This window comes from Vipera berus (assembly GCF_964194415.1).
Source record: "Vipera berus genome assembly, chromosome: 4".
NCBI lineage: Eukaryota > Metazoa > Chordata > Lepidosauria > Squamata > Viperidae > Vipera > Vipera berus.
Genome location: NC_138206.1, coordinates 77189005 through 77333183, shown reverse-complemented (window position 1 = coordinate 77333183; position 144179 = coordinate 77189005).

Sequence of the window (144179 nt, the reverse complement as noted above, 5' to 3'; positions counted from 1 at the left end):
GGGAACATGAATATGTGTTTGTTTTTCGAATTTGAGCTCTATCTGCAATGGGCACTTTTCATGTTATAAGCAGTTTTTCCTAACAAATGCAAGATATAACATGGGCTATCTCTGCAAGGAGACATCAGATCTTCAAAACTCATCGTTTTTTTGTCTTCGGGGAGGCGGGGGAACATGAATATGTGTTTGTTTTTCGAATTTGAGCCCTTTCTGCAATGGGCACTTTTCATGCTATAAGCAGTTTTTCCTAACAAATGCAAGATATAGCATGGGCTATCTCCGCAATGAGACATCAGATCTGCAAAACTCATGGTTTTTTGGTCTTCGGGGAGGCAGGGGAACATGAATATGTGTCTGTTTTTTGAATTTGAGCTCTATCTGCAATGGGCAGTTTTCATGCTATAAGCAGTTTTTCCTAACAAATGCAAGATGTAACATGGGCTATCTCCGCAAGGACACATCAGATCTGCAAAACTCATGGTTTTTTGGTCTTCAGGGAGGCGGGGGAACAGAAATAAGTGTTTCTTTTGCGAATTTGAGCTCTATCTGCAATGGGCACTTTTCATGCTATAAGCAGGTTTTCCTAACAAATGCAAGATATAACATGGGCTATCTCCGCAAGGAGACATCAGATCTGCAAAACTCATGGTTTTTTGGTCTTCGGGGAGGCGGGGGGAACATGAATATGTGTTTCTTTTTCGAATTTGAGCTCTATCTGCAATGGGCACTTTTCATGCTATAAGCAGTTTTTCCAAACAAATGCAAGATATAGCATGGGCTATCTCCGCAAGGAGACATCAGATCTGCAAAACTCATGGTTTTTTGGTCTTCGGGGAGGCGGGGGAACAGGAATATGTGTTTGCTTTTCGAATTTGAGCTCTATCTGCAATGGGCACTTTTCATGCTATAAGCAGTTTTTCCTAACAAATGCAAGATATAGCATGGGCTATCTCCGCAAGGAGACATCAGATCTGCAAAGGTCATGGTTTTTTGGTCTTCGGGGTGGTAGGGGAACATGAATATGTGTTTGTTTTTCGAATTTGAGCTCTATCTGCAATGGGCACTTTTCATGCTATAAGCAGTTTTTCCTAACAAATGCAAGATATAACATAGGCTACCTCCGCGAGGAGACATCAGATCTGTAAAAGTCATGGTTTTTTGGTCTTCGCTGAGCTGGGGGAACATGAATATGTGTTTGTTTTTCAAATTTGAGCTCTTTCTGCAATGGGCATTTTTCATGATATAAGCAGTTTTTCCTAACAAATGCAAGATATAACATGGGCTATCTCTGCAAGGAGACATCAGATCTTCAAAACTCATCGTTTTTTTGTCTTCGGGGAGGCGGGGGAACATGAATATGTGTTTGTTTTTCGAATTTGAGCCCTTTCTGCAATGGGCACTTTTCATGCTATAAGCAGTTTTTCCTAACAAATACAAGATATAACATGGGCTATCTTCGCAAGGAGACATCAGACCTTCAAAACTCATGGTTTTTTGGTCTTCGGGGAGGCGGGGGAACATGAATATGTGTTTGTTTTTCGAATTTGAGCTCTATCTGCAATGGGCACTTTTCATGTTATAAGCAGTTTTTCCTAACAAATGCAAGATATAACATGGGCTATCTCTGCAAGGAGACATCAGATCTTCAAAACTCATCGTTTTTTGTCTTCGGGGAGGCGGGGGAACATGAATATGTGTTTGTTTTTCGAATTTGAGCCCTTTCTGCAATGGGCACTTTTCATGCTATAAGCAGTTTTTCCTAACAAATGCAAGATATAGCATGGGCTATCTCCGCAAGGAGACATCAGATCTGCAAAACTCATGGTTTTTTGGTCTTCGGGGAGGCGGGGGGAACATGAATATGTGTTTCTTTTTCGAATTTGAGCTCTATCTGCAATGGGCACTTTTCATGCTATAAGCAGTTTTTCCTAACAAATGCAAGATATAGCATGGGCTATCTCCGCAAGGAGACATCAGATCTGCAAAACTCATGGTTTTTTGGTCTTCGGGGAGGCGGGGGAACAGGAATATGTGTTTGCTTTTCGAATTTGAGCTCTATCTGCAATGGGCACTTTTCATGCTATAAGCAGTTTTTCCTAACAAATGCAAGATATAGCATGGGCTATCTCCGCAAGGAGACATCAGATCTGCAAAAGTCATGGTTTTTTGGTCTTCGGAGAGGCGGGGGAACAGGAATATGTGTTTGTTTTTCGAATTTGAGCTCTATCTGCAATGGGCACTTTTCATGCTATAAGCAGTTTTTCCTAACAAATGCAAGATATAACATAGGCTATCTCTGCAAGGAGACATCAGATCTGTAAAAGTCATGGTTTTTTGGTCTTCGCTGAGCTGGGGGAACATGAATATGTGTTTGTTTTTCAAATTTGAGCTCTTTCTGCAATGGGCATTTTTCATGCTATAAGCAGTTTTTCCTAACAAATGCAAGATATAACATGGGCTATCTCTGCAAGGAGACATCAGATCTTCAAAACTCATCGTTTTTTTGTCTTCGGGGAGGCGGGGGAACATGAATATGTGTTTGTTTTTCGAATTTGAGCCCTTTCTGCAATGGGCACTTTTCATGCTATAAGCAGTTTTTCCTAACAAATACAAGATATAACATGGGCTATCTTCGCAAGGAGACATCAGACCTTCAAAACTCATTGTTTTTTGGTCTTCGGGGAGGCGGGGGAACATGAATATGTGTTTGTTTTTCGAATTTGAGCTCTATCTGCAATGGGCACTTTTCATGTTATAAGCAGTTTTTCCTAACAAATGCAAGATATAACATGGGCTATCTCTGCAAGGAGACATCAGATCTTCAAAACTCATCGTTTTTTTGTCTTCGGGGAGGCGGGGGAACATGAATATGTGTTTGTTTTTCGAATTTGAGCCCTTTCTGCAATGGGCACTTTTCATGCTATAAGCAGTTTTTCCTAACAAATGCAAGATATAGCATGGGCTATCTCCGCAAGGAGACATCAGATCTGCAAAACTCATGGTTTTTTGGTCTTCGGGGAGGCGGGGGGAACATGAATATGTGTTTCTTTTTCGAATTTGAGCTCTATCTGCAATGGGCACTTTTCATGCTATAAGCAGTTTTTCCTAACAAATGCAAGATATAGCATGGGCTATCTCCGCAAGGAGACATCAGATCTGCAAAACTCATGGTTTTTTGGTCTTCGGGGAGGCGGGGGAACAGGAATATGTGTTTGCTTTTCGAATTTGAGCTCTATCTGCAATGGGCACTTTTCATGCTATAAGCAGTTTTTCCTAACAAATGCAAGATATAGCATGGGCTATCTCCGCAAGGAGACATCAGATCTGCATAACTCATGGTTTTTTGGTCTTCGGTGAGCCGGGGGAACATGAATATGTGTTTGTTTTTCAAATTTGAGCTCTATCTGCAATGGGCACTTTTCATGCTATAAGCTCTATCTGAAATGGGCACTTTTCATGCTATAAGCAGGTTTTCCTAACAAATGCAAGATGTAACATGGGCTACCTCCGCAAGGAGACATCAGATCTGCAAAAGTCATGGTTTTTTGGTCTTCGGGGTGGTAGGGGAACATGAATATGTGTTTGTTTTTCGAATTTGAGCTCTATCTGCAATGGGCACTTTTCATGCTATAAGCAGGTTTTCCTAACAAATGCAAGATGTAACATGGGCTACCTCCGCAAGGAGACATCAGATCTGCAAAAGTCATGGTTTTTTGGTCTTCGGGGTGGTAGGGGAACATGAATATGTGTTTGTTTTTTGAATTTGAGCTCTATCTGCAATGGGCACTTTTCATGCTATAAGCAGTTTTTCCTAACAAATGCAAGATATAGCATGGGCTTTCTCCGCAAGGAGACATCAGATCTGCAAAAGTCATGGTTTTTTGGTCTTCGGGGAGGCGGGGGAACATGAATATGTGTTTGTTTTTCGAATTTGAGCTCTATCTGCAATGGGCACTTTTCATGCTATAAGCAGTTTTTCCTAACAAATGCAAGATATAACATGGGCTATCTCTGCAAGGAGACATCAGATCTGCAAAAGTCATGGTTTTTTGGTCTTCGGGGAGGCGGGGGAACAGGAATAAGTGTTTTTTTGCGAATTTGAGCTCTATCTGCAATGGGCACTTTTCATGCTATAAGCAGTTTTTCCTAACAAATGCAAGATATAACATGGGCTATCTCTGCAAGGAGACATCAGATCTGCAAAAGTCATGGTTTTTTGGTCTTCGGGGAGGCGGGGGAACAGGAATAAGTGTTTTTTTGCGAATTTGAGCTCTATCTGCAATGGGCACTTTTCATGCTATAAGCAGTTTTTCCTAACAAATGCAAGATATAACATGGGCTATCTCTGCAAGGAGACATCAGATCTGCAAAAGTCATGGTTTTTTGGTCTTCGGGGAGGCGGGGGAACAGGAATAAGTGTTTTTTTGCGGAATTTGAGCTCTATCTGCAATGGGCACTTTTCATTATTTAAGCAGTTTTTCCTAACAAATGCAAGATATAGCATGGGCTATCTCCGCAAGGAGACATCAGATCAGCAAAAGTCATGGTTTTTTGGTCTTCGGGGAGGCGGGGGAACATGAATATGTGTCTGTTTTTTGAATTTGAGCTCAATCTGCAATGGGCACTTTTCATGCTATAAGCAGTTTTTCCAAACAAATGCAAGATATAGCATGGGCTATCTCCGCAAGGAGACATCAGATCTGCAAAACTCATGGTTTTTTGGTCTTCGGGGAGGCGGGGGAACAGGAATATGTGTTTGCTTTTCGAATTTGAGCTCTATCTGCAATGGGCACTTTTTATGCTATAAGCAGTTTTTCCTAACAAATACAAGATATAGCATGGGCTATCTCCGCAAGGAGACATCAGATCTGCAAAAGTCATGGTTTTTTGGTCTTCGGGGAGGCGGGGGAACAGGAATATGTGTTTGTTTTTCGAATTTGAGCTCTATCTGCAATGGGCACTTTTCATGCTATAAGCAGTTTTTCCTAACAAATGCAAGATGTAACATGGGCTATCTCCGCAAGGACACATCAGATCTGCAAAACCCATGGTTTTTTGGTCTTCAGGGAGGCGGGGGTACAGGAATAAGTGTTTCTTTTGCGAATTTGAGCTCTATCTGCAATGGGCACTTTTCATGCTATAAGCAGTTTTTCCTAACAAATGCAAGATATAACATGGGCTATCTCCGCAAGGAGACATCAGATCTGCAAAACTCATGGTTTTTTGGTCTTCGGGGAGGCGGGGGGAACATGAATATGTGTTTCTTTTTCGAATTTGAGCTCTATCTGCAATGGGCACTTTTCATGCTATAAGCAGTTTTTCCAAACAAATGCAAGATATAGCATGGGCTATCTCCGCAAGGAGACATCAGATCTGCAAAACTCATGGTTTTTTGGTCTTCGGGGAGGCGGGGGAACAGGAATATGTGTTTGCTTTTCGAATTTGAGCTCTATCTGCAATGGGCACTTTTTATGCTATAAGCAGTTTTTCCTAACAAATGCAAGATATAGCATGGGCTATCTCCGCAAGGAGACATCAGATCTGCAAAAGTCATGGTTTTTTGGTCTTCGGGGAGGCGGGGGAACAGGAATATGTGTTTGTTTTTCGAATTTGAGCTCTATCTGCAATGGGCACTTTTCATGCTATAAGCAGTTTTTCCTAACAAATGCAAGATATAACATAGGCTACCTCCGCGAGGAGACATCAGATCTGTAAAAGTCATGGTTTTTTGGTCTTCGCTGAGCTGGGGGAACATGAATATGTGTTTGTTTTTCAAATTTGAGCTCTATCTGCAATGGGCACTTTTCATGCTATAAGCAGTTTTTCCTAACAAATGCAAGATGTAACATGGGCTATCTCCGCAAGGACACATCAGATCTGCAAAACCCATGGTTTTTTGGTCTTCAGGGAGGCGGGGGTACAGGAATAAGTGTTTCTTTTGCGAATTTGAGCTCTATCGGCAATGGGCACTTTTCATGCTATAAGCAGTTTTTCCTAACAAATGCAAGATATAACATGGGCTATCTCCGCAAGGAGACATCAGATCTGCAAAACTCATGGTTTTTTGGTCTTCGGGGAGGCGGGGGGAACATGAATATGTGTTTCTTTTTCGAATTTGAGCTCTATCTGCAATGGGCACTTTTCATGCTATAAGCAGTTTTTCCAAACAAATGCAAGATATAGCATGGGCTATCTCCGCAAGGAGACATCAGATCTGCAAAACTCATGGTTTTTTGGTCTTCGGGGAGGCGGGGGAACAGGAATATGTGTTTGCTTTTCGAATTTGAGCTCTATCTGCAATGGGCACTTTTTATGCTATAAGCAGTTTTTCCTAACAAATGCAAGATATAGCATGGGCTATCTCCGCAAGGAGACATCAGATCTGCAAAAGTCATGGTTTTTTGGTCTTCGGGGAGGCGGGGGAACAGGAATATGTGTTTGTTTTTCGAATTTGAGCTCTATCTGCAATGGGCACTTTTCATGCTATAAGCAGTTTTTACTAACAAATGCAAGATATAACGTAGGCTACCTCCGCGAGGAGACATCAGATCTGTAAAAGTCATGGTTTTTTGGTCTTTGCTGAGCTGGGGGAACATGAATATGTGTTTGTTTTTCAAATTTGAGCTCTTTCTGCAATGGGCATTTTTCATGCTATAAGCAGTTTTTCCTAACAAATGCAAGATATAACATGGGCTATCTCTGCAAGGAGACATCAGATCTTCAAAACTCATCGTTTTTTTGTCTTCGGGGAGGCGGGGGAACATGAATATGTGTTTGTTTTTCGAATTTGAGCCCTTTCTGCAATGGGCACTTTTCATGCTATAAGCAGTTTTTCCTAACAAATACAAGATATAACATGGGCTATCTTCGCAAGGAGACATCAGACCTTCAAAACTCATGGTTTTTGGTCTTCGGAGAGGCGGGGGAACATGAATATGGGTTTGTTTTTCGAATTTGAGCTCTATCTGAAATGGGCACTTTTCATGCTATAAGCAGTTTTTCCTAACAAATGCAAGATATAACATGGGCTATATCCGCAAGAAGACATCAGATCTGCAAAAGTCATGGTTTTTTGGTCTTCGGGGAGGCGGGGGAACATGAATATGTGTTTGTTTTTCGAATTTGAGCCCTTTCTGCAATGGGCACTTTTCATGCTATAAGCAGTTTTTCCTAACAAATGCAAGATATAGCATGGGCTATCTCCGCAAGGAGACATCAGATCTGCAAAGGTCATGGTTTTTTGGTCTTCGGGGAGGTTGGGGAACATGAATATGTGTTTGTTTTTCGAATTTGAGCTCTTTCTGCAATGGGCATTTTTCATGCTATAAGCAGGTTTTCCTAACAAATGCAAGATATAACATGGGCTATCTCCGCAAGGAGACATCAGATCTGCAAAACTCATGGTTTTTTGGTCTTCGGTGAACCAAGGGAACATGAATATGTGTTTGTTTTTCGAATTTGAGCTCTATCTGCAAAGGGCGCAAAAGTCATGGTTTTTTGGTCTTCGGGGAGGCGGGGGAACAGGAATAAGTGTTTTTTTGCGAATTTGAGCTCTATCTGCAATGGGCACTTTTCATGCAATAAGCAGTTTTTCCTAACAAATGCAAGATATAGCATGGGCTATCTCCGCAAGGAGACATCAGATCTGCAAAAGTCATGGTTTTTTGGTCTTCGGGGAGGCGGGGGAACAGGAATATGTGTTTGTTTTTCGAATTTGAGCTCTATCTGCAATGGGCACTTTTCATGCTATAAGCAGTTTTTCCTAACAAATGCAAGATGTAACATGGGCTATCTCCGCAAGGACACATCAGATCTGCAAAACCCATGGTTTTTTGGTCTTCAGGGAGGCGGGGGTACAGGAATAAGTGTTTCTTTTGCGAATTTGAGCTCTATCTGCAATGGGCACTTTTCATGCTATAAGCAGTTTTTCCTAACAAATGCAAGATATAACATGGGCTATCTCCGCAAGGAGACATCAGATCTGCAAAACTCATGGTTTTTTGGTCTTCGGGGAGGCGGGGGGAACATGAATATGTGTTTCTTTTTCGAATTTGAGCTCTATCTGCAATGGGCACTTTTCATGCTATAAGCAGTTTTTCCAAACAAATGCAAGATATAGCATGGGCTATCTCCGCAAGGAGACATCAGATCTGCAAAACTCATGGTTTTTTGGTCTTCGGGGAGGCGGGGGAACAGGAATATGTGTTTGCTTTTCGAATTTGAGCTCTATCTGCAATGGGCACTTTTTATGCTATAAGCAGTTTTTCCTAACAAATGCAAGATATAGCATGGGCTATCTCCGCAAGGAGACATCAGATCTGCAAAAGTCATGGTTTTTTGGTCTTCGGGGAGGCGGGGGAACAGGAATATGTGTTTGTTTTTCGAATTTGAGCTCTATCTGCAATGGGCACTTTTCATGCTATAAGCAGTTTTTCCTAACAAATGCAAGATATAACATAGGCTACCTCCGCGAGGAGACATCAGATCTGTAAAAGTCATGGTTTTTTGGTCTTCGCTGAGCTGGGGGAACATGAATATGTGTTTGTTTTTCAAATTTGAGCTCTTTCTGCAATGGGCATTTTTCATGCTATAAGCAGTTTTTCCTAACAAATGCAAGATATAACATGGGCTATCTCCGCAAGGAGACATCAGATCTGCAAAACTCATGGTTTTTTGGTCTTCGGGGAGGCGGGGGGAACATGAATATGTGTTTCTTTTTCGAATTTGAGCTCTATCTGCAATGGGCACTTTTCATGCTATAAGCAGTTTTTCCAAACAAATGCAAGATATAGCATGGGCTATCTCCGCAAGGAGACATCAGATCTGCAAAACTCATGGTTTTTTGGTCTTCGGGGAGGCGGGGGAACAGGAATATGTGTTTGCTTTTCGAATTTGAGCTCTATCTGCAATGGGCACTTTTTATGCTATAAGCAGTTTTTCCTAACAAATGCAAGATATAGCATGGGCTATCTCCGCAAGGAGACATCAGATCTGCAAAAGTCATGGTTTTTTGGTCTTCGGGGAGGCGGGGGAACAGGAATATGTGTTTGTTTTTCGAATTTGAGCTCTATCTGCAATGGGCACTTTTCATGCTATAAGCAGTTTTTCCTAACAAATGCAAGATATAACATAGGCTACCTCCGCGAGGAGACATCAGATCTGTAAAAGTCATGGTTTTTTGGTCTTTGCTGAGCTGGGGGAACATGAATATGTGTTTGTTTTTCAAATTTGAGCTCTTTCTGCAATGGGCATTTTTCATGCTATAAGCAGTTTTTCCTAACAAATGCAAGATATAACATGGGCTATCTCTGCAAGGAGACATCAGATCTTCAAAACTCATCGTTTTTTTGTCTTCGGGGAGGCGGGGGAACATGAATATGTGTTTGTTTTTCGAATTTGAGCCCTTTCTGCAATGGGCACTTTTCATGCTATAAGCAGTTTTTCCTAACAAATACAAGATATAACATGGGCTATCTTCGCAAGGAGACATCAGACCTTCAAAACTCATGGTTTTTGGTCTTCGGAGAGGCGGGGGAACATGAATATGTGTTTGTTTTTCGAATTTGAGCTCTATCTGAAATGGGCACTTTTCATGCTATAAGCAGTTTTTCCTAACAAATGCAAGATATAACATGGGCTATATCCGCAAGAAGACATCAGATCTGCAAAAGTCATGGTTTTTTGGTCTTCGGGGAGGCGGGGGAACATGAATATGTGTTTGTTTTTCGAATTTGAGCCCTTTCTGCAATGGGCACTTTTCATGCTATAAGCAGTTTTTCCTAACAAATGCAAGATATAGCATGGGCTATCTCCGCAAGGAGACATCAGATCTGCAAAGGTCATGGTTTTTTGGTCTTCGGGGAGGTTGGGGAACATGAATATGTGTTTGTTTTTCGAATTTGAGCTCTTTCTGCAATGGGCATTTTTCATGCTATAAGCAGGTTTTCCTAACAAATGCAAGATATAACATGGGCTATCTCCGCAAGGAGACATCAGATCTGCAAAACTCATGGTTTTTTGGTCTTCGGTGAACCAAGGGAACATGAATATGTGTTTGTTTTTCGAATTTGAGCTCTATCTGCAAAGGGCGCAAAAGTCATGGTTTTTTGGTCTTCGGGGAGGCGGGGGAACAGGAATAAGTGTTTTTTTGCGAATTTGAGCTCTATCTGCAATGGGCACTTTTCATGCAATAAGCAGTTTTTCCTAACAAATGCAAGATATAGCATGGGCTATCTCCGCAAGGAGACATCAGATCAGCAAAAGTCATGGTTTTTTGGTCTTCGGGGAGGCGGGGGAACATGAATATGTGTCTGTTTTTTGAATTTGAGCTCTATCTGCAATGGGCACTTTTCATACTATAAGCAGTTTTTCCTAACAAATGCAAGATATAACATGGGCTATCTCCGCAAGGACACATCAGATCTGCAAAAGTCATGGTTTTTTGGCCTTCGGGGAGGCGGGGGAACATGAATATGTGTTTCTTTTTCGAATTTGAGCTCTATCTGCAATGGGCACTTTTCATGCTATAAGCAGTTTTTCCAAACAAATGCAAGATGTAACATGGGCTACCTCCGCAAGGAGACATCAGATCTGCAAAAGTCATGGTTTTTTGGTCTTCGGGGTGGTAGGGGAACATGAATATGTGTTTGTTTTTCGAATTTGAGCTCTATCTGCAATGGGCACTTTTCATGCTATAAGCAGGTTTTCCTAACAAATGCAAGATGTAACATGGGCTACCTCCGCAAGGAGACATCAGATCTGCAAAAGTCATGGTTTTTTGGTCTTCGGGGTGGTAGGGGAACATGAATATGTGTTTGTTTTTTGAATTTGAGCTCTATCTGCAATGGGCACTTTTCATGCTATAAGCAGTTTTCCCTAACAAATGCAAGATATAGCATGGGCTATCTCCGCAAGGAGACATCAGATCTGCAAAAGTCATGGTTTTTTGGTCTTCGGGGAGGCGGGGGAACATGAATATGTGTCTGTTTTTTGAATTTGAGCCCTTTCTGCAATGGGCACTTTTCATGCTATAAGCAGTTTTTCCTAACAAATGCAAGATATAGCATGGGCTATCTCCGCAAGGAGACATCAGATCTGCAAAGGTCATGGTTTTTTGGTCTTCGGGGAGGTTGGGGAACATGAATATTTGTTTGTTTTTCGAATTTGAGCTCTTTCTGCAATGGGCATTTTTCATGCTATAAGCAGGTTTTCCTAACAAATGCAAGATATAACATGGGCTATCTCCGCAAGGAGACATCAGATCTGCAAAACTCATGGTTTTTTGGTCTTCGGTGAACCAAGGGAACATGAATATGTGTTTGTTTTTCGAATTTGAGCTCTATCTGCAAAGGGCGCAAAAGTCATGGTTTTTTGGTCTTCGGGGAGGCGGGGGAACAGGAATAAGTGTTTTTTTGCGAATTTGAGCTCTATCTGCAATGGGCACTTTTCATGCAATAAGCAGTTTTTCCTAACAAATGCAAGATATAGCATGGGCTATCTCCGCAAGGAGACATCAGATCAGCAAAAGTCATGGTTTTTTGGTCTTCGGGGAGGCGGGGGAACATGAATATGTGTCTGTTTTTTGAATTTGAGCTCTATCTGCAATGGGCACTTTTCATACTATAAGCAGTTTTTCCTAACAAATGCAAGATATAACATGGGCTATCTCCGCAAGGACACATCAGATCTGCAAAAGTCATGGTTTTTTGGTCTTCGGGGAGGCGGGGGAACAGGAATAAGTGTTTTTGTGCGGAATTTGAGCTCTATCTGCAATGGGCACTTTTCATGCTATAAGCAGTTTTTCCTAACAAATGCAAGATATAGCATGGGCTATCTCCGCAAGGAGACATCAGATCAGCAAAAGTCATGGTTTTTTGGTCTTCGGGGAGGCGGGGGAACATGAATATGTGTCTGTTTTTTGAATTTGAGCTCTATCTGCAATGGGCAGTTTTCATGCTATAAGCAGTTTTTCCTAACAAATGCAAGATGTAACATGGGCTATCTCCGCAAGGACACATCGGATCAGCAAAAGTCATGGTTTTTTGGCCTTCGGGGAGGCAGGGGAACATGAATATGTGTTTCTTTTTCGAATTTGAGCTCTATCTGCAATGGGCACTTTTCATGCTATAAGCAGTTTTTCCTAACAAATGCAAGATATAGCATGGGCTATCTCCGCAAGGAGACATCAGATCTGCAAAACTCATGGTTTTTTGGTCTTCGGTGAACCAAGGGAACATGAATATGTGTTTGTTTTTCGAATTTGAGCTCTATCTGCAAAGGGCGCAAAAGTCATGGTTTTTTGGTCTTCGGGGAGGCGGGGGAACAGGAATAAGTGTTTTTTTGCGAATTTGAGCTCTATCTGCAATGGGCACTTTTCATGCAATAAGCAGTTTTTCCTAACAAATGCAAGATATAGCATGGGCTATCTCCGCAAGGAGACATCAGATCAGCAAAAGTCATGGTTTTTTGGTCTTCGGGGAGGCGGGGGAACATGAATATGTGTCTGTTTTTTGAATTTGAGCTCTATCTGCAATGGGCACTTTTCATACTATAAGCAGTTTTTCCTAACAAATGCAAGATATAACATGGGCTATCTCCGCAAGGACACATCAGATCTGCAAAAGTCATGGTTTTTTGGCCTTCGGGGAGGCGGGGGAACATGAATATGTGTTTCTTTTTCGAATTTGAGCTCTATCTGCAATGGGCACTTTTCATGCTATAAGCAGTTTTTCCAAACAAATGCAAGATGTAGCATGGGCTATCTCCGCAAGGAGACATCATATCTGCATAACTCATGGTTTTTTGGTCTTCGGTGAGCCGGGGGAACATGAATATGTGTTTGTTTTTCAAATTTGAGCTCTATCTGCAATGGGCACTTTTCATGCTATAAGCTCTATCTGAAATGGGCACTTTTCATGCTATAAGCAGGTTTTCCTAACAAATGCAAGATGTAACATGGGCTACCTCCGCAAGGAGACATCAGATCTGCAAAAGTCATGGTTTTTTGGTCTTCGGGGTGGTAGGGGAACATGAATATGTGTTTGTTTTTCGAATTTGAGCTCTATCTGCAATGGGCACTTTTCATGCTATAAGCAGGTTTTCCTAACAAATGCAAGATGTAACATGGGCTACCTACGCAAGGAGACATCAGATCTGCAAAAGTCATGGTTTTTTGGTCTTCGGGGTGGTAGGGGAACATGAATATGTGTTTGTTTTTTGAATTTGAGCTCTATCTGCAATGGGCACTTTTCATGCTATAAGCAGTTTTTCCTAACAAATGCAAGATATAGCATGGGCTATCTCCGCAAGGAGACATCAGATCTGCAAAAGTCATGGTTTTTTTGTCTTCGGGGAGGCGGGGGAACATGAATATGTGTTTGTTTTTCGAATTTGAGCTCTATCTGCAATGGGCACTTTTCATGCTATAAGCAGTTTTTCCTAACAAATGCAAGATATAACATGGGCTATCTCTGCAAAAAGACATCAGATCTGCAAAAGTCATGGTTTTTTGGTCTTCGGGGAGGCGGGGGAACAGGAATAAGTGTTTTTTTTGCGAATTTGAGCTCTATCTGCAATGGGCACTTTTCATGCTATAAGCAGTTTTTCCTAACAAATGCAAGATATAACATGGGCTATCTCTGCAAGGAGACATCAGATCTGCAAAAGTCATGGTTTTTTGGTCTTCGGGGAGGCGGGGGAACAGGAATAAGTGTTTTTTTGCGGAATTTGAGCTCTATCTGCAATGGGCACTTTTCATGCTATAAGCAGTTTTTCCTAACAAATGCAAGATATAGCATGGGCTATCTCCGCAAGGAGACATCAGATCAGCAAAAGTCATGGTTTTTTGGTCTTCGGGGAGGCGGGGGAACATGAATATGTGTCTGTTTTTTGAATTTGAGCTCTATCTGCAATGGGCAGTTTTCATGCTATAAGCAGTTTTTCCTAACAAATGCAAGATGTAACATGGGCTATCTCCGCAAGGACACATCAGATCTGCAAAACTCATGGTTTTTTGGTCTTCAGGGAGGCGGGGGAACAGGAATAAGTGTTTCTTTTGCAAATTTGAGCTCTATCTGCAATGGGCACTTTTCATGCTATAAGCAGGTTTTCCTAACAAATGCAAGATATAACATGAGCTATCTCCGCAAGGAGACATCAGATCTGCAAAACTCATGGTTTTTTGGTCTTCGGGGAGGTGGGGGGAACATGAATATGTGTTTCTTTTTCGAATTTGAGCTCTATCTGCAATGGGCACTTTTCATGCTATAAGCAGTTTTTCCAAACAAATGCAAGATATAGCATGGGCTATCTCCGCAAGGAGACATCAGATCTGCATAACTCATGGTTTTTTGGTCTTCGGTGAGCCGGGGGAACATGAATATGTGTTTGTTTTTCAAATTTGAGCTCTATCTGCAATGGGCACTTTTCATGCTATAAGCTCTATCTGAAATGGGCACTTTTCATGCTATAAGCAGGTTTTCCTAACAAATGCAAGATGTAACATGGGCTACCTCCGCAAGGAGACATCAGATCTGCAAAAGTCATGGTTTTTTGGTCTTCGGGGTGGTAGGGGAACATGAATATGTGTTTGTTTTTCGAATTTGAGCTCTATCTGCAATGGGCACTTTTCATGCTATAAGCAGGTTTTCCTAACAAATGCAAGATGTAACATGGGCTACCTCCGCAAGGAGACATCAGATCTGCAAAAGTCATGGTTTTTTGGTCTTCGGGGTGGTAGGGGAACATGAATATGTGTTTGTTTTTTGAATTTGAGCTCTATCTGCAATGGGCACTTTTCATGCTATAAGCAGTTTTTCCTAACAAATGCAAGATATAGCATGGGCTTTCTCCGCAAGGAGACATCAGATCTGCAAAAGTCATGGTTTTTTGGTCTTCGGGGAGGCGGGGGAACATGAATATTTGTTTGTTTTTCGAATTTGAGCTCTATCTGCAATGGGCACTTTTCATGCTATAAGCAGTTTTTCCTAACAAATGCAAGATATAACATGGGCTATCTCTGCAAGGAGACATCAGATCTGCAAAAGTCATGGTTTTTTGGTCTTCGGGGAGGCGGGGGAACAGGAATAAGTGTTTTTTTGCGAATTTGAGCTCTATCTGCAATGGGCACTTTTCATGCTATAAGCAGTTTTTCCTAACAAATGCAAGATATAACATGGGCTATCTCTGCAAGGAGACATCAGATCTGCAAAAGTCATGGTTTTTTGGTCTTCGGGGAGGCGGGGGAACAGGAATAAGTGTTTTTTTGCGAATTTGAGCTCTATCTGCAATGGGCACTTTTCATGCTATAAGCAGTTTTTCCTAACAAATGCAAGATATAACATGGGCTATCTCTGCAAGGAGACATCAGATCTGCAAAAGTCATGGTTTTTTGGTCTTCGGGGAGGCGGGGGAACAGGAATAAGTGTTTTTTTGCGGAATTTGAGCTCTATCTGCAATGGGCATTTTTCATGCTATAAGCAGTTTTTCCTAACAAATGCAAGATATAGCATGGGCTATCTCCGCAAGGAGACATCAGATCTTCAAAACTCATCGTTTTTTTGTCTTCGGGGAGGCGGGGGAACATGAATATGTGTTTGTTTTTCGAATTTGAGCCCTTTCTGCAATGGGCACTTTTCATGCTATAAGCAGTTTTTCCTAACAAATGCAAGATATAACATGGGCTATCTCCGCAAGGAGACATCAGATCAGCAAAAGTCATGGTTTTTTGGTCTTCGGGGAGGCGGGGGAACATGAATATGTGTCTGTTTTTTGAATTTGAGCTCAATCTGCAATGGGCACTTTTCATGCTATAAGCAGTTTTTCCAAACAAATGCAAGATATAGCATGGGCTATCTCCGCAAGGAGACATCAGATCTGCAAAACTCATGGTTTTTTGGTCTTCGGGGAGGCGGGGGAACAGGAATATGTGTTTGCTTTTCGAATTTGAGCTCTATCTGCAATGGGCACTTTTTATGCTATAAGCAGTTTTTCCTAACAAATGCAAGATATAGCATGGGCTATCTCCGCAAGGAGACATCAGATCTGCAAAAGTCATGGTTTTTTGGTCTTCGGGGAGGCGGGGGAACAGGAATATGTGTTTGTTTTTCGAATTTGAGCTCTATCTGCAATGGGCACTTTTCATGCTATAAGCAGTTTTTCCTAACAAATGCAAGATGTAACATGGGCTATCTCCGCAAGGACACATCAGATCTGCAAAACCCATGGTTTTTTGGTCTTCAGGGAGGCGGGGGTACAGGAATAAGTGTTTCTTTTGCGAATTTGAGCTCTATCTGCAATGGGCACTTTTCATGCTATAAGCAGTTTTTCCTAACAAATGCAAGATATAACATGGGCTATCTCCGCAAGGAGACATCAGATCTGCAAAACTCATGGTTTTTTGGTCTTCGGGGAGGCGGGGGGAACATGAATATGTGTTTCTTTTTCGAATTTGAGCTCTATCTGCAATGGGCACTTTTCATGCTATAAGCAGTTTTTCCAAACAAATGCAAGATATAGCATGGGCTATCTCCGCAAGGAGACATCAGATCTGCAAAACTCATGGTTTTTTGGTCTTCGGGGAGGCGGGGGAACAGGAATATGTGTTTGCTTTTCGAATTTGAGCTCTATCTGCAATGGGCACTTTTTATGCTATAAGCAGTTTTTCCTAACAAATGCAAGATATAGCATGGGCTATCTCCGCAAGGAGACATCAGATCTGCAAAAGTCATGGTTTTTTGGTCTTCGGGGAGGCGGGGGAACAGGAATATGTGTTTGTTTTTCGAATTTGAGCTCTATCTGCAATGGGCACTTTTCATGCTATAAGCAGTTTTTCCTAACAAATGCAAGATATAACATAGGCTACCTCCGCGAGGAGACATCAGATCTGTAAAAGTCATGGTTTTTTGGTCTTCGCTGAGCTGGGGGAACATGAATATGTGTTTGTTTTTCAAATTTGAGCTCTTTCTGCAATGGGCATTTTTCATGCTATAAGCAGTTTTTCCTAACAAATGCAAGATATAACATGGGCTATCTCCGCAAGGAGACATCAGATCTGCAAAAGTCATGGTTTTTTGGTCTTCGGGGAGGCGGGGGAACAGGAATATGTGTTTGTTTTTCGAATTTGAGCTCTATCTGCAATGGGCACTTTTCATGCTATAAGCAGTTTTTCCTAACAAATGCAAGATGTAACATGGGCTATCTCCGCAAGGACACATCAGATCTGCAAAACCCATGGTTTTTTGGTCTTCAGGGAGGCGGGGGTACAGGAATAAGTGTTTCTTTTGCGAATTTGAGCTCTATCGGCAATGGGCACTTTTCATGCTATAAGCAGTTTTTCCTAACAAATGCAAGATATAACATGGGCTATCTCCGCAAGGAGACATCAGATCTGCAAAACTCATGGTTTTTTGGTCTTCGGGGAGGCGGGGGGAACATGAATATGTGTTTCTTTTTCGAATTTGAGCTCTATCTGCAATGGGCACTTTTCATGCTATAAGCAGTTTTTCCAAACAAATGCAAGATATAGCATGGGCTATCTCCGCAAGGAGACATCAGATCTGCAAAACTCATGGTTTTTTGGTCTTCGGGGAGGCGGGGGAACAGGAATATGTGTTTGCTTTTCGAATTTGAGCTCTATCTGCAATGGGCACTTTTTATGCTATAAGCAGTTTTTCCTAACAAATGCAAGATATAGCATGGGCTATCTCCGCAAGGAGACATCAGATCTGCAAAAGTCATGGTTTTTTGGTCTTCGGGGAGGCGGGGGAACAGGAATATGTGTTTGTTTTTCGAATTTGAGCTCTATCTGCAATGGGCACTTTTCATGCTATAAGCAGTTTTTCCTAACAAATGCAAGATATAACATAGGCTACCTCCGCGAGGAGACATCAGATCTGTAAAAGTCATGGTTTTTTGGTCTTCGCTGAGCTGGGGGAACATGAATATGTGTTTGTTTTTCAAATTTGAGCTCTTTCTGCAATGGGCATTTTTCATGCTATAAGCAGTTTTTCCTAACAAATGCAAGATATAACATGGGCTATCTCTGCAAGGAGACATCAGATCTTCAAAACTCATCGTTTTTTTGTCTTCGGGGAGGCGGGGGAACATGAATATGTGTTTGTTTTTCGAATTTGAGCCCTTTCTGCAATGGGCACTTTTCATGCTATAAGCAGTTTTTCCTAACAAATACAAGATATAACATGGGCTATCTTCGCAAGGAGACATCAGACCTTCAAAACTCATGGTTTTTTGGTCTTCGGAGAGGCGGGGGAACATGAATATGTGTTTGTTTTTCGAATTTGAGCTCTATCTGAAATGGGCACTTTTCATGCTATAAGCAGTTTTTCCTAACAAATGCAAGATATAACATGGGCTATATCCGCAAGAAGACATCAGATCTGCAAAAGTCATGGTTTTTTGGTCTTCAGGGAGGCGGGGGAACATGAATATGTGTTTGTTTTTCGAATTTGAGCCCTTTCTGCAATGGGCACTTTTCATGCTATAAGCAGTTTTTCCTAACAAATGCAAGATATAGCATGGGCTATCTCCGCAAGGAGACATCAGATCTGCAAAGGTCATGGTTTTTTGGTCTTCGGGGAGGTTGGGGAACATGAATATGTGTTTGTTTTTCAAATTTGAGCTCTTTCTGCAATGGGCATTTTTCATGCTATAAGCAGGTTTTCCTAACAAATGCAAGATATAACATGGGCTATCTCCGCAAGGAGACATCAGATCTGCAAAACTCATGGTTTTTTGGTCTTCGGTGAACCAAGGGAACATGAATATGTGTTTGTTTTTCGAATTTGAGCTCTATCTGCAAAGGGCGCAAAAGTCATGGTTTTTTGGTCTTCGGGGAGGCGGGGGAACAGGAATAAGTGTTTTTTTGCGAATTTGAGCTCTATCTGCAATGGGCACTTTTCATGCAATAAGCAGTTTTTCCTAACAAATGCAAGATATAGCATGGGCTATCTCCGCAAGGAGACATCAGATCAGCAAAAGTCATGGTTTTTTGGTCTTCGGGGAGGCGGGGGAACATGAATATGTGTCTGTTTTTTGAATTTGAGCTCTATCTGCAATGGGCACTTTTCATGCTATAAGCAGTTTTCCCTAACAAATGCAAGATATAGCATGGGCTATCTCCGCAAGGAGACATCAGATCTGCAAAAGTCATGGTTTTTTGGTCTTCGGGGAGGCGGGGGAACAGGAATAAGTGTTTTTTTGCGAATTTGAGCTCTATCTGCAATGGGCACTTTTCATGCTATAAGCAGTTTTTCCTAACAAATGCAAGATATAACATGGGCTATCTCTGCAAGGAGACATCAGATCTGCAAAAGTCATGGTTTTTTGGTCTTCGGGGAGGCGGGGGAACAGGAATAAGTGTTTTTTTGCGAATTTGAGCTCTATCTGCAATGGGCACTTTTCATGCTATAAGCAGTTTTTCCTAACAAATGCAAGATATAACATGGGCTATCTCTGCAAGGAGACATCAGATCTGCAAAAGTCATGGTTTTTTGGTCTTCGGGGAGGCGGGGGAACAGGAATAAGTGTTTTTTTGCGGAATTTGAGCTCTATCTGCAATGGGCATTTTTCATGCTATAAGCAGTTTTTCCTAACAAATGCAAGATATAGCATGGGCTATCTCCGCAAGGAGACATCAGATCTTCAAAACTCATCGTTTTTTTGTCTTCGGGGAGGCGGGGGAACATGAATATGTGTTTGTTTTTCGAATTTGAGCCCTTTCTGCAATGGGCACTTTTCATGCTATAAGCAGTTTTTCCTAACAAATGCAAGATATAACATGGGCTATCTCCGCAAGGAGACATCAGATCAGCAAAAGTCATGGTTTTTTGGTCTTCGGGGAGGCGGGGGAACATGAATATGTGTCTGTTTTTTGAATTTGAGCTCAATCTGCAATGGGCACTTTTCATGCTATAAGCAGTTTTTCCAAACAAATGCAAGATATAGCATGGGCTATCTCCGCAAGGAGACATCAGATCTGCAAAACTCATGGTTTTTTGGTCTTCGGGGAGGCGGGGGAACAGGAATATGTGTTTGCTTTTCGAATTTGAGCTCTATCTGCAATGGGCACTTTTTATGCTATAAGCAGTTTTTCCTAACAAATGCAAGATATAGCATGGGCTATCTCCGCAAGGAGACATCAGATCTGCAAAAGTCATGGTTTTTTGGTCTTCGGGGAGGCGGGGGAACAGGAATATGTGTTTGTTTTTCGAATTTGAGCTCTATCTGCAATGGGCACTTTTCATGCTATAAGCAGTTTTTCCTAACAAATGCAAGATGTAACATGGGCTATCTCCGCAAGGACACATCAGATCTGCAAAACCCATGGTTTTTTGGTCTTCAGGGAGGCGGGGGTACAGGAATAAGTGTTTCTTTTGCGAATTTGAGCTCTATCTGCAATGGGCACTTTTCATGCTATAAGCAGTTTTTCCTAACAAATGCAAGATATAACATGGGCTATCTCCGCAAGGAGACATCAGATCTGCAAAACTCATGGTTTTTTGGTCTTCGGGGAGGCGGGGGGAACATGAATATGTGTTTCTTTTTCGAATTTGAGCTCTATCTGCAATGGGCACTTTTCATGCTATAAGCAGTTTTTCCAAACAAATGCAAGATATAGCATGGGCTATCTCCGCAAGGAGACATCAGATCTGCAAAACTCATGGTTTTTTGGTCTTCGGGGAGGCGGGGGAACAGGAATATGTGTTTGCTTTTCGAATTTGAGCTCTATCTGCAATGGGCACTTTTTATGCTATAAGCAGTTTTTCCTAACAAATGCAAGATATAGCATGGGCTATCTCCGCAAGGAGACATCAGATCTGCAAAAGTCATGGTTTTTTGGTCTTCGGGGAGGCGGGGGAACAGGAATATGTGTTTGTTTTTCGAATTTGAGCTCTATCTGCAATGGGCACTTTTCATGCTATAAGCAGTTTTTCCTAACAAATGCAAGATATAACATAGGCTACCTCCGGGAGGAGACATCAGATCTGTAAAAGTCATGGTTTTTTGGTCTTCGCTGAGCTGGGGGAACATGAATATGTGTTTGTTTTTCAAATTTGAGCTCTTTCTGCAATGGGCATTTTTCATGCTATAAGCAGTTTTTCCTAACAAATGCAAGATATAACATGGGCTATCTCCGCAAGGAGACATCAGATCTGCAAAAGTCATGGTTTTTTGGTCTTCGGGGAGGCGGGGGAACAGGAATATGTGTTTGTTTTTCGAATTTGAGCTCTATCTGCAATGGGCACTTTTCATGCTATAAGCAGTTTTTCCTAACAAATGCAAGATGTAACATGGGCTATCTCCGCAAGGACACATCAGATCTGCAAAACCCATGGTTTTTTGGTCTTCAGGGAGGCGGGGGTACAGGAATAAGTGTTTCTTTTGCGAATTTGAGCTCTATCGGCAATGGGCACTTTTCATGCTATAAGCAGTTTTTCCTAACAAATGCAAGATATAACATGGGCTATCTCCGCAAGGAGACATCAGATCTGCAAAACTCATGGTTTTTTGGTCTTCGGGGAGGCGGGGGGAACATGAATATGTGTTTCTTTTTCGAATTTGAGCTCTATCTGCAATGGGCACTTTTCATGCTATAAGCAGTTTTTCCAAACAAATGCAAGATATAGCATGGGCTATCTCCGCAAGGAGACATCAGATCTGCAAAACTCATGGTTTTTTGGTCTTCGGGGAGGCGGGGGAACAGGAATATGTGTTTGCTTTTCGAATTTGAGCTCTATCTGCAATGGGCACTTTTTATGCTATAAGCAGTTTTTCCTAACAAATGCAAGATATAGCATGGGCTATCTCCGCAAGGAGACATCAGATCTGCAAAAGTCATGGTTTTTTGGTCTTCGGGGAGGCGGGGGAACAGGAATATGTGTTTGTTTTTCGAATTTGAGCTCTATCTGCAATGGGCACTTTTCATGCTATAAGCAGTTTTTCCTAACAAATGCAAGATATAACATAGGCTACCTCCGCGAGGAGACATCAGATCTGTAAAAGTCATGGTTTTTTGGTCTTCGCTGAGCTGGGGGAACATGAATATGTGTTTGTTTTTCAAATTTGAGCTCTTTCTGCAATGGGCATTTTTCATGCTATAAGCAGTTTTTCCTAACAAATGCAAGATATAACATGGGCTATCTCTGCAAGGAGACATCAGATCTTCAAAACTCATCGTTTTTTTGTCTTCGGGGAGGCGGGGGAACATGAATATGTGTTTGTTTTTCGAATTTGAGCCCTTTCTGCAATGGGCACTTTTCATGCTATAAGCAGTTTTTCCTAACAAATACAAGATATAACATGGGCTATCTTCGCAAGGAGACATCAGACCTTCAAAACTCATGGTTTTTTGGTCTTCGGAGAGGCGGGGGAACATGAATATGTGTTTGTTTTTCGAATTTGAGCTCTATCTGAAATGGGCACTTTTCATGCTATAAGCAGTTTTTCCTAACAAATGCAAGATATAACATGGGCTATATCCGCAAGAAGACATCAGATCTGCAAAAGTCATGGTTTTTTGGTCTTCAGGGAGGCGGGGGAACATGAATATGTGTTTGTTTTTCGAATTTGAGCCCTTTCTGCAATGGGCACTTTTCATGCTATAAGCAGTTTTTCCTAACAAATGCAAGATATAGCATGGGCTATCTCCGCAAGGAGACATCAGATCTGCAAAGGTCATGGTTTTTTGGTCTTCGGGGAGGTTGGGGAACATGAATATGTGTTTGTTTTTCAAATTTGAGCTCTTTCTGCAATGGGCATTTTTCATGCTATAAGCAGGTTTTCCTAACAAATGCAAGATATAACATGGGCTATCTCCGCAAGGAGACATCAGATCTGCAAAACTCATGGTTTTTTGGTCTTCGGTGAACCAAGGGAACATGAATATGTGTTTGTTTTTCGAATTTGAGCTCTATCTGCAAAGGGCGCAAAAGTCATGGTTTTTTGGTCTTCGGGGAGGCGGGGGAACAGGAATAAGTGTTTTTTTGCGAATTTGAGCTCTATCTGCAATGGGCACTTTTCATGCAATAAGCAGTTTTTCCTAACAAATGCAAGATATAGCATGGGCTATCTCCGCAAGGAGACATCAGATCAGCAAAAGTCATGGTTTTTTGGTCTTCGGGGAGGCGGGGGAACATGAATATGTGTCTGTTTTTTGAATTTGAGCTCTATCTGCAATGGGCACTTTTCATGCTATAAGCAGTTTTCCCTAACAAATGCAAGATATAGCATGGGCTATCTCCGCAAGGAGACATCAGATCTGCAAAAGTCATGGTTTTTTGGTCTTCGGGGAGGCGGGGGAACAGGAATAAGTGTTTTTTTGCGAATTTGAGCTCTATCTGCAATGGGCACTTTTCATGCTATAAGCAGTTTTTCCTAACAAATGCAAGATATAACATGGGCTATCTCTGCAAGGAGACATCAGATCTGCAAAAGTCATGGTTTTTTGGTCTTCGGGGAGGCGGGGGAACAGGAATAAGTGTTTTTTTGCGGAATTTGAGCTCTATCTGCAATGGGCACTTTTCATGCTATAAGCAGTTTTTCCTAACAAATGCAAGATATAGCATGGGCTATCTCCGCAAGGAGACATCAGATCAGCAAAAGTCATGGTTTTTTGGTCTTCGGGGAGGCGGGGGAACATGAATATGTGTCTGTTTTTTGAATTTGAGCTCTATCTGCAATGGGCAGTTTTCATGCTATAAGCAGTTTTTCCTAACAAATGCAAGATGTAACATGGGCTATCTCCGCAAGGACACATCGGATCAGCAAAAGTCATGGTTTTGTGGTCTTCGGGGAGGCGGGGGAACATGAATATGTGTCTGTTTTTTGAATTTGAGCCCTTTCTGCAATGGGCACTTTTCATGCTATAAGCAGTTTTTCCTAACAAATGCAAGATATAGCATGGGCTATCTCCGCAAGGAGACATCAGATCTGCAAAGGTCATGGTTTTTTGGTCTTCGGGGAGGTTGGGGAACATGAATATTTGTTTGTTTTTCGAATTTGAGCTCTTTCTGCAATGGGCATTTTTCATGCTATAAGCAGGTTTTCCTAACAAATGCAAGATATAACATGGGCTATCTCCGCAAGGAGACATCAGATCTGCAAAACTCATGGTTTTTTGGTCTTCGGTGAACCAAGGGAACATGAATATGTGTTTGTTTTTCGAATTTGAGCTCTATCTGCAAAGGGCGCAAAAGTCATGGTTTTTTGGTCTTCGGGGAGGCGGGGGAACAGGAATAAGTGTTTTTTTGCGAATTTGAGCTCTATCTGCAATGGGCACTTTTCATGCAATAAGCAGTTTTTCCTAACAAATGCAAGATATAGCATGGGCTATCTCCGCAAGGAGACATCAGATCAGCAAAAGTCATGGTTTTTTGGTCTTCGGGGAGGCGGGGGAACATGAATATGTGTCTGTTTTTTGAATTTGAGCTCTATCTGCAATGGGCACTTTTCATACTATAAGCAGTTTTTCCTAACAAATGCAAGATATAACATGGGCTATCTCCGCAAGGACACATCAGATCTGCAAAAGTCATGGTTTTTTGGTCTTCGGGGAGGCGGGGGAACAGGAATAAGTGTTTTTGTGCGGAATTTGAGCTCTATCTGCAATGGGCACTTTTCATGCTATAAGCAGTTTTTCCTAACAAATGCAAGATATAGCATGGGCTATCTCCGCAAGGAGACATCAGATCTGCAAAAGTCATGGTTTTTTTGTCTTCGGGGAGGCGGGAGAACATGAATATGTGTTTGTTTTTCGAATTTGAGCTCTATCTGCAATGGGCACTTTTCATGCTATAAGCAGTTTTTCCTAACAAATGCAAGATATAACATGGGCTATCTCTGCAAGGAGACATCAGATCTGCAAAAGTCATGGTTTTTTGGTCTTCGGGGAGGCGGGGGAACAGGAATAAGTGTTTTTTTTGCGAATTTGAGCTCTATCTGCAATGGGCACTTTTCATGCTATAAGCAGTTTTTCCTAACAAATGCAAGATATAACATGGGCTATCTCTGCAAGGAGACATCAGATCTGCAAAAGTCATGGTTTTTTGGTCTTCGGGGAGGCGGGGGAACAGGAATAAGTGTTTTTTTGCGGAATTTGAGCTCTATCTGCAATGGGCACTTTTCATGCTATAAGCAGTTTTTCCTAACAAATGCAAGATATAGCATGGGCTATCTCCGCAAGGAGACATCAGATCTGCAAAACTCATGGTTTTTTGGTCTTCGGGGAGGCGGGGGAACAGGAATATGTGTTTGCTTTTCGAATTTGAGCTCTATCTGCAATGGGCACTTTTTATGCTATAAGCAGTTTTTCCTAACAAATGCAAGATATAGCATGGGCTATCTCCGCAAGGAGACATCAGATCTGCAAAAGTCATGGTTTTTTGGTCTTCGGGGAGGCGGGGGAACAGGAATATGTGTTTGTTTTTCGAATTTGAGCTCTATCTGCAATGGGCACTTTTCATGCTATAAGCAGTTTTTCCTAACAAATGCAAGATATAACATGGGCTATCTCTGCAAAAAGACATCAGATCTGCAAAAGTCATGGTTTTTTGGTCTTCGGGGAGGCGGGGGAACAGGAATAAGTGTTTTTTTTGCGAATTTGAGCTCTATCTGCAATGGGCACTTTTCATGCTATAAGCAGTTTTTCCTAACAAATGCAAGATATAACATGGGCTATCTCTGCAAGGAGACATCAGATCTGCAAAAGTCATGGTTTTTTGGTCTTCGGGGAGGCGGGGGAACAGGAATAAGTGTTTTTTTGCGGAATTTGAGCTCTATCTGCAATGGGCACTTTTCATGCTATAAGCAGTTTTTCCTAACAAATGCAAGATATAGCATGGGCTATCTCCGCAAGGAGACATCAGATCAGCAAAAGTCATGGTTTTTTGGTCTTCGGGGAGGCGGGGGAACATGAATATGTGTCTGTTTTTTGAATTTGAGCTCTATCTGCAATGGGCAGTTTTCATGCTATAAGCAGTTTTTCCTAACAAATGCAAGATGTAACATGGGCTATCTCCGCAAGGACACATCAGATCTGCAAAACTCATGGTTTTTTGGTCTTCAGGGAGGCGGGGGAACAGGAATAAGTGTTTCTTTTGCGAATTTGAGCTCTATCTGCAATGGGCACTTTTCATGCTATAAGCAGGTTTTCCTAACAAATGCAAGATATAACATGAGCTATCTCCGCAAGGAGACATCAGATCTGCAAAACTCATGGTTTTTTGGTCTTCGGGGAGGCGGGGGGAACATGAATATGTGTTTCTTTTTCGAATTTGAGCTCTATCTGCAATGGGCACTTTTCATGCTATAAGCAGTTTTTCCAAACAAATGCAAGATATAGCATGGGCTATCTCCGCAAGGAGACATCAGATCTGCATAACTCATGGTTTTTTGGTCTTCGGTGAGCCGGGGGAACATGAATATGTGTTTGTTTTTCAAATTTGAGCTCTATCTGCAATGGGCACTTTTCATGCTATAAGCTCTATCTGAAATGGGCACTTTTCATGCTATAAGCAGGTTTTCCTAACAAATGCAAGATGTAACATGGGCTACCTCCGCAAGGAGACATCAGATCTGCAAAAGTCATGGTTTTTTGGTCTTCGGGGTGGTAGGGGAACATGAATATGTGTTTGTTTTTCGAATTTGAGCTCTATCTGCAATGGGCACTTTTCATGCTATAAGCAGTTTTTCCTAACAAATGCAAGATGTAACATGGGCTACCTCCGCAAGGAGACATCAGATCTGCAAAAGTCATGGTTTTTTGGTCTTCGGGGTGGTAGGGGAACATGAATATGTGTTTGTTTTTTGAATTTGAGCTCTATCTGCAATGGGCACTTTTCATGCTATAAGCAGTTTTTCCTAACAAATGCAAGATATAGCATGGGCTTTCTCCGCAAGGAGACATCAGATCTGCAAAAGTCATGGTTTTTTGGTCTTCGGGGAGGCGGGGGAACATGAATATTTGTTTGTTTTTCGAATTTGAGCTCTATCTGCAATGGGCACTTTTCATGCTATAAGCAGTTTTTCCTAACAAATGCAAGATATAACATGGGCTATCTCTGCAAGGAGACATCAGATCTGCAAAAGTCATGGTTTTTTGGTCTTCGGGGAGGCGGGGGAACAGGAATAAGTGTTTTTTTGCGAATTTGAGCTCTATCTGCAATGGGCACTTTTCATGCTATAAGCAGTTTTTCCTAACAAATGCAAGATATAACATGGGCTATCTCTGCAAGGAGACATCAGATCTGCAAAAGTCATGGTTTTTTGGTCTTCGGGGAGGCGGGGGAACAGGAATAAGTGTTTTTTTGCGAATTTGAGCTCTATCTGCAATGGGCACTTTTCATGCTATAAGCAGTTTTTCCTAACAAATGCAAGATATAACATGGGCTATCTCTGCAAGGAGACATCAGATCTGCAAAAGTCATGGTTTTTTGGTCTTCGGGGAGGCGGGGGAACAGGAATAAGTGTTTTTTTGCGGAATTTGAGCTCTATCTGCAATGGGCATTTTTCATGCTATAAGCAGTTTTTCCTAACAAATGCAAGATATAGCATGGGCTATCTCCGCAAGGAGACATCAGATCTTCAAAACTCATCGTTTTTTTGTCTTCGGGGAGGCGGGGGAACATGAATATGTGTTTGTTTTTCGAATTTGAGCCCTTTCTGCAATGGGCACTTTTCATGCTATAAGCAGTTTTTCCTAACAAATGCAAGATATAACATGGGCTATCTCAGCAAGGAGACATCAGATCAGCAAAAGTCATGGTTTTTTGGTCTTCGGGGAGGCGGGGGAACATGAATATGTGTCTGTTTTTTGAATTTGAGCTCAATCTGCAATGGGCACTTTTCATGCTATAAGCAGTTTTTCCAAACAAATGCAAGATATAGCATGGGCTATCTCCGCAAGGAGACATCAGATCTGCAAAACTCATGGTTTTTTGGTCTTCGGGGAGGCGGGGGAACAGGAATATGTGTTTGCTTTTCGAATTTGAGCTCTATCTGCAATGGGCACTTTTTATGCTATAAGCAGTTTTTCCTAACAAATGCAAGATATAGCATGGGCTATCTCCGCAAGGAGACATCAGATCTGCAAAAGTCATGGTTTTTTGGTCTTCGGGGAGGCGGGGGAACAGGAATATGTGTTTGTTTTTCGAATTTGAGCTCTATCTGCAATGGGCACTTTTCATGCTATAAGCAGTTTTTCCTAACAAATGCAAGATGTAACATGGGCTATCTCCGCAAGGACACATCAGATCTGCAAAACCCATGGTTTTTTGGTCTTCAGGGAGGCGGGGGTACAGGAATAAGTGTTTCTTTTGCGAATTTGAGCTCTATCTGCAATGGGCACTTTTCATGCTATAAGCAGTTTTTCCTAACAAATGCAAGATATAACATGGGCTATCTCCGCAAGGAGACATCAGATCTGCAAAACTCATGGTTTTTTGGTCTTCGGGGAGGCGGGGGGAACATGAATATGTGTTTCTTTTTCGAATTTGAGCTCTATCTGCAATGGGCACTTTTCATGCTATAAGCAGTTTTTCCAAACAAATGCAAGATATAGCATGGGCTATCTCCGCAAGGAGACATCAGATCTGCAAAACTCATGGTTTTTTGGTCTTCGGGGAGGCGGGGGAACAGGAATATGTGTTTGCTTTTCGAATTTGAGCTCTATCTGCAATGGGCACTTTTTATGCTATAAGCAGTTTTTCCTAACAAATGCAAGATATAGCATGGGCTATCTCCGCAAGGAGACATCAGATCTGCAAAAGTCATGGTTTTTTGGTCTTCGGGGAGGCGGGGGAACAGGAATATGTGTTTGTTTTTCGAATTTGAGCTCTATCTGCAATGGGCACTTTTCATGCTATAAGCAGTTTTTCCTAACAAATGCAAGATATAACATAGGCTACCTCCGCGAGGAGACATCAGATCTGTAAAAGTCATGGTTTTTTGGTCTTCGCTGAGCTGGGGGAACATGAATATGTGTTTGTTTTTCAAATTTGAGCTCTTTCTGCAATGGGCATTTTTCATGCTATAAGCAGTTTTTCCTAACAAATGCAAGATATAACATGGGCTATCTCCGCAAGGAGACATCAGATCTGCAAAAGTCATGGTTTTTTGGTCTTCGGGGAGGCGGGGGAACAGGAATATGTGTTTGTTTTTCGAATTTGAGCTCTATCTGCAATGGGCACTTTTCATGCTATAAGCAGTTTTTCCTAACAAATGCAAGATGTAACATGGGCTATCTCCGCAAGGACACATCAGATCTGCAAAACCCATGGTTTTTTGGTCTTCAGGGAGGCGGGGGTACAGGAATAAGTGTTTCTTTTGCGAATTTGAGCTCTATCGGCAATGGGCACTTTTCATGCTATAAGCAGTTTTTCCTAACAAATGCAAGATATAACATGGGCTATCTCCGCAAGGAGACATCAGATCTGCAAAACTCATGGTTTTTTGGTCTTCGGGGAGGCGGGGGGAACATGAATATGTGTTTCTTTTTCGAATTTGAGCTCTATCTGCAATGGGCACTTTTCATGCTATAAGCAGTTTTTCCAAACAAATGCAAGATATAGCATGGGCTATCTCCGCAAGGAGACATCAGATCTGCAAAACTCATGGTTTTTTGGTCTTCGGGGAGGCGGGGGAACAGGAATATGTGTTTGCTTTTCGAATTTGAGCTCTATCTGCAATGGGCACTTTTTATGCTATAAGCAGTTTTTCCTAACAAATGCAAGATATAGCATGGGCTATCTCCGCAAGGAGACATCAGATCTGCAAAAGTCATGGTTTTTTGGTCTTCGGGGAGGCGGGGGAACAGGAATATGTGTTTGTTTTTCGAATTTGAGCTCTATCTGCAATGGGCACTTTTCATGCTATAAGCAGTTTTTCCTAACAAATGCAAGATATAACATAGGCTACCTCCGCGAGGAGACATCAGATCTGTAAAAGTCATGGTTTTTTGGTCTTCGCTGAGCTGGGGGAACATGAATATGTGTTTGTTTTTCAAATTTGAGCTCTTTCTGCAATGGGCATTTTTCATGCTATAAGCAGTTTTTCCTAACAAATGCAAGATATAACATGGGCTATCTCTGCAAGGAGACATCAGATCTTCAAAACTCATCGTTTTTTTGTCTTCGGGGAGGCGGGGGAACATGAATATGTGTTTGTTTTTCGAATTTGAGCCCTTTCTGCAATGGGCACTTTTCATGCTATAAGCAGTTTTTCCTAACAAATACAAGATATAACATGGGCTATCTTCGCAAGGAGACATCAGACCTTCAAAACTCATGGTTTTTTGGTCTTCGGAGAGGCGGGGGAACATGAATATGTGTTTGTTTTTCGAATTTGAGCTCTATCTGAAATGGGCACTTTTCATGCTATAAGCAGTTTTTCCTAACAAATGCAAGATATAACATGGGCTATATCCGCAAGAAGACATCAGATCTGCAAAAGTCATGGTTTTTTGGTCTTCAGGGAGGCGGGGGAACATGAATATGTGTTTGTTTTTCGAATTTGAGCCCTTTCTGCAATGGGCACTTTTCATGCTATAAGCAGTTTTTCCTAACAAATGCAAGATATAGCATGGGCTATCTCCGCAAGGAGACATCAGATCTGCAAAGGTCATGGTTTTTTGGTCTTCGGGGAGGTTGGGGAACATGAATATGTGTTTGTTTTTCAAATTTGAGCTCTTTCTGCAATGGGCATTTTTCATGCTATAAGCAGGTTTTCCTAACAAATGCAAGATATAACATGGGCTATCTCCGCAAGGAGACATCAGATCTGCAAAACTCATGGTTTTTTGGTCTTCGGTGAACCAAGGGAACATGAATATGTGTTTGTTTTTCGAATTTGAGCTCTATCTGCAAAGGGCGCAAAAGTCATGGTTTTTTGGTCTTCGGGGAGGCGGGGGAACAGGAATAAGTGTTTTTTTGCGAATTTGAGCTCTATCTGCAATGGGCACTTTTCATGCAATAAGCAGTTTTTCCTAACAAATGCAAGATATAGCATGGGCTATCTCCGCAAGGAGACATCAGATCAGCAAAAGTCATGGTTTTTTGGTCTTCGGGGAGGCGGGGGAACATGAATATGTGTCTGTTTTTTGAATTTGAGCTCTATCTGCAATGGGCACTTTTCATGCTATAAGCAGTTTTCCCTAACAAATGCAAGATATAGCATGGGCTATCTCCGCAAGGAGACATCAGATCTGCAAAAGTCATGGTTTTTTGGTCTTCGGGGAGGCGGGGGAACAGGAATAAGTGTTTTTTTGCGAATTTGAGCTCTATCTGCAATGGGCACTTTTCATGCTATAAGCAGTTTTTCCTAACAAATGCAAGATATAACATGGGCTATCTCTGCAAGGAGACATCAGATCTGCAAAAGTCATGGTTTTTTGGTCTTCGGGGAGGCGGGGGAACAGGAATAAGTGTTTTTTTGCGGAATTTGAGCTCTATCTGCAATGGGCACTTTTCATGCTATAAGCAGTTTTTCCTAACAAATGCAAGATATAGCATGGGCTATCTCCGCAAGGAGACATCAGATCAGCAAAAGTCATGGTTTTTTGGTCTTCGGGGAGGCGGGGGAACATGAATATGTGTCTGTTTTTTGAATTTGAGCTCTATCTGCAATGGGCAGTTTTCATGCTATAAGCAGTTTTTCCTAACAAATGCAAGATGTAACATGGGCTATCTCCGCAAGGACACATCGGATCAGCAAAAGTCATGGTTTTGTGGTCTTCGGGGAGGCGGGGGAACATGAATATGTGTCTGTTTTTTGAATTTGAGCCCTTTCTGCAATGGGCACTTTTCATGCTATAAGCAGTTTTTCCTAACAAATGCAAGATATAGCATGGGCTATCTCCGCAAGGAGACATCAGATCTGCAAAGGTCATGGTTTTTTGGTCTTCGGGGAGGTTGGGGAACATGAATATTTGTTTGTTTTTCGAATTTGAGCTCTTTCTGCAATGGGCATTTTTCATGCTATAAGCAGGTTTTCCTAACAAATGCAAGATATAACATGGGCTATCTCCGCAAGGAGACATCAGATCTGCAAAACTCATGGTTTTTTGGTCTTCGGTGAACCAAGGGAACATGAATATGTGTTTGTTTTTCGAATTTGAGCTCTATCTGCAAAGGGCGCAAAAGTCATGGTTTTTTGGTCTTCGGGGAGGCGGGGGAACAGGAATAAGTGTTTTTTTGCGAATTTGAGCTCTATCTGCAATGGGCACTTTTCATGCAATAAGCAGTTTTTCCTAACAAATGCAAGATATAGCATGGGCTATCTCCGCAAGGAGACATCAGATCAGCAAAAGTCATGGTTTTTTGGTCTTCGGGGAGGCGGGGGAACATGAATATGTGTCTGTTTTTTGAATTTGAGCTCTATCTGCAATGGGCACTTTTCATACTATAAGCAGTTTTTCCTAACAAATGCAAGATATAACATGGGCTATCTCCGCAAGGACACATCAGATCTGCAAAAGTCATGGTTTTTTGGTCTTCGGGGAGGCGGGGGAACAGGAATAAGTGTTTTTGTGCGGAATTTGAGCTCTATCTGCAATGGGCACTTTTCATGCTATAAGCAGTTTTTCCTAACAAATGCAAGATATAGCATGGGCTATCTCCGCAAGGAGACATCAGATCTGCAAAAGTCATGGTTTTTTTGTCTTCGGGGAGGCGGGAGAACATGAATATGTGTTTGTTTTTCGAATTTGAGCTCTATCTGCAATGGGCACTTTTCATGCTATAAGCAGTTTTTCCTAACAAATGCAAGATATAACATGGGCTATCTCTGCAAGGAGACATCAGATCTGCAAAAGTCATGGTTTTTTGGTCTTCGGGGAGGCGGGGGAACAGGAATAAGTGTTTTTTTTGCGAATTTGAGCTCTATCTGCAATGGGCACTTTTCATGCTATAAGCAGTTTTTCCTAACAAATGCAAGATATAACATGGGCTATCTCTGCAAGGAGACATCAGATCTGCAAAAGTCATGGTTTTTTGGTCTTCGGGGAGGCGGGGGAACAGGAATAAGTGTTTTTTTGCGGAATTTGAGCTCTATCTGCAATGGGCACTTTTCATGCTATAAGCAGTTTTTCCTAACAAATGCAAGATATAGCATGGGCTATCTCCGCAAGGAGACATCAGATCTGCAAAACTCATGGTTTTTTGGTCTTCGGGGAGGCGGGGGAACAGGAATATGTGTTTGCTTTTCGAATTTGAGCTCTATCTGCAATGGGCACTTTTTATGCTATAAGCAGTTTTTCCTAACAAATGCAAGATATAGCATGGGCTATCTCCGCAAGGAGACATCAGATCTGCAAAAGTCATGGTTTTTTGGTCTTCGGGGAGGCGGGGGAACAGGAATATGTGTTTGTTTTTCGAATTTGAGCTCTATCTGCAATGGGCACTTTTCATGCTATAAGCAGTTTTTCCTAACAAATGCAAGATGTAACATGGGCTATCTCCGCAAGGACACATCAGATCTGCAAAACCCATGGTTTTTTGGTCTTCAGGGAGGCGGGGGTACAGGAATAAGTGTTTCTTTTGCGAATTTGAGCTCTATCTGCAATGGGCACTTTTCATGCTATAAGCAGTTTTTCCTAACAAATGCAAGATATAACATGGGCTATCTCCGCAAGGAGACATCAGATCTGCAAAACTCATGGTTTTTTGGTCTTCGGGGAGGCGGGGGGAACATGAATATGTGTTTCTTTTTCGAATTTGAGCTCTATCTGCAATGGGCACTTTTCATGCTATAAGCAGTTTTTCCAAACAAATGCAAGATATAGCATGGGCTATCTCCGCAAGGAGACATCAGATCTGCAAAACTCATGGTTTTTTGGTCTTCGGGGAGGCGGGGGAACAGGAATATGTGTTTGCTTTTCGAATTTGAGCTCTATCTGCAATGGGCACTTTTTATGCTATAAGCAGTTTTTCCTAACAAATGCAAGATATAGCATGGGCTATCTCCGCAAGGAGACATCAGATCTGCAAAAGTCATGGTTTTTTGGTCTTCGGGGAGGCGGGGGAACAGGAATATGTGTTTGTTTTTCGAATTTGAGCTCTATCTGCAATGGGCACTTTTCATGCTATAAGCAGTTTTTCCTAACAAATGCAAGATATAACATAGGCTACCTCCGCGAGGAGACATCAGATCTGTAAAAGTCATGGTTTTTTGGTCTTCGCTGAGCTGGGGGAACATGAATATGTGTTTGTTTTTCAAATTTGAGCTCTTTCTGCAATGGGCATTTTTCATGCTATAAGCAGTTTTTCCTAACAAATGCAAGATATAACATGGGCTATCTCCGCAAGGAGACATCAGATCTGCAAAAGTCATGGTTTTTTGGTCTTCGGGGAGGCGGGGGAACAGGAATATGTGTTTGTTTTTCGAATTTGAGCTCTATCTGCAATGGGCACTTTTCATGCTATAAGCAGTTTTTCCTAACAAATGCAAGATGTAACATGGGCTATCTCCGCAAGGACACATCAGATCTGCAAAACCCATGGTTTTTTGGTCTTCAGGGAGGCGGGGGTACAGGAATAAGTGTTTCTTTTGCGAATTTGAGCTCTATCGGCAATGGGCACTTTTCATGCTATAAGCAGTTTTTCCTAACAAATGCAAGATATAACATGGGCTATCTCCGCAAGGAGACATCAGATCTGCAAAACTCATGGTTTTTTGGTCTTCGGGGAGGCGGGGGGAACATGAATATGTGTTTCTTTTTCGAATTTGAGCTCTATCTGCAATGGGCACTTTTCATGCTATAAGCAGTTTTTCCTAACAAATGCAAGATATAACATGGGCTATCTCTGCAAGGAGACATCAGATCTGCAAAAGTCATGGTTTTTTGGTCTTCGGGGAGGCGGGGGAACAGGAATAAGTGTTTTTTTGCGGAATTTGAGCTCTATCTGCAATGGGCACTTTTCATGCTATAAGCAGTTTTTCCTAACAAATGCAAGATATAGCATGGGCTATCTCCGCAAGGAGACATCAGATCAGCAAAAGTCATGGTTTTTTGGTCTTCGGGGAGGCGGGGGAACATGAATATGTGTCTGTTTTTTGAATTTGAGCTCTATCTGCAATGGGCAGTTTTCATGCTATAAGCAGTTTTTCCTAACAAATGCAAGATGTAACATGGGCTATCTCCGCAAGGACACATCGGATCAGCAAAAGTCATGGTTTTGTGGTCTTCGGGGAGGCGGGGGAACATGAATATGTGTCTGTTTTTTGAATTTGAGCCCTTTCTGCAATGGGCACTTTTCATGCTATAAGCAGTTTTTCCTAACAAATGCAAGATATAGCATGGGCTATCTCCGCAAGGAGACATCAGATCTGCAAAGGTCATGGTTTTTTGGTCTTCGGGGAGGTTGGGGAACATGAATATTTGTTTGTTTTTCGAATTTGAGCTCTTTCTGCAATGGGCATTTTTCATGCTATAAGCAGGTTTTCCTAACAAATGCAAGATATAACATGGGCTATCTCCGCAAGGAGACATCAGATCTGCAAAACTCATGGTTTTTTGGTCTTCGGTGAACCAAGGGAACATGAATATGTGTTTGTTTTTCGAATTTGAGCTCTATCTGCAAAGGGCGCAAAAGTCATGGTTTTTTGGTCTTCGGGGAGGCGGGGGAACAGGAATAAGTGTTTTTTTGCGAATTTGAGCTCTATCTGCAATGGGCACTTTTCATGCAATAAGCAGTTTTTCCTAACAAATGCAAGATATAGCATGGGCTATCTCCGCAAGGAGACATCAGATCAGCAAAAGTCATGGTTTTTTGGTCTTCGGGGAGGCGGGGGAACATGAATATGTGTCTGTTTTTTGAATTTGAGCTCTATCTGCAATGGGCACTTTTCATACTATAAGCAGTTTTTCCTAACAAATGCAAGATATAACATGGGCTATCTCCGCAAGGACACATCAGATCTGCAAAAGTCATGGTTTTTTGGTCTTCGGGGAGGCGGGGGAACAGGAATAAGTGTTTTTGTGCGGAATTTGAGCTCTATCTGCAATGGGCACTTTTCATGCTATAAGCAGTTTTTCCTAACAAATGCAAGATATAGCATGGGCTATCTCCGCAAGGAGACATCAGATCTGCAAAAGTCATGGTTTTTTTGTCTTCGGGGAGGCGGGAGAACATGAATATGTGTTTGTTTTTCGAATTTGAGCTCTATCTGCAATGGGCACTTTTCATGCTATAAGCAGTTTTTCCTAACAAATGCAAGATATAACATGGGCTATCTCTGCAAGGAGACATCAGATCTGCAAAAGTCATGGTTTTTTGGTCTTCGGGGAGGCGGGGGAACAGGAATAAGTGTTTTTTTTGCGAATTTGAGCTCTATCTGCAATGGGCACTTTTCATGCTATAAGCAGTTTTTCCTAACAAATGCAAGATATAACATGGGCTATCTCTGCAAGGAGACATCAGATCTGCAAAAGTCATGGTTTTTTGGTCTTCGGGGAGGCGGGGGAACAGGAATAAGTGTTTTTTTGCGGAATTTGAGCTCTATCTGCAATGGGCACTTTTCATGCTATAAGCAGTTTTTCCTAACAAATGCAAGATATAGCATGGGCTATCTCCGCAAGGAGACATCAGATCTGCAAAACTCATGGTTTTTTGGTCTTCGGGGAGGCGGGGGAACAGGAATATGTGTTTGCTTTTCGAATTTGAGCTCTATCTGCAATGGGCACTTTTTATGCTATAAGCAGTTTTTCCTAACAAATGCAAGATATAGCATGGGCTATCTCCGCAAGGAGACATCAGATCTGCAAAAGTCATGGTTTTTTGGTCTTCGGGGAGGCGGGGGAACAGGAATATGTGTTTGTTTTTCGAATTTGAGCTCTATCTGCAATGGGCACTTTTCATGCTATAAGCAGTTTTTCCTAACAAATGCAAGATGTAACATGGGCTATCTCCGCAAGGACACATCAGATCTGCAAAACCCATGGTTTTTTGGTCTTCAGGGAGGCGGGGGTACAGGAATAAGTGTTTCTTTTGCGAATTTGAGCTCTATCTGCAATGGGCACTTTTCATGCTATAAGCAGTTTTTCCTAACAAATGCAAGATATAACATGGGCTATCTCCGCAAGGAGACATCAGATCTGCAAAACTCATGGTTTTTTGGTCTTCGGGGAGGCGGGGGGAACATGAATATGTGTTTCTTTTTCGAATTTGAGCTCTATCTGCAATGGGCACTTTTCATGCTATAAGCAGTTTTTCCAAACAAATGCAAGATATAGCATGGGCTATCTCCGCAAGGAGACATCAGATCTGCAAAACTCATGGTTTTTTGGTCTTCGGGGAGGCGGGGGAACAGGAATATGTGTTTGCTTTTCGAATTTGAGCTCTATCTGCAATGGGCACTTTTTATGCTATAAGCAGTTTTTCCTAACAAATGCAAGATATAGCATGGGCTATCTCCGCAAGGAGACATCAGATCTGCAAAAGTCATGGTTTTTTGGTCTTCGGGGAGGCGGGGGAACAGGAATATGTGTTTGTTTTTCGAATTTGAGCTCTATCTGCAATGGGCACTTTTCATGCTATAAGCAGTTTTTCCTAACAAATGCAAGATATAACATAGGCTACCTCCGCGAGGAGACATCAGATCTGTAAAAGTCATGGTTTTTTGGTCTTCGCTGAGCTGGGGGAACATGAATATGTGTTTGTTTTTCAAATTTGAGCTCTTTCTGCAATGGGCATTTTTCATGCTATAAGCAGTTTTTCCTAACAAATGCAAGATATAACATGGGCTATCTCCGCAAGGAGACATCAGATCTGCAAAAGTCATGGTTTTTTGGTCTTCGGGGAGGCGGGGGAACAGGAATATGTGTTTGTTTTTCGAATTTGAGCTCTATCTGCAATGGGCACTTTTCATGCTATAAGCAGTTTTTCCTAACAAATGCAAGATGTAACATGGGCTATCTCCGCAAGGACACATCAGATCTGCAAAACCCATGGTTTTTTGGTCTTCAGGGAGGCGGGGGTACAGGAATAAGTGTTTCTTTTGCGAATTTGAGCTCTATCGGCAATGGGCACTTTTCATGCTATAAGCAGTTTTTCCTAACAAATGCAAGATATAACATGGGCTATCTCCGCAAGGAGACATCAGATCTGCAAAACTCATGGTTTTTTGGTCTTCGGGGAGGCGGGGGGAACATGAATATGTGTTTCTTTTTCGAATTTGAGCTCTATCTGCAATGGGCACTTTTCATGCTATAAGCAGTTTTTCCAAACAAATGCAAGATATAGCATGGGCTATCTCCGCAAGGAGACATCAGATCTGCAAAACTCATGGTTTTTTGGTCTTCGGGGAGGCGGGGGAACAGGAATATGTGTTTGCTTTTCGAATTTGAGCTCTATCTGCAATGGGCACTTTTTATGCTATAAGCAGTTTTTCCTAACAAATGCAAGATATAGCATGGGCTATCTCCGCAAGGAGACATCAGATCTGCAAAAGTCATGGTTTTTTGGTCTTCGGGGAGGCGGGGGAACAGGAATATGTGTTTGTTTTTCGAATTTGAGCTCTATCTGCAATGGGCACTTTTCATGCTATAAGCAGTTTTTCCTAACAAATGCAAGATATAACATAGGCTACCTCCGCGAGGAGACATCAGATCTGTAAAAGTCATGGTTTTTTGGTCTTCGCTGAGCTGGGGGAACATGAATATGTGTTTGTTTTTCAAATTTGAGCTCTTTCTGCAATGGGCATTTTTCATGCTATAAGCAGTTTTTCCTAACAAATGCAAGATATAACATGGGCTATCTCTGCAAGGAGACATCAGATCTTCAAAACTCATCGTTTTTTTGTCTTCGGGGAGGCGGGGGAACATGAATATGTGTTTGTTTTTCGAATTTGAGCCCTTTCTGCAATGGGCACTTTTCATGCTATAAGCAGTTTTTCCTAACAAATACAAGATATAACATGGGCTATCTTCGCAAGGAGACATCAGACCTTCAAAACTCATGGTTTTTTGGTCTTCGGAGAGGCGGGGGAACATGAATATGTGTTTGTTTTTCGAATTTGAGCTCTATCTGAAATGGGCACTTTTCATGCTATAAGCAGTTTTTCCTAACAAATGCAAGATATAACATGGGCTATATCCGCAAGAAGACATCAGATCTGCAAAAGTCATGGTTTTTTGGTCTTCAGGGAGGCGGGGGAACATGAATATGTGTTTGTTTTTCGAATTTGAGCCCTTTCTGCAATGGGCACTTTTCATGCTATAAGCAGTTTTTCCTAACAAATGCAAGATATAGCATGGGCTATCTCCGCAAGGAGACATCAGATCTGCAAAGGTCATGGTTTTTTGGTCTTCGGGGAGGTTGGGGAACATGAATATGTGTTTGTTTTTCAAATTTGAGCTCTTTCTGCAATGGGCATTTTTCATGCTATAAGCAGGTTTTCCTAACAAATGCAAGATATAACATGGGCTATCTCCGCAAGGAGACATCAGATCTGCAAAACTCATGGTTTTTTGGTCTTCGGTGAACCAAGGGAACATGAATATGTGTTTGTTTTTCGAATTTGAGCTCTATCTGCAAAGGGCGCAAAAGTCATGGTTTTTTGGTCTTCGGGGAGGCGGGGGAACAGGAATAAGTGTTTTTTTGCGAATTTGAGCTCTATCTGCAATGGGCACTTTTCATGCAATAAGCAGTTTTTCCTAACAAATGCAAGATATAGCATGGGCTATCTCCGCAAGGAGACATCAGATCAGCAAAAGTCATGGTTTTTTGGTCTTCGGGGAGGCGGGGGAACATGAATATGTGTCTGTTTTTTGAATTTGAGCTCTATCTGCAATGGGCACTTTTCATACTATAAGCAGTTTTTCCTAACAAATGCAAGATATAACATGGGCTATCTCCGCAAGGACACATCAGATCTGCAAAAGTCATGGTTTTTTGGCCTTCGGGGAGGCGGGGGAACATGAATATGTGTTTCTTTTTCGAATTTGAGCTCTATCTGCAATGGGCACTTTTCATGCTATAAGCAGTTTTTCCAAACAAATGCAAGATGTAACATGGGCTACCTCCGCAAGGAGACATCAGATCTGCAAAAGTCATGGTTTTTTGGTCTTCGGGGTGGTAGGGGAACATGAATATGTGTTTGTTTTTCGAATTTGAGCTCTATCTGCAATGGGCACTTTTCATGCTATAAGCAGGTTTTCCTAACAAATGCAAGATGTAAAATGGGCTACCTCCGCAAGGAGACATCAGATCTGCAAAAGTCATGGTTTTTTGGTCTTCGGGGTGGTAGGGGAACATGAATATGTGTTTTTTGAATTTGAGCTCTATCTGCAATGGGCACTTTTCATGCTATAAGCAGTTTTCCCTAACAAATGCAAGATATAGCATGGGCTATCTCCGCAAGGAGACATCAGATCTGCAAAAGTCATGGTTTTTTGGTCTTCGGGGAGGCGGGGGAACAGGAATAAGTGTTTTTTTGCGAATTTGAGCTCTATCTGCAATGGGCACTTTTCATGCTATAAGCAGTTTTTCCTAACAAATGCAAGATATAACATGGGCTATCTCTGCAAGGAGACATCAGATCTGCAAAAGTCATGGTTTTTTGGTCTTCGGGGAGGCGGGGGAACAGGAATAAGTGTTTTTTTGCGGAATTTGAGCTCTATCTGCAATGGGCACTTTTCATGCTATAAGCAGTTTTTCCTAACAAATGCAAGATATAGCATGGGCTATCTCCGCAAGGAGACATCAGATCAGCAAAAGTCATGGTTTTTTGGTCTTCGGGGAGGCGGGGGAACATGAATATGTGTCTGTTTTTTGAATTTGAGCTCTATCTGCAATGGGCAGTTTTCATGCTATAAGCAGTTTTTCCTAACAAATGCAAGATGTAACATGGGCTATCTCCGCAAGGACACATCGGATCAGCAAAAGTCATGGTTTTGTGGTCTTCGGGGAGGCGGGGGAACATGAATATGTGTCTGTTTTTTGAATTTGAGCCCTTTCTGCAATGGGCACTTTTCATGCTATAAGCAGTTTTTCCTAACAAATGCAAGATATAGCATGGGCTATCTCCGCAAGGAGACATCAGATCTGCAAAGGTCATGGTTTTTTGGTCTTCGGGGAGGTTGGGGAACATGAATATTTGTTTGTTTTTCGAATTTGAGCTCTTTCTGCAATGGGCATTTTTCATGCTATAAGCAGGTTTTCCTAACAAATGCAAGATATAACATGGGCTATCTCCGCAAGGAGACATCAGATCTGCAAAACTCATGGTTTTTTGGTCTTCGGTGAACCAAGGGAACATGAATATGTGTTTGTTTTTCGAATTTGAGCTCTATCTGCAAAGGGCGCAAAAGTCATGGTTTTTTGGTCTTCGGGGAGGCGGGGGAACAGGAATAAGTGTTTTTTTGCGAATTTGAGCTCTATCTGCAATGGGCACTTTTCATGCAATAAGCAGTTTTTCCTAACAAATGCAAGATATAGCATGGGCTATCTCCGCAAGGAGACATCAGATCAGCAAAAGTCATGGTTTTTTGGTCTTCGGGGAGGCGGGGGAACATGAATATGTGTCTGTTTTTTGAATTTGAGCTCTATCTGCAATGGGCACTTTTCATACTATAAGCAGTTTTTCCTAACAAATGCAAGATATAACATGGGCTATCTCCGCAAGGACACATCAGATCTGCAAAAGTCATGGTTTTTTGGTCTTCGGGGAGGCGGGGGAACAGGAATAAGTGTTTTTGTGCGGAATTTGAGCTCTATCTGCAATGGGCACTTTTCATGCTATAAGCAGTTTTTCCTAACAAATGCAAGATATAGCATGGGCTATCTCCGCAAGGAGACATCAGATCTGCAAAAGTCATGGTTTTTTTGTCTTCGGGGAGGCGGGAGAACATGAATATGTGTTTGTTTTTCGAATTTGAGCTCTATCTGCAATGGGCACTTTTCATGCTATAAGCAGTTTTTCCTAACAAATGCAAGATATAACATGGGCTATCTCTGCAAGGAGACATCAGATCTGCAAAAGTCATGGTTTTTTGGTCTTCGGGGAGGCGGGGGAACAGGAATAAGTGTTTTTTTTGCGAATTTGAGCTCTATCTGCAATGGGCACTTTTCATGCTATAAGCAGTTTTTCCTAACAAATGCAAGATATAACATGGGCTATCTCTGCAAGGAGACATCAGATCTGCAAAAGTCATGGTTTTTTGGTCTTCGGGGAGGCGGGGGAACAGGAATAAGTGTTTTTTTGCGGAATTTGAGCTCTATCTGCAATGGGCACTTTTCATGCTATAAGCAGTTTTTCCTAACAAATGCAAGATATAGCATTGGCTATCTCCGCAAGGAGACATCAGATCAGCAAAAGTCATGGTTTTTTGGTCTTCGGGGAGGCGGGGGAACATAAATATGTGTCTGTTTTTTGAATTTGAGCTCTATCTGCAATGGGCAGTTTTCATGCTATAAGCAGTTTTTCCTAACAAATGCAAGATGTAACATGGGCTATCTTCGCAAGGAGACATCAGACCTTCAAAACTCATGGTTTTTTGGTCTTCGGAGAGGCGGGGGAACATGAATATGTGTTTGTTTTTCGAATTTGAGCTCTATCTGAAATGGGCACTTTTCATGCTATAAGCAGTTTTTCCTAACAAATGCAAGATATAACATGGGCTATATCCGCAAGAAGACATCAGATCTGCAAAAGTCATGGTTTTTTGGTCTTCGGGGAGGCGGGGGAACATGAATATGTGTTTGTTTTTCGAATTTGAGCCCTTTCTGCAATGGGCACTTTTCATGCTATAAGCAGTTTTTCCTAACAAATGCAAGATATAGCATGGGCTATCTCCGCAAGGAGACATCAGATCTGCAAAGGTCATGGTTTTTTGGTCTTCGGGGAGGTTGGGGAACATGAATATGTGTTTGTTTTTCGAATTTGAGCTCTTTCTGCAATGGGCATTTTTCATGCTATAAGCAGGTTTTCCTAACAAATGCAAGATATAACATGGGCTATCTCCGCAAGGAGACATCAGATCTGCAAAACTCATGGTTTTTTGGTCTTCGGTGAACCAAGGGAACATGAATATGTGTTTGTTTTTCGAATTTGAGCTCTATCTGCAAAGGGCGCAAAAGTCATGGTTTTTTGGTCTTCGGGGAGGCGGGGGAACAGGAATAAGTGTTTTTTTGCGAATTTGAGCTCTATCTGCAATGGGCACTTTTGATGCAATAAGCAGTTTTTCCTAACAAATGCAAGATATAGCATGGGCTATCTCCGCAAGGAGACATCAGATCAGCAAAAGTCATGGTTTTTTGGTCTTCGGGGAGGCGGGGGAACATGAATATGTGTCTGTTTTTTGAATTTGAGCTCTATCTGCAATGGGCACTTTTCATACTATAAGCAGTTTTTCCTAACAAATGCAAGATATAACATGGGCTATCTCCGCAAGGACACATCAGATCTGCAAAAGTCATGGTTTTTTGGCCTTCGGGGAGGCGGGGGAACATGAATATGTGTTTCTTTTTCGAATTTGAGCTCTATCTGCAATGGGCACTTTTCATGCTATAAGCAGTTTTTCCAAACAAATGCAAGATGTAACATGGGCTACCTCCGCAAGGAGACATCAGATCTGCAAAAGTCATGGTTTTTTGGTCTTCGGGGTGGTAGGGGAACATGAATATGTGTTTGTTTTTCGAATTTGAGCTCTATCTGCAATGGGCACTTTTCATGCTATAAGCAGGTTTTCCTAACAAATGCAAGATGTAACATGGGCTACCTCCGCAAGGAGACATCAGATCTGCAAAAGTCATGGTTTTTTGGTCTTCGGGGTGGTAGGGGAACATGAATATGTGTTTGTTTTTTGAATTTGAGCTCTATCTGCAATGGGCACTTTTCATGCTATAAGCAGTTTTCCCTAACAAATGCAAGATATAGCATGGGCTATCTCCGCAAGGAGACATCAGATCTGCAAAAGTCATGGTTTTTTGGTCTTCGGGGAGGCGGGGGAACAGGAATAAGTGTTTTTTTGCGAATTTGAGCTCTATCTGCAATGGGCACTTTTCATGCTATAAGCAGTTTTTCCTAACAAATGCAAGATATAACATGGGCTATCTCTGCAAGGAGACATCAGATCTGCAAAAGTCATGGTTTTTTGGTCTTCGGGGAGGCGGGGGAACAGGAATAAGTGTTTTTTTGCGGAATTTGAGCTCTATCTGCAATGGGCACTTTTCATGCTATAAGCAGTTTTTCCTAACAAATGCAAGATATAGCATGGGCTATCTCCGCAAGGAGACATCAGATCAGCAAAAGTCATGGTTTTTTGGTCTTCGGGGAGGCGGGGGAACATGAATATGTGTCTGTTTTTTGAATTTGAGCTCTATCTGCAATGGGCAGTTTTCATGCTATAAGCAGTTTTTCCTAACAAATGCAAGATGTAACATGGGCTATCTCCGCAAGGACACATCGGATCAGCAAAAGTCATGGTTTTGTGGTCTTCGGGGAGGCGGGGGAACATGAATATGTGTCTGTTTTTTGAATTTGAGCTCTATCTGCAATGGGCAGTTTTCATGCTATAAGCAGTTTTTCCTAACAAATGCAAGATGTAACATGGGCTATCTCCGCAAGGACACATCGGATCAGCAAAAGTCATGGTTTTGTGGTCTTCGGGGAGGCGGGGGAACATGAATATGTGTCTGTTTTTTGAATTTGAGCCCTTTCTGCAATGGGCACTTTTCATGCTATAAGCAGTTTTTCCTAACAAATGCAAGATATAGCATGGGCTATCTCCGCAAGGAGACATCAGATCTGCAAAGGTCATGGTTTTTTGGTCTTCGGGGAGGTTGGGGAACATGAATATTTGTTTGTTTTTCGAATTTGAGCTCTTTCTGCAATGGGCATTTTTCATGCTATAAGCAGGTTTTCCTAACAAATGCAAGATATAACATGGGCTATCTCCGCAAGGAGACATCAGATCTGCAAAACTCATGGTTTTTTGGTCTTCGGTGAACCAAGGGAACATGAATATGTGTTTGTTTTTCGAATTTGAGCTCTATCTGCAAAGGGCGCAAAAGTCATGGTTTTTTGGTCTTCGGGGAGGCGGGGGAACAGGAATAAGTGTTTTTTTGCGAATTTGAGCTCTATCTGCAATGGGCACTTTTCATGCAATAAGCAGTTTTTCCTAACAAATGCAAGATATAGCATGGGCTATCTCCGCAAGGAGACATCAGATCAGCAAAAGTCATGGTTTTTTGGTCTTCGGGGAGGCGGGGGAACATGAATATGTGTCTGTTTTTTGAATTTGAGCTCTATCTGCAATGGGCACTTTTCATACTATAAGCAGTTTTTCCTAACAAATGCAAGATATAACATGGGCTATCTCCGCAAGGACACATCAGATCTGCAAAAGTCATGGTTTTTTGGTCTTCGGGGAGGCGGGGGAACAGGAATAAGTGTTTTTGTGCGGAATTTGAGCTCTATCTGCAATGGGCACTTTTCATGCTATAAGCAGTTTTTCCTAACAAATGCAAGATATAGCATGGGCTATCTCCGCAAGGAGACATCAGATCTGCAAAAGTCATGGTTTTTTTGTCTTCGGGGAGGCGGGGGAACATGAATATGTGTTTGTTTTTCGAATTTGAGCTCTATCTGCAATGGGCACTTTTCATGCTATAAGCAGTTTTTCCTAACAAATGCAAGATATAACATGGGCTATCTCTGCAAGGAGACATCAGATCTGCAAAAGTCATGGTTTTTTGGTCTTCGGGGAGGCGGGGGAACAGGAATAAGTGTTTTTTTGCGAATTTGAGCTCTATCTGCAATGGGCACTTTTCATGCTATAAGCAGTTTTTCCTAACAAATGCAAGATATAGCATGGGCTATCTCCGCAAGGAGACATCAGATCAGCAAAAGTCATGGTTTTTTGGTCTTCGGGGAGGCGGGGGAACATGAATATGTGTCTGTTTTTTGAATTTGAGCTCTATCTGCAATGGGCAGTTTTCATGCTATAAGCAGTTTTTCCAAACAAATGCAAGATATAGCATGGGCTATCTCCGCAAGGAGACATCAGATCTGCATAACTCATGGTTTTTTGGTCTTCGGTGAGCCGGGGGAACATGAATATGTGTTTGTTTTTCAAATTTGAGCTCTATCTGCAATGGGCACTTTTCATGCTATAAGCTCTATCTGAAATGGGCACTTTTCATGCTATAAGCAGGTTTTCCTAACAAATGCAAGATGTAACATGGGCTACCTCCGCAAGGAGACATCAGATCTGCAAAAGTCATGGTTTTTTGGTCTTCGGGGTGGTAGGGGAACATGAATATGTGTTTGTTTTTCGAATTTGAGCTCTATCTGCAATGGGCACTTTTCATGCTATAAGCAGGTTTTCCTAACAAATGCAAGATGTAACATGGGCTACCTCCGCAAGGAGACATCAGATCTGCAAAAGTCATGGTTTTTTGGTCTTCGGGGTGGTAGGGGAAGATGAATATGTGTTTGTTTTTTGAATTTGAGCTCTATCTGCAATGGGCACTTTTCATGCTATAAGCAGTTTTTCCTAACAAATGCAAGATATAGCATGGGCTTTCTCCGCAAGGAGACATCAGATCTGCAAAAGTCATGGTTTTTTGGTCTTCGGGGAGGCGGGGGAACATGAATATGTGTTTGTTTTTCGAATTTGAGCTCTATCTGCAATGGGCACTTTTCATGCTATAAGCAGTTTTTCCTAACAAATGCAAGATATAACATGGGCTATCTCTGCAAGGAGACATCAGATCTGCAAAAGTCATGGTTTTTTGGTCTTCGGGGAGGCGGGGGAACAGGAATAAGTGTTTTTTTGCGAATTTGAGCTCTATCTGCAATGGGCACTTTTCATGCTATAAGCAGTTTTTCCTAACAAATGCAAGATATAACATGGGCTATCTCTGCAAGGAGACATCAGATCTGCAAAAGTCATGGTTTTTTGGTCTTCGGGGAGGCGGGGGAACAGGAATAAGTGTTTTTTTGCGAATTTGAGCTCTATCTGCAATGGGCACTTTTCATGCTATAAGCAGTTTTTCCTAACAAATGCAAGATATAACATGGGCTATCTCTGCAAGGAGACATCAGATCTGCAAAAGTCATGGTTTTTTGGTCTTCGGGGAGGCGGGGGAACAGGAATAAGTGTTTTTTTGCGGAATTTGAGCTCTATCTGCAATGGGCACTTTTCATTATTTAAGCAGTTTTTCCTAACAAATGCAAGATATAGCATGGGCTATCTCCGCAAGGAGACATCAGATCAGCAAAAGTCATGGTTTTTTGGTCTTCGGGGAGGCGGGGGAACATGAATATGTGTCTGTTTTTTGAATTTGAGCTCAATCTGCAATGGGCACTTTTCATGCTATAAGCAGTTTTTCCAAACAAATGCAAGATATAGCATGGGCTATCTCCGCAAGGAGACATCAGATCTGCAAAACTCATGGTTTTTTGGTCTTCGGGGAGGCGGGGGAACAGGAATATGTGTTTGCTTTTCGAATTTGAGCTCTATCTGCAATGGGCACTTTTTATGCTATAAGCAGTTTTTCCTAACAAATGCAAGATATAGCATGGGCTATCTCCGCAAGGAGACATCAGATCTGCAAAAGTCATGGTTTTTTGGTCTTCGGGGAGGCGGGGGAACAGGAATATGTGTTTGTTTTTCGAATTTGAGCTCTATCTGCAATGGGCACTTTTCATGCTATAAGCAGTTTTTCCTAACAAATGCAAGATGTAACATGGGCTATCTCCGCAAGGACACATCAGATCTGCAAAACCCATGGTTTTTTGGTCTTCAGGGAGGCGGGGGTACAGGAATAAGTGTTTCTTTTGCGAATTTGAGCTCTATCTGCAATGGGCACTTTTCATGCTATAAGCAGTTTTTCCTAACAAATGCAAGATATAACATGGGCTATCTCCGCAAGGAGACATCAGATCTGCAAAACTCATGGTTTTTTGGTCTTCGGGGAGGCGGGGGGAACATGAATATGTGTTTCTTTTTCGAATTTGAGCTCTATCTGCAATGGGCACTTTTCATGCTATAAGCAGTTTTTCCAAACAAATGCAAGATATAGCATGGGCTATCTCCGCAAGGAGACATCAGATCTGCAAAACTCATGGTTTTTTGGTCTTCGGGGAGGCGGGGGAACAGGAATATGTGTTTGCTTTTCGAATTTGAGCTCTATCTGCAATGGGCACTTTTTATGCTATAAGCAGTTTTTCCTAACAAATGCAAGATATAGCATGGGCTATCTCCGCAAGGAGACATCAGATCTGCAAAAGTCATGGTTTTTTGGTCTTCGGGGAGGCGGGGGAACAGGAATATGTGTTTGTTTTTCGAATTTGAGCTCTATCTGCAATGGGCACTTTTCATGCTATAAGCAGTTTTTCCTAACAAATGCAAGATATAACATAGGCTACCTCCGCGAGGAGACATCAGATCTGTAAAAGTCATGGTTTTTTGGTCTTCGCTGAGCTGGGGGAACATGAATATGTGTTTGTTTTTCAAATTTGAGCTCTTTCTGCAATGGGCATTTTTCATGCTATAAGCAGTTTTTCCTAACAAATGCAAGATATAACATGGGCTATCTCCGCAAGGAGACATCAGATCTGCAAAAGTCATGGTTTTTTGGTCTTCGGGGAGGCGGGGGAACAGGAATATGTGTTTGTTTTTCGAATTTGAGCTCTATCTGCAATGGGCACTTTTCATGCTATAAGCAGTTTTTCCTAACAAATGCAAGATGTAACATGGGCTATCTCCGCAAGGACACATCAGATCTGCAAAACCCATGGTTTTTTGGTCTTCAGGGAGGCGGGGGTACAGGAATAAGTGTTTCTTTTGCGAATTTGAGCTCTATCGGCAATGGGCACTTTTCATGCTATAAGCAGTTTTTCCTAACAAATGCAAGATATAACATGGGCTATCTCCGCAAGGAGACATCAGATCTGCAAAACTCATGGTTTTTTGGTCTTCGGGGAGGCGGGGGGAACATGAATATGTGTTTCTTTTTCGAATTTGAGCTCTATCTGCAATGGGCACTTTTCATGCTATAAGCAGTTTTTCCAAACAAATGCAAGATATAGCATGGGCTATCTCCGCAAGGAGACATCAGATCTGCAAAACTCATGGTTTTTTGGTCTTCGGGGAGGCGGGGGAACAGGAATATGTGTTTGTTTTTCGAATTTGAGCTCTATCTGCAATGGGCACTTTTCATGCTATAAGCAGTTTTTCCTAACAAATGCAAGATATAACATAGGCTACCTCCGCGAGGAGACATCAGATCTGTAAAAGTCATGGTTTTTTGGTCTTCGCTGAGCTGGGGGAACATGAATATGTGTTTGTTTTTCAAATTTGAGCTCTTTCTGCAATGGGCATTTTTCATGCTATAAGCAGTTTTTCCTAACAAATGCAAGATATAACATGGGCTATCTCTGCAAGGAGACATCAGATCTTCAAAACTCATCGTTTTTTTGTCTTCGGGGAGGCGGGGGAACATGAATATGTGTTTGTTTTTCGAATTTGAGCCCTTTCTGCAATGGGCACTTTTCATGCTATAAGCAGTTTTTCCTAACAAATACAAGATATAACATGGGCTATCTTCGCAAGGAGACATCAGACCTTCAAAACTCATGGTTTTTTGGTCTTCGGAGAGGCGGGGGAACATGAATATGTGTTTGTTTTTCGAATTTGAGCTCTATCTGAAATGGGCACTTTTCATGCTATAAGCAGTTTTTCCTAACAAATGCAAGATATAACATGGGCTATATCCGCAAGAAGACATCAGATCTGCAAAAGTCATGGTTTTTTGGTCTTCGGGGAGGCGGGGGAACATGAATATGTGTTTGTTTTTCGAATTTGAGCCCTTTCTGCAATGGGCACTTTTCATGCTATAAGCAGTTTTTCCTAACAAATGCAAGATATAGCATGGGCTATCTCCGCAAGGAGACATCAGATCTGCAAAGGTCATGGTTTTTTGGTCTTCGGGGAGGTTGGGGAACATGAATATGTGTTTGTTTTTCGAATTTGAGCTCTTTCTGCAATTGGCATTTTTCATGCTATAAGCAGGTTTTCCTAACAAATGCAAGATATAACATGGGCTATCTCCGCAAGGAGACATCAGATCTGCAAAACTCATGGTTTTTTGGTCTTCGGTGAACCAAGGGAACATGAATATGTGTTTGTTTTTCGAATTTGAGCTCTATCTGCAAAGGGCGCAAAAGTCATGGTTTTTTGGTCTTCGGGGAGGCGGGGGAACAGGAATAAGTGTTTTTTTGCGAATTTGAGCTCTATCTGCAATGGGCACTTTTCATGCAATAAGCAGTTTTTCCTAACAAATGCAAGATATAGCATGGGCTATCTCCGCAAGGAGACATCAGATCAGCAAAAGTCATGGTTTTTTGGTCTTCGGGGAGGCGGGGGAACATGAATATGTGTCTGTTTTTTGAATTTGAGCTCTATCTGCAATGGGCACTTTTCATACTATAAGCAGTTTTTCCTAACAAATGCAAGATATAACATGGGCTATCTCCGCAAGGACACATCAGATCTGCAAAAGTCATGGTTTTTTGGCCTTCGGGGAGGCGGGGGAACATGAATATGTGTTTCTTTTTCGAATTTGAGCTCTATCTGCAATGGGCACTTTTCATGCTATAAGCAGTTTTTCCAAACAAATGCAAGATGTAACATGGGCTACCTCCGCAAGGAGACATCAGATCTGCAAAAGTCATGGTTTTTTGGTCTTCGGGGTGGTAGGGGAACATGAATATGTGTTTGTTTTTCGAATTTGAGCTCTATCTGCAATGGGCACTTTTCATGCTATAAGCAGGTTTTCCTAACAAATGCAAGATGTAACATGGGCTACCTCCGCAAGGAGACATCAGATCTGCAAAAGTCATGGTTTTTTGGTCTTCGGGGTGGTAGGGGAACATGAATATGTGTTTGTTTTTTGAATTTGAGCTCTATCTGCAATGGGCACTTTTCATGCTATAAGCAGTTTTCCCTAACAAATGCAAGATATAGCATGGGCTATCTCCGCAAGGAGACATCAGATCTGCAAAAGTCATGGTTTTTTGGTCTTCGGGGAGGCGGGGGAACAGGAATAAGTGTTTTTTTGCGAATTTGAGCTCTATCTGCAATGGGCACTTTTCATGCTATAAGCAGTTTTTCCTAACAAATGCAAGATATAACATGGGCTATCTCTGCAAGGAGACATCAGATCTGCAAAAGTCATGGTTTTTTGGTCTTCGGGGAGGCGGGGGAACAGGAATAAGTGTTTTTTTGCGGAATTTGAGCTCTATCTGCAATGGGCACTTTTCATGCTATAAGCAGTTTTTCCTAACAAATGCAAGATATAGCATGGGCTATCTCCGCAAGGAGACATCAGATCAGCAAAAGTCATGGTTTTTTGGTCTTCGGGGAGGCGGGGGAACATGAATATGTGTCTGTTTTTTGAATTTGAGCTCTATCTGCAATGGGCAGTTTTCATGCTATAAGCAGTTTTTCCTAACAAATGCAAGATGTAACATGGGCTATCTCCGCAAGGACACATCGGATCAGCAAAAGTCATGGTTTTGTGGTCTTCGGGGAGGCGGGGGAACATGAATATGTGTCTGTTTTTTGAATTTGAGCCCTTTCTGCAATGGGCACTTTTCATGCTATAAGCAGTTTTTCCTAACAAATGCAAGATATAGCATGGGCTATCTCCGCAAGGAGACATCAGATCTGCAAAGGTCATGGTTTTTTGGTCTTCGGGGAGGTTGGGGAACATGAATATTTGTTTGTTTTTCGAATTTGAGCTCTTTCTGCAATGGGCATTTTTCATGCTATAAGCAGGTTTTCCTAACAAATGCAAGATATAACATGGGCTATCTCCGCAAGGAGACATCAGATCTGCAAAACTCATGGTTTTTTGGTCTTCGGTGAACCAAGGGAACATGAATATGTGTTTGTTTTTCGAATTTGAGCTCTATCTGCAAAGGGCGCAAAAGTCATGGTTTTTTGGTCTTCGGGGAGGCGGGGGAACAGGAATAAGTGTTTTTTTGCGAATTTGAGCTCTATCTGCAATGGGCACTTTTCATGCAATAAGCAGTTTTTCCTAACAAATGCAAGATATAGCATGGGCTATCTCCGCAAGGAGACATCAGATCAGCAAAAGTCATGGTTTTTTGGTCTTCGGGGAGGCGGGGGAACATGAATATGTGTCTGTTTTTTGAATTTGAGCTCTATCTGCAATGGGCACTTTTCATACTATAAGCAGTTTTTCCTAACAAATGCAAGATATAACATGGGCTATCTCCGCAAGGACACATCAGATCTGCAAAAGTCATGGTTTTTTGGTCTTCGGGGAGGCGGGGGAACAGGAATAAGTGTTTTTATGCGGAATTTGAGCTCTATCTGCAATGGGCACTTTTCATGCTATAAGCAGTTTTTCCTAACAAATGCAAGATATAGCATGGGCTATCTCCGCAAGGAGACATCAGATCAGCAAAAGTCATGGTTTTTTGGTCTTCGGGGAGGCGGGGGAACATGAATATGTGTCTGTTTTTTGAATTTGAGCTCTATCTGCAATGGGCAGTTTTCATGCTATAAGCAGTTTTTCCTAACAAATGCAAGATGTAACATGGGCTATCTCCGCAAGGACACATCGGATCAGCAAAAGTCATGGTTTTTTGGCCTTCGGGGAGGCAGGGGAACATGAATATGTGTTTCTTTTTCGAATTTGAGCTCTATCTGCAATGGGCACTTTTCATGCTATAAGCAGTTTTTCCTAACAAATGCAAGATATAGCATGGGCTATCTCCGCAAGGAGACATCAGATCTGCAAAACTCATGGTTTTTTGGTCTTCGGTGAACCAAGGGAACATGAATATGTGTTTGTTTTTCGAATTTGAGCTCTATCTGCAAAGGGCGCAAAAGTCATGGTTTTTTGGTCTTCGGGGAGGCGGGGGAACAGGAATAAGTGTTTTTTTGCGAATTTGAGCTCTATCTGCAATGGGCACTTTTCATGCAATAAGCAGTTTTTCCTAACAAATGCAAGATATAGCATGGGCTATCTCCGCAAGGAGACATCAGATCAGCAAAAGTCATGGTTTTTTGGTCTTCGGGGAGGCGGGGGAACATGAATATGTGTCTGTTTTTTGAATTTGAGCTCTATCTGCAATGGGCACTTTTCATACTATAAGCAGTTTTTCCTAACAAATGCAAGATATAACATGGGCTATCTCCGCAAGGACACATCAGATCTGCAAAAGTCATGGTTTTTTGGCCTTCGGGGAGGCGGGGGAACATGAATATGTGTTTCTTTTTCGAATTTGAGCTCTATCTGCAATGGGCACTTTTCATGCTATAAGCAGTTTTTCCAAACAAATGCAAGATGTAGCATGGGCTATCTCCGCAAGGAGACATCATATCTGCATAACTCATGGTTTTTTGGTCTTCGGTGAGCCGGGGGAACATGAATATGTGTTTGTTTTTCAAATTTGAGCTCTATCTGCAATGGGCACTTTTCATGCTATAAGCTCTATCTGAAATGGGCACTTTTCATGCTATAAGCAGGTTTTCCTAACAAATGCAAGATGTAACATGGGCTACCTCCGCAAGGAGACATCAGATCTGCAAAAGTCATGGTTTTTTGGTCTTCGGGGTGGTAGGGGAACATGAATATGTGTTTGTTTTTCGAATTTGAGCTCTATCTGCAATGGGCACTTTTCATGCTATAAGCAGGTTTTCCTAACAAATGCAAGATGTAACATGGGCTACCTCCGCAAGGAGACATCAGATCTGCAAAAGTCATGGTTTTTTGGTCTTCGGGGTGGTAGGGGAACATGAATATGTGTTTGTTTTTTGAATTTGAGCTCTATCTGCAATGGGCACTTTTCATGCTATAAGCAGTTTTTCCTAACAAATGCAAGATATAACATGGGTTATCTCTGCAAGGAGACATCAGATCTGCAAAAGTCATGGTTTTTTGGTCTTCGGGGAGGCGGGGGAACAGGAATAAGTGTTTTTTTTGCGAATTTGAGCTCTATCTGCAATGGGCACTTTTCATGCTATAAGCAGTTTTTCCTAACAAATGCAAGATATAACATGGGCTATCTCTGCAAGGAGACATCAGATCTGCAAAAGTCATGGTTTTTTGGTCTTCGGGGAGGCGGGGGAACAGGAATAAGTGTTTTTTTGCGGAATTTGAGCTCTATCTGCAATGGGCACTTTTCATGCTATAAGCAGTTTTTCCTAACAAATGCAAGATATAGCATGGGCTATCTCCGCAAGGAGACATCAGATCAGCAAAAGTCATGGTTTTTTGGTCTTCGGGGAGGCGGGGGAACATGAATATGTGTCTGTTTTTTGAATTTGAGCTCTATCTGCAATGGGCAGTTTTCATGCTATAAGCAGTTTTTCCTAACAAATGCAAGATGTAACATGGGCTATCTCCGCAAGGACACATCAGATCTGCAAAACTCATGGTTTTTTGGTCTTCAGGGAGGCGGGGGAACAGGAATAAGTGTTTCTTTTGCGAATTTGAGCTCTATCTGCAATGGGCACTTTTCATGCTATAAGCAGGTTTTCCTAACAAATGCAAGATATAACATGGGCTATCTCCGCAAGGAGACATCAGATCTGCAAAACTCATGGTTTTTTGGTCTTCGGGGAGGCGGGGGGAACATGAATATGTGTTTCTTTTTCGAATTTGAGCTCTATCTGCAATGGGCACTTTTCATGCTATAAGCAGTTTTTCCAAACAAATGCAAGATATAGCATGGGCTATCTCCGCAAGGAGACATCAGATCTGCAAAACTCATGGTTTTTTGGTCTTCGGGGAGGCGGGGGAACAGGAATATGTGTTTGCTTTTCGAATTTGAGCTCTATCTGCAATGGGCACTTTTCATGCTATAAGCAGTTTTTCCTAACAAATGCAAGATATAGCATGGGCTATCTCCGCAAGGAGACATCAGATCTGCAAAAGTCATGGTTTTTTGGTCTTCGGGGTGGTAGGGGAACATGAATATGTGTTTGTTTTTCGAATTTGAGCTCTATCTGCAATGGGCACTTTTCATGCTATAAGCAGTTTTTCCTAACAAATGCAAGATATAACATAGGCTACCTCCGCGAGGAGACATCAGATCTGTAAAAGTCATGGTTTTTTGGTCTTCGCTGAGCTGGGGGAACATGAATATGTGTTTGTTTTTCAAATTTGAGCTCTTTCTGCAATGGGCATTTTTCATGCTATAAGCAGTTTTTCCTAACAAATGCAAGATATAACATGGGCTATCTCTGCAAGGAGACATCAGATCTTCAAAATTCATCGTTTTTTTGTCTTCGGGGAGGCGGGGGAACAGGAATAAGTGTTTTTTTTGCGAATTTGAGCTCTATCTGCAATGGGCACTTTTCATGCTATAAGCAGTTTTTCCTAACAAATGCAAGATATAACATGGGCTATCTCTGCAAGGAGACATCAGATCTGCAAAAGTCATGGTTTTTTGGTCTTCGGGGAGGCGGGGGAACAGGAATAAGTGTTTTTTTGCGGAATTTGAGCTCTATCTGCAATGGGCACTTTTCATGCTATAAGCAGTTTTTCCTAACAAATGCAAGATATAGCATGGGCTATCTCCGCAAGGAGACATCAGATCAGCAAAAGTCATGGTTTTTTGGTCTTCGGGGAGGCGGGGGAACATGAATATGTGTCTGTTTTTTGAATTTGAGCTCTATCTGCAATGGGCAGTTTTCATGCTATAAGCAGTTTTTCCTAACAAATGCAAGATGTAACATGGGCTATCTCCGCAAGGACACATCAGATCTGCAAAACTCATGGTTTTTTGGTCTTCAGGGAGGCGGGGGAACAGGAATAAGTGTTTCTTTTGCGAATTTGAGCTCTATCTGCAATGGGCACTTTTCATGCTATAAGCAGGTTTTCCTAACAAATGCAAGATATAACATGGGCTATCTCCGCAAGGAGACATCAGATCTGCAAAACTCATGGTTTTTTGGTCTTCGGGGAGGCGGGGGGAACATGAATATGTGTTTCTTTTTCGAATTTGAGCTCTATCTGCAATGGGCACTTTTCATGCTATAAGCAGTTTTTCCAAACAAATGCAAGATATAGCATGGGCTATCTCCGCAAGGAGACATCAGATCTGCAAAACTCATGGTTTTTTGGTCTTCGGGGAGGCGGGGGAACAGGAATATGTGTTTGCTTTTCGAATTTGAGCTTTATCTGCAATGGGCACTTTTCATGCTATAAGCAGTTTTTCCTAACAAATGCAAGATATAGCATGGGCTATCTCCGCAAGGAGACATCAGATCTGCAAAAGTCATGGTTTTTTGGTCTTCGGGGTGGTAGGGGAACATGAATATGTGTTTGTTTTTCGAATTTGAGCTCTATCTGCAATGGGCACTTTTCATGCTATAAGCAGTTTTTCCTAACAAATGCAAGATATAACATAGGCTACCTCCGCGAGGAGACATCAGATCTGTAAAAGTCATGGTTTTTTGGTCTTCGCTGAGCTGGGGGAACATGAATATGTGTTTGTTTTTCAAATTTGAGCTCTTTCTGCAATGGGCATTTTTCATGCTATAAGCAGTTTTTCCTAACAAATGCAAGATATAACATGGGCTATCTCTGCAAGGAGACATCAGATCTTCAAAACTCATCGTTTTTTTGTCTTCGGGGAGGCGGGGGAACATGAATATGTGTTTGTTTTTCGAATTTGAGCCCTTTCTGCAATGGGCACTTTTCATGCTATAAGCAGTTTTTCCTAACAAATACAAGATATAACATGGGCTATCTTCGCAAGGAGACATCAGACCTTCAAAACTCATGGTTTTTTGGTCTTCGGGGAGGCGGGGGAACATGAATATGTGTTTGTTTTTCGAATTTGAGCTCTATCTGCAATGGGCACTTTTCATGTTATAAGCAGTTTTTCCTAACAAATGCAAGATATAACATGGGCTATCTCTGCAAGGAGAAATCAGATCTTCAAAACTCATCTTTTTTTGTCTTCGGGGAGGCGGGGGAACATGAATATGTGTTTGTTTTTCGAATTTGAGCCCTTTCTGCAATGGGCACTTTTCATGCTATAAGCAGTTTTTCCTAACAAATGCAAGATATAGCATGGGCTATCTCCGCAAGGAGACATCAGATCTGCAAAACTCATGGTTTTTTGGTCTTCGGGGAGGCGGGGGGAACATGAATATGTGTTTCTTTTTCGAATTTGAGCTCTATCTGCAATGGGCACTTTTCATGCTATAAGCAGTTTTTCCTAACAAATGCAAGATATAGCATGGGCTATCTCCGCAAGGAGACATCAGATCTGCAAAACTCATGGTTTTTTGGTCTTCGGGGAGGCGGGGGAACAGGAATATGTGTTTGCTTTTCGAATTTGAGCTCTATCTGCAATGGGCACTTTTCATGCTATAAGCAGTTTTTCCTAACAAATACAAGATATAACATGGGCTATCTTCGCAAGGAGACATCAGACCTTCAAAACTCATGGTTTTTTGGTCTTCGGGGAGGCGGGGGAACATGAATATGTGTTTGTTTTTCGAATTTGAGCTCTATCTGCAATGGGCACTTTTCATGTTATAAGCAGTTTTTCCTAACAAATGCAAGATATAACATGGGCTATCTCTGCAAGGAGAAATCAGATCTTCAAAACTCATCGTTTTTTTGTCTTCGGGGAGGCGGGGGAACATGAATATGTGTTTGTTTTTCGAATTTGAGCCCTTTCTGCAATGGGCACTTTTCATGCTATAAGCAGTTTTTCCTAACAAATGCAAGATATAGCATGGGCTATCTCCGCAAGGAGACATCAGATCTGCAAAACTCATGGTTTTTTGGTCTTCGGGGAGGCGGGGGGAACATGAATATGTGTTTCTTTTTCGAATTTGAGCTCTATCTGCAATGGGCACTTTTCATGCTATAAGCAGTTTTTCCTAACAAATGCAAGATATAGCATGGGCTATCTCCGCAAGGAGACATCAGATCTGCAAAAGTCATGGTTTTTTGGTCTTCGGGGTGGTAGGGGAACATGAATATGTGTTTGTTTTTCGAATTTGAGCTCTATCTGCAATGGGCACTTTTCATGCTATAAGCAGTTTTTCCTAACAAATGCAAGATATAACATAGGCTACCTCCGCGAGGAGACATCAGATCTGTAAAAGTCATGGTTTTTTGGTCTTCGCTGAGCTGGGGGAACATGAATATGTGTTTGTTTTTCAAATTTGAGCTCTTTCTGCAATGGGCATTTTTCATGCTATAAGCAGTTTTTCCTAACAAATGCAAGATATAACATGGGCTATCTCTGCAAGGAGACATCAGATCTTCAAAACTCATCTTTTTTTGTCTTCGGGGAGGCGGGGGAACATGAATATGTGTTTGTTTTTCGAATTTGAGCCCTTTCTGCAATGGGCACTTTTCATGCTATAAGCAGTTTTTCCTAACAAATACAAGATATAACATGGGCTATCTTCGCAAGGAGACATCAGATCTGCAAAAGTCATGGTTTTTTGGTCTTCGGGGAGGCGGGGGAACATGAATATGTGTTTGTTTTTCGAATTTGAGCTCTATCTGCAATGGGCACTTTTCATGTTATAAGCAGTTTTTCCTAACAAATGCAAGATATAACATGGGCTATCTCTGCAAGGAGAAATCAGATCTTCAAAACTCATCGTTTTTTTGTCTTCGGGGAGGCGGGGGAACATGAATATGTGTTTGTTTTTCGAATTTGAGCCCTTTCTGCAATGGGCACTTTTCATGCTATAAGCAGTTTTTCCTAACAAATGCAAGATATAGCATGGGCTATCTCCGCAAGGAGACATCAGATCTGCAAAACTCATGGTTTTTTGGTCTTCGGGGAGGCGGGGGGAACATGAATATGTGTTTCTTTTTCGAATTTGAGCTCTATCTGCAATGGGCACTTTTCATGCTATAAGCAGTTTTTCCTAACAAATGCAAGATATAGCATGGGCTATCTCCGCAAGGAGACATCAGATCTGCAAAACTCATGGTTTTTTGGTCTTCGGGGAGGCGGGGGAACAGGAATATGTGTTTGCTTTTCGAATTTGAGCTCTATCTGCAATGGGCACTTTTCATGCTATAAGCAGTTTTTCCTAACAAATACAAGATATAACATGGGCTATCTTCGCAAGGAGACATCAGACCTTCAAAACTCATGGTTTTTTGGTCTTCGGGGAGGCGGGGGAACATGAATATGTGTTTGTTTTTCGAATTTGAGCTCTATCTGCAATGGGCACTTTTCATGTTATAAGCAGTTTTTCCTAACAAATGCAAGATATAACATGGGCTATCTCTGCAAGGAGAAATCAGATCTTCAAAACTCATCGTTTTTTTGTCTTCGGGGAGGCGGGGGAACATGAATATGTGTTTGTTTTTCGAATTTGAGCCCTTTCTGCAATGGGCACTTTTCATGCTATAAGCAGTTTTTCCTAACAAATGCAAGATATAGCATGGGCTATCTCCGCAAGGAGACATCAGATCTGCAAAACTCATGGTTTTTTGGTCTTCGGGGAGGCGGGGGGAACATGAATATGTGTTTCTTTTTCGAATTTGAGCTCTATCTGCAATGGGCACTTTTCATGCTATAAGCAGTTTTTCCTAACAAATGCAAGATATAGCATGGGCTATCTCCGCAAGGAGACATCAGATCTGCAAAACTCATGGTTTTTTGGTCTTCGGGGAGGCGGGGGAACAGGAATATGTGTTTGCTTTTCGAATTTGAGCTCTATCTGCAATGGGCACTTTTCATGCTATAAGCAGTTTTTCCTAACAAATGCAAGATATAGCATGGGCTATCTCCGCAAGGAGACATCAGATCTGCAAAAGTCATGGTTTTTTGGTCTTCGGGGAGGCGGGGGAACAGGAATATGTGTTTGTTTTTCGAATTTGAGCTCTATCTGCAATGGGCACTTTTCATGCTATAAGCAGTTTTTCCTAACAAATGCAAGATATAACATAGGCTACCTCCGCGAGGAGACATCAGATCTGTAAAAGTCATGGTTTTTTGGTCTTCGCTGAGCTGGGGGAACATGAATATGTGTTTGTTTTTCAAATTTGAGCTCTTTCTGCAATGGGCATTTTTCATGCTATAAGCAGTTTTTCCTAACAAATGCAAGATATAACATGGGCTATCTCTGCAAGGAGACATCAGATCTGTAAAAGTCATGGTTTTTTGGTCTTCGCTGAGCTGGGGGAACATGAATATGTGTTTGTTTTTCAAATTTGAGCTCTTTCTGCAATAGGCATTTTTCATGCTATAAGCAGTTTTTCCTAACAAATGCAAGATATAACATGGGCTATCTCTGCAAGGAGACATCAGATCTTCAAAACTCATCGTTTTTTTGTCTTCGGGGAGGCGGGGGAACATGAATATGTGTTTGTTTTTCGAATTTGAGCCCTTTCTGCAATGGGCACTTTTCATGCTATAAGCAGTTTTTCCTAACAAATACAAGATATAACATGGGCTATCTTCGCAAGGAGACATCAGACCTTCAAAACTCATGGTTTTTTGGTCTTCGGAGAGGCGGGGGAACATGAATATGTGTTTGTTTTTCGAATTTGAGCTCTATCTGAAATGGGCACTTTTCATGCTATAAGCAGTTTTTCCTAACAAATGCAAGATATAACATGGGCTATATCCGCAAGGAGACATCAGATCTGCAAAAGTCATGGTTTTTTTTGTCTTCGGGGAGGCGGGGGAACATGAATATGTGTTTGTTTTTCGAATTTGAGCTCTATCTGCAATGGGCACTTTTCATGTTATAAGCAGTTTTTCCTAACAAATGCAAGATATAACATGGGCTATCTCTGCAAGGAGACATCAGATCTTCAAAACTCATCGTTTTTTTGTCTTCGGGGAGGCGGGGGAACATGAATATGTGTTTGTTTTTCGAATTTGAGCCCTTTCTGCAATGGGCACTTTTCATGCTATAAGCAGTTTTTCCTAACAAATGCAAGATATAGCATGGGCTATCTCCGCAAGGAGACATCAGATCTGCAAAACTCATGGTTTTTTGGTCTTCGGGGAGGCGGGGGAACATGAATATGTGTCTGTTTTTTGAATTTGAGCTCTATCTGCAATGGGCACTTTTCATGCTATAAGCAGTTTTTCCTAACAAATGCAAGTTATAGCATGGGCTATCTCCGCAAGGAGACATCAGATCTGCAAAGGTCATGGTTTTTTGGTCTTCGGGGTGGTAGGGGAACATGAATATGTGTTTGTTTTTCGAATTTGAGCTCTATCTGCAATGGGCACTTTTCATGCTATAAGCAGTTTTTCCTAACAAATGCAAGATATAACATAGGCTACCTCCGCGAGGAGACATCAGATCTGTAAAAGTCATGGTTTTTTGGTCTTCGCTGAGCTGGGGGAACATGAATATGTGTTTGTTTTTCAAATTTGAGCTCTTTCTGCAATGGGCATTTTTCATGATATAAGCAGTTTTTCCTAACAAATGCAAGATATAACATGGGCTATCTTCGCAAGGAGACATCAGACCTTCAAAACTCATGGTTTTTTGGTCTTCGGGGAGGCGGGGGAACATGAATATGTGTTTGTTTTTCAAATTTGAGCTCTTTCTGCAATGGGCATTTTTCATGCTATAAGCAGTTTTTCCTAACAAATGCAAGATATAACATGGGCTATCTCTGCAAGGAGACATCAGATCTTCAAAACTCTTCGTTTTTTTGTCTTCGGGGAGGCGGGGGAACATGAATATGTGTTTGTTTTTCGAATTTGAGCCCTTTCTGCAATGGGCACTTTTCATGCTATAAGCAGTTTTTCCTAACAAATACAAGATATAACATGGGCTATCTTCGCAAGGAGACATCAGACCTTCAAAACTCATGGTTTTTTGGTCTTCGGGGAGGCGGGGGAACATGAATATGTGTTTGTTTTTCGAATTTGAGCTCTATCTGCAATGGGCACTTTTCATGTTATAAGCAGTTTTTCCTAACAAATGCAAGATATAACATGGGCTATCTCTGCAAGGAGACATCAGATCTTCAAAACTCATCGTTTTTTTGTCTTCGGGGAGGCGGGGGAACATGAATATGTGTTTGTTTTTCGAATTTGAGCCCTTTCTGCAATGGGCACTTTTCATGCTATAAGCAGTTTTTCCTAACAAATGCAAGATATAGCATGGGCTATCTCCGCAAGGAGACATCAGATCTGCAAAACTCATGGTTTTTTGGTCTTCGGGGAGGCGGGGGGAACATGAATATGTGTTTCTTTTTCGAATTTGAGCTCTATCTGCAATTGGCACTTTTCATGCTATAAGCAGTTTTTCCTAACAAATGCAAGATATAGCATGGGCTATCTCCGCAAGGAGACATCAGATCTGCAAAACTCATGGTTTTTTGGTCTTCGGGGAGGCGGGGGAACAGGAATATGTGTTTGCTTTTCGAATTTGAGCTCTATCTGCAATGGGCACTTTTCATGCTATAAGCAGTTTTTCCTAACAAATGCAAGATATAGCATGGGCTATCTCCGCAAGGAGACATCAGATCTGCAAAAGTCATGGTTTTTTGGTCTTCGGAGAGGCGGGGGAACAGGAATATGTGTTTGTTTTTCGAATTTGAGCTCTATCTGCAATGGGCACTTTTCATGCTATAAGCAGTTTTTCCTAACAAATGCAAGATATAACATAGGCTACCTCCGCGAGGAGACATCAGATCTGTAAAAGTCATGGTTTTTTGGTCTTCGCTGAGCTGGGGGAACATGAATATGTGTTTGTTTTTCAAATTTGAGCTCTTTCTGCAATGGGCATTTTTCATGCTATAAGCAGTTTTTCCTAACAAATGCAAGATATAACATGGGCTATCTCTGCAAGGAGACATCAGATCTGTAAAAGTCATGGTTTTTTGGTCTTCGCTGAGCTGGGGGAACATGAATATGTGTTTGTTTTTCAAATTTGAGCTCTTTCTGCAATGGGCATTTTTCATGCTATAAGCAGTTTTTCCTAACAAATGCAAGATATAACATGGGCTATCTCTGCAAGGAGACATCAGATCTTCAAAACTCATCGTTTTTTTGTCTTCGGGGAGGCGGGGGAACATGAATATGTGTTTGTTTTTCGAATTTGAGCCCTTTCTGCAATGGGCACTTTTCATGCTATAAGCAGTTTTTCCTAACAAATACAAGATATAACATGGGCTATCTTCGCAAGGAGACATCAGACCTTCAAAACTCATGGTTTTTTGGTCTTCGGGGAGGCGGGGGAACATGAATATGTGTTTGTTTTTCGAATTTGAGCTCTATCTGCAATGGGCACTTTTCATGTTATAAGCAGTTTTTCCTAACAAATGCAAGATATAACATAGGCTACCTCCGCGAGGAGACATCAGATCTGTAAAAGTCATGGTTTTTTGGTCTTCGCTGAGCTGGGGGAACATGAATATGTGTTTGTTTTTCAAATTTGAGCTCTTTCTGCAATGGGCATTTTTCATGATATAAGCAGTTTTTCCTAACAAATGCAAGATATAACATGGGCTATCTTCGCAAGGAGACATCAGACCTTCAAAACTCATGGTTTTTTGGTCTTCGGGGAGGCGGGGGAACATGAATATGTGTTTGTTTTTCGAATTTGAGCTCTATCTGCAATGGGCACTTTTCATGTTATAAGCAGTTTTTCCTAACAAATGCAAGATATAACATGGGCTATCTCTGCAAGGAGACATCAGATCTTCAAAACTCATCGTTTTTTTGTCTTCGGGGAGGCGGGGGAACATGAATATGTGTTTGTTTTTCGAATTTGAGCCCTTTCTGCAATGGGCACTTTTCATGCTATAAGCAGTTTTTCCTAACAAATGCAAGATATAGCATGGGCTATCTCCGCAAGGAGACATCAGATCTGCAAAACTCATGGTTTTTTGGTCTTCGGGGAGGCGGGGGGAACATGAATATGTGTTTCTTTTTCGAATTTGAGCTCTATCTGCAATGGGCACTTTTCATGCTATAAGCAGTTTTTCCTAACAAATGCAAGATATAGCATGGGCTATCTCCGCAAGGAGACATCAGATCTGCAAAACTCATGGTTTTTTGGTCTTCGGGGAGGCGGGGGAACAGGAATATGTGTTTGCTTTTCGAATTTGAGCTCTATCTGCAATGGGCACTTTTCATGCTATAAGCAGTTTTTCCTAACAAATGCAAGATATAGCATGGGCTATCTCCGCAAGGAGACATCAGATCTGCAAAAGTCATGGTTTTTTGGTCTTCGGAGAGGCGGGGGAACAGGAATATTTGTTTGTTTTTCGAATTTGAGCTCTATCTGCAATGGGCACTTTTCATGCTATAAGCAGTTTTTCCTAACAAATGCAAGATATAACATAGGCTACCTCCGCGAGGAGACATCAGATCTGTAAAAGTCATGGTTTTTTGGTCTTCGCTGAGCTGGGGGAACATGAATATGTGTTTGTTTTTCAAATTTGAGCTCTTTCTGCAATGGGCATTTTTCATGCTATAAGCAGTTTTTCCTAACAAATGCAAGATATAACATGGGCTATCTCTGCAAGGAGACATCAGATCTTCAAAACTCTTCGTTTTTTTGTCTTCGGGGAGGCGGGGGAACATGAATATGTGTTTGTTTTTCGAATTTGAGCCCTTTCTGCAATGGGCACTTTTCATGCTATAAGCAGTTTTTCCTAACAAATACAAGATATAACATGGGCTATCTTCGCAAGGAGACATCAGACCTTCAAAACTCATGGTTTTTTGGTCTTCGGGGAGGCGGGGGAACATGAATATGTGTTTGTTTTTCGAATTTGAGCTCTATCTGCAATGGGCACTTTTCATGTTATAAGCAGTTTTTCCTAACAAATGCAAGATATAACATGGGCTATCTCTGCAAGGAGACATCAGATCTTCAAAACTCATCGTTTTTTTGTCTTCGGGGAGGCGGGGGAACATGAATATGTGTTTGTTTTTCGAATTTGAGCCCTTTCTGCAATGGGCACTTTTCATGCTATAAGCAGTTTTTCCTAACAAATGCAAGATATAGCATGGGCTATCTCCGCAAGGAGACATCAGATCTGCAAAACTCATGGTTTTTTGGTCTTCGGGGAGGCGGGGGGAACATGAATATGTGTTTCTTTTTCGAATTTGAGCTCTATCTGCAATGGGCACTTTTCATGCTATAAGCAGTTTTTCCTAACAAATGCAAGATATAGCATGGGCTATCTCCGCAAGGAGACATCAGATCTGCAAAACTCATGGTTTTTTGGTCTTCGGGGAGGCGGGGGAACAGGAATATGTGTTTGCTTTTCGAATTTGAGCTCTATCTGCAATGGGCACTTTTCATGCTATAAGCAGTTTTTCCTAACAAATGCAAGATATAGCATGGGCTATCTCCGCAAGGAGACATCAGATCTGCAAAAGTCATGGTTTTTTGGTCTTCGGAGAGGCGGGGGAACAGGAATATGTGTTTGTTTTTCGAATTTGAGCTCTATCTGCAATGGGCACTTTTCATGCTATAAGCAGTTTTTCCTAACAAATGCAAGATATAACATAGGCTACCTCCGCGAGGAGACATCAGATCTGTAAAAGTCATGGTTTTTTGGTCTTCGCTGAGCTGGGGGAACATGAATATGTGTTTGTTTTTCAAATTTGAGCTCTTTCTGCAATGGGCATTTTTCATGCTATAAGCAGTTTTTCCTAACAAATGCAAGATATAACATGGGCTATCTCTGCAAGGAGACATCAGATCTTCAAAACTCATCGTTTTTTTGTCTTCGGGGAGGCGGGGGAACATGAATATGTGTTTGTTTTTCGAATTTGAGCCCTTTCTGCAATGGGCACTTTTCATGCTATAAGCAGTTTTTCCTAACAAATACAAGATATAACATGGGCTATCTTCGCAAGGAGACATCAGACCTTCAAAACTCATGGTTTTTTGGTCTTCGGAGAGGCGGGGGAACATGAATATGTGTTTGTTTTTCGAATTTGAGCTCTATCTGAAATGGGCACTTTTCATGCTATAAGCAGTTTTTCCTAACAAATGCAAGATATAACATGGGCTATATCCGCAAGGAGACATCAGATCTGCAAAAGTCATGGTTTTTTTTGTCTTCGGGGAGGCGGGGGAACATGAATATGTGTTTGTTTTTCGAATTTGAGCTCTATCTGCAATGGGCACTTTTCATGTTATAAGCAGTTTTTCCTAACAAATGCAAGATATAACATGGGCTATCTCTGCAAGGAGACATCAGATCTTCAAAACTCATCGTTTTTTTGTCTTCGGGGAGGCGGGGGAACATGAATATGTGTTTGTTTTTCGAATTTGAGCCCTTTCTGCAATGGGCACTTTTCATGCTATAAGCAGTTTTTCCTAACAAATGCAAGATATAGCATGGGCTATCTCCGCAAGGAGACATCAGATCTGCAAAACTCATGGTTTTTTGGTCTTCGGGGAGGCGGGGGAACATGAATATGTGTCTGTTTTTTGAATTTGAGCTCTATCTGCAATGGGCAGTTTTCATGCTATAAGCAGTTTTTCCTAACAAATGCAAGATGTAACATGGGCTATCTCCGCAAGGACACATCAGATCTGCAAAACTCATGGTTTTTTGGTCTTCAGGGAGGCGGGGGAACAGAAATAAGTGTTTCTTTTGCGAATTTGAGCTCTATCTGCAATGGGCACTTTTCATGCTATAAGCAGGTTTTCCTAACAAATGCAAGATATAACATGGGCTATCTCCGCAAGGAGACATCAGATCTGCAAAACTCATGGTTTTTTGGTCTTCGGGAAGGCGGGGGGAACATGAATATGTGTTTCTTTTTCGAATTTGAGCTCTATCTGCAATGGGCACTTTTCATGCTATAAGCAGTTTTTCCAAACAAATGCAAGATATAGCATGGGCTATCTCCGCAAGGAGACATCAGATCTGCAAAACTCATGGTTTTTTGGTCTTCGGGGAGGCGGGGGAACAGGAATATGTGTTTGCTTTTCGAATTTGAGCTCTATCTGCAATGGGCACTTTTCATGCTATAAGCAGTTTTTCCTAACAAATGCAAGATATAGCATGGGCTATCTCCGCAAGGAGACATCAGATCTGCAAAGGTCATGGTTTTTTGGTCTTCGGGGTGGTAGGGGAACATGAATATGTGTTTGTTTTTCGAATTTGAGCTCTATCTGCAATGGGCACTTTTCATGCTATAAGCAGTTTTTCCTAACAAATGCAAGATATAACATAGGCTACCTCCGCGAGGAGACATCAGATCTGTAAAAGTCATGGTTTTTTGGTCTTCGCTGAGCTGGGGGAACATGAATATGTGTTTGTTTTTCAAATTTGAGCTCTTTCTGCAATGGGCATTTTTCATGATATAAGCAGTTTTTCCTAACAAATGCAAGATATAACATGGGCTATCTTCGCAAGGAGACATCAGACCTTCAAAACTCATGGTTTTTTGGTCTTCGGGGAGGCGGGGGAACATGAATATGTGTTTGTTTTTCGAATTTGAGCTCTATCTGCAATAGGCACTTTTCATGTTATAAGCAGTTTTTCCTAACAAATGCAAGATATAACATGGGCTATCTCTGCAAGGAGACATCAGATCTTCAAAACTCATCGTTTTTTTGTCTTCGGGGAGGCGGGGGAACATGAATATGTGTTTGTTTTTCGAATTTGAGCCCTTTCTGCAATGGGCACTTTTCATGCTATAAGCAGTTTTTCCTAACAAATGCAAGATATAGCATGGGCTATCTCCGCAAGGAGACATCAGATCTGCAAAACTCATGGTTTTTTGGTCTTCGGGGAGGCGGGGGGAACATGAATATGTGTTTCTTTTTCGAATTTGAGCTCTATCTGCAATGGGCACTTTTCATGCTATAAGCAGTTTTTCCTAACAAATGCAAGATATAGCATGGGCTATCTCCGCAAGGAGACATCAGATCTGCAAAACTCATGGTTTTTTGGTCTTCGGGGAGGCGGGGGAACAGGAATATGTGTTTGCTTTTCGAATTTGAGCTCTATCTGCAATGGGCACTTTTCATGCTATAAGCAGTTTTTCCTAACAAATGCAAGATATAGCATGGGCTATCTCCGCAAGGAGACATCAGATCTGCAAAAGTCATGGTTTTTTGGTCTTCGGAGAGGCGGGGGAACAGGAATATTTGTTTGTTTTTCGAATTTGAGCTCTATCTGCAATGGGCACTTTTCATGCTATAAGCAGTTTTTCCTAACAAATGCAAGATATAACATAGGCTACCTCCGCGAGGAGACATCAGATCTGTAAAAGTCATGGTTTTTTGGTCTTCGCTGAGCTGGGGGAACATGAATATGTGTTTGTTTTTCAAATTTGAGCTCTTTCTGCAATGGGCATTTTTCATGCTATAAGCAGTTTTTCCTAACAAATGCAAGATATAACATGGGCTATCTCTGCAAGGAGACATCAGATCTTCAAAACCCTTCGTTTTTTTGTCTTCGGGGAGGCGGGGGAACATGAATATGTGTTTGTTTTTCGAATTTGAGCCCTTTCTGCAATGGGCACTTTTCATGCTATAAGCAGTTTTTCCTAACAAATACAAGATATAACATGGGCTATCTTCGCAAGGAGACATCAGACCTTCAAAACTCATGGTTTTTTGGTCTTCGGGGAGGCGGGGGAACATGAATATGTGTTTGTTTTTCGAATTTGAGCTCTATCTGCAATGGGCACTTTTCATGTTATAAGCAGTTTTTCCTAACAAATGCAAGATATAACATGGGCTATCTCTGCAAGGAGACATCAGATCTTCAAAACTCATCGTTTTTTTGTCTTCGGGGAGGCGGGGGAACATGAATATGTGTTTGTTTTTCGAATTTGAGCCCTTTCTGCAATGGGCACTTTTCATGCTATAAGCAGTTTTTCCTAACAAATGCAAGATATAGCATGGGCTATCTCCGCAAGGAGACATCAGATCTGCAAAACTCATGGTTTTTTGGTCTTCGGGGAGGCGGGGGGAACATGAATATGTGTTTCTTTTTCGAATTTGAGCTCTATCTGCAATGGGCACTTTTCATGCTATAAGCAGTTTTTCCTAACAAATGCAAGATATAGCATGGGCTATCTCCGCAAGGAGACATCAGATCTGCAAAACTCATGGTTTTTTGGTCTTCGGGGAGGCGGGGGAACAGGAATATGTGTTTGCTTTTCGAATTTGAGCTCTATCTGCAATGGGCACTTTTCATGCTATAAGCAGTTTTTCCTAACAAATGCAAGATATAGCATGGGCTATCTCCGCAAGGAGACATCAGATCTGCAAAAGTCATGGTTTTTTGGTCTTCGGAGAGGCGGGGGAACAGGAATATGTGTTTGTTTTTCGAATTTGAGCTCTATCTGCAATGGGCACTTTTCATGCTATAAGCAGTTTTTCCTAACAAATGCAAGATATAACATAGGCTACCTCCGCGAGGAGACATCAGATCTGTAAAAGTCATGGTTTTTTGGTCTTCGCTGAGCTGGGGGAACATGAATATGTGTTTGTTTTTCAAATTTGAGCTCTTTCTGCAATGGGCATTTTTCATGCTATAAGCAGTTTTTCCTAACAAATGCAAGATATAACATGGGCTATCTCTGCAAGGAGACATCAGATCTGTAAAAGTCATGGTTTTTTGGTCTTCGCTGAGCTGGGGGAACATGAATATGTGTTTGTTTTTCAAATTTGAGCTCTTTCTGCAATGGGCATTTTTCATGCTATAAGCAGTTTTTCCTAACAAATGCAAGATATAACATGGGCTATCTCTGCAAGGAGACATCAGATCTTCAAAACTCATCGTTTTTTTGTCTTCGGGGAGGCGGGGGAACATGAATATGTGTTTGTTTTTCGAATTTGAGCCCTTTCTGCAATGGGCACTTTTCATGCTATAAGCAGTTTTTCCTAACAAATACAAGATATAACATGGGCTATCTTCGCAAGGAGACATCAGACCTTCAAAACTCATGGTTTTTTGGTCTTCGGGGAGGCGGGGGAACATGAATATGTGTTTGTTTTTCGAATTTGAGCTCTATCTGCAATGGGCACTTTTCATGTTATAAGCAGTTTTTCCTAACAAATGCAAGATATAACATGGGCTATCTCTGCAAGGAGACATCAGATCTTCAAAACTCATCGTTTTTTTGTCTTCGGGGAGGCGGGGGAACATGAATATGTGTTTGTTTTTCGAATTTGAGCCCTTTCTGCAATGGGCACTTTTCATGCTATAAGCAGTTTTTCCTAACAAATGCAAGATATAGCATGGGCTATCTCCGCAAGGAGACATCAGATCTGCAAAACTCATGGTTTTTTGGTCTTCGGGGAGGCGGGGGGAACATGAATATGTGTTTCTTTTTCGAATTTGAGCTCTATCTGCAATGGGCACTTTTCATGCTATAAGCAGTTTTTCCTAACAAATGCAAGATATAGCATGGGCTATCTCCGCAAGGAGACATCAGATCTGCAAAACTCATGGTTTTTTGGTCTTCGGGGAGGCGGGGGAACAGGAATATGTGTTTGCTTTTCGAATTTGAGCTCTATCTGCAATGGGCACTTTTCATGCTATAAGCAGTTTTTCCTAACAAATGCAAGATATAACATGGCCTATATCCGCAAGGAGACATCAGATCTGCAAAAGTCATGGTTTTTTGGTCTTCGGGGAGGCGGGGGAACATGAATATGTGTTTGTTTTTCGAATTTGAGCTCTATCTGCAATGGGCACTTTTCATGTTATAAGCAGTTTTTCCTAACAAATGCAAGATATAACATGGGCTATCTCTGCAAGGAGACATCAGATCTTCAAAACTCATCGTTTTTTTGTCTTCGGGGAGGCGGGGGAACATGAATATGTGTTTGTTTTTCGAATTTGAGCCCTTTCTGCAATGGGCACTTTTCATGCTATAAGCAGTTTTTCCTAACAAATGCAAGATATAGCATGGGCTATCTCCGCAAGGAGACATCAGATCTGCAAAACTCATGGTTTTTTGGTCTTCGGGGAGGCGGGGGGAACATGAATATGTGTTTCTTTTTCGAATTTGAGCTCTATCTGCAATGGGCACTTTTCATGCTATAAGCAGTTTTTCCTAACAAATGCAAGATATAGCATGGGCTATCTCCGCAAGGAGACATCAGATCTGCAAAACTCATGGTTTTTTGGTCTTCGGGGAGGCGGGGGAACAGGAATATGTGTTTGCTTTTCGAATTTGAGCTCTATCTGCAATGGGCACTTTTCATGCTATAAGCAGTTTTTCCTAACAAATGCAAGATATAGCATGGGCTATCTCCGCAAGGAGACATCAGATCTGCAAAAGTCATGGTTTTTTGGTCTTCGGGGAGGCGGGGGAACAGGAATATGTGTTTGTTTTTCGAATTTGAGCTCTATCTGCAATGGGCACTTTTCATGCTATAAGCAGTTTTTCCTAACAAATGCAAGATATAACATAGGCTACCTCCGCGAGGAGACATCAGATCTGTAAAAGTCATGGTTTTTTGGTCTTCGCTGAGCTGGGGGAACATGAATATGTGTTTGTTTTTCAAATTTGAGCTCTTTCTGCAATGGGCATTTTTCATGCTATAAGCAGTTTTTCCTAACAAATGCAAGATATAACATGGGCTATCTCTGCAAGGAGACATCAGATCTTCAAAATTCATCGTTTTTTTGTCTTCGGGGAGGCGGGGGAACATGAATATGTGTTTGTTTTTCGAATTTGAGCCCTTTCTGCAATGGGCACTTTTCATGCTATAAGCAGTTTTTCCTAACAAATACAAGATATAACATGGGCTATCTTCGCAAGGAGACATCAGACCTTCAAAACTCATGGTTTTTTGGTCTTCGGAGAGGCGGGGGAACATGAATATGTGTTTGTTTTTCGAATTTGAGCTCTATCTGAAATGGGCACTTTTCATGCTATAAGCAGTTTTTCCTAACAAATGCAAGATATAACATGGGCTATATCCGCAAGGAGACATCAGATCTGCAAAAGTCATGGTTTTTTGGTCTTCGGGGAGGCGGGGGAACATGAATATGTGTTTGTTTTTCGAATTTGAGCTCTATCTGCAATGGGCACTTTTCATGCTATAAGCAGTTTTTCCAAACAAATGCAAGATATAACATGGGCTATCTCCGCAAGGAGACATCAGATCTGCAAAGGTCATGGTTTTTTGGTCTTCGGGGAGGTTGGGGAACATGAATATGTGTTTGTTTTTCGAATTTGAGCTCTTTCTGCAATGGGCATTTTTCATGCTATAAGCAGGTTTTCCTAACAAATGCAAGATATAACATGGGCTATCTCCGCAAGGAGACATGAGATCTGCATAACTCGTGGTTTTTTGGTCTTCGGTGAGCCGGGGGAAGTTGAATATGTGTTTGTTTTTCGAATTTGAGCTCTATCTGCAAAGGGCACTTTTCTTGCTATAAGCCGTTTTTCCTAACAAATGCAAGATATAACACGGGCTATCTCCGCAAGGAGACATCAGATCTGCAAAACTCATGGTTTTTTGGTCTTCGGTGAACAAAGGGAACATGAATATGTGTTTGTTTTTCGAATTTGAGCTCTATCTGCAAAGGGCGCAAAAGGCATGGTTTTTTGGTCTTCGGGGAGGCGGGGGAACAGGAATAAGTGTTTTTTTGCGAATTTGAGCTCTATCTGCAATGGGCACTTTTCATGCTATAAGCAGTTTTTCCTAACAAATGCAAGATATAGCATGGGCTATCTCCGCAAGGAGACATCAGATCTGCAAAACTCATGGTTTTTTGGTCTTCGGGGAGGCGGGGGAACAGGAATATGTGTTTGCTTTTCGAATTTGAGCTCTATCTGCAATGGGCACTTTTCATGCTATAAGCAGTTTTTCCTAACAAATGCAAGATATAACATGGGCTATATCCGCAAGGAGACATCAGATCTGCAAAAGTCATGGTTTTTTGGTCTTCGGGGAGGCGGGGGAACATGAATATGTGTTTGTTTTTCGAATTTGAGCTCTATCTGCAATGGGCACTTTTCATGCTATAAGCAGTTTTTCCAAACAAATGCAAGATATAACATGGGCTATCTCCGCAAGGAGACATGAGATCTGCATAACTCGTGGTTTTTTGGTCTTCGGTGAGCCGGGGGAAGTTGAATATGTGTTTGTTTTTCGAATTTGAGCTCTATCTGCAAAGGGCACTTTTCTTGCTATAAGCCGTTTTTCCTAACAAATGCAAGATATAACACGGGCTATCTCCGCAAGGAGACATCAGATCTGCAAAACTCATGGTTTTTTGGTCTTCGGTGAACAAAGGGAACATGAATATGTGTTTGTTTTTCGAATTTGAGCTCTATCTGCAAAGGGCGCAAAAGGCATGGTTTTTTGGTCTTCGGGGAGGCGGGGGAACAGGAATAAGTGTTTTTTTGCGAATTTGAGCTCTATCTGCAATGGGCACTTTTCATGCTATAAGCAGTTTTTCCTAACAAATGCAAGATATAGCATGGGCTATCTCCGCAAGGAGACATCAGATCTGCACAACTCATGGTTTTTTGGTCTTCGGGGAGGCGGGGGAACAGGAATATGTGTTTGCTTTTCGAATTTGAGCTCTATCTGCAATGGGCACTTTTCATGCTATAAGCAGTTTTTCCTAACAAATGCAAGATATAGCATGGGCTATCTCCGCAAGGAGACATCAGATCTGCAAAAGTCATGGTTTTTTGGTCTTCGGGGAGGCGGGGGAACAGGAATATGTGTTTGTTTTTCGAATTTGAGCTCTATCTGCAATGGGCACTTTTCATGCTATAAGCAGTTTTTCCTAACAAATGCAAGATATAACATAGGCTACCTCCGCGAGGAGACATCAGATCTGTAAAAGTCATGGTTTTTTGGTCTTCGCTGAGCTGGGGGAACATGAATATGTGTTTGTTTTTCAAATTTGAGCTCTTTCTGCAATGGGCATTTTTCATGCTATAAGCAGTTTTTCCTAACAAATGCAAGATATAACATGGGCTATCTCTGCAAGGAGACATCAGATCTTCAAAATTCATCGTTTTTTTGTCTTCGGGGAGGCGGGGGAACATGAATATGTGTTTGTTTTTCGAATTTGAGCCCTTTCTGCAATGGGTACTTTTCATGCTATAAGCAGTTTTTCCTAACAAATACAAGATATAACATGGGCTATCTTCGCAAGGAGACATCAGACCTTCAAAACTCATGGTTTTTTGGTCTTCGGAGAGGCGGGGGAACATGAATATGTGTTTGTTTTTCGAATTTGAGCTCTATCTGAAATGGGCACTTTTCATGCTATAAGCAGTTTTTCCTAACAAATGCAAGATATAACATGGGCTATATCCGCAAGGAGACATCAGATCTGCAAAAGTCATGGTTTTTTGGTCTTCGGGGAGGCGGGGGAACATGAATATGTGTTTGTTTTTCGAATTTGAGCTCTATCTGCAATGGGCACTTTTCATGCTATAAGCAGTTTTTCCAAACAAATGCAAGATATAACATGGGCTATCTCCGCAAGGAGACATCAGATCTGCAAAGGTCATGGTTTTTTGGTCTTCGGGGAGGTTGGGGAACATGAATATGTGTTTGTTTTTCGAATTTGAGCTCTTTCTGCAATGGGCACTTTTCATGCTATAAGCAGGTTTTCCTAACAAATGCAAGATATAACATAGGCTACCTCCGCGAGGAGACATCAGATCTGTAAAAGTCATGGTTTTTTGGTCTTCGCTGAGCTGGGGGAACATGAATATGTGTTTGTTTTTCAAATTTGAGCTCTTTCTGCAATGGGCATTTTTCATGCTATAAGCAGTTTTTCCTAACAAATGCAAGATATAACATGGGCTATCTCTGCAAGGAGACATCAGATCTTCAAAATTCATCGTTTTTTTGTCTTCGGGGAGGCGGGGGAACATGAATATGTGTTTGTTTTTCGAATTTGAGCCCTTTCTGCAATGGGCACTTTTCATGCTATAAGCAGTTTTTCCTAACAAATACAAGATATAACATGGGCTATCTTCGCAAGGAGACATCAGACCTTCAAAACTCATGGTTTTTTGGTCTTCGGAGAGGCGGGGGAACATGAATATGTGTTTGTTTTTCGAATTTGAGCTCTATCTGAAATGGGCACTTTTCATGCTATAAGCAGTTTTTCCTAACAAATGCAAGATATAACATGGGCTATATCCGCAAGGAGACATCAGATCTGCAAAAGTCATGGTTTTTTGGTCTTCGGGGAGGCGGGGGAACATGAATATGTGTTTGTTTTTCGAATTTGAGCTCTATCTGCAATGGGCACTTTTCATGCTATAAGCAGTTTTTCCAAACAAATGCAAGATATAACATGGGCTATCTCCGCAAGGAGACATCAGATCTGCAAAGGTCATGGTTTTTTGGTCTTCGGGGAGGTTGGGGAACATGAATATGTGTTTGTTTTTCGAATTTGAGCTCTTTCTGCAATGGGCATTTTTCATGCTATAAGCAGGTTTTCCTAACAAATGCAAGATATAACATGGGCTATCTCCGCAAGGAGACATGAGATCTGCATAACTCGTGGTTTTTTGGTCTTCGGTGAGCCGGGGGAAGTTGAATATGTGTTTGTTTTTCGAATTTGAGCTCTATCTGCAAAGGGCACTTTTCTTGCTATAAGCCGTTTTTCCTAACAAATGCAAGATATAACACGGGCTATCTCCGCAAGGAGACATCAGATCTGCAAAACTCATGGTTTTTTGGTCTTCGGTGAACAAAGGGAACATGAATATGTGTTTGTTTTTCGAATTTGAGCTCTATCTGCAAAGGGCGCAAAAGTCATGGTTTTTTGGTCTTCGGGGAGGCGGGGGAATAGGAATAAGTGTTTTTTTGCGAATTTGAGCTCTATCTGCAATGGGCACTTTTCATGCTATAAGCAGTTTTTCCTAACAAATGCAAGATATAGCATGGGCTATCTCCGCAAGGAGACATCAGATCAGCAAAAGTCATGGTTTTTTGGTCTTCGGGGAGGCGGGGGAACATGAATATGTGTCTGTTTTTTTAATTTGAGCTCTATCTGCAATGGGCACTTTTCATGCTATAAGCAGTTTTTCCTAACAAATGCAAGATATAACATGGGCTATCTCCGCAAGGACACATCAGATCTGCAAAAGTCATGGTTCTTTGGCCTTCGGGGAGTCGGGGGAACAGGAATAAGTGTTTTTTTGCGAATTTGAGCTCTATCTGCAATGGGCACTTTTCATGCTATAAGCAGTTTTTCCTAACAAATGCAAGATGTAACATGGGCTATCTCTGCAAGGAGACATCAGATCTTCAAAACTCATCGTTTTTTTGTCTTCGGGGAGGCGGGGGAACATGAATATGTGTTTGTTTTTCGAATTTGAGCCCTTTCTGCAATGGGCACTTTTCATGCTATAAGCAGTTTTTCCTAACAAATACAAGATATAGCATGGGCTATCTCCGCAAGGAGACATCAGATCTGCAAAACTCATGGTTTTTTGGTCTTCAGGGAGGCGGGGGGAACATGAATATGTGTTTCTTTTTCGAATTTGAGCTCTATCTGCAATGGGCACTTTTCATGCTATAAGCAGTTTTTCCTAACAAATGCAAGATATAGCATGGGCTATCTCCGCAAGGAGACATCAGATCTGCAAAACTCATGGTTTTTTGGTCTTCGGGGAGGCGGGGGAACAGGAATATGTGTTTGCTTTTCGAATTTGAGCTCTTTCTGCAATGGGCATTTTTCATGCTATAAGCAGGTTTTCCTAACAAATGCAAGATATAACATGGGCTATCTCCGCAAGGAGACATGAGATCTGCATAACTCGTGGTTTTTTGGTCTTCGGTGAGCCGGGGGAAGTTGAATATGTGTTTGTTTTTCGAATTTGAGCTCTATCTGCAAAGGGCACTTTTCTTGCTATAAGCCGTTTTTCCTAACAAATGCAAGATATAACACGGGCTATCTCCGCAAGGAGACATCAGATCTGCAAAACTCATGGTTTTTTGGTCTTCGGTGAACAAAGGGAACATGAATATGTGTTTGTTTTTCGAATTTGAGCTCTATCTGCAAAGGGTGCAAAAGGCATGGTTTTTTGGTCTTCGGGGAGGCGGGGGAACAGGAATAAGTGTTTTTTTGCGAATTTGAGCTCTATCTGCAATGGGCACTTTTCATGCTATAAGCAGTTTTTCCTAACAAATGCAAGATATAGCATGGGCTATCTCCGCAAGGAGACATCAGATCTGCAAAACTCATGGTTTTTTGGTCTTCGGGGAGGCGGGGGAACAGGAATATGTGTTTGCTTTTCGAATTTGAGCTCTATCTGCAATGGGCACTTTTCATGCTATAAGCAGTTTTTCCTTACAAATGCAAGATATAGCATGGGCTATCTCCGCAAGGAGACATCAGATCTGCAAAAGTCATGGTTTTTTGGTCTTCGGGGAGGCGGGGGAACAGGAATATGTGTTTGTTTTTCGAATTTGAGCTCTATCTGCAATGGGCACTTTTCATGCTATAAGCAGTTTTTCCTAACAAATGCAAGATATAACATAGGCTACCTCCGCGAGGAGACATCAGATCTGTAAAAGTCATGGTTTTTTGGTCTTCGCTGAGCTGGGGGAACATGAATATGTGTTTGTTTTTCAAATTTGAGCTCTTTCTGCAATGGGCATTTTTCATGCTATAAGCAGTTTTTCCTAACAAATGCAAGATATAACATGGGCTATCTCTGCAAGGAGACATCAGATCTTCAAAATTCATCGTTTTTTTGTCTTCGGGGAGGCGGGGGAACATGAATATGTGTTAGTTTTTCGAATTTGAGCTCTATCTGCAAAGGGCGCAAAAGTCATGGTTTTTTGGTCTTCGGGGAGGCGGGGGAATAGGAATAAGTGTTTTTTTGCGAATTTGAGCTCTATCTGCAATGGGCACTTTTCATGCTATAAGCAGTTTTTCCTAACAAATGCAAGATATAGCATGGGCTATCTCCGCAAGGAGACATCAGATCAGCAAAAGTCATGGTTTTTTGGTCTTCGGGGAGGCGGGGGAACATGAATATGTGTCTGTTTTTTTAATTTGAGCTCTATCTGCAATGGGCACTTTTCATGCTATAAGCAGTTTTTCCTAACAAATGCAAGATATAACATGGGCTATCTCCGCAAGGACACATCAGATCTGCAAAAGTCATGGTTCTTTGGCCTTCGGGGAGTCGGGGGAACAGGAATAAGTGTTTTTTTGCGAATTTGAGCTCTATCTGCAATGGGCACTTTTCATGCTATAAGCAGTTTTTCCTAACAAATGCAAGATGTAACATGGGCTATCTCTGCAAGGAGACATCAGATCTTCAAAACTCATCGTTTTTTTGTCTTCGGGGAGGCGGGGGAACATGAATATGTGTTTGTTTTTCGAATTTGAGCCCTTTCTGCAATGGGCACTTTTCATGCTATAAGCAGTTTTTCCTAACAAATACAAGATATAGCATGGGCTATCTCCGCAAGGAGACATCAGATCTGCAAAACTCATGGTTTTTTGGTCTTCAGGGAGGCGGGGGGAACATGAATATGTGTTTCTTTTTCGAATTTGAGCTCTATCTGCAATGGGCACTTTTCATGCTATAAGCAGTTTTTCCTAACAAATGCAAGATATAGCATGGGCTATCTCCGCAAGGAGACATCAGATCTGCAAAACTCATGGTTTTTTGGTCTTCGGGGAGGCGGGGGAACAGGAATATGTGTTTGCTTTTCGAATTTGAGCTCTTTCTGCAATGGGCATTTTTCATGCTATAAGCAGGTTTTCCTAACAAATGCAAGATATAACATGGGCTATCTCCGCAAGGAGACATGAGATCTGCATAACTCGTGGTTTTTTGGTCTTCGGTGAGCCGGGGGAAGTTGAATATGTGTTTGTTTTTCGAATTTGAGCTCTATCTGCAAAGGGCACTTTTCTTGCTATAAGCCGTTTTTCCTAACAAATGCAAGATATAACACGGGCTATCTCCGCAAGGAGACATCAGATCTGCAAAACTCATGGTTTTTTGGTCTTCGGTGAACAAAGGGAACATGAATATGTGTTTGTTTTTCGAATTTGAGCTCTATCTGCAAAGGGCGCAAAAGGCATGGTTTTTTGGTCTTCGGGGAGGCGGGGGAACAGGAATAAGTGTTTTTTTGCGAATTTGAGCTCTATCTGCAATGGGCACTTTTCATGCTATAAGCAGTTTTTCCTAACAAATGCAAGATATAGCATGGGCTATCTCCGCAAGGAGACATCAGATCTGCAAAACTCATGGTTTTTTGGTCTTCGGGGAGGCGGGGGAACAGGAATATGTGTTTGCTTTTCGAATTTGAGCTCTATCTGCAATGGGCACTTTTCATGCTATAAGCAGTTTTTCCTTACAAATGCAAGATATAGCATGGGCTATCTCCGCAAGGAGACATCAGATCTGCAAAAGTCATGGTTTTTTGGTCTTCGGGGAGGCGGGGGAACAGGAATATGTGTTTGTTTTTCGAATTTGAGCTCTATCTGCAATGGGCACTTTTCATGCTATAAGCAGTTTTTCCTAACAAATGCAAGATATAACATAGGCTACCTCCGCGAGGAGACATCAGATCTGTAAAAGTCATGGTTTTTTGGTCTTCGCTGAGCTGGGGGAACATGAATATGTGTTTGTTTTTCAAATTTGAGCTCTTTCTGCAATGGGCATTTTTCATGCTATAAGCAGTTTTTCCTAACAAATGCAAGATATAACATGGGCTATCTCTGCAAGGAGACATCAGATCTTCAAAATTCATCGTTTTTTTGTCTTCGGGGAGGCGGGGGAACATGAATATGTGTTAGTTTTTCGAATTTGAGCCCTTTCTGCAATGGGCACTTTTCATGCTATAAGCAGTTTTTCCTAACAAATACAAGATATAACATGGGCTATCTTCGCAAGGAGACATCAGACCTTCAAAACTCATGGTTTTTTGGTCTTCGGAGAGGCGGGGGAACATGAATATGTGTTTGTTTTTCGAATTTGAGCTCTATCTGAAATGGGCACTTTTCATGCTATAAGCAGTTTTTCCTAACAAATGCAAGATATAACATGGGCTATATCCGCAAGGAGACATCAGATCTGCAAAAGTCATGGTTTTTTGGTCTTCGGGGAGGCGGGGGAACATGAATATGTGTTTGTTTTTCGAATTTGAGCTCTATCTGCAATGGGCACTTTTCATGCTATAAGCAGTTTTTCCAAACAAATGCAAGATATAACATGGGCTATCTCCGCAAGGAGACATCAGATCTGCAAAGGTCATGGTTTTTTGGTCTTCGGGGAGGTTGGGGAACATGAATATGTGTTTGTTTTTCGAATTTGAGCTCTTTCTGCAATGGGCATTTTTCATGCTATAAGCAGGTTTTCCTAACAAATGCAAGATATAACATGGGCTATCTCCGCAAGGAGACATGAGATCTGCATAACTCGTGGTTTTTTGGTCTTCGGTGAGCCGGGGGAAGTTGAATATGTGTTTGTTTTTCGAATTTGAGCTCTATCTGCAAAGGGCACTTTTCTTGCTATAAGCCGTTTTTCCTAACAAATGCAAGATATAACACGGGCTATCTCCGCAAGGAGAAATCAGATCTGCAAAACTCATGGTTTTTTGGTCTTCGGTGAACAAAGGGAACATGAATATGTGTTTGTTTTTCGAATTTGAGCTCTATCTGCAAAGGGCGCAAAAGTCATGGTTTTTTGGTCTTCGGGGAGGCGGGGGAACATGAATATGTGTTTGTTTTTCGAATTTGAGCTCTATCTGCAATGGGCACTTTTCATGTTATAAGCAGTTTTTCCTAACAAATGCAAGATATAACATGGGCTATCTCTGCAAGGAGACATCAGATCTTCAAAACTCATCGTTTTTTTGTCTTCGGGGAGGCGGGGGAACATGAATATGTGTTTGTTTTTCGAATTTGAGCCCTTTCTGCAATGGGCACTTTTCATGCTATAAGCAGTTTTTCCTAACAAATGCAAGATATAGCATGGGCTATCTCCGCAAGGAGACATCAGATCTGCAAAACTCATGGTTTTTTGGTCTTCGGGGAGGCGGGTGGAACATGAATATGTGTTTCTTTTTCGAATTTGAGCTCTATCTGCAATGGGCACTTTTCATGCTATAAGCAGTTTTTCCTAACAAATGCAAGATATAGCATGGGCTATCTCCGCAAGGAGACATCAGATCTGCAAAACTCATGGTTTTTTGGTCTTCGGGGAGGCGGGGGAACAGGAATATGTGTTTGCTTTTCGAATTTGAGCTCTATCTGCAATGGGCACTTTTCATGCTATAAGCAGTTTTTCCTAACAAATGCAAGATATAGCATGGGCTATCTCCGCAAGGAGACATCAGATCTGCAAAAGTCATGGTTTTTTGGTCTTCGGAGAGGCGGGGGAACAGGAATATGTGTTTGTTTTTCGAATTTGAGCTCTATCTGCAATGGGCACTTTTCATGCTATAAGCAGTTTTTCCTAACAAATGCAAGATATAACATAGGCTACCTCTGCGAGGAGACATCAGATCTGTAAAAGTCATGGTTTTTTTGGTCTTCGCTGAGCTGGGGGAACATGAATATGTGTTTGTTTTTCAAATTTGAGCTCTTTCTGCAATGGGCATTTTTCATGCTATAAGCAGTTTTTCCTAACAAATGCAAGATATAACATGGGCTATCTCTGCAAGGAGACATCAGATCTGTAAAAGTCATGGTTTTTTGGTCTTCGCTGAGCTGGGGGAACATGAATATGTGTTTGTTTTTCAAATTTGAGCTCTTTCTGCAATGGGCATTTTTCATGCTATAAGCAGTTTTTCCTAACAAATACAAGATATAACATGGGCTATCTTCGCAAGGAGACATCAGACCTTCAAAACGCATGGTTTTTTGGTCTTCGGAGAGGCGGGGGAACAGGAATATGTGTTTGTTTTTCGAATTTGAGCTCTTTCTGCAATGGGCACTTTTCATGCTATAAGCAGTTTTTCCAAACAAATGCAAGATATAACATGGGCTATCTCCGCAAGGAGACATCAGATCTGCAAAGGTCATGGTTTTTTGGTCTTCGGGGAGGTTGGGGAACATGAATATGTGTTTGTTTTTCGAATTTGAGCTCTTTCTGCAATGGGCATTTTTCATGCTATAAGCAGGTTTTCCTAACAAATGCAAGATATAACATGGGCTATCTCCGCAAGGAGACATGAGATCTGCATAACTCGTGGTTTTTTGGTCTTCGGTGAGCCGGGGGAAGTTGAATATGTGTTTGTTTTTCGAATTTGAGCTCTATCTGCAAAGGGCACTTTTCTTGCTATAAGCCGTTTTTCCTAACAAATGCAAGATATAACACGGGCTATCTCCGCAAGGAGACATCAGATCTGCAAAACTCATGGTTTTTTGGTCTTCGGTGAACAAAGGGAACATGAATATGTGTTTGTTTTTCGAATTTGAGCTCTATCTGCAAAGGGCGCAAAAGGCATGGTTTTTTGGTCTTCGGGGAGGCGGGGGAACAGGAATAAGTGTTTTTTTGCGAATTTGAGCTCTATCTGCAATGGGCACTTTTCATGCTATAAGCAGTTTTTCCTAACAAATGCAAGATATAGCATGGGCTATCTCCGCAAGGAGACATCAGATCTGCAAAACTCATGGTTTTTTGGTCTTCGGGGAGGCGGGGGAACAGGAATATGTGTTTGCTTTTCGAATTTGAGCTCTATCTGCAATGGGCACTTTTCATGCTATAAGCAGTTTTTCCTAACAAATGCAAGATATAACATGGGCTATATCCGCAAGGAGACATCAGATCTGCAAAAGTCATGGTTTTTTGGTCTTCGGGGAGGCGGGGGAACATGAATATGTGTTTGTTTTTCGAATTTGAGCTCTATCTGCAATGGGCACTTTTCATGCTATAAGCAGTTTTTCCAAACAAATGCAAGATATAACATGGGCTATCTCCGCAAGGAGACATGAGATCTGCATAACTCGTGGTTTTTTGGTCTTCGGTGAGCCGGGGGAAGTTGAATATGTGTTTGTTTTTCGAATTTGAGCTCTATCTGCAAAGGGCACTTTTCTTGCTATAAGCCGTTTTTCCTAACAAATGCAAGATATAACACGGGCTATCTCCGCAAGGAGACATCAGATCTGCAAAACTCATGGTTTTTTGGTCTTCGGTGAACAAAGGGAACATGAATATGTGTTTGTTTTTCGAATTTGAGCTCTATCTGCAAAGGGCGCAAAAGGCATGGTTTTTTGGTCTTCGGGGAGGCGGGGGAACAGGAATAAGTGTTTTTTTGCGAATTTGAGCTCTATCTGCAATGGGCACTTTTCATGCTATAAGCAGTTTTTCCTAACAAATGCAAGATATAGCATGGGCTATCTCCGCAAGGAGACATCAGATCTGCACAACTCATGGTTTTTTGGTCTTCGGGGAGGCGGGGGAACAGGAATATGTGTTTGCTTTTCGAATTTGAGCTCTATCTGCAATGGGCACTTTTCATGCTATAAGCAGTTTTTCCAAACAAATGCAAGATATAACATGGGCTATCTCCGCAAGGAGACATGAGATCTGCATAACTCGTGGTTTTTTGGTCTTCGGTGAGCCGGGGGAAGTTGAATATGTGTTTGTTTTTCGAATTTGAGCTCTATCTGCAAAGGGCACTTTTCTTGCTATAAGCCGTTTTTCCTAACAAATGCAAGATATAACACGGGCTATCTCCGCAAGGAGACATCAGATCTGCAAAACTCATGGTTTTTTGGTCTTCGGTGAACAAAGGGAACATGAATATGTGTTTGTTTTTCGAATTTGAGCTCTATCTGCAAAGGGCGCAAAAGGCATGGTTTTTTGGTCTTCGGGGAGGCGGGGGAACAGGAATAAGTGTTTTTTTGCGAATTTGAGCTCTATCTGCAATGGGCACTTTTCATGCTATAAGCAGTTTTTCCTAACAAATGCAAGATATAGCATGGGCTATCTCCGCAAGGAGACATCAGATCTGCACAACTCATGGTTTTTTGGTCTTCGGGGAGGCGGGGGAACAGGAATATGTGTTTGCTTTTCGAATTTGAGCTCTATCTGCAATGGGCACTTTTCATGCTATAAGCAGTTTTTCCTAACAAATGCAAGATATAGCATGGGCTATCTCCGCAAGGAGACATCAGATCTGCAAAAGTCATGGTTTTTTGGTCTTCGGGGAGGCGGGGGAACAGGAATATGTGTTTGTTTTTCGAATTTGAGCTCTATCTGCAATGGGCACTTTTCATGCTATAAGCAGTTTTTCCTAACAAATGCAAGATATAATATAGGCTACCTCCGCGAGGAGACATCAGATCTGTAAAAGTCATGGTTTTTTGGTCTTCGCTGAGCTGGGGGAACATGAATATGTGTTTGTTTTTCAAATTTGAGCTCTTTCTGCAATGGGCATTTTTCATGCTATAAGCAGTTTTTCCTAACAAATGCAAGATATAACATGGGCTATCTCTGCAAGGAGACATCAGATCTGCAAAACTCATGGTTTTTTGGTCTTCGGTGAACAAAGGGAACATGAATATATGTTTGTTTTTCGAATTTGAGCTCTATCTGCAAAGGGCGCAAAAGGCATGGTTTTTTGGTCTTCGGGGAGGCGGGGGAACAGGAATAAGTGTTTTTTTGCGAATTTGAGCTCTATCTGCAATGGGCACTTTTCATGCTATAAGCAGTTTTTCCTAACAAATGCAAGATATAGCATGGGCTATCTCCGCAAGGAGACATCAGATCTGCAAAACTCATGGTTTTTTGGTCTTCGGGGAGGCGGGGGAACAGGAATATGTGTTTGCTTTTCGAATTTGAGCTCTATCTGCAATGGGCACTTTTCATGCTATAAGCAGTTTTTCCTAACAAATGCAAGATATAACATGGGCTATATCCGCAAGGAGACATCAGATCTGCAAAAGTCATGGTTTTTTGGTCTTCGGGGAGGCGGGGGAACATGAATATGTGTTTGTTTTTCGAATTTGAGCTCTATCTGCAATGGGCACTTTTCATGCTATAAGCAGTTTTTCCAAACAAATGCAAGATATAACATGGGCTATCTCCGCAAGGAGACATGAGATCTGCATAACTCGTGGTTTTTTGGTCTTCGGTGAGCCGGGGGAAGTTGAATATGTGTTTGTTTTTCGAATTTGAGCTCTATCTGCAAAGGGCACTTTTCTTGCTATAAGCCGTTTTTCCTAACAAATGCAAGATATAACACGGGCTATCTCCGCAAGGAGACATCAGATCTGCAAAACTCATGGTTTTTTGGTCTTCGGTGAACAAAGGGAACATGAATATGTGTTTGTTTTTCGAATTTGAGCTCTATCTGCAAAAGGCGCAAAAGGCATGGTTTTTTGGTCTTCGGGGAGGCGGGGGAACAGGAATAAGTGTTTTTTTGCGAATTTGAGCTCTATCTGCAATGGGCACTTTTCATGCTATAAGCAGTTTTTCCTAACAAATGCAAGATATAGCATGGGCTATCTCCGCAAGGAGACATCAGATCTGCACAACTCATGGTTTTTTGGTCTTCGGGGAGGCGGGGGAACAGGAATATGTGTTTGCTTTTCGAATTTGAGCTCTATCTGCAATGGGCACTTTTCATGCTATAAGCAGTTTTTCCTAACAAATGCAAGATATAGCATGGGCTATCTCCGCAAGGAGACATCAGATCTGCAAAAGTCATGGTTTTTTGGTCTTCGGGGAGGCGGGGGAACAGGAATATGTGTTTGTTTTTCGAATTTGAGCTCTATCTGCAATGGGCACTTTTCATGCTATAAGCAGTTTTTCCTAACAAATGCAAGATATAACATAGGCTACCTCCGCGAGGAGACATCAGATCTGTAAAAGTCATGGTTTTTTGGTCTTCGCTGAGCTGGGGGAACATGAATATGTGTTTGTTTTTCAAATTTGAGCTCTTTCTGCAATGGGCATTTTTCATGCTATAAGCAGTTTTTCCTAACAAATGCAAGATATAACATGGGCTATCTCTGCAAGGAGACATCAGATCTTCAAAATTCATCGTTTTTTTGTCTTCGGGGAGGCGGGGGAACATGAATATGTGTTTGTTTTTCGAATTTGAGCCCTTTCTGCAATGGGCACTTTTCATGCTATAAGCAGTTTTTCCTAACAAATACAAGATATAACATGGGCTATCTTCGCAAGGAGACATCAGACCTTCAAAACTCATGGTTTTTTGGTCTTCGGAGAGGCGGGGGAACATGAATATGTGTTTGTTTTTCGAATTTGAGCTCTATCTGAAATGGGCACTTTTCATGCTATAAGCAGTTTTTCCTAACAAATGCAAGATATAACATGGGCTATATCCGCAAGGAGACATCAGATCTGCAAAAGTCATGGTTTTTTGGTCTTCGGGGAGGCGGGGGAACATGAATATGTGTTTGTTTTTCGAATTTGAGCTCTATCTGCAATGGGCACTTTTCATGCTATAAGCAGTTTTTCCAAACAAATGCAAGATATAACATGGGCTATCTCCGCAAGGAGACATCAGATCTGCAAAGGTCATGGTTTTTTGGTCTTCGGGGAGGTTGGGGAACATGAATATGTGTTTGTTTTTCGAATTTGAGCTCTTTCTGCAATGGGCATTTTTCATGCTATAAGCAGGTTTTCCTAACAAATGCAAGATATAACATGGGCTATCTCCGCAAGGAGACATGAGATCTGCATAACTCGTGGTTTTTTGGTCTTCGGTGAGCCGGGGGAAGTTGAATATGTGTTTGTTTTTCGAATTTGAGCTCTATCTGCAAAGGGCACTTTTCTTGCTATAAGCCGTTTTTCCTAACAAATGCAAGATATAACACGGGCTATCTCCGCAAGGAGACATCAGATCTGCAAAACTCATGGTTTTTTGGTCTTCGGTGAACAAAGGGAACATGAATATGTGTTTGTTTTTCGAATTTGAGCTCTATCTGCAAAGGGCGCAAAAGTCATGGTTTTTTGGTCTTCGGGGAGGCGGGGGAATAGGAATAAGTGTTTTTTTGCGAATTTGAGCTCTATCTGCAATGGGCACTTTTCATGCTATAAGCAGTTTTTCCTAACAAATGCAAGATATAGCATGGGCTATCTCCGCAAGGAGACATCAGATCAGCAAAAGTCATGGTTTTTTGGTCTTCGGGGAGGCGGGGGAACATGAATATGTGTCTGTTTTTTTAATTTGAGCTCTATCTGCAATGGGCACTTTTCATGCTATAAGCAGTTTTTCCTAACAAATGCAAGATATAACATGGGCTATCTCCGCAAGGACACATCAGATCTGCAAAAGTCATGGTTCTTTGGCCTTCGGGGAGTCGGGGGAACAGGAATAAGTGTTTTTTTGCGAATTTGAGCTCTATCTGCAATGGGCACTTTTCATGCTATAAGCAGTTTTTCCTAACAAATGCAAGATGTAACATGGGCTATCTCTGCAAGGAGACATCAGATCTTCAAAACTCATTGTTTTTTTGTCTTCGGGGAGGCGGGGGAACATGAATATGTGTTTGTTTTTCGAATTTGAGCCCTTTCTGCAATGGGCACTTTTCATGCTATAAGCAGTTTTTCCTAACAAATGCAAGATATAGCATGGGCTATCTCCGCAAGGAGACATCAGATCTGCAAAACTCATGGTTTTTTGGTCTTCAGGGAGGCGGGGGGAACATGAATATGTGTTTCTTTTTCGAATTTGAGCTCTATCTGCAATGGGCACTTTTCATGCTATAAGCAGTTTTTCCTAACAAATGCAAGATATAGCATGGGCTATCTCCGCAAGGAGACATCAGATCTGCAAAACTCATGGTTTTTTGGTCTTCGGGGAGGCGGGGGAACAGGAATATGTGTTTGCTTTTCGAATTTGAGCTCTTTCTGCAATGGGCATTTTTCATGCTATAAGCAGGTTTTCCTAACAAATGCAAGATATAACATGGGCTATCTCCGCAAGGAGACATGAGATCTGCATAACTCGTGGTTTTTTGGTCTTCGGTGAGCCGGGGGAAGTTGAATATGTGTTTGTTTTTCGAATTTGAGCTCTATCTGCAAAGGGCACTTTTCTTGCTATAAGCCGTTTTTCCTAACAAATGCAAGATATAACACGGGCTATCTCCGCAAGGAGACATCAGATCTGCAAAACTCATGGTTTTTTGGTCTTCGGTGAACAAAGGGAACATGAATATGTGTTTGTTTTTCGAATTTGAGCTCTATCTGCAAAGGGCGCAAAAGGCATGGTTTTTTGGTCTTCGGGGAGGCGGGGGAACAGGAATAAGTGTTTTTTTGCGAATTTGAGCTCTATCTGCAATGGGCACTTTTCATGCTATAAGCAGTTTTTCCTAACAAATGCAAGATATAGCATGGGCTATCTCCGCAAGGAGACATCAGATCTGCAAAACTCATGGTTTTTTGGTCTTCGGGGAGGCGGGGGAACAGGAATATGTGTTTGCTTTTCGAATTTGAGCTCTATCTGCAATGGGCACTTTTCATGCTATAAGCAGTTTTTCCTAACAAATGCAAGATATAGCATGGGCTATCTCCGCAAGGAGACATCAGATCTGCAAAAGTCATGGTTTTTTGGTCTTCGGGGAGGCGGGGGAACAGGAATATGTGTTTGTTTTTCGAATTTGAGCTCTATCTGCAATGGGCACTTTTCATGATATAAGCAGTTTTTCCTAACAAATGCAAGATATAACATAGGCTACCTCCGCGAGGAGACATCAGATCTTCAAAATTCATCGTTTTTTTGTCTTCGGGGAGGCGGGGGAACATGAATATGTGTTTGTTTTTCGAATTTGAGCCCTTTCTGCAATGGGCACTTTTCATGCTATAAGCAGTTTTTCCTAACAAATACAAGATATAACATGGGCTATCTTCGCAAGGAGACATCAGACCTTCAAAACTCATGGTTTTTTGGTCTTCGGAGAGGCGGGGGAACATGAATATGTGTTTGTTTTTCGAATTTGAGCTCTATCTGAAATGGGCACTTTTCATGCTATAAGCAGTTTTTCCTAACAAATGCAAGATATAACATGGGCTATATCCGCAAGGAGACATCAGATCTGCAAAAGTCATGTTTTTTTGTTCTTCGGGGAGGCGGGGGAACATGAATATGTGTTTGTTTTTCGAATTTGAGCTCTATCTGCAATGGGCACTTTTCATGCTATAAGCAGTTTTTCCAAACAAATGCAAGATATAACATGGGCTATCTCCGCAAGGAGACATCAGATCTGCAAAGGTCATGGTTTTTTGGTCTTCGGGGAGGTTGGGGAACATGAATATGTGTTTGTTTTTCGAATTTGAGCTCTTTCTGCAATGGGCATTTTTCATGCTATAAGCAGGTTTTCCTAACAAATGCAAGATATAACATGGGCTATCTCCGCAAGGAGACATGAGATCTGCATAACTCGTGGTTTTTTGGTCTTCGGTGAGCCGGGGGAAGTTGAATATGTGTTTGTTTTTCGAATTTGAGCTCTATCTGCAAAGGGCACTTTTCTTGCTATAAGCCGTTTTTCCTAACAAATGCAAGATATAACACGGGCTATCTCCGCAAGGAGACATCAGATCTGCAAAACTCATGGTTTTTTGGTCTTCGGTGAACAAAGGGAACATGAATATGTGTTTGTTTTTCGAATTTGAGCTCTATCTGCAAAGGGCGCAAAAGTCATGGTTTTTTGGTCTTCGGGGAGGCGGGGGAATAGGAATAAGTGTTTTTTTGCGAATTTGAGCTCTATCTGCAATGGGCACTTTTCATGCTATAAGCAGTTTTTCCTAACAAATGCAAGATATAGCATGGGCTATCTCCGCAAGGAGACATCAGATCAGCAAAAGTCATGGTTTTTTGGTCTTCGGGGAGGCGGGGGAACATGAATATGTGTCTGTTTTTTAATTTGAGCTCTATCTGCAATGGGCACTTTTCATGCTATAAGCAGTTTTTCCTAACAAATGCAAGATATAACATGGGCTATCTCCGCAAGGACACATCAGATCTGCAAAAGTCATGGTTCTTTGGCCTTCGGGGAGTCGGGGGAACAGGAATAAGTGTTTTTTTGCGAATTTGAGCTCTATCTGCAATGGGCACTTTTCATGCTATAAGCAGTTTTTCCTAACAAATGCAAGATGTAACATGGGCTATCTCTGCAAGGAGACATCAGATCTTCAAAACTCATCGTTTTTTTGTCTTCGGGGAGGCGGGGGAACATGAATATGTGTTTGTTTTTCGAATTTGAGCCCTTTCTGCAATGGGCACTTTTCATGCTATAAGCAGTTTTTCCTAACAAATGCAAGATATAGCATGGGCTATCTCCGCAAGGAGACATCAGATCTGCAAAACTCATGGTTTTTTGGTCTTCAGGGAGGCGGGGGGAACATGAATATGTGTTTCTTTTTCGAATTTGAGCTCTATCTGCAATGGGCACTTTTCATGCTATAAGCAGTTTTTCCTAACAAATGCAAGATATAGCATGGGCTATCTCCGCAAGGAGACATCAGATCTGCAAAACTCATGGTTTTTTGGTCTTCGGTGAGGCGGGGGAACAGGAATATGTGTTTGCTTTTCGAATTTGAGCTCTATCTGCAATGGGCACTTTTCATGCTATAAGCAGTTTTTCCTAACAAATGCAAGATATAGCATGGGCTATCTCCGCAAGGAGACATCAGATCTGCAAAAGTCATGGTTTTTTGGTCTTCGGGGAGGCGGGGGAACAGGAATATGTGTTTGTTTTTCGAATTTGAGCTCTATCTGCAATGGGCACTTTTCATGCTATAAGCAGTTTTTCCAAACAAATGCAAGATATAACATGGGCTATCTCCGCAAGGAGACATCAGATCTGCAAAGGTCATGGTTTTTTGGTCTTCGGGGAGGTTGGGGAACATGAATATGTGTTTGTTTTTCGAATTTGAGCTCTTTCTGCAATGGGCATTTTTCATGCTATAAGCAGGTTTTCCTAACAAATGCAAGATATAACATGGGCTATCTCCGCAAGGAGACATGAGATCTGCATAACTCGTGGTTTTTTGGTCTTCGGTGAGCCGGGGGAAGTTGAATATGTGTTTGTTTTTCGAATTTGAGCTCTATCTGCAAAGGGCACTTTTCTTGCTATAAGCCGTTTTTCCTAACAAATGCAAGATATAACACGGGCTATCTCCGCAAGGAGACATCAGATCTGCAAAACTCATGGTTTTTTGGTCTTCGGTGAACAAAGGGAACATGAATATGTGTTTGTTTTTCGAATTTGAGCTCTATCTGCAAAGGGCGCAAAAGTCATGGTTTTTTGGTCTTCGGGGAGGCGGGGGAACAGGAATAAGTGTTTTTTTGCGAATTTGAGCTCTATCTGCAATGGGCACTTTTCATGCTATAAGCAGTTTTTCCTAACAAATGCAAGATATAGCATGGGCTATCTCCGCAAGGAGACATCAGATTAGCAAAAGTCATGGTTTTTTGGTCTTCGGGGAGGCGGGGGAACATGAATATGTGTCTGTTTTTTTAATTAGAGCTCTATCTGCAATGGGCACTTTTCATGCTATAAGCAGTTTTTCCTAACAAATGCAAGATATAACATGGGCTATCTCCGCAAGGACACATCAGATCTGCAAAAGTCATGGTTCTTAGGCCTTCGGGGAGTCGGGGGAACAGGAATAAGTGTTTTTTTGCGAATTTGAGCTCTATCTGCAATGGGCACTTTTCATGCTATAAGCAGTTTTTCCTAACAAATGCAAGATGTAACATGGGCTACCTCCGCAAGGTGACATCAGATCTGTAAAAGTCATGGTTTTTTGGTCTTCGGGGTGGTAGGGGAACATGAATATGTGTTTGTTTTTTGAATTTGAGCTCTATCTGCAATGGGCACTTTTCATGCTATAAGCATTTTTTCCTAACAAATGCAAGATATAGCATGGGCTATCTCCGCAAGGAGACATCAGATCTGCAAAAGTCATGGTTTTTTGGTCTTCGGGGAGGCGGGGGAACAGGAATATGTGTTTGTTTTTCGAATTTGAGCTCTTTCTGCAATGGGCATTTTTCATGCTATAAGCAGTTTTTCCTAACAAATGCAAGATATAACATAGGCTACCTCCGCGAGGAGACATCAGATCTGTAAAAGTCATGGTTTTTTGGTCTTCGCTGAGCTGGGGGAACATGAATATGTGTTTGTTTTTCGAATTTGAGCCCTTTCTGCAATGGGCACTTTTCATGCTATAAGCAGTTTTTCCTAACAAATACAAGATATAACATGGGCTATCTTCGCAAGGAGACATCAGACCTTCAAAACTCATGGTTTTTTGGTCTTCGGAGAGGCGGGGGAACATGAATATGTGTTTGTTTTTCGAATTTGAGCTCTATCTGAAATGGGCACTTTTCATGCTATAAGCAGTTTTTCCTAACAAATGCAAGATATAGCATGGGCTATCTCCGCAAGGAGACATCAGATCTGCAAAAGTCATGGTTTTTTGGTCTTCGGGGAGGCGGGGGAACAGGAATATGTGTTTGTTTTTCGAATTTGAGCTCTTTCTGCAATGGGCATTTTTCATGCTATAAGCAGTTTTTCCTAACAAATGCAAGATATAACATAGGCTACCTCCGCGAGGAGACATCAGATCTGTAAAAGTCATGGTTTTTTGGTCTTCGCTGAGCTGGGGGAACATGAATATGTGTTTGTTTTTCGAATTTGAGCCCTTTCTGCAATGGGCACTTTTCATGCTATAAGCAGTTTTTCCTAACAAATACAAGATATAACATGGGCTATCTTCGCAAGGAGACATCAGACCTTCAAAACTCATGGTTTTTTGGTCTTCGGAGAGGCGGGGGAACATGAATATGTGTTTGTTTTTCGAATTTGAGCTCTATCTGAAATGGGCACTTTTCATGCTATAAGCAGTTTTTCCTAACAAATGCAAGATATAACATGGGCTATATCCGCAAGGAGACATCAGATCTGCAAAAGTCATGGTTTTTTGGTCTTCGGGGAGGCGGGGGAACATGAATATGTGTTTGTTTTTCGAATTTGAGCTCTATCTGCAATGGGCACTTTTCATGCTATAAGCCGTTTTTCCAAACAAATGCAAGATATAACATGGGCTATCTCCGCAAGGAGACATCAGATCTGCAAAGGTCATGGTTTTTTGGTCTTCGGGGAGGTTGGGGAACATGAATATGTGTTTGTTTTTCGAATTTGAGCTCTTTCTGCAATGGGCATTTTTCATGCTATAAGCAGGTTTTCCTAACAAATGCAAGATATAACATGGGCTATCTCCGCAAGGAGACATGAGATCTGCATAACTCGTGGTTTTTTGGTCTTCGGTGAGCCGGGGGAAGTTGAATATGTGTTTGTTTTTCGAATTTGAGCTCTATCTGCAAAGGGCACTTTTCTTGCTATAAGCCGTTTTTCCTAACAAATGCAAGATATAACACGGGCTATCTCCGCAAGGAGACATCAGATCTGCAAAACTCATGGTTTTTTGGTCTTCGGTGAACAAAGGGAACATGAATATGTGTTTGTTTTTCGAATTTGAGCTCTATCTGCAAAGGGCGCAAAAGTCATGGTTTTTTGGTCTTCGGGGAGGCGGGGGAACAGGAATAAGTGTTTTTTTGCGAATTTGAGCTCTATCTGCAATGGGCACTTTTCATGCTATAAGCAGTTTTTCCTAACAAATGCAAGATATAACATGGGCTATCTCCGCAAGGACACATCAGATCTGCATAACTCATGGTTTTTTGGTCTTCAGTGAGCTGGGGGAACATGAATATGTGTTTGTTTTTCGAATTTGAGCCCTTTCTGCAATGGGCACTTTTCATGCTATAAGCAGTTTTTCCTAACAAATGCAAGATATAACATGGGCTATCTCTGCAAGGAGACATCAGATCTTCAAAACTCATCGTTTTTTTGTCTTCGGGGAGGCGGGGGAACATGAATATGTGTTTGTTTTTCGAATTTGAGCCCTTTCTGCAATGGGCACTTTTCATGGTATAAGCAGTTTTTCCAAACAAATGCAAGATATAGCATGGGCTATCTCCGCAAGGAGACATCAGATCTGCAAAACTCATCGTTTTTTTGTCTTCGGGGAGGCGGGGGAACATGAATATGTGTTTGTTTTTCGAATTTGAGCCCTTTCTGCAATGGGCACTTTTCATGCTATAAGCAGTTTTTCCTAACAAATGCAAGATATAACATGGGCTATCTCTGCAAGGAGACATCAGATCTTCAAAACGCATCGTTTTTTTGTCTTCGGGGAGGCGGGGGAACATGAATATGTGTTTGTTTTTCGAATTTGAGCCCTTTCTGCAATGGGCACTTTTCATGCTATAAGCAGTTTTTCCAAACAAATGCAAGATATAGCATGGGCTATCTCCGCAAGGAGACATCAGATCTGCAAAACTCATCGTTTTTTTGTCTTCGGGGAGGCGGGGGAACATGAATATGTGTTTGTTTTTCGAATTTGAGCCCTTTCTGCAATGGGCACTTTTCATGCTATAAGCAGTTTTTCCAAACAAATGCAAGATATAGCATGGGCTATCTCCGCAAGGAGACATCAGATCTGCAAAACTCATCGTTTTTTTTGTCTTCGGGGAGGCGGGGGAACATGAATATGTGTTTGTTTTTCGAATTTGAGCCCTTTCTGCAATGGGCACTTTTCATGCTATAAGCAGTTTTTCCTAACAAATACAAGATATAACATGGGCTATCTTCGCAAGGAGACATCAGACCTTCAAAACTCATGGTTTTTTGGTCTTCGGAGAGGCGGGGGAACATGAATATGTGTTTGTTTTTCGAATTTGAGCTCTATCTGAAATGGGCACTTTTCATGCTATAAGCAGTTTTTCCTAACAAATGCAAGATATAACATGGGCTATATCCGCAAGGAGACATCAGATCTGCAAAAGTCATGGTTTTTTGGTCTTCGGGGAGGCGGGGGAACATGAATATGTGTTTGTTTTTCGAATTTGAGCTCTATCTGCAATGGGCACTTTTCATGTTATAAGCAGTTTTTCCTAACAAATGCAAGATATAACATGGGCTATCTCTGCAAGGAGACATCAGATCTTCAAAACTCATCGTTTTTTTGTCTATGGGGAGGCGGGGGAACATGAATATGTGTTTGTTTTTCGAATTTGAGCCCTTTCTGCAATGGGCACTTTTCATGCTATAAGCAGTTTTTCCTAACAAATGCAAGATATAGCATGGGCTATATCCGCAAGGAGACATCAGATCTGCAAAGGTCATGGTTTTTTGGTCTTCGGGGAGGTTGGGGAACATGAATATGTGTTTGTTTTTCGAATTTGAGCTCTTTCTGCAATGGGCATTTTTCATGCTATAAGCAGGTTTTCCTAACAAATGCAAGATATAACATGGGCTATCTCCGCAAGGAGACATGAGATCTGCATAACTCGTGGTTTTTTGGTCTTCGGTGAGCCGGGGGAAGTTGAATATGTGTTTGTTTTTCGAATTTGAGCTCTATCTGCAAAGGGCACTTTTCTTGCTATAAGCCGTTTTTCCTAACAAATGCAAGATATAACACGGGCTATCTCCGCAAGGAGACATCAGATCTGCAAAACTCATGGTTTTTTGGTCTTCGGTGAACCAAGGGAACATGAATATGTGTTTGTTTTTCGAATTTGAGCTCTATCTGCAAAGGGCGCAAAAGTCATGGTTTTTTGGTCTTCGGGGAGGCGGGGGAACAGGAATAAGTGTTTTTTTGCGAATTTGAGCTCTATCTGCAATGGGCACTTTTCATGCTATAAGCAGTTTTTCCTAACAAATGCAAGATATAGCATGGGCTATCTCCGCAAGGAGACATCAGATCAGCAAAAGTCATGGTTTTTTGGTCTTCGGGGAGGCGGGGGAACATGAATATGTGTCTGTTTTTTGAATTTGAGCTCTATCTGCAATGGGCACTTTTCATGCTATAAGCAGTTTTTCCTAACAAATGCAAGATATAACATGGGCTATCTCCGCAAGGACACATCAGATCTGCAAAAGTCATGGTTCTTTGGCCTTCGGGGAGGCGGGGGAACAGGAATAAGTGTTTTTTTGCGAATTTGAGCTCTATCTGCAATGGGCACTTTTCATGCTATAAGCAGTTTTTCCTAACAAATGCAAGATATAACATGGGCTATCTCCGCAAGGAGACATCAGATCTGCAAAAGTCATGGTTTTTTGGTCTTCGGGGAGGCGGGGGAACATGAATATGTGTTTGTTTTTCGAATTTGAGCTCTATCTGCAATGGGCATTTTTCATGCTATAAGCAGGTTTTCCTAACAAATGCAAGATATAACATGGGCTATCTCCGCAAGGAGACATGAGATCTGCATAACTCGTGGTTTTTTGGTCTTCGGTGAGCCGGGGGAAGTTGAATATGTGTTTGTTTTTCGAATTTGAGCTCTATCTGCAAAGGGCACTTTTCTTGCTATAAGCCGTTTTTCCTAACAAATGCAAGATATAACACGGGCTATCTCCGCAAGGAGACATCAGATCTGAAAAACTCATGGTTTTTTAGTCTTCGGTGAACCAAGGGAACATGAATATGTGTTTGTTTTTCGAATTTGAGCTCTATCTGCAAAGGGCACTTTTCTTGCTATAAGCAGTTTTTCCTAACAAATGCAAGATATAACATGGGCTATCTCCGCAAGGACACATCAGATCTGCATAACTCATGGTTTTTTGGTCTTCAGTGAGCTGGGGGAACATGAATATGTGTTTGTTTTTCGAATTTGAGCCCTTTCTGCAATGGGCACTTTTCATGCTATAAGCAGTTTTTCCTAACAAATGCAAGATATAACATGGGCTATCTCTGCAAGGAGACATCAGATCTTCAAAACTCATCGTTTTTTTGTCTTCGGGGAGGCGGGGGAACATGAATATGTGTTTGTTTTTCGAATTTGAGCCCTTTCTGCAATGGGCACTTTTCATGCTATAAGCAGTTTTTCCAAACAAATGCAAGATATAGCATGGGCTATCTCCGCAAGGAGACATCAGATCTGCAAAACTCATCGTTTTTTTGTCTTCGGGGAGGCGGGGGAACATGAATATGTGTTTGTTTTTCGAATTTGAGCCCTTTCTGCAATGGGCACTTTTCATGCTATAAGCAGTTTTTCCTAACAAATGCAAGATATAACATGGGCTATCTCTGCAAGGAGACATCAGATCTTCAAAACTCATCGTTTTTTTGTCTTCGGGGAGGCGGGGGAACATGAATATGTGTTTGTTTTTCGAATTTGAGCCCTTTCTGCAATGGGCACTTTTCATGCTATAAGCAGTTTTTCCAAACAAATGCAAGATATAGCATGGGCTATCTCCGCAAGGAGACATCAGATCTGCAAAACTCATCGTTTTTTTGTCTTCGGGGAGGCGGGGGAACATGAATATGTGTTTGTTTTTCGAATTTGAGCCCTTTCTGCAATGGGCACTTTTCATGCTATAAGCAGTTTTTCCTAACAAATACAAGATATAACATGGGCTATCTTCGCAAGGAGACATCAGACCTTCAAAACTCATGGTTTTTTGGTCTTCGGAGAGGCGGGGGAACATGAATATGTGTTTGTTTTTCGAATTTGAGCTCTATCTGAAATGGGCACTTTTCATGCTATAAGCAGTTTTTCCTAACAAATGCAAGATATAACATGGGCTATATCCGCAAGGAGACATCAGATCTGCAAAAGTCATGGTTTTTTGGTCTTCGGGGAGGCGGGGGAACATGAATATGTGTTTGTTTTTCGAATTTGAGCTCTGTCTGCAATGGGCACTTTTCATGTTATAAGCAGTTTTTCCTAACAAATGCAAGATATAACATGGGCTATCTCTGCAAGGAGACATCAGATCTTCAAAACTCATCGTTTTTTTGTCTATGGGGAGGCGGGGGAACATGAATATGTGTTTGTTTTTCGAATTTGAGCCCTTTCTGCAATGGGCACTTTTCATGCTATAAGCAGTTTTTCCTAACAAATGCAAGATATAGCATGGGCTATATCCGCAAGGAGACATCAGATCTGCAAAGGTCATGGTTTTTTGGTCTTCGGGGAGGTTGGGGAACATGAATATGTGTTTGTTTTTCGAATTTGAGCTCTTTCTGCAATGGGCATTTTTCATGCTATAAGCAGGTTTTCCTAACAAATGCAAGATATAACATGGGCTATCTCCGCAAGGAGACATGAGATCTGCATAACTCGTGGTTTTTTGGTCTTCGGTGAGCCGGGGGAAGTTGAATATGTGTTTGTTTTTCGAATTTGAGCTCTATCTGCAAAGGGCACTTTTCTTGCTATAAGCCGTTTTTCCTAACAAATGCAAGATATAACACGGGCTATCTCCGCAAGGAGACATCAGATCTGCAAAACTCATGGTTTTTTGGTCTTCGGTGAACCAAGGGAACATGAATATGTGTTTGTTTTTCGAATTTGAGCTCTATCTGCAAAGGGCGCAAAAGTCATGGTTTTTTGGTCTTCGGGGAGGCGGGGGAACAGGAATAAGTGTTTTTTTGCGAATTTGAGCTCTATCTGCAATGGGCACTTTTCATGCTATAAGCAGTTTTTCCTAACAAATGCAAGATATAGCATGGGCTATCTCCGCAAGGAGACATCAGATCAGCAAAAGTCATGGTTTTTTGGTCTTCGGGGAGGCGGGGGAACATGAATATGTGTCTGTTTTTTGAATTTGAGCTCTATCTGCAATGGGCACTTTTCATGCTATAAGCAGTTTTTCCTAACAAATGCAAGATATAACATGGGCTATCTCCGCAAGGACACATCAGATCTGCAAAAGTCATGGTTCTTTGGCCTTCGGGGAGGCGGGGGAACAGGAATAAGTGTTTTTTTGCGAATTTGAGCTCTATCTGCAATGGGCACTTTTCATGCTATAAGCAGTTTTTCCTAACAAATGCAAGATATAACATGGGCTATCTCCGCAAGGAGACATCAGATCTGCAAAAGTCATGGTTTTTTGGTTTTCGGGGAGGCGGGGGAACATGAATATGTGTTTGTTTTTCGAATTTGAGCTCTATCTGCAATGGGCATTTTTCATGCTATAAGCAGGTTTTCCTAACAAATGCAAGATATAACATGGGCTATCTCCGCAAGGAGACATGAGATCTGCATAACTCGTGGTTTTTTGGTCTTCGGTGAGCCGGGGGAAGTTGAATATGTGTTTGTTTTTCGAATTTGAGCTCTATCTGCAAAGGGCACTTTTCTTGCTATAAGCCGTTTTTCCTAACAAATGCAAGATATAACACGGGCTATCTCCGCAAGGAGACATCAGATCTGCAAAACTCATGGTTTTTTAGTCTTCGGTGAACCAAGGGAACATGAATATGTGTTTGTTTTTCGAATTTGAGCTCTATCTGCAAAGGGCACTTTTCTTGCTATAAGCAGTTTTTCCTAACAAATGCAAGATATAACATGGGCTATCTCCGCAAGGACACATCAGATCTGCATAACTCATGGTTTTTTGGTCTTCAGTGAGCTGGGGGAACATGAATATGTGTTTGTTTTTCGAATTTGAGCCCTTTCTGCAATGGGCACTTTTCATGCTATAAGCAGTTTTTCCTAACAAATGCAAGATATAACATGGGCTATCTCTGCAAGGAGACATCAGATCTTCAAAACTCATCGTTTTTTTGTCTTCGGGGAGGCGGGGGAACATGAATATGTGTTTGTTTTTCGAATTTGAGCCCTTTCTGCAATGGGCACTTTTCATGCTATAAGCAGTTTTTCCAAACAAATGCAAGATATAGCATGGGCTATCTCCGCAAGGAGACATCAGATCTGCAAAACTCATCGTTTTTTTGTCTTCGGGGAGGCGGGGGAACATGAATATGTGTTTGTTTTTCGAATTTGAGCCCTTTCTGCAATGGGCACTTTTCATGCTATAAGCAGTTTTTCCTAACAAATGCAAGATATAACATGGGCTATCTCTGCAAGGAGACATCAGATCTTCAAAACTCATCGTTTTTTTGTCTTCGGGGAGGCGGGGGAACATGAATATGTGTTTGTTTTTCGAATTTGAGCCCTTTCTGCAATGGGCACTTTTCATGCTATAAGCAGTTTTTCCAAACAAATGCAAGATATAGCATGGGCTATCTCCGCAAGGAGACATCAGATCTGCAAAACTCATGGTTTTTTGGTCTTCGGGGAGGCGGGGGGAACATGAATATGTGTTTCTTTTTCGAATTTGAGCTCTATCTGCAATGGGCACTTTTCATGCTATAAGCAGTTTTTCCTAACAAATGCAAGATATAGCATGGGCTATCTCCGCAAGGAGACATCAGATCTGCAAAACTCATGGTTTTTTGGTCTTCGGGGAGGCGGGGGAACAGGAATATGTGTTTGCTTTTCGAATTTGAGCTCTATCTGCAATGGGCACTTTTCATGCTATAAGCAGTTTTTCCTAACAAATGCAAGATATAGCATGGGCTATCTCCGCAAGGAGACATCAGATCTGCAAAAGTCATGGTTTTTTGGTCTTCGGAGAGGCGGGGGAACAGGAATATGTGTTTGTTTTTCGAATTTGAGCTCTATCTGCAATGGGCACTTTTCATGCTATAAGCAGTTTTTCCTAACAAATGCAAGATATAACATAGGCTACCTCCGCGAGGAGACATCAGATCTGTAAAAGTCATGGTTTTTTGGTCTTCGCTGAGCTGGGGGAACATGAATATGTGTTTGTTTTTCAAATTTGAGCTCTTTCTGCAATGGGCATTTTTCATGCTATAAGCAGTTTTTCCTAACAAATGCAAGATATAACATGGGCTATCTCTGCAAGGAGACATCAGATCTGTAAAAGTCATGGTTTTTTGGTCTTCGCTGAGCTGGGGGAACATGAATATGTGTTTGTTTTTCAAATTTGAGCTCTTTCTGCAATGGGCATTTTTCATGCTATAAGCAGTTTTTCCTAACAAATGCAAGATATAACATGGGCTATCTCTGCAAGGAGACATCAGATCTTCAAAACTCATCGTTTTTTTGTCTTCGGGGAGGCGGGGGAACATGAATATGTGTTTGTTTTTCGAATTTGAGCCCTTTCTGCAATGGGCACTTTTCATGCTATAAGCAGTTTTTCCTAACAAATACAAGATATAACATGGGCTATCTTCGCAAGGAGACATCAGACCTTCAAAACTCATGGTTTTTTGGTCTTCGGGGAGGCGGGGGAACATGAATATGTGTTTGTTTTTCGAATTTGAGCTCTATCTGCAATGGGCACTTTTCATGTTATAAGCAGTTTTTCCTAACAAATGCAAGATATAACATGGGCTATCTCTGCAAGGAGACATCAGATCTTCAAAACTCATCGTTTTTTTGTCTTCGGGGAGGCGGGGGAACATGAATATGTGTTTGTTTTTCGAATTTGAGCCCTTTCTGCAATGGGCACTTTTCATGCTATAAGCAGTTTTTCCTAACAAATGCAAGATATAGCATGGGCTATCTCCGCAAGGAGACATCAGATCTGCAAAACTCATGGTTTTTTGGTCTTCGGGGAGGCGGGGGGAACATGAATATGTGTTTCTTTTTCGAATTTGAGCTCTATCTGCAATGGGCACTTTTCATGCTATAAGCAGTTTTTCCTAACAAATGCAAGATATAGCATGGGCTATCTCCGCAAGGAGACATCAGATCTGCAAAACTCATGGTTTTTTGGTCTTCGGGGAGGCGGGGGAACAGGAATATGTGTTTGCTTTTCGAATTTGAGCTCTATCTGCAATGGGCACTTTTCATGCTATAAGCAGTTTTTCCTAACAAATGCAAGATATAACATGGCCTATATCCGCAAGGAGACATCAGATCTGCAAAAGTCATGGTTTTTTGGTCTTCGGGGAGGCGGGGGAACATGAATATGTGTTTGTTTTTCGAATTTGAGCTCTATCTGCAATGGGCACTTTTCATGTTATAAGCAGTTTTTCCTAACAAATGCAAGATATAACATGGGCTATCTCTGCAAGGAGACATCAGATCTTCAAAACTCATCGTTTTTTTGTCTTCGGGGAGGCGGGGGAACATGAATATGTGTTTGTTTTTCGAATTTGAGCCCTTTCTGCAATGGGCACTTTTCATGCTATAAGCAGTTTTTCCTAACAAATGCAAGATATAGCATGGGCTATCTCCGCAAGGAGACATCAGATCTGCAAAACTCATGGTTTTTTGGTCTTCGGGGAGGCGGGGGGAACATGAATATGTGTTTCTTTTTCGAATTTGAGCTCTATCTGCAATGGGCACTTTTCATGCTATAAGCAGTTTTTCCTAACAAATGCAAGATATAGCATGGGCTATCTCCGCAAGGAGACATCAGATCTGCAAAACTCATGGTTTTTTGGTCTTCGGGGAGGCGGGGGAACAGGAATATGTGTTTGCTTTTCGAATTTGAGCTCTATCTGCAATGGGCACTTTTCATGCTATAAGCAGTTTTTCCTAACAAATGCAAGATATAGCATGGGCTATCTCCGCAAGGAGACATCAGATCTGCAAAAGTCATGGTTTTTTGGTCTTCGGGGAGGCGGGGGAACAGGAATATGTGTTTGTTTTTCGAATTTGAGCTCTATCTGCAATGGGCACTTTTCATGCTATAAGCAGTTTTTCCTAACAAATGCAAGATATAACATAGGCTACCTCCGCGAGGAGACATCAGATCTGTAAAAGTCATGGTTTTTTGGTCTTCGCTGAGCTGGGGGAACATGAATATGTGTTTGTTTTTCAAATTTGAGCTCTTTCTGCAATGGGCATTTTTCATGCTATAAGCAGTTTTTCCTAACAAATGCAAGATATAACATGGGCTATCTCTGCAAGGAGACATCAGATCTTCAAAATTCATCGTTTTTTTGTCTTCGGGGAGGCGGGGGAACATGAATATGTGTTTGTTTTTCGAATTTGAGCCCTTTCTGCAATGGGCACTTTTCATGCTATAAGCAGTTTTTCCTAACAAATACAAGATATAACATGGGCTATCTTCGCAAGGAGACATCAGACCTTCAAAACTCATGGTTTTTTGGTCTTCGGAGAGGCGGGGGAACATGAATATGTGTTTGTTTTTCGAATTTGAGCTCTATCTGAAATGGGCACTTTTCATGCTATAAGCAGTTTTTCCTAACAAATGCAAGATATAACATGGGCTATATCCGCAAGGAGACATCAGATCTGCAAAAGTCATGGTTTTTTGGTCTTCGGGGAGGCGGGGGAACATGAATATGTGTTTGTTTTTCGAATTTGAGCTCTATCTGCAATGGGCACTTTTCATGCTATAAGCAGTTTTTCCAAACAAATGCAAGATATAACATGGGCTATCTCCGCAAGGAGACATCAGATCTGCAAAGGTCATGGTTTTTTGGTCTTCGGGGAGGTTGGGGAACATGAATATGTGTTTGTTTTTCGAATTTGAGCTCTTTCTGCAATGGGCATTTTTCATGCTATAAGCAGGTTTTCCTAACAAATGCAAGATATAACATGGGCTATCTCCGCAAGGAGACATGAGATCTGCATAACTCGTGGTTTTTTGGTCTTCGGTGAGCCGGGGGAAGTTGAATATGTGTTTGTTTTTCGAATTTGAGCTCTATCTGCAAAGGGCACTTTTCTTGCTATAAGCCGTTTTTCCTAACAAATGCAAGATATAACACGGGCTATCTCCGCAAGGAGACATCAGATCTGCAAAACTCATGGTTTTTTGGTCTTCGGTGAACAAAGGGAACATGAATATGTGTTTGTTTTTCGAATTTGAGCTCTATCTGCAAAGGGCGCAAAAGGCATGGTTTTTTGGTCTTCGGGGAGGCGGGGGAACAGGAATAAGTGTTTTTTTGCGAATTTGAGCTCTATCTGCAATGGGCACTTTTCATGCTATAAGCAGTTTTTCCTAACAAATGCAAGATATAGCATGGGCTATCTCCGCAAGGAGACATCAGATCTGCAAAACTCATGGTTTTTTGGTCTTCGGGGAGGCGGGGGAACAGGAATATGTGTTTGCTTTTCGAATTTGAGCTCTATCTGCAATGGGCACTTTTCATGCTATAAGCAGTTTTTCCTAACAAATGCAAGATATAACATGGGCTATATCCGCAAGGAGACATCAGATCTGCAAAAGTCATGGTTTTTTGGTCTTCGGGGAGGCGGGGGAACATGAATATGTGTTTGTTTTTCGAATTTGAGCTCTATCTGCAATGGGCACTTTTCATGCTATAAGCAGTTTTTCCAAACAAATGCAAGATATAACATGGGCTATCTCCGCAAGGAGACATGAGATCTGCATAACTCGTGGTTTTTTGGTCTTCGGTGAGCCGGGGGAAGTTGAATATGTGTTTGTTTTTCGAATTTGAGCTCTATCTGCAAAGGGCACTTTTCTTGCTATAAGCCGTTTTTCCTAACAAATGCAAGATATAACACGGGCTATCTCCGCAAGGAGACATCAGATCTGCAAAACTCATGGTTTTTTGGTCTTCGGTGAACAAAGGGAACATGAATATGTGTTTGTTTTTCGAATTTGAGCTCTATCTGCAAAGGGCGCAAAAGGCATGGTTTTTTGGTCTTCGGGGAGGCGGGGGAACAGGAATAAGTGTTTTTTTGCGAATTTGAGCTCTATCTGCAATGGGCACTTTTCATGCTATAAGCAGTTTTTCCTAACAAATGCAAGATATAGCATGGGCTATCTCCGCAAGGAGACATCAGATCTGCACAACTCATGGTTTTTTGGTCTTCGGGGAGGCGGGGGAACAGGAATATGTGTTTGCTTTTCGAATTTGAGCTCTATCTGCAATGGGCACTTTTCATGCTATAAGCAGTTTTTCCTAACAAATGCAAGATATAGCATGGGCTATCTCCGCAAGGAGACATCAGATCTGCAAAAGTCATGGTTTTTTGGTCTTCGGGGAGGCGGGGGAACAGGAATATGTGTTTGTTTTTCGAATTTGAGCTCTATCTGCAATGGGCACTTTTCATGCTATAAGCAGTTTTTCCTAACAAATGCAAGATATAACATAGGCTACCTCCGCGAGGAGACATCAGATCTGTAAAAGTCATGGTTTTTTGGTCTTCGCTGAGCTGGGGGAACATGAATATGTGTTTGTTTTTCAAATTTGAGCTCTTTCTGCAATGGGCATTTTTCATGCTATAAGCAGTTTTTCCTAACAAATGCAAGATATAACATGGGCTATCTCTGCAAGGAGACATCAGATCTTCAAAATTCATCGTTTTTTTGTCTTCGGGGAGGCGGGGGAACATGAATATGTGTTTGTTTTTCGAATTTGAGCCCTTTCTGCAATGGGTACTTTTCATGCTATAAGCAGTTTTTCCTAACAAATACAAGATATAACATGGGCTATCTTCGCAAGGAGACATCAGACCTTCAAAACTCATGGTTTTTTGGTCTTCGGAGAGGCGGGGGAACATGAATATGTGTTTGTTTTTCGAATTTGAGCTCTATCTGAAATGGGCACTTTTCATGCTATAAGCAGTTTTTCCTAACAAATGCAAGATATAACATGGGCTATATCCGCAAGGAGACATCAGATCTGCAAAAGTCATGGTTTTTTGGTCTTCGGGGAGGCGGGGGAACATGAATATGTGTTTGTTTTTCGAATTTGAGCTCTATCTGCAATGGGCACTTTTCATGCTATAAGCAGTTTTTCCAAACAAATGCAAGATATAACATGGGCTATCTCCGCAAGGAGACATCAGATCTGCAAAGGTCATGGTTTTTTGGTCTTCGGGGAGGTTGGGGAACATGAATATGTGTTTGTTTTTCGAATTTGAGCTCTATCTGCAATGGGCACTTTTCATGCTATAAGCAGTTTTTCCAAACAAATGCAAGATATAACATGGGCTATCTCCGCAAGGAGACATCAGATCTGCAAAGGTCATGGTTTTTTGGTCTTCGGGGAGGTTGGGGAACATGAATATGTGTTTGTTTTTCGAATTTGAGCTCTTTCTGCAATGGGCATTTTTCATGCTATAAGCAGGTTTTCCTAACAAATGCAAGATATAACATGGGCTATCTCCGCAAGGAGACATGAGATCTGCATAACTCGTGGTTTTTTGGTCTTCGGTGAGCCGGGGGAAGTTGAATATGTGTTTGTTTTTCGAATTTGAGCTCTATCTGCAAAGGGCACTTTTCTTGCTATAAGCCGTTTTTCCTAACAAATGCAAGATATAACACGGGCTATCTCCGCAAGGAGACATCAGATCTGCAAAACTCATGGTTTTTTGGTCTTCGGTGAACAAAGGGAACATGAATATGTGTTTGTTTTTCGAATTTGAGCTCTATCTGCAAAGGGCGCAAAAGGCATGGTTTTTTGGTCTTCGGGGAGGCGGGGGAACAGGAATAAGTGTTTTTTTGCGAATTTGAGCTCTATCTGCAATGGGCACTTTTCATGCTATAAGCAGTTTTTCCTAACAAATGCAAGATATAGCATGGGCTATCTCCGCAAGGAGACATCAGATCTGCAAAACTCATGGTTTTTTGGTCTTCGGGGAGGCGGGGGAACAGGAATATGTGTTTGCTTTTCGAATTTGAGCTCTATCTGCAATGGGCACTTTTCATGCTATAAGCAGTTTTTCCTAACAAATGCAAGATATAACATGGGCTATATCCGCAAGGAGACATCAGATCTGCAAAAGTCATGGTTTTTTGGTCTTCGGGGAGGCGGGGGAACATGAATATGTGTTTGTTTTTCGAATTTGAGCTCTATCTGCAATGGGCACTTTTCATGCTATAAGCAGTTTTTCCAAACAAATGCAAGATATAACATGGGCTATCTCCGCAAGGAGACATGAGATCTGCATAACTCGTGGTTTTTTGGTCTTCGGTGAGCCGGGGGAAGTTGAATATGTGTTTGTTTTTCGAATTTGAGCTCTATCTGCAAAGGGCACTTTTCTTGCTATAAGCCGTTTTTCCTAACAAATGCAAGATATAACACGGGCTATCTCCGCAAGGAGACATCAGATCTGCAAAACTCATGGTTTTTTGGTCTTCGGTGAACAAAGGGAACATGAATATGTGTTTGTTTTTCGAATTTGAGCTCTATCTGCAAAGGGCGCAAAAGGCATGGTTTTTTGGTCTTCGGGGAGGCGGGGGAACAGGAATAAGTGTTTTTTTGCGAATTTGAGCTCTATCTGCAATGGGCACTTTTCATGCTATAAGCAGTTTTTCCTAACAAATGCAAGATATAGCATGGGCTATCTCCGCAAGGAGACATCAGATCTGCACAACTCATGGTTTTTTGGTCTTCGGGGAGGCGGGGGAACAGGAATATGTGTTTGCTTTTCGAATTTGAGCTCTATCTGCAATGGGCACTTTTCATGCTATAAGCAGTTTTTCCTAACAAATGCAAGATATAGCATGGGCTATCTCCGCAAGGAGACATCAGATCTGCAAAAGTCATGGTTTTTTGGTCTTCGGGGAGGCGGGGGAACAGGAATATGTGTTTGTTTTTCGAATTTGAGCTCTATCTGCAATGGGCACTTTTCATGCTATAAGCAGTTTTTCCTAACAAATGCAAGATATAACATAGGCTACCTCCGCGAGGAGACATCAGATCTGTAAAAGTCATGGTTTTTTGGTCTTCGCTGAGCTGGGGGAACATGAATATGTGTTTGTTTTTCAAATTTGAGCTCTTTCTGCAATGGGCATTTTTCATGCTATAAGCAGTTTTTCCTAACAAATGCAAGATATAACATGGGCTATCTCTGCAAGGAGACATCAGATCTTCAAAATTCATCGTTTTTTTGTCTTCGGGGAGGCGGGGGAACATGAATATGTGTTTGTTTTTCGAATTTGAGCCCTTTCTGCAATGGGTACTTTTCATGCTATAAGCAGTTTTTCCTAACAAATACAAGATATAACATGGGCTATCTTCGCAAGGAGACATCAGACCTTCAAAACTCATGGTTTTTTGGTCTTCGGAGAGGCGGGGGAACATGAATATGTGTTTGTTTTTCGAATTTGAGCTCTATCTGAAATGGGCACTTTTCATGCTATAAGCAGTTTTTCCTAACAAATGCAAGATATAACATGGGCTATATCCGCAAGGAGACATCAGATCTGCAAAAGTCATGGTTTTTTGGTCTTCGGGGAGGCGGGGGAACATGAATATGTGTTTGTTTTTCGAATTTGAGCTCTATCTGCAATGGGCACTTTTCATGCTATAAGCAGTTTTTCCAAACAAATGCAAGATATAACATGGGCTATCTCCGCAAGGAGACATCAGATCTGCAAAGGTCATGGTTTTTTGGTCTTCAGGGAGGTTGGGGAACATGAATATGTGTTTTTTTTTTTTCGAATTTGAGCTCTTTCTGCAATGGGCACTTTTCATGCTATAAGCAGGTTTTCCTAACAAATGCAAGATATAACATAGGCTACCTCCGCGAGGAGACATCAGATCTGTAAAAGTCATGGTTTTTTGGTCTTCGCTGAGCTGGGGGAACATGAATATGTGTTTGTTTTTCAAATTTGAGCTCTTTCTGCAATGGGCATTTTTCATGCTATAAGCAGTTTTTCCTAACAAATGCAAGATATAACATGGGCTATCTCTGCAAGGAGACATCAGATCTTCAAAATTCATCGTTTTTTTGTCTTCGGGGAGGCGGGGGAACATGAATATGTGTTTGTTTTTCGAATTTGAGCCCTTTCTGCAATGGGCACTTTTCATGCTATAAGCAGTTTTTCCTAACAAATACAAGATATAACATGGGCTATCTTCGCAAGGAGACATCAGACCTTCAAAACTCATGGTTTTTTGGTCTTCGGAGAGGCGGGGGAACATGAATATGTGTTTGTTTTTCGAATTTGAGCTCTATCTGAAATGGGCACTTTTCATGCTATAAGCAGTTTTTCCTAACAAATGCAAGATATAACATGGGCTATATCCGCAAGGAGACATCAGATCTGCAAAAGTCATGGTTTTTTGGTCTTCGGGGAGGCGGGGGAACATGAATATGTGTTTGTTTTTCGAATTTGAGCTCTATCTGCAATGGGCACTTTTCATGCTATAAGCAGTTTTTCCAAACAAATGCAAGATATAACATGGGCTATCTCCGCAAGGAGACATCAGATCTGCAAAGGTCATGGTTTTTTGGTCTTCGGGGAGGTTGGGGAACATGAATATGTGTTTGTTTTTCGAATTTGAGCTCTTTCTGCAATGGGCATTTTTCATGCTATAAGCAGGTTTTCCTAACAAATGCAAGATATAACATGGGCTATCTCCGCAAGGAGACATGAGATCTGCATAACTCGTGGTTTTTTGGTCTTCGGTGAGCCGGGGGAAGTTGAATATGTGTTTGTTTTTCGAATTTGAGCTCTATCTGCAAAGGGCACTTTTCTTGCTATAAGCCGTTTTTCCTAACAAATGCAAGATATAACACGGGCTATCTCCGCAAGGAGACATCAGATCTGCAAAACTCATGGTTTTTTGGTCTTCGGTGAACAAAGGGAACATGAATATGTGTTTGTTTTTCGAATTTGAGCTCTATCTGCAAAGGGCGCAAAAGTCATGGTTTTTTGGTCTTCGGGGAGGCGGGGGAATAGGAATAAGTGTTTTTTTGCGAATTTGAGCTCTATCTGCAATGGGCACTTTTCATGCTATAAGCAGTTTTTCCTAACAAATGCAAGATATAGCATGGGCTATCTCCGCAAGGAGACATCAGATCAGCAAAAGTCATGGTTTTTTGGTCTTCGGGGAGGCGGGGGAACATGAATATGTGTCTGTTTTTTTAATTTGAGCTCTATCTGCAATGGGCACTTTTCATGCTATAAGCAGTTTTTCCTAACAAATGCAAGATATAACATGGGCTATCTCCGCAAGGACACATCAGATCTGCAAAAGTCATGGTTCTTTGGCCTTCGGGGAGTCGGGGGAACAGGAATAAGTGTTTTTTTGCGAATTTGAGCTCTATCTGCAATGGGCACTTTTCATGCTATAAGCAGTTTTTCCTAACAAATGCAAGATGTAACATGGGCTATCTCTGCAAGGAGACATCAGATCTTCAAAACTCATCGTTTTTTTGTCTTCGGGGAGGCGGGGGAACATGAATATGTGTTTGTTTTTCGAATTTGAGCCCTTTCTGCAATGGGCACTTTTCATGCTATAAGCAGTTTTTCCTAACAAATGCAAGATATAGCATGGGCTATCTCCGCAAGGAGACATCAGATCTGCAAAACTCATGGTTTTTTGGTCTTCAGGGAGGCGGGGGGAACATGAATATGTGTTTCTTTTTCGAATTTGAGCTCTATCTGCAATGGGCACTTTTCATGCTATAAGCAGTTTTTCCTAACAAATGCAAGATATAGCATGGGCTATCTCCGCAAGGAGACATCAGATCTGCAAAACTCATGGTTTTTTGGTCTTCGGGGAGGCGGGGGAACAGGAATATGTGTTTGCTTTTCGAATTTGAGCTCTTTCTGCAATGGGCATTTTTCATGCTATAAGCAGGTTTTCCTAACAAATGCAAGATATAACATGGGCTATCTCCGCAAGGAGACATGAGATCTGCATAACTCGTGGTTTTTTGGTCTTCGGTGAGCCGGGGGAAGTTGAATATGTGTTTGTTTTTCGAATTTGAGCTCTATCTGCAAAGGGCACTTTTCTTGCTATAAGCCGTTTTTCCTAACAAATGCAAGATATAACACGGGCTATCTCCGCAAGGAGACATCAGATCTGCAAAACTCATGGTTTTTTGGTCTTCGGTGAACAAAGGGAACATGAATATGTGTTTGTTTTTCGAATTTGAGCTCTATCTGCAAAGGGCGCAAAAGGCATGGTTTTTTGGTCTTCGGGGAGGCGGGGGAACAGGAATAAGTGTTTTTTTGCGAATTTGAGCTCTATCTGCAATGGGCACTTTTCATGCTATAAGCAGTTTTTCCTAACAAATGCAAGATATAGCATGGGCTATCTCCGCAAGGAGACATCAGATCTGCAAAACTCATGGTTTTTTGGTCTTCGGGGAGGCGGGGGAACAGGAATATGTGTTTGCTTTTCGAATTTGAGCTCTATCTGCAATGGGCACTTTTCATGCTATAAGCAGTTTTTCCTAACAAATGCAAGATATAGCATGGGCTATCTCCGCAAGGAGACATCAGATCTGCAAAAGTCATGGTTTTTTGGTCTTCGGGGAGGCGGGGGAACAGGAATATGTGTTTGTTTTTCGAATTTGAGCTCTATCTGCAATGGGCACTTTTCATGCTATAAGCAGTTTTTCCTAACAAATGCAAGATATAACATAGGCTACCTCCGCGAGGAGACATCAGATCTGTAAAAGTCATGGTTTTTTGGTCTTCGCTGAGCTGGGGGAACATGAATATGTGTTTGTTTTTCAAATTTGAGCTCTTTCTGCAATGGGCATTTTTCATGCTATAAGCAGTTTTTCCTAACAAATGCAAGATATAACATGGGCTATCTCTGCAAGGAGACATCAGATCTTCAAAATTCATCGTTTTTTTGTCTTCGGGGAGGCGGGGGAACATGAATATGTGTTTGTTTTTCGAATTTGAGCCCTTTCTGCAATGGGCACTTTTCATGCTATAAGCAGTTTTTCCTAACAAATACAAGATATAACATGGGCTATCTTCGCAAGGAGACATCAGACCTTCAAAACTCATGGTTTTTTGGTCTTCGGAGAGGCGGGGGAACATGAATATGTGTTTGTTTTTCGAATTTGAGCTCTATCTGAAATGGGCACTTTTCATGCTATAAGCAGTTTTTCCTAACAAATGCAAGATATAACATGGGCTATATCCGCAAGGAGACATCAGATCTGCAAAAGTCATGGTTTTTTGGTCTTCGGGGAGGCGGGGGAACATGAATATGTGTTTGTTTTTCGAATTTGAGCTCTATCTGCAATGGGCACTTTTCATGCTATAAGCAGTTTTTCCAAACAAATGCAAGATATAACATGGGCTATCTCCGCAAGGAGACATCAGATCTGCAAAGGTCATGGTTTTTTGGTCTTCGGGGAGGTTGGGGAACATGAATATGTGTTTGTTTTTCGAATTTGAGCTCTTTCTGCAATGGGCATTTTTCATGCTATAAGCAGGTTTTCCTAACAAATGCAAGATATAACATGGGCTATCTCCGCAAGGAGACATGAGATCTGCATAACTCGTGGTTTTTTGGTCTTCGGTGAGCCGGGGGAAGTTGAATATGTGTTTGTTTTTCGAATTTGAGCTCTATCTGCAAAGGGCACTTTTCTTGCTATAAGCCGTTTTTCCTAACAAATGCAAGATATAACACGGGCTATCTCCGCAAGGAGAAATCAGATCTGCAAAACTCATGGTTTTTTGGTCTTCGGTGAACAAAGGGAACATGAATATGTGTTTGTTTTTCGAATTTGAGCTCTATCTGCAAAGGGCGCAAAAGTCATGGTTTTTTGGTCTTCGGGGAGGCGGGGGAACATGAATATGTGTTTGTTTTTCGAATTTGAGCTCTATCTGCAATGGGCACTTTTCATGTTATAAGCAGTTTTTCCTAACAAATGCAAGATATAACATGGGCTATCTCTGCAAGGAGACATCAGATCTTCAAAACTCATCGTTTTTTTGTCTTCGGGGAGGCGGGGGAACATGAATATGTGTTTGTTTTTCGAATTTGAGCCCTTTCTGCAATGGGCACTTTTCATGCTATAAGCAGTTTTTCCTAACAAATGCAAGATATAGCATGGGCTATCTCCGCAAGGAGACATCAGATCTGCAAAACTCATGGTTTTTTGGTCTTCGGGGAGGCGGGTGGAACATGAATATGTGTTTCTTTTTCGAATTTGAGCTCTATCTGCAATGGGCACTTTTCATGCTATAAGCAGTTTTTCCTAACAAATGCAAGATATAGCATGGGCTATCTCCGCAAGGAGACATCAGATCTGCAAAACTCATGGTTTTTTGGTCTTCGGGGAGGCGGGGGAACAGGAATATGTGTTTGCTTTTCGAATTTGAGCTCTATCTGCAATGGGCACTTTTCATGCTATAAGCAGTTTTTCCTAACAAATGCAAGATATAGCATGGGCTATCTCCGCAAGGAGACATCAGATCTGCAAAAGTCATGGTTTTTTGGTCTTCGGAGAGGCGGGGGAACAGGAATATGTGTTTGTTTTTCGAATTTGAGCTCTATCTGCAATGGGCACTTTTCATGCTATAAGCAGTTTTTCCTAACAAATGCAAGATATAACATAGGCTACCTCTGCGAGGAGACATCAGATCTGTAAAAGTCATGGTTTTTTTGGTCTTCGCTGAGCTGGGGGAACATGAATATGTGTTTGTTTTTCAAATTTGAGCTCTTTCTGCAATGGGCATTTTTCATGCTATAAGCAGTTTTTCCTAACAAATGCAAGATATAACATGGGCTATCTCTGCAAGGAGACATCAGATCTGTAAAAGTCATGGTTTTTTGGTCTTCGCTGAGCTGGGGGAACATGAATATGTGTTTGTTTTTCAAATTTGAGCTCTTTCTGCAATGGGCATTTTTCATGCTATAAGCAGTTTTTCCTAACAAATGCAAGATATAACATGGCCTATATCCGCAAGGAGACATGAGATCTGCATAACTCGTGGTTTTTTGGTCTTCGGTGAGCCGGGGGAAGTTGAATATGTGTTTGTTTTTCGAATTTGAGCTCTATCTGCAAAGGGCACTTTTCTTGCTATAAGCCGTTTTTCCTAACAAATGCAAGATATAACACGGGCTATCTCCGCAAGGAGAAATCAGATCTGCAAAACTCATGGTTTTTTGGTCTTCGGTGAACAAAGGGAACATGAATATGTGTTTGTTTTTCGAATTTGAGCTCTATCTGCAAAGGGCGCAAAAGTCATGGTTTTTTGGTCTTCGGGGAGGCGGGGGAACATGAATATGTGTTTGTTTTTCGAATTTGAGCTCTATCTGCAATGGGCACTTTTCATGTTATAAGCAGTTTTTCCTAACAAATGCAAGATATAACATGGGCTATCTCTGCAAGGAGACATCAGATCTTCAAAACTCATCGTTTTTTTGTCTTCGGGGAGGCGGGGGAACATGAATATGTGTTTGTTTTTCGAATTTGAGCCCTTTCTGCAATGGGCACTTTTCATGCTATAAGCAGTTTTTCCTAACAAATGCAAGATATAGCATGGGCTATCTCCGCAAGGAGACATCAGATCTGCAAAACTCATGGTTTTTTGGTCTTCGGGGAGGCGGGTGGAACATGAATATGTGTTTCTTTTTCGAATTTGAGCTCTATCTGCAATGGGCACTTTTCATGCTATAAGCAGTTTTTCCTAACAAATGCAAGATATAGCATGGGCTATCTCCGCAAGGAGACATCAGATCTGCAAAACTCATGGTTTTTTGGTCTTCGGGGAGGCGGGGGAACAGGAATATGTGTTTGCTTTTCGAATTTGAGCTCTATCTGCAATGGGCACTTTTCATGCTATAAGCAGTTTTTCCTAACAAATGCAAGATATAGCATGGGCTATCTCCGCAAGGAGACATCAGATCTGCAAAAGTCATGGTTTTTTGGTCTTCGGAGAGGCGGGGGAACAGGAATATGTGTTTGTTTTTCGAATTTGAGCTCTATCTGCAATGGGCACTTTTCATGCTATAAGCAGTTTTTCCTAACAAATGCAAGATATAACATAGGCTACCTCTGCGAGGAGACATCAGATCTGTAAAAGTCATGGTTTTTTTGGTCTTCGCTGAGCTGGGGGAACATGAATATGTGTTTGTTTTTCAAATTTGAGCTCTTTCTGCAATGGGCATTTTTCATGCTATAAGCAGTTTTTCCTAACAAATGCAAGATATAACATGGGCTATCTCTGCAAGGAGACATCAGATCTGTAAAAGTCATGGTTTTTTGGTCTTCGCTGAGCTGGGGGAACATGAATATGTGTTTGTTTTTCAAATTTGAGCTCTTTCTGCAATGGGCATTTTTCATGCTATAAGCAGTTTTTCCTAACAAATACAAGATATAACATGGGCTATCTTCGCAAGGAGACATCAGACCTTCAAAACGCATGGTTTTTTGGTCTTCGGAGAGGCGGGGGAACATGAATATGTGTTTGTTTTTCGAATTTGAGCTCTATCTGAAATGGGCACTTTTCATGCTATAAGCAGTTTTTCCTAACAAATGCAAGATATAACATGGCCTATATCCGCAAGGAGACATCAGATCTGCAAAAGTCATGGTTTTTTGGTCTTCGGGGAGGCGGGGGAACATGAATATGTGTTTGTTTTTCGAATTTGAGCTCTATCTGCAATGGGCACTTTTCATGTTATAAGCAGTTTTTCCTAACAAATGCAAGATATAACATGGGCTATCTCTGCAAGGAGACATCAGATCTTCAAAACTCATCGTTTTTTTGTCTTCGGGGAGGCGGGGGAACATGAATATGTGTTTGTTTTTCGAATTTGAGCCCTTTCTGCAATGGGCACTTTTCATGCTATAAGCAGTTTTTCCTAACAAATGCAAGATATAGCATGGGCTATCTCCGCAAGGAGACATCAGATCTGCAAAACTCATGGTTTTTTGGTCTTCGGGGAGGCGGGGGGAACATGAATATGTGTTTCTTTTTCGAATTTGAGCTCTATCTGCAATGGGCACTTTTCATGCTATAAGCAGTTTTTCCTAACAAATGCAAGATATAGCATGGGCTATCTCCGCAAGGAGACATCAGATCTGCAAAAGTCATGGTTTTTTGGTCTTCGGGGAGGCGGGGGAACAGGAATATGTGTTTGCTTTTCGAATTTGAGCTCTATCTGCAATGGGCACTTTTCATGCTATAAGCAGTTTTTCCTAACAAATGCAAGATATAGCATGGGCTATCTCCGCAAGGAGACATCAGATCTGCAAAAGTCATGGTTTTTTGGTCTTCGGGGAGGCGGGGGAACAGGAATATGTGTTTGTTTTTCGAATTTGAGCTCTATCTGCAATGGGCACTTTTCATGCTATAAGCAGTTTTTCCTAACAAATGCAAGATATAACATAGGCTACCTCCGCGAGGAGACATCAGATCTGTAAAAGTCATGGTTTTTTGGTCTTCGCTGAGCTGGGGGAACATGAATATGTGTTTGTTTTTCAAATTTGAGCTCTTTCTGCAATGGGCATTTTTCATGCTATAAGCAGTTTTTCCTAACAAATGCAAGATATAACATGGGCTATCTCTGCAAGGAGACATCAGATCTTCAAAATTCATCGTTTTTTTGAATTCGGGGAGGCGGGGGAACATGAATATGTGTTTGTTTTTCGAATTTGAGCCCTTTCTGCAATGGGCACTTTTCATGCTATAAGCAGTTTTTCCTAACAAATACAAGATATAACATGGGCTATCTTCGCAAGGAGACATCAGACCTTCAAAACTCATGGTTTTTTGGTCTTCGGAGAGGCGGGGGAACATGAATATGTGTTTGTTTTTCGAATTTGAGCTCTATCTGAAATGGGCACTTTTCATGCTATAAGCAGTTTTTCCTAAGAAATGCAAGATATAACATGGGCTATATCCGCAAGGAGACATCAGATCTGCAAAAGTCATGGTTTTTTGGTCTTCGGGGAGGCGGGGGAACATGAATATGTGTTTGTTTTTCGAATTTGAGCTCTATCTGCAATGGGCACTTTTCATGCTATAAGCAGTTTTTCCAAACAAATGCAAGATATAACATGGGCTATCTCCGCAAGGAGACATCAGATCTGCAAAGGTCATGGTTTTTTGGTCTTCGGGGAGGTTGGGGAACATGAATATGTGTTTGTTTTTCGAATTTGAGCTCTTTCTGCAATGGGCATTTTTCATGCTATAAGCAGGTTTTCCTAACAAATGCAAGATATAACATGGGCTATCTCCGCAAGGAGACATGAGATCTGCATAACTCGTGGTTTTTTGGTCTTCGGTGAGCCGGGGGAAGTTGAATATGTGTTTGTTTTTCGAATTTGAGCTCTATCTGCAAAGGGCACTTTTCTTGCTATAAGCCGTTTTTCCTAACAAATGCAAGATATAACACGGGCTATCTCCGCAAGGAGAAATCAGATCTGCAAAACTCATGGTTTTTTGGTCTTCGGTGAACAAAGGGAACATGAATATGTGTTTGTTTTTCGAATTTGAGCTCTATCTGCAAAGGGCGCAAAAGTCATGGTTTTTTGGTCTTCGGGGAGGCGGGGGAACATGAATATGTGTTTGTTTTTCGAATTTGAGCTCTATCTGCAATGGGCACTTTTCATGTTATAAGCAGTTTTTCCTAACAAATGCAAGATATAACATGGGCTATCTCTGCAAGGAGACATCAGATCTTCAAAACTCATCGTTTTTTTGTCTTCGGGGAGGCGGGGGAACATGAATATGTGTTTGTTTTTCGAATTTGAGCCCTTTCTGCAATGGGCACTTTTCATGCTATAAGCAGTTTTTCCTAACAAATGCAAGATATAGCATGGGCTATCTCCGCAAGGAGACATCAGATCTGCAAAACTCATGGTTTTTTGGTCTTCGGGGAGGCGGGTGGAACATGAATATGTGTTTCTTTTTCGAATTTGAGCTCTATCTGCAATGGGCACTTTTCATGCTATAAGCAGTTTTTCCTAACAAATGCAAGATATAGCATGGGCTATCTCCGCAAGGAGACATCAGATCTGCAAAACTCATGGTTTTTTGGTCTTCGGGGAGGCGGGGGAACAGGAATATGTGTTTGCTTTTCGAATTTGAGCTCTATCTGCAATGGGCACTTTTCATGCTATAAGCAGTTTTTCCTAACAAATGCAAGATATAGCATGGGCTATCTCCGCAAGGAGACATCAGATCTGCAAAAGTCATGGTTTTTTGGTCTTCGGAGAGGCGGGGGAACAGGAATATGTGTTTGTTTTTCGAATTTGAGCTCTATCTGCAATGGGCACTTTTCATGCTATAAGCAGTTTTTCCTAACAAATGCAAGATATAACATAGGCTACCTCTGCGAGGAGACATCAGATCTGTAAAAGTCATGGTTTTTTTGGTCTTCGCTGAGCTGGGGGAACATGAATATGTGTTTGTTTTTCAAATTTGAGCTCTTTCTGCAATGGGCATTTTTCATGCTATAAGCAGTTTTTCCTAACAAATGCAAGATATAACATGGGCTATCTCTGCAAGGAGACATCAGATCTGTAAAAGTCATGGTTTTTTGGTCTTCGCTGAGCTGGGGGAACATGAATATGTGTTTGTTTTTCAAATTTGAGCTCTTTCTGCAATGGGCATTTTTCATGCTATAAGCAGTTTTTCCTAACAAATACAAGATATAACATGGGCTATCTTCGCAAGGAGACATCAGACCTTCAAAACGCATGGTTTTTTGGTCTTCGGAGAGGCGGGGGAACATGAATATGTGTTTGTTTTTCGAATTTGAGCTCTATCTGAAATGGGCACTTTTCATGCTATAAGCAGTTTTTCCTAACAAATGCAAGATATAACATGGCCTATATCCGCAAGGAGACATGAGATCTGCATAACTCGTGGTTTTTTGGTCTTCGGTGAGCCGGGGGAAGTTGAATATGTGTTTGTTTTTCGAATTTGAGCTCTATCTGCAAAGGGCACTTTTCTTGCTATAAGCCGTTTTTCCTAACAAATGCAAGATATAACACGGGCTATCTCCGCAAGGAGAAATCAGATCTGCAAAACTCATGGTTTTTTGGTCTTCGGTGAACAAAGGGAACATGAATATGTGTTTGTTTTTCGAATTTGAGCTCTATCTGCAAAGGGCGCAAAAGTCATGGTTTTTTGGTCTTCGGGGAGGCGGGGGAACATGAATATGTGTTTGTTTTTCGAATTTGAGCTCTATCTGCAATGGGCACTTTTCATGTTATAAGCAGTTTTTCCTAACAAATGCAAGATATAACATGGGCTATCTCTGCAAGGAGACATCAGATCTTCAAAACTCATCGTTTTTTTGTCTTCGGGGAGGCGGGGGAACATGAATATGTGTTTGTTTTTCGAATTTGAGCCCTTTCTGCAATGGGCACTTTTCATGCTATAAGCAGTTTTTCCTAACAAATGCAAGATATAGCATGGGCTATCTCCGCAAGGAGACATCAGATCTGCAAAACTCATGGTTTTTTGGTCTTCGGGGAGGCGGGTGGAACATGAATATGTGTTTCTTTTTCGAATTTGAGCTCTATCTGCAATGGGCACTTTTCATGCTATAAGCAGTTTTTCCTAACAAATGCAAGATATAGCATGGGCTATCTCCGCAAGGAGACATCAGATCTGCAAAACTCATGGTTTTTTGGTCTTCGGGGAGGCGGGGGAACAGGAATATGTGTTTGCTTTTCGAATTTGAGCTCTATCTGCAATGGGCACTTTTCATGCTATAAGCAGTTTTTCCTAACAAATGCAAGATATAGCATGGGCTATCTCCACAAGGAGACATCAGATCTGCAAAAGTCATGGTTTTTTGGTCTTCGGAGAGGCGGGGGAACAGGAATATGTGTTTGTTTTTCGAATTTGAGCTCTATCTGCAATGGGCACTTTTCATGCTATAAGCAGTTTTTCCTAACAAATGCAAGATATAACATAGGCTACCTCTGCGAGGAGACATCAGATCTGTAAAAGTCATGGTTTTTTTGGTCTTCGCTGAGCTGGGGGAACATGAATATGTGTTTGTTTTTCAAATTTGAGCTCTTTCTGCAATGGGCATTTTTCATGCTATAAGCAGTTTTTCCTAACAAATGCAAGATATAACATGGGCTATCTCTGCAAGGAGACATCAGATCTGTAAAAGTCATGGTTTTTTGGTCTTCGCTGAGCTGGGGGAACATGAATATGTGTTTGTTTTTCAAATTTGAGCTCTTTCTGCAATGGGCATTTTTCATGCTATAAGCAGTTTTTCCTAACAAATACAAGATATAACATGGGCTATCTTCGCAAGGAGACATCAGACCTTCAAAACGCATGGTTTTTTGGTCTTCGGAGAGGCGGGGGAACATGAATATGTGTTTGTTTTTCGAATTTGAGCTCTATCTGAAATGGGCACTTTTCATGCTATAAGCAGTTTTTCCTAACAAATGCAAGATATAACATGGCCTATATCCGCAAGGAGACATCAGATCTGCAAAAGTCATGGTTTTTTGGTCTTCGGGGAGGCGGGGGAACATGAATATGTGTTTGTTTTTCGAATTTGAGCTCTATCTGCAATGGGCACTTTTCATGTTATAAGCAGTTTTTCCTAACAAATGCAAGATATAACATGGGCTATCTCTGCAAGGAGACATCAGATCTTCAAAACTCATCGTTTTTTTGTCTTCGGGGAGGCGGGGGAACATGAATATGTGTTTGTTTTTCGAATTTGAGCCCTTTCTGCAATGGGCACTTTTCATGCTATAAGCAGTTTTTCCTAACAAATGCAAGATATAGCATGGGCTATCTCCGCAAGGAGACATCAGATCTGCAAAACTCATGGTTTTTTGGTCTTCGGGGAGGCGGGGGGAACATGAATATGTGTTTCTTTTTCGAATTTGAGCTCTATCTGCAATGGGCACTTTTCATGCTATAAGCAGTTTTTCCTAACAAATGCAAGATATAGCATGGGCTATCTCCGCAAGGAGACATCAGATCTGCAAAAGTCATGGTTTTTTGGTCTTCGGGGAGGCGGGGGAACAGGAATATGTGTTTGCTTTTCGAATTTGAGCTCTATCTGCAATGGGCACTTTTCATGCTATAAGCAGTTTTTCCTAACAAATGCAAGATATAGCATGGGCTATCTCCGCAAGGAGACATCAGATCTGCAAAAGTCATGGTTTTTTGGTCTTCGGGGAGGCGGGGGAACAGGAATATGTGTTTGTTTTTCGAATTTGAGCTCTATCTGCAATGGGCACTTTTCATGCTATAAGCAGTTTTTCCTAACAAATGCAAGATATAACATAGGCTACCTCCGCGAGGAGACATCAGATCTGTAAAAGTCATGGTTTTTTGGTCTTCGCTGAGCTGGGGGAACATGAATATGTGTTTGTTTTTCAAATTTGAGCTCTTTCTGCAATGGGCATTTTTCATGCTATAAGCAGTTTTTCCTAACAAATGCAAGATATAACATGGGCTATCTCTGCAAGGAGACATCAGATCTTCAAAATTCATCGTTTTTTTGAATTCGGGGAGGCGGGGGAACATGAATATGTGTTTGTTTTTCGAATTTGAGCCCTTTCTGCAATGGGCACTTTTCATGCTATAAGCAGTTTTTCCTAACAAATACAAGATATAACATGGGCTATCTTCGCAAGGAGACATCAGACCTTCAAAACTCATGGTTTTTTGGTCTTCGGAGAGGCGGGGGAACATGAATATGTGTTTGTTTTTCGAATTTGAGCTCTATCTGAAATGGGCACTTTTCATGCTATAAGCAGTTTTTCCTAAGAAATGCAAGATATAACATGGGCTATATCCGCAAGGAGACATCAGATCTGCAAAAGTCATGGTTTTTTGGTCTTCGGGGAGGCGGGGGAACATGAATATGTGTTTGTTTTTCGAATTTGAGCTCTATCTGCAATGGGCACTTTTCATGCTATAAGCAGTTTTTCCAAACAAATGCAAGATATAACATGGGCTATCTCCGCAAGGAGACATCAGATCTGCAAAGGTCATGGTTTTTTGGTCTTCGGGGAGGTTGGGGAACATGAATATGTGTTTGTTTTTCGAATTTGAGCTCTTTCTGCAATGGGCATTTTTCATGCTATAAGCAGGTTTTCCTAACAAATGCAAGATATAACATGGGCTATCTCCGCAAGGAGACATGAGATCTGCATAACTCGTGGTTTTTTGGTCTTCGGTGAGCCGGGGGAAGTTGAATATGTGTTTGTTTTTCGAATTTGAGCTCTATCTGCAAAGGGCACTTTTCTTGCTATAAGCCGTTTTTCCTAACAAATGCAAGATATAACACGGGCTATCTCCGCAAGGAGACATCAGATCTGCAAAACTCATGGTTTTTTGGTCTTCGGTGAACAAAGGGAACATGAATATGTGTTTGTTTTTCGAATTTGAGCTCTATCTGCAAAGGGCGCAAAAGGCATGGTTTTTTGGTCTTCGGGGAGGCGGGGGAACAGGAATAAGTGTTTTTTTGCGAATTTGAGCTCTATCTGCAATGGGCACTTTTCATGCTATAAGCAGTTTTTCCTAACAAATGCAAGATATAGCATGGGCTATCTCCGCAAGGAGACATCAGATCTGCAAAACTCATGGTTTTTTGGTCTTCGGGGAGGCGGGGGAACAGGAATATGTGTTTGCTTTTCGAATTTGAGCTCTATCTGCAATGGGCACTTTTCATGCTATAAGCAGTTTTTCCTAACAAATGCAAGATATAACATGGGCTATATCCGCAAGGAGACATCAGATCTGCAAAAGTCATGGTTTTTTGGTCTTCGGGGAGGCGGGGGAACATGAATATGTGTTTGTTTTTCGAATTTGAGCTCTATCTGCAACGGGCACTTTTCATGCTATAAGCAGTTTTTCCAAACAAATGCAAGATATAACATGGGCTATCTCCGCAAGGAGACATGAGATCTGCATAACTCGTGGTTTTTTGGTCTTCGGTGAGCCGGGGGAAGTTGAATATGTGTTTGTTTTTCGAATTTGAGCTCTATCTGCAAAGGGCACTTTTCTTGCTATAAGCCGTTTTTCCTAACAAATGCAAGATATAACACGGGCTATCTCCGCAAGGAGACATCAGATCTGCAAAACTCATGGTTTTTTGGTCTTCGGTGAACAAAGGGAACATGAATATGTGTTTGTTTTTCGAATTTGAGCTCTATCTGCAAAGGGCGCAAAAGGCATGGTTTTTTGGTCTTCGGGGAGGCGGGGGAACAGGAATAAGTGTTTTTTTGCGAATTTGAGCTCTATCTGCAATGGGCACTTTTCATGCTATAAGCAGTTTTTCCTAACAAATGCAAGATATAGCATGGGCTATCTCCGCAAGGAGACATCAGATCTGCACAACTCATGGTTTTTTGGTCTTCGGGGAGGCGGGGGAACAGGAATATGTGTTTGCTTTTCGAATTTGAGCTCTATCTGCAATGGGCACTTTTCATGCTATAAGCAGTTTTTCCTAACAAATGCAAGATATAGCATGGGCTATCTCCGCAAGGAGACATCAGATCTGCAAAAGTCATGGTTTTTTGGTCTTCGGGGAGGCGGGGGAACAGGAATATGTGTTTGTTTTTCGAATTTGAGCTCTATCTGCAATGGGCACTTTTCATGCTATAAGCAGTTTTTCCTAACAAATGCAAGATATAACATAGGCTACCTCCGCGAGGGGACATCAGATCTGTAAAAGTCATGGTTTTTTGGTCTTCGGGGAGGCGGGGGAACATGAATATGTGTTTGTTTTTCGAATTTGAGCTCTATCTGCAATGGGCACTTTTCATGCTATAAGCAGTTTTTCCAAACAAATGCAAGATATAACATGGGCTATCTCCGCAAGGAGACATGAGATCTGCATAACTCGTGGTTTTTTGGTCTTCGGTGAGCCGGGGGAAGTTGAATATGTGTTTGTTTTTCGAATTTGAGCTCTATCTGCAAAGGGCACTTTTCTTGCTATAAGCCGTTTTTCCTAACAAATGCAAGATATAACACGGGCTATCTCCGCAAGGAGACATCAGATCTGCAAAACTCATGGTTTTTTGGTCTTCGGTGAACAAAGGGAACATGAATATGTGTTTGTTTTTCGAATTTGAGCTCTATCTGCAAAGGGCGCAAAAGGCATGGTTTTTTGGTCTTCGGGGAGGCGGGGGAACAGGAATAAGTGTTTTTTTGCGAATTTGAGCTCTATCTGCAATGGGCACTTTTCATGCTATAAGCAGTTTTTCCTAACAAATGCAAGATATAGCATGGGCTATCTCCGCAAGGAGACATCAGATCTGCACAACTCATGGTTTTTTGGTCTTCGGGGAGGCGGGGGAACAGGAATATGTGTTTGCTTTTCGAATTTGAGCTCTATCTGCAATGGGCACTTTTCATGCTATAAGCAGTTTTTCCTAACAAATGCAAGATATAGCATGGGCTATCTCCGCAAGGAGACATCAGATCTGCAAAAGTCATGGTTTTTTGGTCTTCGGGGAGGCGGGGGAACAGGAATATGTGTTTGTTTTTCGAATTTGAGCTCTATCTGCAATGGGCACTTTTCATGCTATAAGCAGTTTTTCCTAACAAATGCAAGATATAACATAGGCTACCTCCGCGAGGAGACATCAGATCTGTAAAAGTCATGGTTTTTTGGTCTTCGCTGAGCTGGGGGAACATGAATATGTGTTTGTTTTTCAAATTTGAGCTCTTTCTGCAATGGGCATTTTTCATGCTATAAGCAGTTTTTCCTAACAAATGCAAGATATAACATGGGCTATCTCTGCAAGGAGACATCAGATCTGCAAAACTCATGGTTTTTTGGTCTTCGGTGAACAAAGGGAACATGAATATATGTTTGTTTTTCGAATTTGAGCTCTATCTGCAAAGGGCGCAAAAGGCATGGTTTTTTGGTCTTCGGGGAGGCGGGGGAACAGGAATAAGTGTTTTTTTGCGAATTTGAGCTCTATCTGCAATGGGCACTTTTCATGCTATAAGCAGTTTTTCCTAACAAATGCAAGATATAGCATGGGCTATCTCCGCAAGGAGACATCAGATCTGCAAAACTCATGGTTTTTTGGTCTTCGGGGAGGCGGGGGAACAGGAATATGTGTTTGCTTTTCGAATTTGAGCTCTATCTGCAATGGGCACTTTTCATGCTATAAGCAGTTTTTCCTAACAAATGCAAGATATAACATGGGCTATATCCGCAAGGAGACATCAGATCTGCAAAAGTCATGGTTTTTTGGTCTTCGGGGAGGCGGGGGAACATGAATATGTGTTTGTTTTTCGAATTTGAGCTCTATCTGCAATGGGCACTTTTCATGCTATAAGCAGTTTTTCCAAACAAATGCAAGATATAACATGGGCTATCTCCGCAAGGAGACATGAGATCTGCATAACTCGTGGTTTTTTGGTCTTCGGTGAGCCGGGGGAAGTTGAATATGTGTTTGTTTTTCGAATTTGAGCTCTATCTGCAAAGGGCACTTTTCTTGCTATAAGCCGTTTTTCCTAACAAATGCAAGATATAACACGGGCTATCTCCGCAAGGAGACATCAGATCTGCAAAACTCATGGTTTTTTGGTCTTCGGTGAACAAAGGGAACATGAATATGTGTTTGTTTTTCGAATTTGAGCTCTATCTGCAAAGGGCGCAAAAGGCATGGTTTTTTGGTCTTCGGGGAGGCGGGGGAACAGGAATAAGTGTTTTTTTGCGAATTTGAGCTCTATCTGCAATGGGCACTTTTCATGCTATAAGCAGTTTTTCCTAACAAATGCAAGATATAGCATGGGCTATCTCCGCAAGGAGACATCAGATCTGCACAACTCATGGTTTTTTGGTCTTCGGGGAGGCGGGGGAACAGGAATATGTGTTTGCTTTTCGAATTTGAGCTCTATCTGCAATGGGCACTTTTCATGCTATAAGCAGTTTTTCCTAACAAATGCAAGATATAGCATGGGCTATCTCCGCAAGGAGACATCAGATCTGCAAAAGTCATGGTTTTTTGGTCTTCGGGGAGGCGGGGGAACAGGAATATGTGTTTGTTTTTCGAATTTGAGCTCTATCTGCAATGGGCACTTTTCATGCTATAAGCAGTTTTTCCTAACAAATGCAAGATATAACATAGGCTACCTCCGCGAGGAGACATCAGATCTGTAAAAGTCATGGTTTTTTGGTCTTCGCTGAGCTGGGGGAACATGAATATGTGTTTGTTTTTCAAATTTGAGCTCTTTCTGCAATGGGCATTTTTCATGCTATAAGCAGTTTTTCCTAACAAATGCAAGATATAACATGGGCTATCTCTGCAAGGAGACATCAGATCTTCAAAATTCATCGTTTTTTTTGTCTTCGGGGAGGCGGGGGAACATGAATATGTGTTTGTTTTTCGAATTTGAGCCCTTTCTGCAATGGGCACTTTTCATGCTATAAGCAGTTTTTCCTAACAAATACAAGATATAACATGGGCTATCTTCGCAAGGAGACATCAGACCTTCAAAACTCATGGTTTTTTGGTCTTCGGAGAGGCGGGGGAACATGAATATGTGTTTGTTTTTCGAATTTGAGCTCTATCTGAAATGGGCACTTTTCATGCTATAAGCAGTTTTTCCTAACAAATGCAAGATATAACATGGGCTATATCCGCAAGGAGACATCAGATCTGCAAAAGTCATGGTTTTTTGGTCTTCGGGGAGGCGGGGGAACATGAATATGTGTTTGTTTTTCGAATTTGAGCTCTATCTGCAATGGGCACTTTTCATGCTATAAGCAGTTTTTCCAAACAAATGCAAGATATAACATGGGCTATCTCCGCAAGGAGACATCAGATCTGCAAAGGTCATGGTTTTTTGGTCTTCGGGGAGGTTGGGGAACATGAATATGTGTTTGTTTTTCGAATTTGAGCTCTTTCTGCAATGGGCATTTTTCATGCTATAAGCAGGTTTTCCTAACAAATGCAAGATATAACATGGGCTATCTCCGCAAGGAGACATGAGATCTGCATAACTCGTGGTTTTTTGGTCTTCGGTGAGCCGGGGGAAGTTGAATATGTGTTTGTTTTTCGAATTTGAGCTCTATCTGCAAAGGGCACTTTTCTTGCTATAAGCCGTTTTTCCTAACAAATGCAAGATATAACACGGGCTATCTCCGCAAGGAGACATCAGATCTGCAAAACTCATGGTTTTTTGGTCTTCGGTGAACAAAGGGAACATGAATATGTGTTTGTTTTTCGAATTTGAGCTCTATCTGCAAAGGGCGCAAAAGTCATGGTTTTTTGGTCTTCGGGGAGGCGGGGGAATAGGAATAAGTGTTTTTTTGCGAATTTGAGCTCTATCTGCAATGGGCACTTTTCATGCTATAAGCAGTTTTTCCTAACAAATGCAAGATATAGCATGGGCTATCTCCGCAAGGAGACATCAGATCAGCAAAAGTCATGGTTTTTTGGTCTTCGGGGAGGCGGGGGAACATGAATATGTGTCTGTTTTTTTAATTTGAGCTCTATCTGCAATGGGCACTTTTCATGCTATAAGCAGTTTTTCCTAACAAATGCAAGATATAACATGGGCTATCTCCGCAAGGACACATCAGATCTGCAAAAGTCATGGTTCTTTGGCCTTCGGGGAGTCGGGGGAACAGGAATAAGTGTTTTTTTGCGAATTTGAGCTCTATCTGCAATGGGCACTTTTCATGCTATAAGCAGTTTTTCCTAACAAATGCAAGATGTAACATGGGCTATCTCTGCAAGGAGACATCAGATCTTCAAAACTCATCGTTTTTTTGTCTTCGGGGAGGCGGGGGAACATGAATATGTGTTTGTTTTTCGAATTTGAGCCCTTTCTGCAATGGGCACTTTTCATGCTATAAGCAGTTTTTCCTAACAAATGCAAGATATAGCATGGGCTATCTCCGCAAGGAGACATCAGATCTGCAAAACTCATGGTTTTTTGGTCTTCAGGGAGGCGGGGGGAACATGAATATGTGTTTCTTTTTCGAATTTGAGCTCTATCTGCAATGGGCACTTTTCATGCTATAAGCAGTTTTTCCTAACAAATGCAAGATATAGCATGGGCTATCTCCGCAAGGAGACATCAGATCTGCAAAACTCATGGTTTTTTGGTCTTCGGGGAGGCGGGGGAACAGGAATATGTGTTTGCTTTTCGAATTTGAGCTCTTTCTGCAATGGGCATTTTTCATGCTATAAGCAGGTTTTCCTAACAAATGCAAGATATAACATGGGCTATCTCCGCAAGGAGACATGAGATCTGCATAACTCGTGGTTTTTTGGTCTTCGGTGAGCCGGGGGAAGTTGAATATGTGTTTGTTTTTCGAATTTGAGCTCTATCTGCAAAGGGCACTTTTCTTGCTATAAGCCGTTTTTCCTAACAAATGCAAGATATAACACGGGCTATCTCCGCAAGGAGACATCAGATCTGCAAAACTCATGGTTTTTTGGTCTTCGGTGAACAAAGGGAACATGAATATGTGTTTGTTTTTCGAATTTGAGCTCTATCTGCAAAGGGCGCAAAAGGCATGGTTTTTTGGTCTTCGGGGAGGCGGGGGAACAGGAATAAGTGTTTTTTTGCGAATTTGAGCTCTATCTGCAATGGGCACTTTTCATGCTATAAGCAGTTTTTCCTAACAAATGCAAGATATAGCATGGGCTATCTCCGCAAGGAGACATCAGATCTGCAAAACTCATGGTTTTTTGGTCTTCGGGGAGGCGGGGGAACAGGAATATGTGTTTGCTTTTCGAATTTGAGCTCTATCTGCAATGGGCACTTTTCATGCTATAAGCAGTTTTTCCTAACAAATGCAAGATATAGCATGGGCTATCTCCGCAAGGAGACATCAGATCTGCAAAAGTCATGGTTTTTTGGTCTTCGGGGAGGCGGGGGAACAGGAATATGTGTTTGTTTTTCGAATTTGAGCTCTATCTGCAATGGGCACTTTTCATGATATAAGCAGTTTTTCCTAACAAATGCAAGATATAACATAGGCTACCTCCGCGAGGAGACATCAGATCTTCAAAATTCATCGTTTTTTTGTCTTCGGGGAGGCGGGGCAACATGAATATGTGTTTGTTTTTCGAATTTGAGCCCTTTCTGCAATGGGCACTTTTCATGCTATAAGCAGTTTTTCCTAACAAATACAAGATATAACATGGGCTATCTTCGCAAGGAGACATCAGACCTTCAAAACTCATGGTTTTTTGGTCTTCGGAGAGGCGGGGGAACATGAATATGTGTTTGTTTTTCGAATTTGAGCTCTATCTGAAATGGGCACTTTTCATGCTATAAGCAGTTTTTCCTAACAAATGCAAGATATAACATGGGCTATATCCGCAAGGAGACATCAGATCTGCAAAAGTCATGTTTTTTTGTTCTTCGGGGAGGCGGGGGAACATGAATATGTGTTTGTTTTTCGAATTTGAGCTCTATCTGCAATGGGCACTTTTCATGCTATAAGCAGTTTTTCCAAACAAATGCAAGATATAACATGGGCTATCTCCGCAAGGAGACATCAGATCTGCAAAGGTCATGGTTTTTTGGTCTTCGGGGAGGTTGGGGAACATGAATATGTGTTTGTTTTTCGAATTTGAGCTCTTTCTGCAATGGGCATTTTTCATGCTATAAGCAGGTTTTCCTAACAAATGCAAGATATAACATGGGCTATCTCCGCAAGGAGACATGAGATCTGCATAACTCGTGGTTTTTTGGTCTTCGGTGAGCCAGGGGAAGTTGAATATGTGTTTGTTTTTCGAATTTGAGCTCTATCTGCAAAGGGCACTTTTCTTGCTATAAGCCGTTTTTCCTAACAAATGCAAGATATAACAGGGGCTATCTCCGCAAGGAGACATCAGATCTGCAAAACTCATGGTTTTTTGGTCTTCGGTGAACAAAGGGAACATGAATATGTGTTTGTTTTTCGAATTTGAGCTCTATCTGCAAAGGGCGCAAAAGTCATGGTTTTTTGGTCTTCGGGGAGGCGGGGGAATAGGAATAAGTGTTTTTTTGCGAATTTGAGCTCTATCTGCAATGGGCACTTTTCATGCTATAAGCAGTTTTTCCTAACAAATGCAAGATATAGCATGGGCTATCTCCGCAAGGAGACATCAGCAAAAGTCATGGTTTTTTGGTCTTCGGGGAGGCGGGGGAACATGAATATGTGTCTGTTTTTTAATTTGAGCTCTATCTGCAATGGGCACTTTTCATGCTATAAGCAGTTTTTCCTAACAAATGCAAGATATAACATGGGCTATCTCCGCAAGGACACATCAGATCTGCAAAAGTCATGGTTCTTTGGCCTTCGGGGAGTCGGGGGAACAGGAATAAGTGTTTTTTTGCGAATTTGAGCTCTATCTGCAATGGGCACTTTTCATGCTATAAGCAGTTTTTCCTAACAAATGCAAGATGTAACATGGGCTATCTCTGCAAGGAGACATCAGATCTTCAAAACTCATCGTTTTTTTGTCTTCGGGGAGGCGGGGGAACATGAATATGTGTTTGTTTTTCGAATTTGAGCCCTTTCTGCAATGGGCACTTTTCATGCTATAAGCAGTTTTTCCTAACAAATGCAAGATATAGCATGGGCTATCTCCGCAAGGAGACATCAGATCTGCAAAACTCATGGTTTTTTGGTCTTCAGGGAGGCGGGGGGAACATGAATATGTGTTTCTTTTTCGAATTTGAGCTCTATCTGCAATGGGCACTTTTCATGCTATAAGCAGTTTTTCCTAACAAATGCAAGATATAGCATGGGCTATCTCCGCAAGGAGACATCAGATCTGCAAAACTCATGGTTTTTTGGTCTTCGGTGAGGCGGGGGAACAGGAATATGTGTTTGCTTTTCGAATTTGAGCTCTATCTGCAATGGGCACTTTTCATGCTATAAGCAGTTTTTCCTAACAAATGCAAGATATAGCATGGGCTATCTCCGCAAGGAGACATCAGATCTGCAAAAGTCATGGTTTTTTGGTCTTCGGGGAGGCGGGGGAACAGGAATATGTGTTTGTTTTTCGAATTTGAGCTCTATCTGCAATGGGCACTATTCATGCTATAAGCAGTTTTTCCAAACAAATGCAAGATATAACATGGGCTATCTCCGCAAGGAGACATCAGATCTGCAAAGGTCATGGTTTTTTGGTCTTCGGGGAGGTTGGGGAACATGAATATGTGTTTGTTTTTCGAATTTGAGCTCTTTCTGCAATGGGCATTTTTCATGCTATAAGCAGGTTTTCCTAACAAATGCAAGATATAACATGGGCTATCTCCGCAAGGAGACATGAGATCTGCATAACTCGTGGTTTTTTGGTCTTCGGTGAGCCGGGGGAAGTTGAATATGTGTTTGTTTTTCGAATTTGAGCTCTATCTGCAAAGGGCACTTTTCTTGCTATAAGCCGTTTTTCCTAACAAATGCAAGATATAACACGGGCTATCTCCGCAATGAGACATCAGATCTGCAAAACTCATGGTTTTTTGGTCTTCGGTGAACAAAGGGAACATGAATATGTGTTTGTTTTTCGAATTTGAGCTCTATCTGCAAAGGGCGCAAAAGTCATGGTTTTTTGGTCTTCGGGGAGGCGGGGGAACAGGAATAAGTGTTTTTTTGCGAATTTGAGCTCTATCTGCAATGGGCACTTTTCATGCTATAAGCAGTTTTTCCTAACAAATGCAAGATATAGCATGGGCTATCTCCGCAAGGAGACATCAGATTAGCAAAAGTCATGGTTTTTTGGTCTTCGGGGAGGCGGGGGAACATGAATATGTGTCTGTTTTTTTAATTAGAGCTCTATCTGCAATGGGCACTTTTCATGCTATAAGCAGTTTTTCCTAACAAATGCAAGATATAACATGGGCTATCTCCGCAAGGACACATCAGATCTGCAAAAGTCATGGTTCTTAGGCCTTCGGGGAGTCGGGGGAACAGGAATAAGTGTTTTTTTGCGAATTTGAGCTCTATCTGCAATGGGCACTTTTCATGCTATAAGCAGTTTTTCCTAACAAATGCAAGATGTAACATGGGCTACCTCCGCAAGGTGACATCAGATCTGTAAAAGTCATGGTTTTTTGGTCTTCGGGGTGGTAGGGGAACATGAATATGTGTTTGTTTTTTGAATTTGAGCTCTATCTGCAATGGGCACTTTTCATGCTATAAGCATTTTTTCCTAACAAATGCAAGATATAGCATGGGCTATCTCCGCAAGGAGACATCAGATCTGCAAAAGTCATGGTTTTTTGGTCTTCGGGGAGGCGGGGGAACAGGAATATGTGTTTGTTTTTCGAATTTGAGCTCTTTCTGCAATGGGCATTTTTCATGCTATAAGCAGTTTTTCCTAACAAATGCAAGATATAACATAGGCTACCTCCGCGAGGAGACATCAGATCTGTAAAAGTCATGGTTTTTTGGTCTTCGCTGAGCTGGGGGAACATGAATATGTGTTTGTTTTTCGAATTTGAGCCCTTTCTGCAATGGGCACTTTTCATGCTATAAGCAGTTTTTCCTAACAAATACAAGATATAACATGGGCTATCTTCGCAAGGAGACATCAGACCTTCAAAACTCATGGTTTTTTGGTCTTCGGAGAGGCGGGGGAACATGAATATGTGTTTGTTTTTCGAATTTGAGCTCTATCTGAAATGGGCACTTTTCATGCTATAAGCAGTTTTTCCTAACAAATGCAAGATATAGCATGGGCTATCTCCGCAAGGAGACATCAGATCTGCAAAAGTCATGGTTTTTTGGTCTTCGGGGAGGCGGGGGAACAGGAATATGTGTTTGTTTTTCGAATTTGAGCTCTTTCTGCAATGGGCATTTTTCATGCTATAAGCAGTTTTTCCTAACAAATGCAAGATATAACATAGGCTACCTCCGCGAGGAGACATCAGATCTGTAAAAGTCATGGTTTTTTGGTCTTCGCTGAGCTGGGGGAACATGAATATGTGTTTGTTTTTCGAATTTGAGCCCTTTCTGCAATGGGCACTTTTCATGCTATAAGCAGTTTTTCCTAACAAATACAAGATATAACATGGGCTATCTTCGCAAGGAGACATCAGACCTTCAAAACTCATGGTTTTTTGGTCTTCGGAGAGGCGGGGGAACATGAATATGTGTTTGTTTTTCGAATTTGAGCTCTATCTGAAATGGGCACTTTTCATGCTATAAGCAGTTTTTCCTAACAAATGCAAGATATAACATGGGCTATATCCGCAAGGAGACATCAGATCTGCAAAAGTCATGGTTTTTTGGTCTTCGGGGAGGCGGGGGAACATGAATATGTGTTTGTTTTTCGAATTTGAGCTCTATCTGCAATGGGCACTTTTCATGCTATAAGCAGTTTTTCCAAACAAATGCAAGATATAACATGGGCTATCTCCGCAAGGAGACATCAGATCTGCAAAGGTCATGGTTTTTTGGTCTTCGGGGAGGTTGGGGAACATGAATATGTGTTTGTTTTTCGAATTTGAGCTCTTTCTGCAATGGGCATTTTTCATGCTATAAGCAGGTTTTCCTAACAAATGCAAGATATAACATGGGCTATCTCCGCAAGGAGACATGAGATCTGCATAACTCGTGGTTTTTTGGTCTTCGGTGAGCCGGGGGAAGTTGAATATGTGTTTGTTTTTCGAATTTGAGCTCTATCTGCAAAGGGCACTTTTCTTGCTATAAGCCGTTTTTCCTAACAAATGCAAGATATAACACGGGCTATCTCCGCAAGGAGACATCAGATCTGCAAAACTCATGGTTTTTTGGTCTTCGGTGAACAAAGGGAACATGAATATGTGTTTGTTTTTCGAATTTGAGCTCTATCTGCAAAGGGCGCAAAAGTCATGGTTTTTTGGTCTTCGGGGAGGCGGGGGAACAGGAATAAGTGTTTTTTTGCGAATTTGAGCTCTATCTGCAATGGGCACTTTTCATGCTATAAGCAGTTTTTCCTAACAAATGCAAGATATAACATGGGCTATCTCCGCAAGGACACATCAGATCTGCATAACTCATGGTTTTTTGGTCTTCAGTGAGCTGGGGGAACATGAATATGTGTTTGTTTTTCGAATTTGAGCCCTTTCTGCAATGGGCACTTTTCATGCTATAAGCAGTTTTTCCTAACAAATGCAAGATATAACATGGGCTATCTCTGCAAGGAGACATCAGATCTTCAAAACCCATCGTTTTTTTGTCTTCGGGGAGGCGGGGGAACATGAATATGTGTTTGTTTTTCGAATTTGAGCCCTTTCTGCAATGGGCACTTTTCATGCTATAAGCAGTTTTTCCAAACAAATGCAAGATATAGCATGGGCTATCTCCGCAAGGAGACATCAGATCTGCAAAACTCATCGTTTTTTTGTCTTCGGGGAGGCGGGGGAACATGAATATGTGTTTGTTTTTCGAATTTGAGCCCTTTCTGCAATGGGCACTTTTCATGCTATAAGCAGTTTTTCCTAACAAATGCAAGATATAACATGGGCTATCTCTGCAAGGAGACATCAGATCTTCAAAACGCATCGTTTTTTTGTCTTCGGGGAGGCGGGGGAACATGAATATGTGTTTGTTTTTCGAATTTGAGCCCTTTCTGCAATGGGCACTTTTCATGCTATAAGCAGTTTTTCCAAACAAATGCAAGATATAGCATGGGCTATCTCCGCAAGGAGACATCAGATCTGCAAAACTCATCGTTTTTTTGTCTTCGGGGAGGCGGGGGAACATGAATATGTGTTTGTTTTTCGAATTTGAGCCCTTTCTGCAATGGGCACTTTTCATGCTATAAGCAGTTTTTCCAAACAAATGCAAGATATAGCATGGGCTATCTCCGCAAGGAGACATCAGATCTGCAAAACTCATCGTTTTTTTGTCTTCGGGGAGGCGGGGGAACATGAATATGTGTTTGTTTTTCGAATTTGAGCCCTTTCTGCAATGGGCACTTTTCATGCTATAAGCAGTTTTTCCTAACAAATACAAGATATAACATGGGCTATCTTCGCAAGGAGACATCAGACCTTCAAAACTCATGGTTTTTTGGTCTTCGGAGAGGCGGGGGAACATGAATATGTGTTTGTTTTTCGAATTTGAGCTCTATCTGAAATGGGCACTTTTCATGCTATAAGCAGTTTTTCCTAACAAATGCAAGATATAACATGGGCTATATCCGCAAGGAGACATCAGATCTGCAAAAGTCATGGTTTTTTGGTCTTCGGGGAGGCGGGGGAACATGAATATGTGTTTGTTTTTCGAATTTGAGCTCTATCTGCAATGGGCACTTTTCATGTTATAAGCAGTTTTTCCTAACAAATGCAAGATATAACATGGGCTATCTCTGCAAGGAGACATCAGATCTTCAAAACTCATCGTTTTTTTGTCTATGGGGAGGCGGGGGAACATGAATATGTGTTTGTTTTTCGAATTTGAGCCCTTTCTGCAATGGGCACTTTTCATGCTATAAGCAGTTTTTCCTAACAAATGCAAGATATAGCATGGGCTATATCCGCAAGGAGACATCAGATCTGCAAAGGTCATGGTTTTTTGGTCTTCGGGGAGGTTGGGGAACATGAATATGTGTTTGTTTTTCGAATTTGAGCTCTTTCTGCAATGGGCATTTTTCATGCTATAAGCAGGTTTTCCTAACAAATGCAAGATATAACATGGGCTATCTCCGCAAGGAGACATGAGATCTGCATAACTCGTGGTTTTTTGGTCTTCGGTGAGCCGGGGGAAGTTGAATATGTGTTTGTTTTTCGAATTTGAGCTCTATCTGCAAAGGGCACTTTTCTTGCTATAAGCCGTTTTTCCTAACAAATGCAAGATATAACACGGGCTATCTCCGCAAGGAGACATCAGATCTGCAAAACTCATGGTTTTTTGGTCTTCGGTGAACCAAGGGAACATGAATATGTGTTTGTTTTTCGAATTTGAGCTCTATCTGCAAAGGGCGCAAAAGTCATGGTTTTTTGGTCTTCGGGGAGGCGGGGGAACAGGAATAAGTGTTTTTTTGCGAATTTGAGCTCTATCTGCAATGGGCACTTTTCATGCTATAAGCAGTTTTTCCTAACAAATGCAAGATATAGCATGGGCTATCTCCGCAAGGAGACATCAGATCAGCAAAAGTCATGGTTTTTTGGTCTTCGGGGAGGCGGGGGAACATGAATATGTGTCTGTTTTTTGAATTTGAGCTCTATCTGCAATGGGCACTTTTCATGCTATAAGCAGTTTTTCCTAACAAATGCAAGATATAACATGGGCTATCTCCGCAAGGACACATCAGATCTGCAAAAGTCATGGTTCTTTGGCCTTCGGGGAGGCGGGGGAACAGGAATAAGTGTTTTTTTGCGAATTTGAGCTCTATCTGCAATGGGCACTTTTCATGCTATAAGCAGTTTTTCCTAACAAATGCAAGATATAACATGGGCTATCTCCGCAAGGAGACATCAGATCTGCAAAAGTCATGGTTTTTTGGTCTTCGGGGAGGCGGGGGAACATGAATATGTGTTTGTTTTTCGAATTTGAGCTCTATCTGCAATGGGCATTTTTCATGCTATAAGCAGGTTTTCCTAACAAATGCAAGATATAACATGGGCTATCTCCGCAAGGAGACATGAGATCTGCATAACTCGTGGTTTTTTGGTCTTCGGTGAGCCGGGGGAAGTTGAATATGTGTTTGTTTTTCGAATTTGAGCTCTATCTGCAAAGGGCACTTTTCTTGCTATAAGCCGTTTTTCCTAACAAATGCAAGATATAACACGGGCTATCTCCGCAAGGAGACATCAGATCTGAAAAACTCATGGTTTTTTAGTCTTCGGTGAACCAAGGGAACATGAATATGTGTTTGTTTTTCGAATTTGAGCTCTATCTGCAAAGGGCACTTTTCTTGCTATAAGCAGTTTTTCCTAACAAATGCAAGATATAACATGGGCTATCTCCGCAAGGACACATCAGATCTGCATAACTCATGGTTTTTTGGTCTTCAGTGAGCTGGGGGAACATGAATATGTGTTTGTTTTTCGAATTTGAGCCCTTTCTGCAATGGGCACTTTTCATGCTATAAGCAGTTTTTCCTAACAAATGCAAGATATAACATGGGCTATCTCTGCAAGGAGACATCAGATCTTCAAAACTCATCGTTTTTTTGTCTTCGGGGAGGCGGGGGAACATGAATATGTGTTTGTTTTTCGAATTTGAGCCCTTTCTGCAATGGGCACTTTTCATGCTATAAGCAGTTTTTCCAAACAAATGCAAGATATAGCATGGGCTATCTCCGCAAGGAGACATCAGATCTGCAAAACTCATCGTTTTTTTGTCTTCGGGGAGGCGGGGGAACATGAATATGTGTTTGTTTTTCGAATTTGAGCCCTTTCTGCAATGGGCACTTTTCATGCTATAAGCAGTTTTTCCTAACAAATGCAAGATATAACATGGGCTATCTCTGCAAGGAGACATCAGATCTTCAAAACTCATCGTTTTTTTGTCTTCGGGGAGGCGGGGGAACATGAATATGTGTTTGTTTTTCGAATTTGAGCCCTTTCTGCAATGGGCACTTTTCATGCTATAAGCAGTTTTTCCAAACAAATGCAAGATATAGCATGGGCTATCTCCGCAAGGAGACATCAGATCTGCAAAACTCATCGTTTTTTTGTCTTCGGGGAGGCGGGGGAACATGAATATGTGTTTGTTTTTCGAATTTGAGCCCTTTCTGCAATGGGCACTTTTCATGCTATAAGCAGTTTTTCCTAACAAATACAAGATATAACATGGGCTATCTTCGCAAGGAGACATCAGACCTTCAAAACTCATGGTTTTTTGGTCTTCGGAGAGGCGGGGGAACATGAATATGTGTTTGTTTTTCGAATTTGAGCTCTATCTGAAATGGGCACTTTTCATGCTATAAGCAGTTTTTCCTAACAAATGCAAGATATAACATGGGCTATATCCGCAAGGAGACATCAGATCTGCAAAAGTCATGGTTTTTTGGTCTTCGGGGAGGCGGGGGAACATGAATATGTGTTTGTTTTTCGAATTTGAGCTCTATCTGCAATGGGCACTTTTCATGTTATAAGCAGTTTTTCCTAACAAATGCAAGATATAACATGGGCTATCTCTGCAAGGAGACATCAGATCTTCAAAACTCATCGTTTTTTTGTCTATGGGGAGGCGGGGGAACATGAATATGTGTTTGTTTTTCGAATTTGAGCCCTTTCTGCAATGGGCACTTTTCATGCTATAAGCAGTTTTTCCTAACAAATGCAAGATATAGCATGGGCTATATCCGCAAGGAGACATCAGATCTGCAAAGGTCATGGTTTTTTGGTCTTCGGGGAGGTTGGGGAACATGAATATGTGTTTGTTTTTCGAATTTGAGCTCTTTCTGCAATGGGCATTTTTCATGCTATAAGCAGGTTTTCCTAACAAATGCAAGATATAACATGGGCTATCTCCGCAAGGAGACATGAGATCTGCATAACTCGTGGTTTTTTGGTCTTCGGTGAGCCGGGGGAAGTTGAATATGTGTTTGTTTTTCGAATTTGAGCTCTATCTGCAAAGGGCACTTTTCTTGCTATAAGCCGTTTTTCCTAACAAATGCAAGATATAACACGGGCTATCTCCGCAAGGAGACATCAGATCTGCAAAACTCATCGTTTTTTTGTCTTCGGGGAGGCGGGGGAACATGAATATGTGTTTGTTTTTCGAATTTGAGCCCTTTCTGCAATGGGCACTTTTCATGCTATAAGCAGTTTTTCCAAACAAATGCAAGATATAGCATGGGCTATCTCCGCAAGGAGACATCAGATCTGCAAAACTCATCGTTTTTTTGTCTTCGGGGAGGCGGGGGAACATGAATATGTGTTTGTTTTTCGAATTTGAGCCCTTTCTGCAATGGGCACTTTTCATGCTATAAGCAGTTTTTCCTAACAAATACAAGATATAACATGGGCTATCTTCGCAAGGAGACATCAGACCTTCAAAACTCATGGTTTTTTGGTCTTCGGAGAGGCGGGGGAACATGAATATGTGTTTGTTTTTCGAATTTGAGCTCTATCTGAAATGGGCACTTTTCATGCTATAAGCAGTTTTTCCTAACAAATGCAAGATATAACATGGGCTATATCCGCAAGGAGACATCAGATCTGCAAAAGTCATGGTTTTTTGGTCTTCGGGGAGGCGGGGGAACATGAATATGTGTTTGTTTTTCGAATTTGAGCTCTATCTGCAATGGGCACTTTTCATGTTATAAGCAGTTTTTCCTAACAAATGCAAGATATAACATGGGCTATCTCTGCAAGGAGACATCAGATCTTCAAAACTCATCGTTTTTTTGTCTATGGGGAGGCGGGGGAACATGAATATGTGTTTGTTTTTCGAATTTGAGCCCTTTCTGCAATGGGCACTTTTCATGCTATAAGCAGTTTTTCCTAACAAATGCAAGATATAGCATGGGCTATATCCGCAAGGAGACATCAGATCTGCAAAGGTCATGGTTTTTTGGTCTTCGGGGAGGTTGGGGAACATGAATATGTGTTTGTTTTTCGAATTTGAGCTCTTTCTGCAATGGGCATTTTTCATGCTATAAGCAGGTTTTCCTAACAAATGCAAGATATAACATGGGCTATCTCCGCAAGGAGACATGAGATCTGCATAACTCGTGGTTTTTTGGTCTTCGGTGAGCCGGGGGAAGTTGAATATGTGTTTGTTTTTCGAATTTGAGCTCTATCTGCAAAGGGCACTTTTCTTGCTATAAGCCGTTTTTCCTAACAAATGCAAGATATAACACGGGCTATCTCCGCAAGGAGACATCAGATCTGCAAAACTCATGGTTTTTTGGTCTTCGGTGAACCAAGGGAACATGAATATGTGTTTGTTTTTCGAATTTGAGCTCTATCTGCAAAGGGCGCAAAAGTCATGGTTTTTTGGTCTTCGGGGAGGCGGGGGAACAGGAATAAGTGTTTTTTTGCGAATTTGAGCTCTATCTGCAATGGGCACTTTTCATGCTATAAGCAGTTTTTCCTAACAAATGCAAGATATAGCATGGGCTATCTCCGCAAGGAGACATCAGATCAGCAAAAGTCATGGTTTTTTGGTCTTCGGGGAGGCGGGGGAACATGAATATGTGTCTGTTTTTTGAATTTGAGCTCTATCTGCAATGGGCACTTTTCATGCTATAAGCAGTTTTTCCTAACAAATGCAAGATATAACATGGGCTATCTCCGCAAGGACACATCAGATCTGCAATGGGCAGATGACTTTTTGCCCATCTGCAATGGGCAGATGACTTTTGCCTTCGGGGAGGCGGGGGAACAGGAATAAGTGTTTTTTTGCGAATTTGAGCTCTATCTGCAATGGGCACTTTTCATGCTATAAGCAGTTTTTCCTAACAAATGCAAGATATAACATGGGCTATCTCCGCAAGGACACATCAGATCTGCAAAAGTCATGGTTTTTTGGTTTTCGGGGAGGCGGGGGAACATGAATATGTGTTTGTTTTTCGAATTTGAGCTCTATCTGCAATGGGCATTTTTCATGCTATAAGCAGGTTTTCCTAACAAATGCAAGATATAACATGGGCTATCTCCGCAAGGAGACATGAGATCTGCATAACTCGTGGTTTTTTGGTCTTCGGTGAGCCGGGGGAAGTTGAATATGTGTTTGTTTTTCGAATTTGAGCTCTATCTGCAAAGGGCACTTTTCTTGCTATAAGCCGTTTTTCCTAACAAATGCAAGATATAACACGGGCTATCTCCGCAAGGAGACATCAGATCTGCAAAACTCATGGTTTTTTAGTCTTCGGTGAACCAAGGGAACATGAATATGTGTTTGTTTTTCGAATTTGAGCTCTATCTGCAAAGGGCACTTTTCTTGCTATAAGCAGTTTTTCCTAACAAATGCAAGATATAACATGGGCTATCTCCGCAAGGACACATCAGATCTGCATAACTCATGGTTTTTTGGTCTTCAGTGAGCTGGGGGAACATGAATATGTGTTTGTTTTTCGAATTTGAGCCCTTTCTGCAATGGGCACTTTTCATGCTATAAGCAGTTTTTCCTAACAAATGCAAGATATAACATGGGCTATCTCTGCAAGGAGACATCAGATCTTCAAAACTCATCGTTTTTTTGTCTTCGGGGAGGCGGGGGAACATGAATATGTGTTTGTTTTTCGAATTTGAGCCCTTTCTGCAATGGGCACTTTTCATGCTATAAGCAGTTTTTCCAAACAAATGCAAGATATAGCATGGGCTATCTCCGCAAGGAGACATCAGATCTGCAAAACTCATCGTTTTTTTGTCTTCGGGGAGGCGGGGGAACATGAATATGTGTTTGTTTTTCGAATTTGAGCCCTTTCTGCAATGGGCACTTTTCATGCTATAAGCAGTTTTTCCTAACAAATGCAAGATATAACATGGGCTATCTCTGCAAGGAGACATCAGATCTTCAAAACTCATCGTTTTTTTGTCTTCGGGGAGGCGGGGGAACATGAATATGTGTTTGTTTTTCGAATTTGAGCCCTTTCTGCAATGGGCACTTTTCATGCTATAAGCAGTTTTTCCAAACAAATGCAAGATATAGCATGGGCTATCTCCGCAAGGAGACATCAGATCTGCAAAACTCATCGTTTTTTTGTCTTCGGGGAGGCGGGGGAACATGAATATGTGTTTGTTTTTCGAATTTGAGCCCTTTCTGCAATGGGCACTTTTCATGCTATAAGCAGTTTTTCCAAACAAATGCAAGATATAGCATGGGCTATCTCCGCAAGGAGACATCAGATCTGATGTCTCCTTGCGGAGATAGCCCATGCTATATCTTGCATTTGTTAGGAAAAACTGCTTATAGCATGAAAAGTGCCCATTGCAGATAGAGTACGGGCACTTTTCATGCTATAAGCAGTTTTTCCTAACAAATGCAAGATATAGCATGGGCTATCTCCGCAAGGAGACATCAGATCAGCAAAAGTCATGGTTTTTTGGTCTTCGGGGAGGCGGGGGAACATGAATATGTGTCTGTTTTTTGAATTTGAGCTCTATCTGCAATGGGCAATTTCATGCTATAAGCAGTTTTTCCTAACAAATGCAAGATATAACATGGGCTATCTCCGCAAGGACACATCAGATCTGCAAAAGTCATGGTTTTTTGGTCTTCGGGGAGGCGGGGGAACAGGAATAAGTGTTTCTTTTGCGAATTTGAGCTCTATCTGCAATGGGCACTTTTCATGCTATAAGCAGTTTTTCCAAACAAATGCAAGATAAAGCATGGGCTATCTCCGCAAGGAGACATCAGATCTGCAAAACTCATGGTTTTTTGGTCTTCGGGGAGGCGGGGGAACAGGAATATGTGTTTGCTTTTCGAATTTGAGCTCTATCTGCAATGGGCACTTTTCATGCTATAAGCAGTTTTTCCTAACAAATGCAAGATATAGCATGGGCTACCTCCGCGAGGAGACATCAGATCTTCAAAACTCATCGTTTTTTTGTCTTCGGGGAGGCGGGGGAACATGAATATTTGTTTGTTTTTCGAATTTGAGCTCTATCTGCAATGGGCTCTTTTCATGCTATAAGCAGTTTTTCCTAACAAATGCAAGATATAACATGGGCTATCTCTGCAAGGAGAAATCAGATCTGCAAAAGTCATGGTTTTTTGGTCTTCGGGTAGGCTGGGGAACAGGAATAAGTGTTTTTTTGCGAATTTGAGCTCTATCTGCAATGGGCACTTTTCATGCTATAAGCAGTTTTTCCAAACAAATGCAAGATAAAGCATGGGCTATCTCCGCAAGGAGACATCAGATCTGCATAACTCGTGGTTTTTTGGTCTTCGGTGAGCCGGGGGAAGTTGAATATGTGTTTGTTTTTCGAATTTGAGCTCTATCTGAAATGGGCACTTTTCATGCTATAAGCAGTTTTTCCTAACAAATGCAAGATATAACATGGGCTATATCCGCAAGGAGACATCAGATCTGCAAAAGTCATGGTTTTTTGGTCTTCGGGGAGGCGGGGGAACATGAATATGTGTTTGTTTTTCGAATTTGAGCTCTATCTGCAATGGGCATTTTTCATGCTATAAGCAGGTTTTCCTAACAAATGCAAGATATAACATGGGCTATCTCCGCAAGGAGACATGAGATCTGCATAACTCGTGGTTTTTTGGTCTTCGGTGAGCCGGGGGAACAGGAATAAGTGTTTGTTTTTCGAATTTGAGCTCTATCTGCAATGGGCACTTTTCATGCTATAAGCCGTTTTTCCTAACAAATGCAAGATGTAACACGGGCTACCTCCGCAAGGAGACATCAGATCTGCAAAAGTCATGGTTTTTTGGTCTTCGGGGAGGCGGGGGAACATGAATATGTGTTTGTTTTTCGAATTTGAGCTCTTTCTGCAATGGGCATTTTTCATGCTATAAGCAGTTTTTCCTAACAAATGGGCTATCTCTGCAAGGAGACATCAGATCTTCAAAACTCATCGTTTTTTTGTCTTCGGGGAGGCGGGGGAACATGAATATGTGTTTGTTTTTCGAATTTGAGCTCTATCTGCAAAGGGCACTTTTCTTGGTATAAGCCGTTTTTCCTAACAAATGCAAGATATAACACGGGCTATCTCCGCAAGGAGACATCAGATCTGCAAAACTCATGGTTTTTTGGTCTTCGGTGAACCAAGGGAACATGAATATGTGTTTGTTTTTCGAATTTGAGCTCTATCTGCAAAGGGCACTTTTCATGCTATAAGCTCTATCTGAAATGGGTACTTTTCATGCTATAAGTAGGTTTTCCTAACAAATGCAAGATGTAACATGGGCTACCTCCGCAAGGAGACATCAGATCTGCAAAAGTCATGGTTTTTTGGTCTTCGGGGTGGTAGGGGAACATGAATATGTGTTCGTTTTTTGAATTTGAGCTCTATCTGCAATGGGCACTTTTCATGCTATAAGCAGTTTTTCCTAACAAATGCAAGATATAGCATGGGCTACCTCCGCGAGGAGACATCAGATCTGCAAAAGTCATGGTTTTTTGGTCTTCGCTGAGCTGGGGGAACATGAATATGTGTTTGTTTTTCGAATTTGAGCTCTTTCTGCAATGGGCACTTTTCATGCTAAAAGTAGTTTTTCCTAACAAATGCAAGATATAGCATGGGCTATCTCCGCAAGGAGACATCAGATCTGCAAAAGTCATGGTTTTTTGGTCTTCGGGGAGGCGGGGGAACAGGAATATGTGTTTGCTTTTCGAATTTGAGCTCTATCTGCAATGGGCACTTTTCATGCTATAAGCAGTTTTTCCTAACAAATGCAAGATGTAACATGGGCTACCTCCGCAAGGAGACATCAGATCTGCAAAAGTCATGGTTTTTTGGTCTTCGGGGTGGTAGGGGAACATGAATATGTGTTTGTTTTTTGAATTTGAGCTCTATCTGCAATGGGCACTTTTCATGCAATAAGCAGTTTTTCCTAACAAATGCAAGATATAGCATGGGCTATCTCCGCAAGGAGACATCAGATCTGCAAAAGTCATGGTTTTTTGGTCTTCGGGGAGGCGGGGGAACATGAATATGTGTTTGTTTTTCGAATTTGAGCTCTATCTGCAATGGGCTCTTTTCATGCTATAAGCAGTTTTTCCTAACAAATGCAAGATATAGCATGGGCTATCTCCGCAAGGAGACATCAGATCTGCAAAAGTCATGGTTTTTTGGTCTTCGGGGAGGCGGGGGAACATGAATATGTGTTTGTTTTTCGAATTTGAGCTCTTTCTGCAATGGGCATTTTTCATGCTATAAGCAGTTTTTCCTAACAAATGGGCTATCTCTGCAAGGAGACATCAGATCTTCAAAATTCATCGTTTTTTTGTCTTCGGGGAGGCGGGGGAACATGAATATGTGTTTGTTTTTCGAATTTGAGCT